General features: G+C 41.0%; 1 protein-coding gene across 1 annotated transcript; it reads right to left on the reverse strand.

The window, feature by feature from the left end:
• Positions 1 to 60,555: 60,555 nt before the first annotated feature.
• Positions 60,556 to 119,511, reverse strand: LOC126471437 (probable arginine--tRNA ligase, mitochondrial). The gene is made up of 7 exons (XM_050099600.1): positions 119,327 to 119,511; positions 118,881 to 119,242; positions 80,703 to 81,535; positions 76,265 to 76,386; positions 75,237 to 75,385; positions 74,261 to 74,335; positions 60,556 to 60,800 (listed from the first exon to the last, which is right to left on the reverse strand). Exons 1-7 carry the CDS (start codon positions 119,360 to 119,362, stop codon positions 60,650 to 60,652), a joined length of 1,728 nt encoding a protein of 575 aa, XP_049955557.1. The 5' UTR covers positions 119,363 to 119,511; the 3' UTR covers positions 60,556 to 60,649.
• Between the last annotated feature and the right edge of the window lie 2,385 nt (positions 119,512 to 121,896).

The following is a 121,896-nucleotide window of genomic DNA, read 5'->3' on the forward strand; positions in this document are numbered from 1 at the left end:
GCGGCCCGCCACGAATTCCTTTCCTGTGCTAACCTCTTCATCTCAGAGTAGCACTTGCAACCTACGTCCTCAATTATTTGCTTGACGTATTCCAATCTCTGCCAATCTCTGTCTTCCTCTACAGTTTTTGCCCTCTACAGCTCCCTCTAGTACCATGGAAGTCATTCCCTCATGTCTTAGCAGATGTCCTATCATCCTGTGCCTTCTCCTTATCAGTGTTTTCCACATATTCCTTTCCTCTCCGATTCTGTTTAGAACCTCCTCATTCCTTACCTTATCAGTGCACCTAATTTTCAACATTCGTCAATAGCACCACATCTCAAATGCTTCGATTCTCTTCTGTTCCAGTTTTCCCACAGTCCATGTTTCACTACCATACAATGCTGTACTCCAGACGTACATCCTCAGAAATTTCTTCCTCAAATTAAGGCCGGTATTTGATATTAGTAGACTTCTCTTGGCCAGAAATGCCTTTTCTGCCATAGCGAGTCTGCTTTTGAGGTCCTCCTTGCTCCATCCATTATTGGTTATTTTACTGCCTAGGTAGCAGAATTCCTTAACTTCATTGACTTTGTGACCATCAATCCTGATGTTAAGTTTCTCGCTGTTCTCATTTCTACTACTTCTCATTACCTTCGTCTTTCTCCGATTTACTCTCAAACCATACTGTGTACTCATTAGACTGTTCATTCCGTTCAGCAGATCATTTAATTCTTCTTCACTTTCACTCAGGATAGCAATGTCATCAGTGAATCGTATCATTCATATCCTTTCACCTTGTATTTTAATTCCACTCCCCAACCTTTCTTTTATTTCCATCATTGCTTCCTCGATGTACAGATTGAAGAGTAGGGGCGAGAGGCTACAGCCTTGTCTTACACCCTTCTTAATACGAGCACTTCGTTCTTGTTCGTCCACTCTTATTATTCCCTCTTGGTTGTTGTACATATTGTATATGAACCGCCTCCCCCACACATACCTCTCCTTTTTCCAGAATCTCGAACAGCTTGCACAATTTTATATTGTCGAACGCTTTTTCCAGGTCGACAAATCCTATGAAAGTGTCTTGATTTTTCTTTAGCCTTGCTTCCATTATTAGCCGTAACGTTAGAATTGCCTCTCTCGTCCCTTTACTTTTCCTAAAGCCAAACTGATCGTCACCTAGCGCATTCTCAATTTTCTTTTCCATTCTTCTGTATATTATTCTTGTAAGCAGCTTCGATGCATGAGCTGTTAAGCTGATTGTGCGATAATTCTCGCACTTGTCAGCTCTTGCCGTGTTCGGAATTGTGTGGATGATGCTTTTCCGAAAGTCAGATGGTATATCGCAGACTCATATTCTACACACCAACGTGAATAGTCGTTTTGTTGCCACTTCCCCCAATAATTTTAGAAATTCTGATGGAATGTTATCTATCCCTTCTGCCTTATTTGACCGTAAGTCCTCCATAGCTCTTTTAAATTCCGATTCTAATACTCGATCCCCTATGTCTTCTAAATCGACTCCTGTTTCTTCTTCTGTCACATCAGACAAATCTTCACCCTCATAGAGGCTTTCAATGTATTCTTTCCACCTATCTGCTCTCTCCTCTGCATTTAACAGTGGAATTCCCGTTGCACTCTTAATGTTACCACCGTTGCTTTTAATGTCACCAAAGGTTGTTTTGACTTTCCTGTATGCTGAGCTGGCCGAAGTGGCAGAGCGGTTCTAGGCGCTACAGTCTGGAACCGCGCGACCGCTCTGGTCGCAGGTTCGAATCCTGCCTCGGGCATGGATGTGAGTGATGTCCTTAGGTTAGTTAGGTTTAAGTAGTTCTAAGTTCTAGGGGACTGATGACCTCAGAAGTTAAGTCCCATAGTGCTCAGAGCCATTTGAACCATTTTGTATGCTGAGTCTGTCCTTCCGACAATCATATCTTTTTCGATGTCTTCACATTTTTCCTGCAGCCATTTCGTCTTAGCTTCCCTGCACTTCCTATTTATTTCATTCCTCAGCGACTTGTATTTCTGTATTCCTGATTTTCCCAGAACATGTTTGTACTTCCTTCTTTTCATCAATCAACTGAAGTATTTCTTCTGTTACCCATGGTTTCTTCGCAGCTACCTTCTTTGTACCTATGTTTTCCTTCCCAACTTCTGTGATGGCCCTTTTTAGAGATGTCCATTCCTCTTCAACTGTACTGCCTACTGCGCTATTCCTTATTGCTGTATCTATAGCGTTAGAGAACTTCAAACGTATCTCGTCATTCCTTAGTACTTCCGTATCCCACTTCTTTGCGTATTCATTCTTCATGACTAATGTCTTGAACTTCAGCCTACTCTTCATCATTACTATATTGTGATCTGAGTCTATATCTGCTCCTGGGTACGCCTTACAATCCAGTATCTGTTTTCGGAATCTCTGTCTGACCATGATGTAATCTAATTGAAATCTTCCCGTATCTCCCGACCTTTTCCAAGTATACCTCCTCCTCTTGTGATTCTTGAATAGGGTATTCGCTATTACTAGCTGAAACTTGTTACAGAACTCAATTAGTCTTTCTCCTCTTTCATTCCTTGTCCCAAACCCATATTCTCCTATAACCTTTTCTTCTACTCCCTCCCCTACAACTGCATTCCAGTCGCCCATGACTATTAGATTTTCGTCCCCCTTTACATTCTGCATTACCCTTTTAATATCCTCATACACTTTCTCTATCTGTTCATCTTCAGCTTGCGACGTCGGCATGTATACCTGAACTATCGTTGTCGGTGTTGGTCTGCTGTCGATTCTGATTAGAACAACCCGGTCACTGAACTGTTCACAGTAACACACCCTCTGCCCTACCTTCCTATTCATAAGGAATCCTACACCTGGAGTATAGAGTTTTTATTCATTACAGAATTCTTACAAACTATTAGAAGTAATTTCTGCGAATCCGTAGAACCTCTCGTTTAGCAAACTGTAGCCTTGTGTGGCTGATCGCAGGAAAATAATATAAGGTGGCGCATGGAAAACCAGTCCCGAGTACAAACTGCACGCCAATTACGGACGATATGTTGTCCATTACGAGCAGATATAACAAACAAACGTAATAATTAGGCAGTGAAGAAATAACAAGCTAATGCAAGCAACAATTGCGAAACAATCGATGATGATGTGTAGAGAACTGGAGAACATGAAAATCGCACGCGATGCGCATGGGCTATAGCTCATGTAGTCTTGTAAACCTGTTTCCCAAGTTAATAGACCACAAGTGTCTTGTATAAAATTCTTCATTTCGACTTCCACTACATAGCTATGCTACGTTGTAAACAATAATCGTTTACACCCTATATATACTTCACGTTGTCTCTGAGATCGTAGGCTAAGTAGAGACTTTATGGAAGCATAAAATAAAATGTGGTTTTCTCATACTTGCGTCACACGTTTAGTAAAAATTAGGTTTTTATGTTGCATTATTAAAGTTAATGCAGCAATAATAATTAAGTTCGCATTAGTAAAGTTTTTGGTTTGAAAGCCCCTTCTGAACAAATGGTTTTGAGATAAGTTAATACGATTTTATGGCAATCTATGTCTTTTCAAATGGAGAGGCACCGCTTTCCCTACCGAGCCAAAATGACCCACAACCCACTTTTTTTTTTCAAAGAAACCAAACTAGCAGGTAATGCAAACTGGAAACAACCAAACCTAAAAATAATTAGAGCCTTCCTAAATGTGATGTTTTGTATGTGAAAGATACACGAAAATCGTTTTATATGAATTTATATGAATTTTCTTACACTAAAAATTAAGCAAATTATTGAAAGTTTGCTGGTAAACCAAGTTGATGGAACCAAAACATGTATATGAATAACAATAAAACATGCCTTATTATGTCTTCAGCTGTTCATCGATATAATGAAGTGAGCTGATATGCCCTTACGTTACCTGAAAAGATGTACCTATTACATACAACGTAATTTATATGTAATTTACGTAACTATAAAATACTTTTTGATTACCGGTCGTGGACACTGAATAGCTAGAACCAAGTGCAAGAACAGTTTGGAACACACGTAAAATAGGCGAGCGCAGTGAATGAAACGAACAACTGGATAGTGAACTAACTAGGAGCAGTCGGCAGGGGAAGTGAGACAGGTGGTCATGTGAAGAATGACGAGTGCAGCTGAGGTAGATCGAGACTGAGACGAGCATGTGACTGAGGCTGGAATGAGAACTGCCGAGGTGACTGCCTCAACCAAAGTGAACTAGTGAACTAGTGAACTATGAACCGATCGTTCCTCGTTCCCAGGAACTATAAGTAGACAGCCACGACCGTAGTGAACTATGAGCCGATCTTTCCTTGTTCCCGGGAACTACAAGTAGACCACCGTGACAGAAGTGAACTATGAACCGATTGTTCCTTGAAATTCGTTCCTTGGTCCTTTTGTTCATCTTTGTGAACCTTTCCTTTGCACCCCTTCGTTCGCAAACTACCCATCTCTAGTGCTTATCTAGTCTCCAGTCATAATAATACTTTTCCCGGGGCTGTCTTGGTAATCACGATTGCTATGATGTCCTCAGTTGTGGTCAGGGGCCTTTGAAAGTCACTCTCTCAGTCTCCATTATTATGGTGTCTTCTTATTTATTAGATTTAAATAAGAGTTCAATACTAGATTTGAGGGAGCTAATTTATAAGGAAAAATGTATTAATTCTGTAAAAATAAAAATTTATTTAGAAATGGAAAAGTGAATTGAATATTAGGTTTTTTGTTATAATTTATAAGAAAAAAATTTATTATAGTTTTCAGAAACATTTTTAAGAGAATTGGATTTTTAAAAGTGGTGAAGAAAGCTGAATACAAGATATTTTTGTTATAAATTATAAGATAAAATTTTTCCATTAGATTTTATACAAAATTATCAGTTTTTAACAAGTGAATTTTTTCATATCCAAGATTTTATTACACTTTTATTCAGTCAAATATTTATAATTATCTGATTTTTTATTTAGTTTTGTTTATATAAATTCGTTAAAAATGTATTTACTTAATTTAAGATGGTTGAGGGGAAAGTTTTTGGCACAAGTAAATCGAATTTAGTGGTCTCACCCCCTATAGGGGGGGGTCTGCGTTGCTTCACGTCCGTAGGTATAACCTTTAAATACCCTACACGTGACCCCTGGGTGGTGCTAAGAAAGCAACAACGATAAGATGAGACCGAACTGTCTGAAAAGACCTCTCGGTCAAAGAATGACGAAGGACACGTGCGGTCCTATTCAGGACCCACAAGCTCGTAGAATTGGACCATCTCTGCGCATCTGTCAACTGAATATCGAAGGGATAAGTCGAGCAAAATGTGAGTATCTTTCCAGGCTCACACAGAAATATGCAGTTGATATCATCGCACTTCAAGAAACGCACACAGCTGATGAACCACAGCTACAGAGTAGGGGGAAAATACCGGGCTTTAAACTGATAGCCTCTAATCACCATCAAAATTATGGCCTTGCAACTTACGTCAAGAATCACATAACAAACTACCAGCTGCTGTCAGAAAATTCTGAAAATGACATTTTTACAACTGCTGTTAAAATTGAAAACCTAACGATAGTTAACGTGTACAAACCCCCAGGGACTAATTGGCCTAATCCCGTTCTACCGTCTCTGCAACATCCAACTATATACCTCGGTGATTTCAACAGTCATCATCACCTGTGGGGATATATGGAGAATGACCTCAACAGTGAAGCGCTTGAGGACTGGATGGAAACTGAAAACCTGAATTTAATTTACGATGCTAAAGATCTGCCTACCTTCCACTCAGCTCGCTGGTCCCAAGGCTATACCCCAGATCTGTGCTTCACAACTCAGTCTCATAATTCCCTAAATCAAGTACGACGAACTGTGCTCAAGGAATTCCCACATAGTCAACACAGACCTGTTATATTGGAGGTGGGGATGTCTATACCTGTTGTACGATCACATCCTAAACCGAGGTGGAACTTCAAGAAAGCCAACTGGACTGAATTTGCAAAGCAAACAGATTCCAATATCAGATGGATCAAACCAACGTACAACAACTACAGCAGATTTGTTGGGGTTATCAAAGGTGCAGCCAGACGATGTATTCCTAGAGGGTACCGTAAAGAGTATATCCCTGGTTGGAGTTCCGAGAGTGAGGAGTTACTAAAAGAATATGAAGACCATCCTAACTCTGACAATGCAACAAGCCTCCTCCAGTCCCTGGATGATAATCGAAGAAAGATCTGGCATGAAACTGTGGGGTCCCTAGATTACACCCATTCTAGCAGAAAAGCCTGGTCTATCATCAGGAAATTAGACTCTTCAAACCCTACAACAAAAAGATCAAAAAATGCCATCAATTTGAATGACTATGCTAAACACCTTGTGTCAGTTACAAAGAATATAAAGGACAAGCAAGCCAAAAGGGATATCAAACTACAGTTGAACACCAAGAAAAGAGCAGCCCCACAGTCTTCCAAATTCTCTACTCCATTTCAAGAAGAGGAAACTAAAGCTGCAATCAAAAGTATGAAACTTGGAAAAGCAGTTGGATATGATGGAATATACCCAGAATTCCTGGCTCACTGTGGACCAGCTACAGTAAAATGGTTGACCAACTTCCTTTCAAACATCCTGCAAACTGGAAACATCCCACATCTGATGAAGAAATCAAAAATATTAGCCATACTGAAACCAAATAAAGATCCCACAAAAGTGGAAAACTATCGTCCAATAGCACTCTTAAGTATCACTTATAAACTCCTTGAGCGTCTGATCTACAACAGAATCTGTGAAACAATCAACCATCATATTCCTATCGAGCAAGCAGGATTTAGACCTGGGAGAAGTTGTAACGATCAGGTACTATCTCTCACTACGCACATTGAAAATGGGTATGAGAAGAAATCAGTAAGTGTGGCTGCCTTTTTGGATCTATCTGCTGCCTATGACACTGTCTGGCGAGAAGGACTCCTTTTAAAATTTGTGAGTGTTATCCCATGTCGTAAACTCACGGCCTTACTCAACAATATGCTAAGCAATAGGTACTTTCAGATCTACTCAGATAATGATAGGAGCAGAATGTTTAAACTAAATGACGGCTTACCTCAAGGGTCTGTTCTGGCTCCCCTCCTTTTCAATTTGTATACACACGACTTACCAGAAACATCTTCAAGGAAATTCATATATGCTGATGATATTTGTCTGGTGACTCAGTGCTCCAACTTTACTGATGCTGAAACTATTCTATCCACTGATCTGGAAGCCTTAGACAAATATTTCAAGAAATGGTGCCTCCACCTAAATCCTCAGAAAACAGTTATATCTGCATTCCACCTACGTAACAGACAGTCAAATTACAAACCAGAAGTTGTATTCAGAGACCAAGTGTTGCCATACTGTAGTACACCAAAGTACCTGGGATTAACACTAGATAGAACTCTGTCTTTCAAGCAGCATTTATCAAATGTGGCTGCTAAAGTTAAAACTAGAAATAATATTCTTCAGAAGCTTGTTGGTACATCATGGGGAGCCAATACTAACGTCCTGAGATCTACAGCATTAGCTCTGTCATATTCTGTTGCTGAATATTGCTGCCCAACCTGGATCAACAGTGTTCACACTAAGAAGATAGACGTGCAACTCAATCAGGCAATGCGATTAATCACAGGATGTATTCGGAGCACAAACACGCTGTGGCTGCCGGTTCTAAGCAATATCCCACCTCCAGCCCTAAGAAGATCAGAAGCTCTCCTAAAGACGTGGAAAAACATTCAGCAGAACCCCCAGCTCCCCATCCATCAAGATATTGTACAAGGAACACACCAACGCTTGAAATCGAGGAAACCACCATGGCGCACAGCACTCGACCTTGAAGGATCTGCTTTCAACATTAACAGTTCATGGAAACTCCAGTGGGATCAGTCTTCAGTAGCCAATAAACATCTAGTCGAGGACCCTTCCAAGCAGACGCAAGGATTTGATCTTCCAAGGCGTCAGTGGAGGATCATTAACCGCATTCGAACTGGACAAGGCAGATGTGGCTATCTACTGCACAAATGGGGATGGGTTGGCTCTGCAAATTGTGACTGTGGTGCCCCCTCACAGACGATTCATCACATTGTTGCTGACTGCCCTCATCGTACTTTCAGAGGAACTTTAATGGACATTCATCGTACATCGGATGAAGCAGTCAAGTGGATTGAAGAACTAGACATAGAGCTGTAAAATTGTACGAACTTGTGATTGTACATTTTAGTCCTGAAAATATTGTATATAAATGTAAATCAATGTACACATCATACGATAAATAAATAAATAACCCCCTATAGGGGCGTTGGTCCCAATTTCTGTCTACTGCCAAACTTCTCAATTGAAATGAAATATGTCAGTAATTGTTTTATTAGAACACTAGTACCTTAAGGTAAACGGGGTATCAGATTTTTTACTTAGCATAGTTGGTCTAATTTTGAATTTCCTGCCTTTTTAATATATCACTGCTTTTGTATATGGTAATTGTGTCATGATGTCATAGGGGTTGGTGAATCATTTATAACCCTCGTGGGGGTGGAGGAAGGGGAAATTCTGTTGCTCTCTTCCTATTCTGGGAGGGGGAGGGAGAAATCCTTTATCTCGGCCCGCAGAGTGCTGCGACCTTTTTTCACATTGCATTTGACATCTCGATCAGTATAGTATCAATACAAAGAAAATTAAATATGTTGCCTTTGAAATCGCTGACATACATTATTATGGTTCTGGGGGTCACCAGAAAATTTTTTACTTGGAAAGGGGTCGCATATTCAAAAAGGTTGAAAAACACTGCATTAGAGTATGGATGTTCTGCATTAGGAAGTTTAAGTTTATTTGTTTATTTCGACCGTTTGTGGTGCATCCTCTGGACGTGGCAATCCAGTCGGATGAGTTTTAGGCTGACTTTGTTTATGGCGTCTTTTACAACCCCTTTCCCTTCCAGACTGAGCAGAGCGGAACCTGTTCAGTGTCGAGTGTAGCACATGGATTGTTCTACAGACTGTTCTAGAACAAAAATGGCGATCACACACCTGGCGCCTACCAGCCAGCTTGTCACAAGCAGCTCACAGATTACACAATCCTGCTCCTGTCGAAACTCCCCAATCACTACACAGCTTGGTTTTGTGCATTTGGACAATGGTTGTGAGGTCCAATGAAAGACAGCTTTGCACGAGTTCGTTTTACATGGGAATTCAGTTGCACATAAGCAGTCACACTATAATACTACCAGCTGATGTGACATATCAATAGCTGCTGCCTCTCTCCTGTTCACCTCAAGGATCAATTTATATACTTTCTTATGTATGTAATTTTTAGAAAGTGGAAAACGATGGGTTCAGTTGAGAACAGTTAATCACAGACCGTACAATTTATTGCTGACATTATAATTCGTTCTGAACCAATTAAAGTACACTCAATTTTAGCAACGTGCCATATGTCACAATACAAAATTGATTGCTTCGACCTGAAACTTCAAGAGCATAAGAATGAGACGCGAATAATTAGCTCAGGGGTATATTACCAAAGAGGCATTCAATGACAACAGACTACCATATACTGCCACCACAGTGGCACACCAACCGCGCACATGAACCAACAATCACTATATCAAAAAGCATTGTACGTGCACAAAGATTACTCAAAACTGCTGGACACCGCTGAATCAGCAATAGTGGCAGTAACAAAACACATTTTCTGCAGTGAAGCTAATCAATAAGGTCACACAATATAACAGATATTCTGATACGGGTGGACATAAGATCCTCAAAACACGGTTCTTGGCAGTCACAGAATCTGGTTCCAGAGGCACAGAAATTATGACGACTGGAGACTCTATGGCCTATTCGACTTCTCTCTACTTCTCGGCCGCCGGGGCAGTGAGTTACTATACCCGGGCCGTTAAAACATGTCACTTCAAGGTCACTCCCCAAGCGCCATAGAGTTGGAGGTATAACTAACAAACAAGTGAGGAACAGGAGGCGCCATGTCTTCTGAACCAATAGCAGCACTGAACAAAAGCCGGTTCTGGCGTTAACACTAACATGTTGCCCGCTTCCGTGTAAACATCGTATGTTTGTGCGTGAACGCCTAATGTTGTGCTGTGTTACTGCCTTGATTACAGTTTTTGTTTGTTAAACAATGTCACCAAAATGGTGTCGTTCACCAAGTGACAATCCATTGCGCCGTGGAGTGCCATTAAAGAGTCAGGCTTTGGAATTGCTACGGAGGATGCGAGAGTTTTACGAGCAAGAAAAAGCATTTGTTTCTCTTCATGGGCATGCGTCGATTCCTGCCAATAAAGTTTTAGAGTGTACCTCGAAAACTCTAGGACTCAGTGAAAGAACAGTTATATGGAAATGGGGTGCTACTTCAAGACTTACAAGACAGAGGAGTAAACAGTGTGGAAGAAAGCCCCTGTGGGAGAAAAAGTGTGTTGTTAAGTACTCAGGGCAAGAAAAAAAAAAGCAGCCTCGCCCTGTTACAGATATTGATTCTTTCCAATCCGATGCAATTCTTCGGCACATATACGAATACTATAAAAGGAAAGAATGTCCCACAATAGCGAAGTTGCCAATTTCTTTAAAAGAAAGTCAACTTTCCTAAGGGCGGAAAACGTCACTTAAGATGATATTAAAAAGTATTGGCTTCCATTTTAAAAAGTTAGATGGACGAAAACTGTAACTAGAAAAAGCTAATGTCGTTGCAGCTCATACCATTTTCTTACACAAAATTGTAGGATAGGACATACACTCAGTCATATGGTTAGACGAAACTTGGGTCAACACTGGAGAATCAGTTGAGAAATGCTGGACAGATGACACTCTGAATAGCAGCGGTCATCACCCAACAGGAAGAGGATCAAGATTAATTGTGGCCCATGCAGGATCTTCAAACAGCTTAGTGCCTGAAGGACTTCCAGTTTCTCAATCGAAAAAACCGGGGACTATCATGAGGATATGGACCACCCACGGTTTCTACAGTGGTTTAAAAATTTGTTGCTCCAGTTTAGTGTTCCGACAGTTTTTGTGATGGACAATGCACTGTACCATTCCGTTATTTTAGATAGAACTCCGACCCCTAGTGACCGTAAAGAAACTATGGTGCAGTGGTTGCAGGCGAGAGACATTGCTGCGGACATGAGCATGAAAAAGCTGCTGTTATACTCGCTCGTGAAACGAAGTAAGCCTGTGACACCTAAATACACTGTAGATGAAATTTCCGAACAGGGTTACTTGGTAATTAGGCTACCGCCTTATCACCGCCATTTCAATCCAATTGAATTGGTTTGGAGTGAAGTGAAGGCGTACATTAGAAGTAACAACAAGACTTTTACTATAACAGAAGTGGAAAGACTGCTACATGAAGGTCTTGCTACTGTAGACGCTACCTCATGGAGGAAAAAAGTAGGTCATGTTGCTAAACTGATAAGAGAAGCACAGACTATAGATGGTATTATAAATGAAAACTAACAATTACTGATTTCTCTTGATGATGATGATGATGATGATGATGATTATGACGACGACAGTTTTGGCGCCGATTCCGATTATAGTGAAGGAGAACTGGATGGAATTGCGCCATTGACATCGTAAACTGGCGAGTGTAAATGTATACAGAACTAATTCTTTTTCTCTCTGTAATCGGGTAGGCTATGCATGTTTTGCATTATTTCTTTCTAGGAGTGTGGATAGCGTGTTATTTGGTATGCTTAGATTTACATTATTATACAATGTCTTACATGCAGCTTTACTGTACTTACTTTTCATAGATATTGTCATTAACTTCGGGTGTTTTTATTTCCCAGTTTCATATACCATCAAACGCTTAGTCTCCGTCGTCGTTCTCTCCATTGTTAGGAAAACGTACTTTGTTTGGGTGGCACGTGCACTTACGTATAATCGTTGATTGTAGCTTATATGTACAAAATGTACTTCGGAGTTGTGGGCGTGTGCGGTGGCAGCTATTGCAACCTCGCAATCGCAGTGTAGCCAACCACACGCGAGCTGTCAAATGACATGTTTCACTGGCCCGCCGTTGACGACTTAAAAGAGCTGACCAATACGTGACACACGCTCCTGGATTTAATACCCTTCCTAGACTAGGTGAGGTTGCTTCTTCCGACAGTTTCGCTTCCAACTCCATCTTCCAGGTTTGCACACATCCCATATCTGCGTAAACTGCCAGTCTGTCTGCGCAAATGTGATGTGTGTCTGGGTAAACGTGATGTGCTTAGCATTTGCACAGACAAACCGTTGTTTGTGGAGCAGCATTTAGTATGATGGTAAATAATCGCTCAAAAATTAAATTGCATAGCATCAGGTAATTCTTAATGCTAGGAATATAGGAAACAGGGATTTAAAATTGAAAATTGAGGCTGTCACAGGTTCCCAGGACAGAGAAAACATCGTTGACAGCCGAGTGAAATAGGTTGGAAAGTGTGAGTCAGTTAAGGCTTAAACGAGTGAAATAAACTTTCGTTGGAAGCTACTTTCATGTACACTCCTGGAAACTGAAATAAGAACACCGTGAATTCATTGTCCCAGGAAGGGGAAACTTTATTGACACATTCCTGGGGTCAGATACATCACATGATCACACTGACAGAACCACAGGCACATAGACACAGGCAACAGAGCATGCACAATGTCGGCACTAGTACAGTGTATATCCACCTTTCGCAGCAATGCAGGCTGCTATTCTCCCATGGAGACGATCGCAGAGATGCTGGATGTAGTCCTGTGGAACGGCTTGCCATGCCATTTCCACCTGGCGCCTCAGTTGGACCAGCGTTCGTGCTGGACGTGCAGACCGCGTGAGACGACGCTTCATCCAGTCCCAAACATGCTCAATGGGGGACAGATCCGGAGATCTTGCTGGCCAGGGTAGTTGACTTACACCTTCTAGAGCACGTTGGGTGGCACGGGATACATGCGGATGTGCATTGTCCTGTTGGAACAGCAAGTTCCCTTGCCGGTCTAGGAATGGTAGAACGATGGGTTCGATGACGGTTTGGATGTACCGTGCACTATTCAGTGTCCCCTCGACGATCACCAGTGGTGTACGGCCAGTGTAGGAGATCGCTCCCCACACCATGATGCCGGGTGTTGGCCCTGTGTGCCTTGGTCGTATGCAGTCCTGATTGTGGCGCTCACCTGCACGGCGCCAAACACGCATACGACCATCATTGGCACCAAGGCAGAAGCGACTCTCATCGCTGAAGACGACACGTCTCCATTCGTCCCTCCATTCACGCCTGTCGCGACACCACTGGAGGCGGGCTGCACGATGTTGGGGCGTGAGAGGAAGACGGCCTAACGGTGTGTGGGACCGTAGCCCAGCTTCATGGAGACAGTTGCGAATGGTCCTCGCCGATACCCCAGGAGCAACAGTGTCCCTAATTTGCTGGGAAGTGGCGGTGCGGTCCCCTACGGCACTGCGTAGGATCCTACGGTCTTGGCGTGCATCCGTGCGTCGCTGCGGTCCGGTCCCAGGTCGACGGGCACGTGCACCTTCCGCCGACCACTGGCGACAACATCGATGTACTGTGGAGACCTCACGCCCCACGTGTTGAGCAATTCGGCGGTACGTCCACCCGGCCTCCCGCATGCCCACTATACGCCCTTGCTCAAAGTCCGTCAACTGCACATACGGTTCACGTCCACGCTGTTGCGGCATGCTACCAGTGTTAAAGACTGCGATGGAGCTCCGTATGCCACGGCAAACTGGCTGACACTGACGGCGGCGGTGCACAAATGCTGCGCAGCTAGCGCCATTCGACGGCCAACACCGCGGTTCCTGGTGTGTCCGCTGTGCCGTGCGTGTGATCATTGCTTGTACAGCCCTCTCGCAGTGTCCGGAGCAAGTATGGTGGGTCTGACACACCGGTGTCAATGTGTTCTTTTTTCCATTTCCAGGAGTGTATTATATGGAAGTAAAATAAATGTGGGTATATAAGTATATTGCCACTACCGGCCCCACTCGATCTTATTCCAACCCCGACAATATGCTCAAATTCAATCTGCAGAGGCTTCATGCCAAAAAGTATGCCGCAGAGTATGACAGCCGGCTGCTGTGGCCGAGCGGTTCTGGGAGCTTCGGTCTGGAACCGCACTGCTGCTACGGTCGCAGGTTCGAATCCTGCCTCAGGCATGGATGTGTGTGATGTCCTTAGTTTAGTTACGTTTAAGTAATTCTAAGTCTAGGGCACTGATGACCTCAGATGTTAAGTCCCACAGTGGTTAGAGCCATTTGAGCCATTTTAGAGTATGACAAATACTTTGATGACGAGCTCAAGGCAGTAAACTTTGACCTACAAGCCAGCCTGCCAAATGAACTAAGTTACCACTAAATTTAAAACAGGTAATTTTATAACAATAATAAATTCATTTCTGCCCTGCGATTTTACACTGAGGTGACAAAAGTCATGGGACAGCGATACGCACATACACAGACGGCGGTAGTGTCGTGTATGCAAGGTATATGTGGTATCGATAGTTCCGATGCCACAGCATAGGTGCACGCTCATAGGTTGGCACTACGAGAGCGGACGAACTATACCGACCACAGCACCCTCTAGCCGACGCTGTGGAGCTCAACGAGTGCCACTCTGCTTTCAGCCCATTTCATCAAGAGCAGACGGCCTGGAAACATCACTTCAACTTCAGAGTGTGTTGGCTTGCTATTGAGACTTTGTACTACTTATGATGGGAATACGGCTTCGCACCTACATGCTCATCATCACAAAGTTATGTAACCATTTATTAACTTGTTTTTGCCTATAGTAAACATCTTTAATTTTACACGCAGTACCGAAGTGCTTTACTTCTCCTGCTCCTGCTCACTTCCTTCATTCGGCCTATTTTGCAGATCACTGGAGCAGACCCACGCGCCGCTTTCCAGGTGGGATACAAAAGTATAAATGGGTGGTACGTCGGCGGAGCTGCCCCATGCACTCATGTGATACATGTGAATGGTTTCCCATGTGATTATGGCCACACGACAGGAATTAACAGACTTTGTACACAGAATGGTAGTTGGAGCTAGACACACGGGACATTCCATTTCGGAAATCGTTAGGGAATTCAGTATTCCGAGATCCACAGGAACAAGAGACTGCCAAGAATACAAAATTTCAGGCATTACTTCTCACCATGGACAACGCTGTGCCTGATGGTCTTCGCTTAACGACCCAGTGTAAACTGTTTCATGTAGAGTTGTCAGTGTTAAGAGACAAGCAATACTGCTTGAGATAACCGCAGAAATAAATGTGGGGCCTACAACGAAAGTATCCGTTAGCACAGTATGGTGAAATTTGTTGGTAATGGACTATGGCAGCAGACGACTTACGCGAGCGCATTTGCTAACAGCACGGCATCACCTGCAGTACCTCTCCTTGGCTCGTGACCATATCGGTTGGACCCTAAATGAATGGGAAACGATGGCCCAGTCAGATGAGTCCTAATTTCACTTCGTAAGAGCAGATAGTAGAATTCGAGTGTGGCACAGATGCCACAAAGTTGACAACTAGGCACTATGCAAGCTGGTAGTGGCTCCACTATGCTCTAGACTGTGTTTCCATGGAATACACTGGGTCCTCTGGTCCAACTGAACCGATAATGGATTGGAAATGTTTGTGTTCAGCTACTTGGAGACCATTTGCAACCATTCATGTTCCCAAACGACGATGCGTCATGTGACTGGGCCACAATTGTTCACGACTAATTTGAAGAACATTCTGGACAATTCAAGCAAATGATTTGGCCACCCAGATCACCCGACATGAATCCCATCGAATATTTATGGGACATAACAGACAGGCCGGTTCGCGCACAAAACCCTGCACTGGCAACATTTTCGCAATTATGGATAGCTATAGAGGCAGCATGGCTGAATATTTCTGCAGTGGACTTCCAACGACTTATTGAGTCCATGCCACGTCTAGTTGCCGCACAACACTGTACAAAAGGAGGCTCGACACGATATTACGATGTATCCCGTGACTTTTGACACAGCACTGTCGATTGGTGAGCTTTCGTAACTGATCTGTTTTCACAAAAAATGTCGCGTTTGACGGCTGTGAGCCTTAGCTATAAATTATCTCATTAGACAACCGTCGATTTGAAACTATTTTCTGAAGTCGACTTCAGTAAAGACTTTAATAGTGGCGGAAGAACTGTGTTTCACAATTTGTTCCCACGATTCATTATCCCACACAAAGAAAATATAGGAACCGATAATAAACATGAAATTATTCTGCAATGATCTGGCGTATTTTCATTGCGTTTTGATTTCTCAGTGTTGTGTAGCAGTTAGCTGATTTTCGGATAGTGACCAATGATTAGCTTATTGATTTAGTTCGTAGTTGCACTTATTTATGGGCATTTTTACCTGCGGTTGTTTCATTTAAGTTATATTGTATTTGTAATTTAGTTCACTGTAATCATCTTCTTCAGTGAACGTTGAACACGTCTAATGAGTATTTCTGCTATATTTCTTTGTGTTTCTAACTCTAGAATTGGCCACCAGAACGTTTAGTTGTTTATTGCAAATTAAACAGCAACTGCTGTCTTTTCTTTACGGCACCGCTTTCGCCGATAGATTGATCTCCGACCCACTGGAGCCGGCACGGTAGCTCAGCGTGTTCGGTCAGAGGGCTAGCTGCCCTCTATAATAAAAAAAAAAAAAAAAAAAAAAAACTGAGTAAATGGATCAACAACGAGCAGATACAACGAACGAAAACGAACAAAATGAGATTTAGAAGAAAAAAAAAACTGGACGACGGAAGACGCAGTGTCGCATCTACGACGCGCATAACGCGTCTTCGAGCAGTGAGCGCTCACGCCCCAGGTGCCTGTGCCGGCGAAAGCGCGAAATGTCGCTGCACTATGGAGTACTACCGTGAACGGCCCTGTTCTAATGCGTAACTTTTCGCTTGTTATTGAATTATCGTGGTCTGTGAGGTGAAACTGATGTGTGTATGTTCATAAACTGTAAACTACAGATTGAATGAAACCAATTTGAAAGGGGTGGGTGGACAGCTGTACACGCTGAGGTGACAAAAGTTATGGGATAGCGATATGCGCTTTAATAAATGGCGGCAGTATCGCGCACATAAGGTATAAAAGTGCAGTAAATTCGTGGAACTATCATTTGCACTCAGGTAATTCAAGTGAAAAGGTTTCCGACGTGATTATGGCCACACAATAAGAATTAACATACTCTGAGAAGTGGAATTGCAGATGGAGGTAGTCGTGTGGGACATTCCATTTTGGAAATCGTCCGGGAATTCAGTATTCCGAGATCCAGTGTGTCAAGACTGTGCCAAGAATATCACATTTCAGACATTACCTCTCACCACGGACAACGCAGCGGCTGATGGCCTTCACTTAACGATCGAGAGCAGTTGTGTTTGCGTAGTCAGTGCTAACAGACAAGCAACCCTGCGTGAAATAACCGGAGAAATCAATGTGGGATGTACAACCAACGTATCCATTAGGAGAGTGAGAAAAATTTAACGTTAATGGGCTATGGCAGTAGACAACTGAAGCGAGTGCCTTTGCTACTAGCACAAAATCGCCTGTAGCGCCTCTGCTGGGCTCATGGCCATATCAGTTGGATCCTAGACGACTGGAAAACCGTGGCCTGGTAGGAGGAGACCCTATTTCACTTGGTAAGAGTTGACGGTAGGGTTACAACGTGGTGCAGACGCCACAAAGCCATGGAACCAGGTTGTCAACAAGACACTGTGCAAGCTGGTGGTGGCTGCATAATGGTGTGGGCTGTGTTTACACGGAATGGATTGGATTCTTTGGTCCAACTGAACCGATCATTGACTTCAAATTATTGTTTTCACTTACTTGGAGACCATTTGCATTGATGGAATTCATGTTCCCAAACAACAACGTCACCAGCCACAGTTGTTCACGATCAGTTTTAAGAACATTCTGGACAATTTGAGTGAATGATCTGGCCACCCACATTGCTCAACATGGAACTGATCGAACATTTATAGCACATACTTGAGCGGTCAGTTAGTACACATAATTTTGCACCCACTACACTTTCAAATAATGGATGGCTATAGAGGCAACACGGATGCATATTCCTGCAATCCTGCAAGGAACTTCCAAAGAACTGTCGAGTCCATGCCACGTCGAGCTGCTGCAATGTGCCAGGCAAATGCAGGTCTGACACTGTAAAATCTGAGATGCAACAGATTCCCACCACACAGCGTGATTGGACTGCCAAGGGCATGGAATGGTATACTATGTGCCAGTAAATGTAGTAGGACTATTCTTCACTCAATGATGCCACATACACTTACTGATGGAATGTATCTGGAAACCTATTACTGGACATTAATATGGAGTGTGCCCACCCTTTGCTTTTATGACAGCTTAAACTCTGCTGGGAACACTTTCAGTGAAGTGTCTGAATGTGTCTGGAGGAATGGCAGCCCATTCTTCAAGACCCAAAACTAGAAAAAGTAGGGGAGACCAGGACACATTTACACAGATTTCTTTCCAGATTTTTTTACTGGATATACTGTGTTTAAAATTATTTAGTTTTATAACATGGTTATTAAAGTATAACTTGGTATGTATACTTCTAACTCAGCAGTACAGTTAAGAGTGCAAAATAATTTTATATAGACTCAAGTCAAGTGTGTAAACATGGCCCGGGTATTGGGCAGCTTTACGAACCTATAGGGACACGTTGATAGTTCAAATGGCTCTGAGCACTATAAGACTCAACTTCTGAGGTCATCAGTCCCCTAGAACTTAGAACTACTTAAACCTAACTAACCTAAGGACATCACACACATCCATGCCCGAGGCAGGATTCGAACCTGCGACCCTAGCGGTCGCGCGGTTCCAGACTGTAGCACCTAGAACTGCTCGGCCACTCCGGCCGCCTGGCCACGTTGACATGTGTCGTGGAATGCAATAATGAGTATACAAAACAAGCTACTAGACTTTTAAAAATAGGTTTGCTTGACAGTAAACAATACTAATGTCTTACTCACACCAACTTACATGGTAAAAAAACAATAATTTCACTGGCACTAAACAAATATTTTAGCTAACTTCCACCATTAAGCGTAATGTGGCCTACTTACAAGTTAGAATGTTAGTTAAAAGCCTATTTGTCATCATTGCCAAGTTGTAGTTCACGCATACAAAAAAGTATGTGTTTCCTATGGCACAATCATTGTGAGTCCACCTTTTACATCTAAGGTACTGGACCCATTCTTGATTTCTTTTTAGTTCATTGTATCATTTCAAGCCATAAATACAAATGCAATTTTCATCCTCTTCATTAGACTGTTAAGGGTTATAAGAGAAAGGAAGATGGAATGCATGGGACATTCATTGAGACAGAATGCTTGCTAAAAGGCGTTTTTGAAGGACTATTTCATGAGAAGAGATTGAGAGGAAGGAGGAGATACAAGACAATAGATGATGAAAAGGGAAGCGGCAATTACGTGCATCTGGAGAGGGGGGCAGAAGTTTGGAGAGCATGAACAATACCTTGTTCTTGCTTTTAGCACATTTTTGCCCTTATCAGTCCTTGTTGCATAGAATTAATTCTTTCTACTAGAGATTCATTAGGTCCAAATAGCTCTTTTAGCAATTTCCACCGTTTATTCTCCTGTGTCTTCATTTTTTTTAGATTGGGTTTCCAACTGCTGTTGTCTTATAGTTCCCCTGACTGGGTTATGGTAATGCATAATAGTGCATAAACATGCCCCAACTGAACTGCATAAATGTGCCGTATTACCACGTTTGAATTAGTTTTGAAACTACAGTAGTAGCATTCAGGCTTTCAAATTATATAAATATTTCTTGTAAAGTTGAATAATATCTCGTAAACAAACATATATTTTATCTCTTCTCAGTGCAAAAAGTATGCTTCCTACGAGATTCAATATTTAAGAAACAAAATTTACTCACCTTGCACAGAAACAAATATGTTCTTTGCTCTGAACATTCACTCAACTGGTTCCAAGAAGTCTGTTAAAACCCTCAGCAGATGGTGGTACTAATTTTCCATTGTTGGTAGCACTCTAGTATGAATGGTTTTCGAGAAAATTTCCCAGCATACATGCACCCCGTGTGTAAATGTGCTCCGGTCTCGCTTGTGATGATGGAGGTCTGGAGTGAAGTCGACGTTCTAACTCTTCCCAAAGGTGTTGCACTGTGTTCACAGTAGGACTTTGGGTAGGCCAGTCCATCTCAATAATACAGAGTTATTCTAAATTATGGACCATTTTCAAAAATTCGTATATATTCAAGTACAAATCCAAAATGAACAAGCTTTATACCAATGAAAAGAGAGTGTTTCAATGTTTTTGGAGGGTAACAGCGGGCAGGTGGTGATGGTTTCAGAAGTGGCTAGTAGAGTTCACACGGTAATAGGGCTGTCATTCTGTTTCACTGTAAGTTGTGAGTGAGATGGCGACTGTGGAGCACAAGGTTTTCTGCATTCTTGAGTTCGCGAAAAGTGAGTGGCAAATTTCAATGCAGCAAGCATTTCTTACCAAATTCAGTATTCAAACACCAACTCACAAAAGCATTAGCCATTTATTTAAGCAATTTAAGCAAACTGGGAGTGTGTGTAAGGGAAAAATCACAGCCTGACTGCATGTGTCAGAGGATGATGTCCGATGGATTCAAGAAAGTTTTGTGCGCAGTCCCAGTAACTCTACCAATAGAGCCAGTCGAGAACTTGGAATACCCCAACCAACTGTATGGAAAGTTCTGTGATGGTGTTTGCTGTACAAACCCTACCAATTACAACTTGTGCAGGCTCTCAACCCCAATGACAAAAAGAAGTGTCTCGCATTTTGCAGTTATGTGTTAGCAAAGATAGAGGAGGATACATTTCTAGAGTGTGTAATTTTTAGCGATGAAGCAACATTCCACCTTCGTTGGAAAGTCAACAGACACAATGTTTCAATATGGGGTTTGGAAAATCCACATTGACCATTGTGACACGAAAGAAACTCACCGAAGATCAACGTGTTCTGTGTCATATTCTGTACAAAGGTTTGTGGACCAATTTTTCTTCACAGAAAGAACTGTAACAGGAATCACATACCTGGACATGTTAGAACAATGGCTGTTCCTTCAAGTTATGGAAAATTCCCAGGACTTCATTTTCCAACAGGATGGAGCCCCACTTCCATTGCCTCCGTGATGTACGAGGCTTTCTGAATGACCCCCATCCTCAGCACTGGATCGATTGCAGGGGAGTTGAGTACCTGGCTCTGCATTTCTGGACACCGAGATCTCCCGATATCACACTTTGTGACTATTTCTTATCAGGTTATGTCCCATCTCTACCAATCACTCGGAACAATTTGCAGAGCCGGATCACTGCTGTCGTGCACTCAGTAATAGCAGATACGCTTTCGCGTGTGTGGGATGAGTTTGGCTACTGCGTCGATGTTTTTCGTGCAGCCAACGGTGGCCACAATGAACATTTATAACATTTATCACATTTCTAATTAAAAAAATAATTATTAAAAACAAATTAACTACAAATTTACCTCAGGGAGTCACACCTAGTGATACGTGGCTGGCGACCACGGGGCCCCGAGCTGAGTCCTGGCATTGCTTCCACTTACTTATGCCAGGCTCCTCACTCTTATCTTTCCTATCTGGCCACCCTCGGCCAGCTCTTGTTCTTTTCCGACCCTGACGCTATTAGGTTTCGAGGGCTAGGGGTCTTTCATTTTCCAACCTATACTTCTCATGCAGCGTCTGACCCGGAGCGGGTGGCTGCAAAAGGCGTCTGTATCCCATGTTAGGGGCGGCCTCCAGAACTGCGGAAGGCAACGGAATACCACCGCAGATTATCTTCCCTGCATAATGCAGTCTCCATTTTATGCACAAAAAATGGCTTCCTCTCATGTTAAATCAGTGTCCGGAGGTAAAATAGTCCCCCATTCGGATCTCCGGGGGGGGGGGGGGGGGGGGGGACAACTTGAAAGGAGGCAAAAAATCAAAACAAGAATTGGTACCTGGAATGTCAGAACTCTGCTACAAGCAGGAAAACTAGAAAACCTTAAAAGAGAGATGGAAAAGAATCATATGGACCTCGTAGGAGTTGCTGAAGTAAGATGGAATGGACATGGAGAGTTGCAGTCAGATGAATATGTATTCTACTACTCAGGAGGAGAAGTAAAAGGAATTAATGGAGTAGGAATGATTATGACAAAGGAATTGGCTAAATGTGTGGAATATGTAGACTATGCAAATGACCAGGTTATTGGTGTAAGGCATAAAGGAGCACAAAAAGATTTACTGATTGTCCAGGTGTATATGCCAACTTCAGAACATGATGACCAAATTGTAGAGGAAACGTACAATGTAATAGAGAGAATAATGGACGAAAATAAAAAATGCTGGAAAATAGTAATGGGAGACTGGAACGCCATTGTGGGAGAAGGGAAAGAGGGAAACATAGTAGGCAGTCATAGTCTTGGAAAGAGAAATGACAGAGGTGAATGGTTAATTGACTTCTGCAGGGAAAGGCAGCTGATAGTGGCAAACACATGGTTCAAGAACCATAAGAGGAGGCTCTACACTTGGAAATCACCAGGGGATAAATATAGAAACCAAATCGATTTTATACTGGTAGAAGAAAGATACAGGAATGGAATCAAGAAGGTGCACACATTACCAGGTGCAGATATTAATAATGACCACAACTTACTTATGGCAGAAATAGAAATAAGAATGAAAAAACTGAAAAAGGCGACAATGGTGAAGAAATGGGATCTAGAGAAGATAAGGTCCAACAAAGAACAAATTACAGAAATGCTGTCTCGGGACTTTCTAAACACATTACGAGACAAAGAAGCACCTGATAATGCCAACGAGTACTGGAATATGCTGAAAGAAGGAATCATTAAAGCAGGACAGCAAAATATAGGATATGTAAAAGGGAAAAGGTCAAAAAAACCATGGGTCACACAATAAATGATTTCCAAGATGGAGGAGAGAAGAAAATTGAAAAAACAAGAACACTGAAGATGCAAGAAAGATATACCGAAGGTTAAATAACGAACTGCGAAGAGAAACAGAGCAGGCTAGGAAAAAATGGCTAAAAGAGGAATGTGATGAAATTGAAGAACTGGACAGGAAAGGAAGATACGACTTACTATACAACAGAGTAAAGACTATGACATGGGAACAAAACAGAGCAGGAAGTGCTACTATGGAAATTTTGAGTAAAGACGAAGAGCTAGTGTATAAAGATCGTGACGATGTCCTCCAGAGATGGGAAGAATATATAAAAGAGCTATATGACACAAATAGCAAAGCAGAAACTCTGGAACTTGAATCACACAACAGTGTAAGTGATGAAGAGAAAGGACCGACCATCATAATGGAAGAAGTAAAGTCTGCTATTGCTGCAATGAAAAATGGCAAAGCAGTAGGTACAGATACAATACCGGGAGAAATACTAAAATGCTTGAACCACAATGGAATAAGAGAAATATTGAGGTTATGTAATAAAATATATGACAGTGGTGAATGGCCTGAGGACTTTTTGACAACAGTAATGATTCCATTGCCGAAAAAACAAGGAACCAAGAAATGCAGCGAGCACAGGACAATCAGCCTCATTTCACATGCAGCCAAAGTGATGTTAAGAATAATTAATAAAAGACTTGAAAAAGTAATAGAGGAGAATCTCGGCGAGGAGCAGTTTGGCTTTAGACGGAATACGGGCACCAGAGATGCAATAGGGCTCCTACGAATCTTAGGAGAAAGGTTTATTGAAAAAGGAAGAGACCTATATATGTGCTTCATCGATTTAGAAAAGGCATTTGACAATGTGGTTTGGGACAAGCTGGCGACTATTATGAGGGAAAAGAGAGTGGACTGGAAAACCAGAAGACTTATAAACTCATTGTACCTTAATCAAAAAGTTTCAGTTAAAGTGAGAGGAGAAAGTACAAACTGGATCAGACTAGGGAAAGGAGTAAGACAAGGATGCTGTTTATCACCTACTCTTTTCAACCTGTACTTGGAAAATATGATTGACCAATGCTCATTAGATGACAAAGGAGTAGAAATTGGAGGAAGAAGAGTAGGGTGCTTGAGATTTGCTGATGACATGGTCCTTCTAGCCACAGGGGAAAAAGAATTACATGATTTGGTGGACACCATTGCAACTAACGGAAAAAAATATGGAATGAAAATTAACACAAATAAAACAAAAGTATTGGCAATAGGAGGAAATAAGGAACTAAAAATTGTGCTGAATGGAGAAAAACTAGAACAGGTGCAAAATTTTAAGTATCTTGGAAGCAGGATAGACACCGACTGGAAGTGCACCACAGAAATTAAAACAAGGATAGCAATGGCAAAAGAGGCGTTTTATAAGAAAAGGAGAATCTTCTGCAGCGGTATGGACAGAGAACTCAGAAAGAGACTCATAAAATGTCTTGTATGGAGTGTTGTTCTATATGGTGCTGAAACATGGACTATGAGGAAAAAAGACAAAGAAAGGCTGGAGGCTTTTGAGATCTGGACATGGCGGAAGATGGAAGGAATAAGTTGGATGGACAGAGTAAAAAATGAAGAGGTACTGAGAAGAGTGGGAGAGAAAAGGCAGTTACTAGATGTAATAAAGAGAAGAAAAAGAAATTGGATTGGGCATATATTAAGAAAGAATGACGGACTGATAAAAACAGTTTTAGAAGGTTATGTAGAAGGGAAAAGGAAGCGAGGAAGGAAGAGATTCCAGATACTGGATGACATGATGGACGGTACAACATACAGCAGCCTTAAGAAGGAAGCAATGGATCGCAGAAAATGGAGAGGCAAAGGACCTGCTAATATAGCAGATAACTGATGATGATGATGAACTACAAATTATTAAATTTATTAATTTGATATCACACATTATGAAAAAACACTTTGAAACTTCCTCTTGTGAGGTAACGGGCGAGTTGTGGCATCCTGGAAATGCTTTAAGTTCAGAGTTGGTGGCCACCACTCGGGCCGCTTGGCAAGCCGCGGCTCGTTAGCAACCATGTGATGCCACACAATGGCCGGACCACATGGTCCAGCTGAGCATGTGGCTAGGAATTCCATGGTGACACTGTGTTGATGAAGGAGAATGCCGAAAGTGCCAAAAATGGCGGACTTTGTGAAACCTTAATGACAGACATTTCACAGTTCATACAGAAATTAATAGTAGCCAGATGAATCATGATACCTCAAAAAGAAACATGTACATTACCATTATTTGCACGACGATTCTGATGGTGTAATCAGATTTTCAATATCTTTATTAGTTTAAAGTTTAGTATCTGATGATAAATTATACAAGTAACACCCAGCAACGAATTTCCAAAATCCAAACGGTTCATCCGATGTGTCTTTAAATGTCTTTAAAAAGCTATTAGTGTAAACCTAAATTGGCATAAATTACAGGCATGTAACTTGAATAGTACATGAGTTATTGGAGGTCAAAGTGGCGGATTACTATCGATCGCGTCACGCCATAAGTACTCCACAATTACATGAAAAAACGGTAGCAGCATGCTTATAAATATATTTATTCATCTATGTCTTTGTTTATATCCGACACATACTATGCATGAAGAAATTGGTCAATTATATACTGTGTTTTAGAAAGCACAGACACATTAGGCTACTGGCTTACTTTTGTTCTATTCCTTTGATATATTTTTATTTAATTTGTTTACGTATTTAATAATGTGTGTTAGAGCATCTTTATGGTTGAGCCGTAGGAATATTTATTTAATTTCATGTTATTTAAATGTAAACCCAGTATTTCGAATGTATTTCATTACGTTTATGAGTGTGGGTTGGCTTGGAGACAGGGCGGGGGTACTCTAGCCAATCACAGCGATCGTTCCAAAAAGGATACGTGGGGAGACTGTATGGAAGTGGGGGAGGAGCATTGTTTCGAGAGAGGACAGAAAGGGTCCTGGACGGGAAAGACTTTTGAGTGTGGAGCACTTTGCTTGTCGTCGAGCGAGATATTTTGTAGTGCCAACTTGTGCACTTGTGAGACTTCTGTGGCTTCTGCAGTGAAGATGTAGTATGCATTTAGAAGTGAATATCTCGTGAGCTATGTTGTTCTTCATAACTAATTTCGTGAAGTAGGAATCTATTGTTTCCCTGTTATTCAACTTATATTTTATTTAATTACTGGACCATCAACACCAGTAAGTGTTTGTAGTAATAAACGGCATTCTTAAAGGTACTTCTGCTATCATACTCATCATTTGAAGTCGTTAAAAATAATACCTGCAGATTTTATTTAATTGTAGTCTTTCATTTATAAATTTCTACGCTACGTTCAAAATTTGCAATTGTCGAGTGATAGGAAACTTCGACCATTCAATTCATGTGTATATTCATATTATATAATGTAGACTCAGCAGTATTTGGCTTGTAATGCGGTAACTATGTATCCCAGCCCATAGACAACAAAACCAGCCAAAACCTTTAATATTTCAATTCCGAGTCTGAGGGTACGCAGTTGGGGGCCACTCATCACATCATTTTATTTGAAAGCCCGCACTCTTTTCATTGGCATAAAGCTTGTTCATTTTGGATTTGTACTTGAATAAATACAAAGTTTTGAAAATGGGTAAATCATTTAGAATAACTCTGTATTATTGTATACAAATCATTGCCTCGCAGATGCTACTTTATGGCAGGATGCATTGTCAAGCTTACATAACAATCAACGTCTCCGAACTGTTCCTCTACTGCTGGAGTAGCTAACCTTTTTCACCTACCAACCACTTTTGTACCTCTGTTAGGAGCAAACTTTATAACTGCCCACCGACTCCACAGTACTGATGATTTATTAAGTAGAGAAGTAGCCTTACTTCATAAAAATTATAAAGCAGAATTACAGCAAGTTAAAGCATATAACAGTAGTTACTTACCAAATACTTTATGTCATATTTTTATAAAAACATAATGAAACGTTTTTAAAACCTCTACCACATACCACCCGCCATTAAAGCTGGAGCAACCACTAGTGGGTGATAGGCACCAGGTTGACTACCATTGCTCTGCTGTATGTTTAGCATTTGGCTCCATGGAACCTGAATGCCCGCTGGAAGAAATTGACCTAGATGACCATTAGAGGGCACAGCATTGCCACAGCACTGCACTAGTATAGCAAGAACACCATCTGTCTCGCCACATTAATACAATGGCCAACTGTGTCCCTCACAGTTGGAATAAATACAGCGGCCCAGCAAAGAAAAACACACACCCTAACTGAACATTGGCTCAGAATACCATGAAAATATACCTACACTTTTCACCAACAATGACACCACTCACCCAGAACACAAACATGCCTCAGCACATGGATGAAAGACAGCAGAAAACAAAATTGAAATAAACATACCTCACACAGCTGAGAAACCTTAGGATAAAGTAGACAGAGGTAAAATTTAAGGATACACGGTTACTGGTCAGCATCTTCAGAGAGCAGAGGAAAATGTAAATATGTAGAATACTATATAAAATCCACAAACAAGAATAGGTAAAACAAACAAACTTGCCAGATATGTAATTATATTAATCAATTAAAAACTTGTAGCAACCAGCTTCTGCACAAAGCAGAGCAAATTGCATATATCCTAGATACAGAGCATGCAAAACTGCCAAAAACGCACAAACCACCTACATATTAGAAATCGTAAGTAAAATGAATGAAGCACATACACACATCAAAAAAAGTTTTGCATCAGTGCGGTTCCCAGAACTCCTCATGAGAGAGGTTGACTGTGGATATTGTATCGCAGACACAGTCCCTTTAACTGTTCAGAGATGTCACTAAACCCGCCGAAAGATGTAAACAACCATGCATGAGCAGTGCCTATTAGACGGAGGGGGTCCAACAGCCAATTAGTTCCAGTCATTCCACCAGGAAGGGCGTACACAGCTCGTGTTGTCTGTAGTTCAACCATGCCTAGACGGTCAATACCACAGTTTGATCGCATCCGCATTGTCACTTTGTGCCAGGAAGGGCTCTCAATAAGGCAAGTGTCCAGGCATCTCGGAGTGAACCAAAGCAATGTTGTTCGGACATGGAAGAGATACAGAGAGAGAGAGAGAGAGAGAGAGAGAGAGAAACTGTCGATGACATGACTCACTCAAGCTGCCCAAGGGTTACTACTACAGTGGATGACCGCTACCTACGGATTATGGCTCGGAGGAACCCTGACAGCAATGCCACCATGTTGAATAATGCTTTTCGTGCAGCCACAGGCCATTATGTTATGACTCAAACTGTGTGCAATAGGCTGCATGATGTGCAACTTCACTCCCGACATCCATGGCGAGGTCCATCTTTGCAAGCATGAGACAATGCAGTGCAGTACAGATGGGTCCAACAACATGCCGAATGGACTGCTCAGTATTGGCATCACGTTCTCTTCACCGATCAGTGTTGCATATGCCTTCAACCAGATAATCATCGAAGACAGGTTTGGAGGCAACCCGGTCAGGCTGAACGCCTTAGACACACTGTCCAGCAAGTGTAGCAAGGTGAAGGTTCCCTGCTGTTTTGGGGTGGCATTATGTGGGGTCGACATATGCCTCCGGTGGTCACGGAAGGCGCCGTAACGACTATACGATATGTGAATGCCATCCTCCAAACAATAATGCAACCATATCAGCAGCATATTGACAAGGCATTTGTCTTCACGGAAAACAATTTGCGCCCCCATCGTTGACATCTTGTGAATGACTTCCTTCGGAATAATGACATTGCTCGACTACAGTGGCCAGCACGTTCTCCAGACATGAACCCTATCGGACATGCCTGGGATAGACTGAAAAGGGCTGTTTATAAACGACGTGACCCACCAACCACTCTGAGGGATCTATGCTGAATCGCTATTGAGGAGTGGGACAATCTGTCTCGATGAACTTGTGGATACCACACTACAACAATACAGGCACGCATCAATGCAACAAGACATCCTACTGGGTATTACAGGTACTGGTGTGTACAGCAATCTGGACCACCACCTGTGAAGGTCTCGCTGTATAATGGTAAAAAACTCAATATGTTGTTTTCGTGAGCAATAAATAGGGCGGAAATGATGTTTATGTTGATCTCTATTCCAATTTTCTGTGCAGGTTCTGGAACTCTCGGAACGAAGGTGATACAAAACTTTCTCTGATGTATGTATGTTTGAAATAGTAATAGAAATAAATATTAGATTGTAAAACTGTGAAGCATAAAAAAAAAATACATGTATAAACCAAAAGTGCTGAATGGAGAACCAAGATGCTCTCAAGCAGCCCACCTTCTCCATATCAGGGATTGAAAATAAAAAACTAAAAATAAAAACAAATAAAAATTGTCAGTTAGTTCTGTACTCACGTCTGTTATTTTCGGTTACTATCATCACTGTGCTACAGACTACTCGATAACAGCCTCGCTCGGCCCTCAGTCTTTCTCTTTTGTCACGATTCGGATTCTCTCTCTTTTTGCTCTCGGCCTGTCGGCACCGCTGTATCGTTCATACTAGTCTGTGTCCTGTCCGCTGTCAGGCAGCTACATTTAGTTGAACTACAGCCACCTCGATTACAGCTCGATGCCGTGTTCTCTCCTGCAGGTGGCCCCTTTGTCTTGCGGCTTCACTCATTTCTCTCCCGGGTTCTGATGAGTGCACCAACATCTGGATACTCACAGATATATATGGTTTTTTTACCCTGGTGACATACAATGACAGGAACAGGGTAACTTCTTCCATGCAACATTCAGTGGCTTGTGGAGTATATATGTAGGTGTAGATGTAGAATGAATAATCCACATTTGAAGTCTATCAACTCTCCTGACCACTGCATTCTGTTGTTACTGCTTCACTACTAGCAACACAATGATCCCCACCTGCTTTTATATTGACGGGTCCATCTGTTGGGGCATCTAGTGGTCAATTCTGCATTACATACATTTGATCAGATAGTGTATGATAGAAATTTATTTTTAATTACTTAAGTATCACATCTGACTGAATGAAAACAAATTTTATAGCTTTTATAACCAGAGTTGTGTTCTGTAAGACTCTGGAAAAAATATGATGGAATGATAATCAACGAATGGAGTTCCTACCTCCAGAGATAAGTTGCTACAGCGAGAGTGAATTTCTTCATCGAGAAGAGACAGTGCGCAGTGGAAATCGAAACAGTTCCTAGGTAGATGACATTATGAGAAGAAAATATTCAGAAGGCAGAGGGGTTTAAAGTTAATACTAAGGTAACTGTGTGGACAGGCCTATAGGACTGCACAATGCCAAGCAGCTGCCGCGTTACCCTCTGCCGTGTGGCACCATTTGGGTACCACATGGTACAGAGGGCATAGGGTCTGCGCACCACTCTCCTGGCCATTCTCAACTTTCCAGACCTTGGAGCTTCTACTTCTCATTCCAGTAGCTCATCAGTTGGCACAACGAGGCTGAGTGGATCCTGTTCCAGTCCTCCCACTGAGGAAACTCCCCGTTTCTGAGAACTAGTAGAAACTGGTTGGATAGAGAAAGAAGATATGGAAGCACGGATATACAAGATGAATTTGACATACAAATTCAAGATGGACATTTAATGTAAGAATGTTTTGATGACGGCAGAATTAAGGCATTATCGTGTGATCCAAACTGAAGCACTATCTGCAGTAAAATCTTTGAATTTTCTAGAAACATGATCACTTAGGAGGCTTGAACATGTGCAATGAAAGATTCTCAGAGCAATATTGGGACCTTGAAGAACAGATGATTAATGTAGATGACGAGCAAACCGAGAACTGTATACCCTGATAGAAAGGATCAAAGCCACCGCCAGGAACTGTGTTCTTATGACACATCTGTAAACTGACCAGAAGAAATTGACATATCAGATATTACAGTTTATTGTGAGCAAGAAATCCAAACTACACTAACTCCCATGATTACAAAGGAATTTGGGAAAAATGGGAATATAGGAAACAGGGATTTCAAACTGGAAACTGAGATTGTCACAGGTTCCCAGGACAGAGTTACACTCATGATGAAAACATTATTGACAGAGGATTTTTTTTTTGTTTGTTTGTGGTTTTAGGGCGCAAAACTTCTATGGTCATTAGCGCCCAAACTGACAGAGGAGTGAAATAGGTTCAAAAATGTGAGAATGAGAGGACACTATGAGGGCAAAGACTGAAATGAAAGATGATGATCCAAATTATTGTGGTCCACAGGTGGCCAATATGAAAAGAACAAAATAAGGTTTCAGCATTATGCACTGCCACATTATTATGCTCTACATGGGAGTATCACACAACAAATGCTCAAACAAGAATGAAATGTTCAACTTGTAGGTTCAAATGTTGAGTGTTGTAATACAGTTATATTTCTTTCCCTAGGAAACACGTTAAAGATATTATTTATTGAACACCTATGAATGTGAATGAAGCTCTTGCTCCTCAGTTACTGGCAGCAGATCAAGAAATGTTCTACAGTATGTAAGCCTACCACAATACAACGAAAAATAAATTTACGAGAGTAAGTCAATTATTATCCACAATTTAATTATATTTTCGTTTATTTTGGTAGTACTGTCATTTTATGTTGATGATGCATGCTTTGTTTATTTGTTGTTATATCTTTGCAATTTTCAAGCTGCTAGGTTAGTTGCGCTATCACTGCCATGCTGTTAATCATGGCTGCTCCACTGTCTATTTGCACCAAAGAAGAGAAATGTTCAGTGATACGTTTTTTGTGGTAGGAAGGCGTATCAGTGGTCGAAATTCATTGAAGAATTTTGGTACAGTACAGGAACAGTGTTTTGCTACAACAGATTGAAAAATTCCGAAATGGTCGCACAAGTGTTACGCACGATGAAGGAGCCGGACGACTGTTTACCGCCACAAATGAAGAAGCCATTGAGCGTTCATGTGAAATGATTAACTATTGACAAAGTGGCACATAGTCTACAAATTAATCATGGTTCTGCCTAGGAAATCATTCACAACAGACTTGGATTTCATAAAGTTTGTGCAAGATAGGTCCCAAAACAACTCACACAGTTGCATAAACAAACGCGCTTGGACATCTGCAAAAAACATTTGGATCGCTATGGTAACAAAGGGGACAACTTCTTAGATAGGATCATTACTGGTGATGAAACACAGATCCATCATTACGAGTCAGAGAGTAAATGGCAGATTATGGAATGGCAATATCCAAATTCGCCGTGCAAGAAAAAGTTCAAGACTCAACCATCCACAGGAAAATTGATGCTTATGGTTTTTTGGGATGCACAAGGTCCAGTACTGGAACATCATGGGGAAAGGGGCACAACAATAAACAATGTACATTACAGTGAGGTGCTTACTGCCAGGCTAAAGCCTGCAATTCAAAGCAAACACCAAGGATTGCTGTCAAAAGGTGGTGTGTTGTTGCACAACAATGCCCATCTGCATAATGCTGCCCACACTGCTGAAACGCCCCAGAAACTCAAATTTGAAGTACTGGATCATCCTCCATACAGTCCAGACCTTGCCCCTTCTGACTATCACTTGTTTGGTCCACTCAAACAGGCATTAAGGAGCCGTCAATTTGCCTTGGACGAAGCAGTGCATTCCTGGCTTACAGCTCAACCGAGAACCTTCTTTTATGAGGGCATCAGGAAGCTTGTACAATGATGGACAAAGTGCGTTGAAACACAAGGAGACTATGTTGAAAAATGATGTTCTTGTAAGTTTCCTATTCGATTACAATAAAATTTTATAACTACTTTGGAAATAATAATTGACTTACCCTTGCCCAATCACAAAACACAATAGCATCATTTCTGTTACCCCCGCAATGGAAAAGTACCTTGCAGCATCTTCCAGTTCCTTGACACAAGAACTTTTGTTTTAATAAACAAATATTTCCAGCTATACCTTTAACCTGCAAATCACTATAAGTTGTTGTTGTTGTTGTTGTTGTTGTTGTTGTGGTCTTCAGTCCTGAGACTGGTTTGATGCAGCTCTCCATGCTACTCTATCCTGTGCAAGCTTCTTTATCTCCCCGTACTTACTGCAACCTACATCCTTCTGAATCTGCTTAGTATATTCACCTCTTGGTCTCCCTCTACGATTTTTACCCTCCACGCTGCCCTCCAATGCTAAATTTGTGATCCCTTGATGCCTCTGAATACGTCCTACCAACCGATCCCTTCTTCGAGTCAAGTTGTGCCACAAATTTTTCTCCCCAACTCTATTCAGTACCCCCTCATAAGTTATGTGATCTACCCATCTAATCTTCAGCATACTTCTGTAGCACCATATTTCGGAAGATTCTAGTCTCTTCTTGTCCAAACAATTTATCGTCCATGTTTCACTTCCATACATGGCTACACTCCATACAAATACTTTCAGAAACGACTTCCTGACACTTAAATCTATACTCGATGTTAACAAATTTCTCTTCAGAAACGCTTAACTTGCCATTGCCAGTCTACATTTTATATCCTCTCTACTTTGACCATCATCAGTTATTTTGCTCCCCAAATAGCAAAACTCCTTTACTACTTTAAGTGTCTCATTTCCTAATCTAATTCCCTCAGCATCACCTGACTTAATTAGACTACATTCCATTATCCTTGTTTTGCTTTTGTTGATGTTCATCTTATATCCTCCTTTCAAGACACTGTCCATTCCATTCAACTGCTCTTCCAAGTCCTTTGCTGTCTCTGACAGAATTACAATGTGATCGGCGAACCTCAATGTTTTTATTTCTTCTCCATGAATTTTAATACCTACTCCGAATTTTTCTTTTGTTTCCTTTACTGCTTGCTCAATATACAGATTGAACAACATCGGGGAGAGGCTACAACCCTGTCTTACTCCCTTCCCAACCACTGCTTCCCTTTCATGTCCCTTGACTCTTATAACTGCCATCTTGTTTCTGTACAAATTGTAAATAGCCTTTCGCTCCCTGTATTTTACCCCTGCCACCTTTAGAATTTGAAAGAGAGTATTCCAGTCAACATTGTCAAAAGCTTTCTCTAAGTCTACAAATGCTAGAAACGTAGGTTTGCCTTTCCTTAATCTTTCTTCTAAGATAAGTCGTAAGGTCAGTATTGCCTCACGTGTTCCAGTGTTTCTACGGAATCCAAACTGATCTTCCCCGAGGTCGGCTTCTACTAGTTTTTCCATTCGTCTGTAAAGAATTCGTGTTAGTATTTTACAGCTGTGACTTATTAAACTGATAGTTCGGTAATTTTCACATCTGTCAACACTTGCTTTCTTTGGGATTGGAATTATTATATTCTTCTTGAAGTCTGAGGGTATTTCGCCCGTTTCATACATCTTGCTCACCAGATGGTAGAGTTTTGTGAGGACTGGCTCTCCCAGGGCAGTCAGTAGTTCCAATGGAATGTTGTCTACTCCGGGGGCCTTATTTCGACTCAGGTCTTTCAGTGCTCTGTCAAATTCTTCACGCAGTATCATATCTCCCATTTCATCTTCATCTACATCCTCTTCCATTTCCATAATATTGTCCTCATTATAAGTAGAGAGGGTAATTTTATTGTATAATGTATTAAGATTTCTTCCCTTTCATTTCACAGATGAAACATGGAAAGAGTGACTGCTTGTACAGTTCTGTGCCAGCTTTTGCTTATCAAATTTTATCTTTGTACTCTCTACAGGATCGATACTTATGGGCTGAAGAATATATTTAGTTCCCTGAAACAACAGTGTATCACCAAAACCAATAATTGTGAGAAAGATGATGTTACTGTAACTAAAAGAGTTATCTTATAAATTGTTTGTGATTCAACAGGTTTTACTTCTTCATATTTCTTTTTCTTAGATAAGAACTAGCCAACCATTTATTACAAAGGTAAGGTAAACATTCGAAAAACTACACCCAGAGCAACCAATATACCATGCCAACAATCATTATTCTGTACTATGAGATTGTTCTGGGGTTGGTTTGTGTCACTGACTCACAAGTTAGTGCCCTTCTGCAAAGTGTTAAGCTATTGAGCAGATCAGAAAAAAAGTCTAATTAAACAACTGGGCCAATTATTTTTGTTTATGGTTTACCATTTGCATTCTAGCTTTAGATAAAACATGAATTTTAAAAGCTTCCTATACTAATTAGAATGTCTTCTTCTGCCCATGGAACCTTCATGTATCATAGCCCATTTCTACCTTATCAAAGTCTTTTTTGATGAGGTCCAGGCTGGCTCAGTATTCAAGAAATCTGAAAAGAACTTAAGGAATATGTTTCAGTGCAGCAAGGTGGTTTTACAATGCAAAAATGAATGTGTGCTTTGACAGTTTCAATGTTTTGGTGGGCTATGTCAGATACACCAATTTTTTAAAATATCGAGCCATAAATGTGTAACAGCACTGAAACCACTAAATACACTTAAATACATACTTTGTTTTGACCAAGAAATAGTGAATACCACGGAGTTTCACACAAAAGAGATTAATTTGCCGGTCGTTCAGCTCGATGTTGATCTTGCAGGCAAATACTGAGACTGTTTTGCCTCTGACAATGCTGCAGAATGTTTTTGACATATCACTGCTCCCTGAATTTAGATGGGATTAGTATTAACAGAGAATATTGCCTGGGTATGAACTAAGACTTTGTGGAACTGGGTGGAACCTTCCACAGTGCAGTGTTCAGTCAAGTGTGTAATACTATTAATGAGTATTTGGGAGAAACACTTTTTCTGAATGCATCATTTATCATTTGAGAAACTTTCCTCATTAAAATGGAGGTTGCTGTATCACCATTATTAACATATAGGTTGATGCAGTATCACCGAGGACAGTAGGAGCATGGTTGATAAAAGTGAGTGTTGCATGTTTAAGGTTCCCACAGAATAGAGACAACACAGAGTATTTAGTCTGTGAAATTTTGTAGAACAGCAAAGAAGCAAGAACTATGATTTAGTGGAACAAGGGTGCTGTGGCACACTGTACAGCCACATACGCAGTGAATAGAATCTTTCAGTGCATGAAACAAAACTATCGAGCTCTGGACATTATTGTAAAACTTATTGGCAGTGTCAAGCCAGGTGCTCCAAGTAATGCTGAGAAGACTGACAGATGATGCGTAAAATGTCTGCATTACATGCTTTAGTTTGTGTTGTTGTTCATGTGGATGGACCTAACTGTGAACTTGTGGGTGCAAATAGAAGGCAACTCGAAAGAACAGGAGTTGTCCTACTTGTTAACAAAAAAATAAAATTCTACCTGAAAGGTAATTTGTGTCAAACATTCCCTTCCCTCCAATGTCTCACGTTTTCTATTAATGGTGTCCAAGTACACCCAAATTGTCTCAGAGGCTGAGGGTGCTAAGCCATACTTTTGTGGTGGCATCTGACGCAAATGTAGCCTGTACTAATCCCGGAGGTGGAAGGAGTTTTCACTGCCAGTATTTGGCCAGCAAGGTGAGGAGCAGTGGTGCATACAGTCCCTGATCACAACACTGGGCCAATATTCTGGGCTAAATTACAAACCTCTCCACATTCTCTCATGGAATGACACGTGTCACACACTATTGAAAGCGATCAGGTTGGGATAATAAGCTTGTTAGACCCATCTGGCCATTCAAGATATTGGGATATGTGGTAATATCGTGTGTGTGTGTGTGTGTGTGGGGGGGGGGGGGGGGGGGGGCGCGTGCACGTCACAGCAGCTCCTCAAATTATCATAATACTCTAAACTACAGCTGGAATACAGACTAGTTGGTCGATCATACATCTAAGCCACGCTCTCCAATAACTGGGAAACCAGATATTTATAAAAAGGCAAATGAAATAAAAATTAGACCAAATATTTCAGAGATATTGGGAAAATTCTACAATTTACTCTCTCTTTGGTGTCTTCTTTATCCACTTATCTTTACAGAGACTCTGAAAATGTGTGCTAATTTCCTAATTTACTCTGATGGAAAAAAAATCTGAACACAAATAAATAATTAATGAGAAATTTTGGGGAGCACATTTGTGTAGGTAATATATTTAAGCAATTAATGTTGCAAGATAACAGGCTAACGTAAGAGTGAGAAAAGCCATTGCAAATGTGAAATGCTGTTACATCAATAACCAGGTAACCACCAGAATGGTGAATGCAAGTATGCAAATGTGCATGCATTGTGTCATACATGTGCTGGATGTCAGTTTGTGGCATGGAGTTCCATGGCTGTTGCACTTCATCAGTCAACACACAACAGCTAATGCTGGTTGTGAATGACGCAGGAGTTGTCATCCAATTACGACCCATACATGCTCGATTGGAGGCATATCTGGTGATTGAGCAGGGCAAGGCAACATGTTGACACACTGTAAAGCATGTTGGGTTACAGATAGTGTTACCACATTAAATTACAAAAATTACTGAACACTGCCAGGCAAAAGGATTTGCTGAGCTGAAGGCTGAGGCTGAACACAACAAAGCACTTAGTAAACATTACAAATTATCTTTACTGTACACTGTTAGTTACAGCTTTCAATATTTTTTGTAAAAAGTCATAATATGTTGCAAACCTACAATTATAAAAACCGCAGAATTACATTTTTACCATACCGACATCAATTTGTTTCTAGTCTCACACCATAAATGACCAACAGGCCTTGTTGCGAGGAACCAACATTATCCTTTCGATAATTTTTTTTAAAAGTTAGGGGTTTCTTTTCTGTTTAAAAGTGTTTTCCACAGAAACAAGTTTGTGGACAATAAAGCTTGACTTTATAACTGGCTGGCAACAGTGCATCACATGTTCCCAGACTTGATTTTGCAAATCAATAAATAAATCATGGATATGAATGGATTTCTAAAAGTACAAAACAGTTTATACTTTGGCAACGAACACCAAGCAAAGGGTTGAAATACTGAACAGTTTGATAAAAAAAAAAATCAAACATTTGGCAACTCAGGTTACAACAGCGGCATGTGGGCAAGTGTTTCCAGTTGGATAACATCCCCTGGAATGCTGTTCGTGAATGGCAGGTCAACAGGTCCAATCACCAGACTGACATACAAATTTACAATCACAGTGCACGGGAAAACCACGAGAGTGCTCCTGCTGCCATATGAAATCACACTCCAGACCATAACCCGAGGTTTAGGTCGAGTATCAAGGATGCAGGAAGTTTGGTTGCAGTCACCCACCTGGTCTCCTTCAAACCTACACATGACCATCACTGGCACTGAGGCAGGGTAGGCTTTCATCAGAAAATGCAACAGACCTACACTCCACCCTCCAATGAGCTCTTGCTTAATAACACTGAAGTTGCAATGGCCGTTGTTCGGGGCCAGTGGAATGCACGACACAGGGCATCTGGGTCAGAGCCGTCCTTGAAGTAACCGATCTGTAATAGTTCACTGTGTCACTGTGGAGCCAACTGCTGCTGCAGATGCAGTACAATGTTCCACAGCCATAAGCTGAAAACAGCAGTCTTCCCTCTCAGTAGTGCCACATGGCCATCCGGAACTCAGTCTTCTTGCAATCGTACCTTCCCATGACCACCACTGCCAGCAATCGTGTACAGCGATTACATTGCTGCTAAGTCTTTCTACAATATCTCAGACGGAACATCCAGCTCCTCATAGTCCTATTGCATGACCTTGTTTAAACATGGTGAATTGTTGATAATGGTGTCTTCATAGTCTTAAAGGCATTCATGACTAACATTAACTCACTACAGCCAATTTCAGAGGTATCTAATACTCACGACCATTACAGCATGAATTTAAAGCAAACCTGATGTGCGTTCCCTTAGTGCCACCACTAGCACTACTCTTGTGCAACTGGCATGAAATTTGAACAATGGAAAACCCACAGTGGAATGTAACAGTATTATGAAAAGGATAGTTGCTACTCATCATATGGCAGAAATGCTAAGTTGCAGATAGGCACAATAAAAAAAGACTGCCAGAAAATGAGCTTTCGGCCAACAAGGCCTTTGTCAAAAATAGACAAAACACACACACACACACACACACACACACACACACACACACACACAAAAAAAAAAAAAAAAAAAAAAACCACAACTCACACACATATGACCACCCCTGGCTGCCTCAGCAGCAGTTTGTGTGTGTGTGTTTTTGTCTATTTTCGATGAAGGCCTTGTTGGCTGGAAGCTCACCTTCTGACACTGTTTTTGTTGTGCCTATCTGTGACTCAGTTTCTCCGCTATATGGTGAGTAGCAACTATCTTTTTCATAACACAGTGGCATGAAATTTGAGTTGATCTCTTCTTTCACGTGTAGAAACATGCCTACCAACTTTTGTTTATCTCACACAACTCCTTCTAGGAGCAGTGTTTTTTTTTTTTTTTTTTTTTTTTTTTTTTCTGACAGTGCATTATGGCTCATTTCGTATCTCCTTGTGTGTAATCTTTCATTCTTGTGGTATCAGAGACCCTGAACTGTCCCACACTAGCTTCTGGTGTTAAGTTAAAACTGTGCACTTGCCTTTGACTTAAAGCCATCATGAGCACTGCACTACAAATTACATTCACTTAGCATGCTTCACAGCCAAATTCAAAGGCTCAATTTGCCATAAGTTCCCCTCCATAGCTTTCAAGGCTCTCCCATGGAGTTAAGGTTTCTGGGATTTAGTCCTGGTTCAGCATATAATTTTAATTATGTCATAAAGAGTAAAAAATATGTTGAGCAAAAGCACCAGCGACATTACTGGGATAAGTCAACATTTCCTTCGCATCTTGTATCCCAGAAGTACTGGCCCAGTATCTTTGTGGGAAAACCTCTGAGTTTGGAAGGTATGTGGAGAAACAGGTGGTAAGTTGGAACTAAGGAATTAGTCCGCAAGTTGTGTTTGGACAGTGCAACTGGTAGCATGCTACACATGCAGGTATGGTATCCAGGTTAGCCCTAGCAATAACAATGCATTTTAGATAATGTGTGTTACCAAGGGGGTATTTTACGCCCATCCTAAAATTTTTTAAAAAAATATGTTAATTTTTTTTTACCTAGAGCCTTCTGAAGAAGAGAAAGGTGTTAATATCGAGTATAGATTTAAGTGTGAGGAAGTCTTTTCTGAAAGTATTTTTATGGTGTGTAGCCATGTATGGAAGTGAAACATGGGCGATAAACAGTTTAGACAAGAAGAGAATAGAAGCTTTCGAAATGTGGTGCTACGGAAGAATGCTGAAGATTAGATGGGTAGATCATGTAACTAATGAGGAGGTACTGAATAGAACTGGGGAGAAGAGAAATTTGTGGCACAATCTGACTAAAAGAAGGGATTGGTTGGTAGAACACATTCTGAGGCATCAAGGGATTATGAATTTAGTATTAGAGGGAAGTGTGGAGGATAAAAACTGTAGGGGGAGAACAAGGCATGAATACACTAAACAGATTCAGAAGGATGTAGGTTGCAGTAGTTACTCGGAGATGATGAATCTTGTTCAGGATAGAGTAGCATGGAGAGCTGCATCAAACCAGTCTCTGGACTGAAAACAACAACAACAAAAACAACATATATGTTTCAAAGAGGTACTAATGTGTACGTATGGTCCAGAAACTTAAAATATGAAAATATATTTTAGCATATCTTGAGCAATATCAACACACTGAGGGAGACTACTTAATGCCCACCATAAAAAAAATTCAAAAATGAAAATTTCATTCATTATTGTTTACTTTCACTCACAACATACTTTCTAAAAGACATACTATCTGTAAGTAAGGTCCTGAGCCTGAAAATATTGAATATGACATTCCTTGGGGAAAGTGAGACCTAGCACTAAGACTTGAATTTTTGGGGTAAGTTCAACTGAAAAATTTGAAACATTTATGCAGTCTGGTAGAAGAAATTAAAAACATTGATTTTTTTCCAAAATGTAAAGTAACTGACTAGATTACGATACTTTCAAAAGCTAGACATAAATTAAATCCCCCCCCCCCTTTCCCCTTTGGTATGTTATTGCGAGGGTTGAAGTGCGACGTCCCAGCCGAGAGCATAGTTTTAAACCAGTAAAAATGTTAATATCATAATATACTCTGATAAAGAGCAATAAACTGTCATCTCCTAGCATCCATAGTCAAGCTCAGACTGCACAACATCAAGCCCATAAGCTGCAGTCGAACATGAAATCTCCAATAGACTAGCTAACCATATGTCAGTGATACTTCCTAAACCTGTACTGGCACGGACTCCTTAGCTTCTTGGAATCAATATACATTCAAATGCAGCGGGTAAAGTGCTTAAAGATCTGTTCTCAGAGGCTAATAAAGGTCATTGACTGATTGCTGCTTTTTTCTTTCTTTTAAATCATGCCTCCTCCCCCATTTTCAGGTAACTACAGTGTAATGAAAATTCATGGTTTTTTTTTTTTTTCAAAAATTTATCATCATGTCATATCAAAGCAGTAGAACAAAGTTACACGATTTGGTGTGTCCGTTAAAACCACTTTGTGAAAGCTCTAAAGAGTTTCTTAATGGGGAGAGTGTTTAGGAATGCTTCATTTAGTAAAACATCATAGTCCTGTATATTACAAATAGAGTCCATCAGAATAACACCATAGCCAATACGATAACACACATAGGAACACTCCACTGCTTGCATCAAAACTGCTTAGGCCAGCCTTGTACCATCTTGTTTGCCAGAATCTAGGCTGATCCATTCACAGGATGTGCCAGTGGATCAGCACTATCTGAGTAGTGTCACCACAGAAGTCGACAGTAATACTGCGCAAATTACAAGGTCTCCATGAAAATGTCAGGTGGCACCACAATGTCCCTTCCCCCTAGCAACAACTTCTGGGGAAAAAAACACAAGCAGCACATGGTCTAGAGGAGCTGCCACCATGGACAACAATGGGTTGATATGTGTGGGCATCGCTGCATAAGGTCAAGGTTCGAAGGGAGATGCTTGAGTCATCAGAGGACTGGAGGGTCCGGTCCACTGGGGATAGAGAAGTGACTGCTAACCAAGATGGCGGAGCTGAATTAAGTTTCAATGGCAATGCAGAAGTCTGTGTGCGGAGGCCGATGGACCTGTGGTGGGCAGAGATCATCCTGCAGATCCAGGTTGGCTGGGACCCAAACCGAAGGGCCCACAGTGGGGCACACACTCAGAAGAGAGAGGCTTCAGCGATGACATATGCAGATGGTGGGTGCAGCATATTCAAGAGTGTGTGGCGAGGGCAACCAAGGATCTGCTCCGTTGGGCAGTGGCTTACTGTAGTGGTGACCTTGTATGTTGCTACAAAACTACAAAGGTGGAGAGCATTAGGTGCAGTATGAAATATCATTTCCTTGCAGGTGGTTATCATGATATAATCTTCTGCTTGTTCCAGTCTACTGGCCAAAAGGTGGAAATCCAGGTCTGTCGCTGGTAGTTGCCTGGAAAGAACACTTGCCCAACTTGCATTTTAATCTTTTTGCTGTTCCATGAATTGTAAATCTAAATGCCTGAAGGAAATCAATCCCAAAATATTGTACACTGTGGGGTGAGCTACCACAAGAAAATTTACTGGACAAATGACCGTTTTCAGTATATCTGGAAGTTTTCTTAACAAGGGCGGCTGATGACATCCATATGTCTGCAAATCTGTCTCAGCTGCCTGCCAGGACAGCATCCCTAAACCTAAGTAATTAGATTGTTTTAGGAATTGCAAAGAACCACTGCTGTCCGAAAGTAATCTCACAGAGTGTTTATCAATGAACATGTCTAAGTACATTTTCTTGGCTGTGTTTTCATAAATCGGCACTTCTATAGACTATTCGCTGACACGCCGCACCCACGGTAAGTTGCATGCTGATGGTGGCAAGCACTGAGTTCATGGTGAAGGAAACAAGTTTTACAGCCAGGCAACAGTGGCACTATTGGTGTGGCTCAGCACTGCTGGTGTAGTTGTTACGGGGCTGCCCTACCTTCAGAGCAGGTGAAGCCCCCACCAGAGATGGTGTGATGTCCCAGATGACCAATGCCGAAGACCTGACTGCTGCATCATCTTCCATCAAACACACTTTGGGCTGTGCAGGCAGTTTCATGGCCTTGAGCTGTTTACATTACTTCAATGCAGGCAGTATTTGATTTCGACAAGACATGGTTCCTCACTTCAAAATCGGGCATAAGTAGAGCCGCACAATAACATCCCTGATTAAGACTCCATGTAGTTCTGCCCACACAAACATTTAAAACTGCTATTCCTTCTTAATTTCTCTAAGTCAGTGGCTCACTCTGCATAGAGCTGTGTGGGGCACTTTTCTAGCTGCCAAAAGTCTACTCTGATTTCAATTATATGCATCTTCATTGAAAAATGTTCTTGTAATACAGAAAACATTTTAAGCAACTCAAATTACAGTGGATTCGTTAAAGGCTCTAGATTTTGTTAGTTGATACAGTTCAGAATTTTCTGGCAAAAAGATGGCTTTTTGTCTACCCATAAAAGAAATTTGACAAGCAAAAAACACAACTACAATCATTGATGGTAAGAGTCCCACTCTTCAAGCTGTTCATTAACTGGTGGGTAAGCTATAAATATGTTCCTGCTGCACTCACTAATGCTTGCACTGTCTGTAATATAGCTGTCATTACCTCCCGATAACACTGTAGAGTTTGTGTTAGGAGTAACTGTTGTTTCTCCATGGTTCAAAATCAACACTTTCACCCAATTATTAAAATTTTGAAAATCTGATTTGCACATATCACAGGTCCCAAGTCAGCATCAATTTTGTAAAAAAGCAATGTTCTCACACAAACAATGAAGTTTGGTTACAAGAGCTGCTCACTGATGAGCTAAAACATTATGACCACCTGCTTAATAGTCTGTTTCTCTGTCTCCGGAATGAAATACATCACTGATTCTGCATATGAGGGACCCGACAGTTTGTTGGTAGGTTTGTGGAGATACGCGCCATTAGATGTTTATGCATAGGTTATGTAATTCGCGTTAATAACAGGCTGCTGATTTCGTACATGGTGATGGCATCCGACAGTGATACAAATGGGTTCCACAGGATTTACATCTGGTGAATTTGGTCGCCGAGACATCAACATGAATTCACTATAACGCTCCTAAAAACCACTGTAGCATGATTCTGGCTCTGAGACACAGACAATTATACAGTTGAAAACTGACAACACTGTCAGGGAAGACATCAAACATGAAAGGATGCAGATGGTTCACAGTTGTCAGCGTGTTTTTGATTACTACAACAGTCCCGTCCAATCGCAGGAGAATGTCTTCGACAGTACAATACCACTCCCACCCGCCTGTGTCTGTGGTGTGCTGCATGTTTTGAACCACCATTCACTTCAATGAGGGCATTTATAGACACAACCATTCACTTAGTGTAGCAAAAATGTGATTCACCTGAAGAGCCAACATGTTTCCATTAACTGATGGTCAAATCACGATAGTCCCCTACCCACTGCAATCGTAATTGATGATTTTGTTGGGTCAACATGTGAACAGTAGGCATGGTTTGCTGCGGAACTCCATTTTCAACAATGTAAGATGAATTATGTGCTCCAAAATAATTGTGTGTGCACCAGCAATGTGCTCTTTCAGTAGAGATGCCACAGATCACCATCTATCCTACTTTACAGAGCAGACAAACCTCTGAACCCCATATTCTGTGAAGAGTCATAGATGTCCAACCATTTAGTACCTAGTTGTAGTTTCACTGTCCTCCTACATCTTTCGATAAATGCTTAAGACAGTAGCATGTGAATGTTCGACCAATTTCGCCATTTCTGAGATACTCATTCACAGGCTCTGCATAATAATAATCTGTCCTATGGCAAAGTCACTTATCTCAACGGATTTCCCCATTTTCAGCCCTTACCTTTGCTGGGGCGATACCCCATCTGTGTCTGCTCCACTTACATACTCTTGTTACTGTGTCATGTGCCCACAATGCCACCAGGCGGCATCCAATGGTGCGGTGGGCAGTGATCGATCTGTGCATATACATGAAGTAACTTTTCAGAATACGGTAAGTCTACAAATAAACATTTTACAGGAGACCAAAACCTAACAACAAGCAAAGTTTTACAGTAATTGATAAAGTTAGTATGAGAAATTATTAACGGTCCTGAATATTAAAAACAAATGAGAGATGTAAGAAAAATCTCATTCTTTCCTTAAAGGCACAGCTGCCACTCAGATTTTTAGAATCTGCGGACTCATTTCATTTTGAACCAACCACAGGGACATATGTTTTGAACCAAATTTACAAAAGAAAAATTCAGGATCTATTCTTCAATTTTTTATTCTGAATGATTCAAAGAAATGAGAAGAAGTATCAAACTGCTGTGTACACAATACAATCAAAATTAATGAGTTTGGATTAATGGTAACATACTATTTGTATGAGAAATTTCCATTTATTTTAAGCTGTCTAAAGCTGAAATTTTTTCAAATGACCTAACAGTGTTCAGAAAGGATAGATTAAATACTGAGGGTGGTGGAGTATTTATTGCTGTCAGAAGTAGTTTACCTTGTAGTGAAATTAAAGTAGGTAGTTCTTGCGAAATAGTATGGGTAGAGGTTATACTTGACAATGGCACTAAACTATTAATTGGATCATTTTACTGACCCCCGACTCAGAAGATATAGTTGCTGAACAGTTTAAAGAAAAATTGAGTCATTTCAAATACGCACCCCACTCATACAATTATACACTCCTGGAAATTGAAATAAGAACACCGTGAATTCATTGTCCCAGGAAGGGGAAACTTTATTGACACATTCCTGGGGTCAGATACATCACATGATCACACTGACAGAACCACAGGCACATAGACACAGGCAACAGAGCATGCACAATGTCGGCACTAGTACAGTGTATATCCACCTTTCGCAGCAATGCAGGCTGCTATTCTCGCATGGAGACGATCGTAGAGATGCTGGATGTAGTCCTGTGGAACGGCTTGCCATGCCATTTCCACCTGGCGCCTCAGTTGGACCAGCGTTCGTGCTGGACGTGCAGACCGCGTGAGACGATGCTTCATCCAGTCCCAAACATGCTCAATGGGGGACAGATCCGGAGATCTTGCTGGCCAGGGTAGTTGACATACACCTTCTAGAGCACGTTGGGTGGCACGGGATACATGCGGACGTGCATTGTCCTGTTGGAACAGCAAGTTCCCTTGCCGGTCTAGGAATGGTAGAACGATGGGTTCGATGATGGTTTGGATGTACCGTGCACTATTCAGTGTCCCCTCGACGATCACCAGTGGTGTACGGCCAGTGTAGGAGATCGCTCCCCACACCATGATGCCGGGTGTTGGCCCTGTGTGCCTCGGTCGTATGCAGTCCTGATCGTGGCGCTCACCTGCACGGCGCCAAACACGCATACGACCATCATTGGCACCAAGGCAGAAGCGACTCTCATCGCTGAAGACGACACGTCTCCATTCGTCCCTCCATTCACGCCTGTCGCGACACCACTGGAGGCGGGCTGCACGATGTTGGGGCGTGAGCGGAAGACGGCCTAACGGTGTGCGGGACCGTAGCCCAGCTTCATGGAGACAGTTGCGAATGGTCCTCGCCGATACCCCAGGAGCAACAGTGTCCCTAATTTGCTGGGAAGTGGCGGTGCGGTCCCCTACGGCACTGCGTAGGATCCTACGGTCTTGGCGTGTATCCGTGCGTCGCTGCGGTCCGGTCCCAGGTCGACTGGCACGTGCACCTTCCGCCGACCACTGGCGACAACATCGATGTACTGTGGAGACCTCACGCCCCACGTGTTAAGCAATTCGGCGGTACGTCCACCCGGCCTTCCGCATGCCCACTATACGCCCTTGCTCAAAGTCCGTCAACTGCACATACGGTTCACGTCCACGCTGTCGCGGCATGCTACCAGTGTTAAAGACTGCGATGGAGCTCCGTATGCCACGGCAAACTGGCTGACACTGACGGCGGCGGTGCACAAATGCTGCGCAGCTAGCGCCATTCGACGGCCAACACCGCAGTTCCTGGTGTGTCCGCTGTGCCGTGCGTGTGATCATTGCTTGTACAGCCCTCTCGCAGTGTCCGGAGCAAGTATGGTGGGTCTGACACACCGGTGTCAATGTGTTCTTTTTTCCATTTCCAGGAGTGTAGTCAGTGGTGACTTCAATCTACCCTCAATATGCTGGAAAAATTATATGTTTAAAGCCGGCGGGAGGCATGTAACGTCATCCAAAATTGTACTGAATGCTTTCTAAGAAAATTATTTTGAAGAATTAGTTCCGGAGCCCACTCGAAGTGTAAACGGTTGCGAAAGCATACTTGACCTCTTAGCAACAAATAATCCTGGACAAATAGGGAGTATCTTGACGAATACATGAATTAGCGACCACAAGGCAGTTGCTGCCAGGCTGAATGCCATAACACACACAACCATCAAAAAGAAACTCAAAGTACATCTATTTTAAAAAGCTGATAAAAATGATCTTAACGCCTTTTTAAGAGACAGTCTCCACTCCTTCCGATCTGATTATGTAAGCACAGAAAAGATGTGGAATGATTTCAAAGAGATAGTATCAACGACAATTGAGAGATATATACCACGTAAATTAATAAGTGATGGTACTGATCCCCCATGGTACACAAGGCAACAAAAAAAGCATGCCAAATTGAAAAAAATGCAAAATCCCCAAGACTGGAAAAGTTTTGCGGAAGTTCGAAATAAAGCGGTGCTTCAATGTGAGGCGCTTTTAATAATTTACATAAAAAAATTGTCTCAGAATCTGGCAGAAAACCCAAAGAGATTCTGGTCATATGAGAGCACACCAGTGGCAAAATGCAATCAATACCTTCACTGCGCGATAACAACGGTGAAGTTACTGATGACAGCGCCACTAAAGCAGAGTTATTAAACACAGTTTTCCGAAACTCCTTCCGCAAATAAGACGAGGTAAATATTCCTGAATTCCAATCAAGAACAACTGTCCGGATGAGAAACGTAGAAGTAGATATCCTCGGTGTAGTAAAGCAGCTTAAATCACTTAATAAAGGCAAAGCCACTGGTCCAGATTGTATACCAGTCAGGTTCCTTTCAGAGTATGTCAACTCGCTCATAGGAAGATCCGTACCTAAAAACTGGAAAATTGCTCAAGTCACACCAATACCCAGAAAGGGAAATAGGAGTAACCCGCTGAACTACATGCCCATATCACTAACGTCGATTTGCATTAGAGTTCTGGAACATATACTGTGTTCAAAATTATGAATTACCTCGAGGATAATGATTTATTGACACACAGTCAGCACGAATTCAGTTATATCGTTCTTGCGAAACAACTAGCTCTTTATACTCATGAAGTAATTGGTGCTATAGACAGGGAATGTCAAATTGATTCCATATTTTTATATTTACAGAAGGCTTTTGACACCGTTCCTCACAAGCTGCTTCTAATCAAACTGCACACCAATGGAATATCGCCTCAGTTGTGCAATTGGATTCGTGATTTTCTGTCAGAAAGATCACAGTTCGTAGTAACAGACAGAAAGTCATCGAATAAAACAGAAGTAATATACAGTATTCCCCGGAAGTGTTATAGGCCCTCTACTGTTCCTGAGCTATATTAACAACATAGGATACAATCTGATTAGCCCTCTTAGATTGTTTGCAGATGTCTTGTAAAATCATCAGATGACCAAAACAAATTGCAAAATGATTTAGATACGATGTCCGTATGGTGCGAACAGTGGCAATTGACTGTGAATAAAAAAAAGTGTGAAGTTATTCACATAATTACTAAAAGCAATCCGCTACATTTCAATTACACGATAAGACACACAAATCTGAAGGCTGCAAATTCAACTAAATACTTAGGGATTACCATTACAAATTGGAACGATCACACAGATAATGTTGTGGGTAGACCAAACCAAAGACCGCAATTCTGTTGACACCCACCTACATAGGGAGAAATGATCATCATGATAAAATTTAAGTGCTCGTTTTTCTCAAGCACTGTTTGAGAGAGAGAGACAGAGAGAGAGAGAGAGAGAGAGAGAGAGAGAGAGAGAGAGAGAGCGAGCATGATGGTGATTCATTGAACCCTCTGCCAAGTACTTTATTGTGAATAGCAGAGTAATCACGTAGATGTAGATTCTGTGAGCACTCACTCAAAATTCTAAATAGGCAGTAGATTTTTAAACAATCTTTGAAGAGTACAACCAAAGTTGTAATTAAACTTGTTATTTTAATTACACATTTTTGTTCTTCGGAAAAATGTTTTTTAATCCTCTTCAAAGTATCTAGTACCCGGGTTCCTTCTCCAAGCAATCACGTTCTTCAGCTCCAACTTGCTGTTCAACATTGTTTACCACATTATCTGTCTCAAGAAGTCAAACATACAATTCATTAAATGTATTTGCAGGTGTGAATATGGACAACCATCAGCTTGCTGTATAATGGAATGACAATAATGAAAATTTGCGCCGGACCGAGAATCGAACCCGGAATCCCCACTTACTGTGAGCAGTCGCCTTACAATTAGGCTATCCGAGCCCGATTCACAGCCAGCCCCAAACTTCCGTATGTCATCAACCATGTGTCAACATCCTGTACTTGCACATTCATTATGTATATTCCTGTACAGGGGAGACATTTTAATCGAATGTGGCTTGGCCAGTATCAGCGGAAAAATACAATACTGTGTGCCCGTGTTGTTCAGAAACATGATGCGAAGTTCCTTTGGACATGCATGCATGTCCGAGGGAACAGGCAAACTGTCGACTATAGCTGTTATGAAATACATGAAATGTGTTCTGTTATACAGGTGATGTTTGTCCATATTTGCAATTGCACATACATTTCAAGTATTTCATAACAGCTGTAGTTGCCACAATGCCTGTTCCTTCCAACACATACGCATGTCCAAAGGGACTTTGCATTGTATCTGAACAACACGGACACCGCAATATCGAACGTACGATTGCAGGCTTTCATTTTTGCTCCCACTGTCACTAAAGCACTATTTCAGAAGATTGATTAAGTCCTTTTTTTCTGATTTTATGGGGCGTATCAAGCTGACAACATTTGGGTTAGGTATATGATCTGTTGCTGTTCCTCTTTATAGCAAAGTCATAACTTTCGATGCATCATCCAAGCCATATGAAGTTTCCGCTTTAAAAATTATGTATATCCTTTTCCCCTTCAGTTCTTTTCCCGTATTACTCATCTTGTGACTCTTATCCCCACCGACTTATTCAATAATAGACAAATGAAAATATTCCAGTCTATTCCCAGCCTTCTAACATCCACCATTTGCTGATATATATTATGATATTGTTGAGGAGTTAATATTTCAACTTTTTTCCAAAGACTCTTCTCCACAGCAGAATGTCAAATGAAGTACCTTTCAGCCATCTGGTTTCCAAACTGTTATTTTATTTGGCTACCAGTTTTGGAGATTTACTACACCATCTTCGGTCCCCCTGACTGACGTGTAGGAAGATTCCAACCTTGGTTCTGGACAAAATAGGGGCCAGCATTCAAATACTGGTATCTGTAGATTTCTGCTTGATACTGCGATCACTACAACCAGCTGAAAAGTGTTTGATTTGACATTGTAGGAAGATTCCAACCTTGGTTCTGGACAAAATAGGGGCCAGCATTCAAATACTGGTATCTGTAGATTTCTGCTTGATACTGCGATCACTACAACCAGCTGAAAAGTGTTTGATTTGACATTCTGTATTGAACAGCCAAGTCCTACAACCAGCTATGAAAAGATGGACATACAGACTCTTCTCCATTGCACCAAAAAAAAAAAAATCCATAAACAAATATGAATGACTATGTACTGGAAATATGAGGCATATTTCTTTCACTGAGTCTGGAGACTTCTTGAGGTGACCAGCAGAGAAAACGAACTACATGGGCATTTCATTTCTGCCTTGGGAAAATAATCTTATACTTTTAATGTACTCTTGATGTCTTTACTGACAGAGTGTCTATCGACGCTGAAGCTATTTCAGTTGATTCACGACGAGCCTGATCTTCAGTCCAACAGTAGACTTATTTTCAAAACGTGCTTCACAGATAGCAAGATTTGGTAAGGGTTGCACTTGTTGTCAATCAAAGCAGACACACAAAATGTTTGGCAATTTATGTTTTATAATTTTACAAAATTGTTTTGCTTTCATTTTACAAGCAGCAAGTTCTGTTTGAACTCTTTGTCTTTTGACCAAGTCTTCAGTGTCTTTCATTTTGTGTTTCATTCTACAGCAATAGTTAAGGCATCTACAGCAGGATCACCAAACCTCACATTAAATGTGGAAGAACCACTTCTTTTTTTACCTTCAAAGAGTCTGCTGTATGCAGCTAAGAGCTGTGTGTATTTAATTCTGAAAAGAGATACAGCCATTTACTTTTTTATCTGCTGTAATGAGTTTCTCTAGCCTTTAAATCTGAGATGAACTTAATTGTGCTCTGCTTCTTTGGAATGTTTTGTTTTGTTCTGTGGGCCCCATCTCATACAGAATACAGCTCTAAAACACTTGAAACATGCAGGAACGTGTTCATCATTTATTCTGATCAAAACTTTGTAACTAGAGAATTTGGTGTGTCGCCACCTTTCCCAAGGTACCATCATTTCGGGTAGAACACAGTTATAACTAAAGACAAAATCCCGTCCTACTGCTGCTTGCAGAAATGTCTGTAGCCCTTCTATGTATTCCTGGTGAATAGACACGAGTGGTACAGCATCTGAATCTTCCCCCTTTGTGTCTCCATGGTGGTTCAAACACCAGCATTTCCAGGTTCTTGTCGCATTATCTGAAGCAGTTAATAAGTAACTGTGGGTTTCAATCGAGAAGTTAACAGAGGAATATATATCTAGTGATTGTAATAGAATCTGCTGATGGTACTTTTTGCAGCCATTTGCTATTGTACCTTGCGGATTCTGTCTTTAATATTAAATGCTCCATTTGCTACATTTAAAGGATTTACCTGGTCCTCACGACATTTCTGGATGCTATATCTCATTTTCAAGTCACTGAAAAGCATAAGCTGCAGAGCATCATTGTACTAAAGCACACTACAATCATTTAAGCCATAAAGCATCATCATTTAATAATACTGTACATTCACGTTTCTTTGGACTGCAAGCCGGAATGTTTCAGAAACTGGCATGCATCTGCCTCACCACCAAAATGTAACTACATGAAAATTAGTTCTGTTTGGGTGGTCAGAAAGAGACCTGCTCATTTTCAAAACAATCTGGCCACAATCAAAAGAACACTTGTGCCTGATAAAGATTTCCCGCATATTTGAAAACAAGTAGTTTGATTTCAACTGTGATGTGTAATAAAATGGTGACATCTTACGGTTCAAATGTTTTAATTTGCTCAAGTGTGATAATGCTTCACAGCTTATGCTTTTAAATGATTTTAAAATGGAATAAAGCATCCCAAAACATGTCGTAAGGACCAAATAAATACTTTAAATATTCGAGAAAAAGAATCCACTGAATATTCAACTTCATAACAGAATTTTCTTTTAAAATCACTTACCTTTCCATCTGCTATACTTTTCTTTTCACTACACTCTTCTGCTGCTTCCTAAATCAAGAAGAGTAGCACTTACACATACACTTTCTTCCATGTCTGTCATAGTTCAGATGAACTGCAAGCTCGAGCGAAAACACAATGCTAGACAACAAACATGGTGCATATGACAATGTGTTGGCCACAACAATAAGCAGTATATAATGGAAACATTGTTACAAACTTTTGAAATGCTTCTGGACTTAAGCTACTGCTTACACTAGCAGTCGGGAAAAAATTGACCTATTGTAATTTGAAACAAATTTTCTGCTGGAGAAATTGCATTTTCACCCAAAAGCCAAACTTTGCAATCGATTTAAACGATTAAAATTGCATTTTGAATGAAAACAACATCATAGCTCAATGCATCCCACCTTCTAGAGCAGATATCCACTTCAAACTAATTTATGATTATAGGTGAACTTACGTTTTGAAACACCACTCCTCATACACAAGATGCTACTAGCAACAGTATAAGTTGTTATAACACCATATCCCCAAGAAGAGTCCAGTCCAACCGATACCACAGTCTCGCATACTACAAATAGTGTCCACCAGAATAATACAGTAGCCAACATGATAACATTTGTGGTGTGCATTCACCTGCTCGCACCGTAACTGCCTAGGTCTGGCCTGGGCTCATTTATGTGCCAGAGTCTGGAGTGATCCTGTCGGAGGACACTCCTGAGGTTCTGTGTCGTGGTACCACAGCTGCTGATAGTAACATTGCGCTAGCTACTCGGTTACCATGTTAATGCTGGGTGGGGGGTGGGGGGTGGTGGGTGGTGGGGGGAGGGGGAGGGAGAGGGAGAGGGAGAGGGGGGAGAGAGAGAGAGAGAGAGAGAGAGAGAGAGAGAGAGAGAGAGAGAGAGAGAGAGAGAGAGAGAGAGAGAGATGCACATCCGGGAATTCAAAACAATGTTCATAAATGTGTATGTTTCTTTTGGAAAAAGAAACAAATTACAAGGGGTGGACCAGGATTTTGAGGTACACACACAATTGTCTGGATTCAGGAATTCTAAAGAAATGTTTTCTGATTGTGTGTCCACTCCATATAGATGTGCATTGTTGTATAAAATGTTCTTACGTAGACTTAGTTGTGGCTGCTTTTTCCTGAGTTCTTCCAGAAAGCATAGGGAGGCATATTCCATACTAGTCTGTGGTTTCTATCCTACCATCTTCCTGAGCAATTGTGGGTGCATGCCAATTTGTCAAGAAGAAACCAAAACCATTCATTTTGTCCACAATACTCTTTTTGCAGTGATGAAAACAGTCATCAGATTTTCTTTTCTTCCTGTGATACTCTTCCAAACATAGTTCTCCACATTTGTTGGCTGAATGTCACGGGGGGGAGGGGGGGGGGGGGGTTGAGGGGTGAACAACAACATACGGCCCACTTCATATTTCATACTTTTACCTACCGTATTTACTCGAATCTAAGCCGCACTTTTTTCCCGATTTTTGTAATCCAAAAAACCGCCTGCGTCTTAGAGTCGAGTGCAAAGCAAGCGGAAGTTCTGAAAAATGTTGGTAGGTGCCGCCACAACTAACTTCTGCCGTCGAATATATGTAGTGGCACACAGGCATGCTTTGTAGGCACGAAAGATAAATACTGGCACCAAAGCCTCTGCGTCAGTAAATAAATTTAAAGAAAAAGGTGGAAGACGAGCTTTTTTCTCCGCCCCGAGTTTCGACCACTGCATTTTCATACATTATCCAACGAAGTAAATACAAATTCCATATTTTTCACCTTCGAATGTAGCAGCCTTTCATTGTACTACGAAAATCCGGCTGGCAAGACTGCTTGGGATGTTTGTCAATATGGCCAACTCAACATTCTGAATTTTTTCCTACCTGTGAGAAGAGATGGTTGCTAATAGGAATTCCTATTATTCTTATGCCTAATAGTGATACAGTCAGAAACGAATTGACTAGATTTTTAAATCTAAGATGACTAATTTCTGTGCAGAATGTAATGTACTAAAGAGGTGCCTGCAAAGATTTTCAAACGGAGAAAATTTTTCGCTAAACTCTCGTTCAGAAAATCTTCTATCATTCGCAGTCTATTATCTGGTTCTTGTTGATCATTATCAAAGATAGCTGCAGTGGAAGTAACAACAAATAGCAGTCTCTTGCCATTGTTTCGCTAATGAGACGATGCCTCTCTTTTTTTTTTAAAAAGAAAATTGTAAGTGGCAGTAGCGCGCACAAAAGCAAGCCATGCCGCGAGCAGCGACAGGCCGTAAACACTCATTATCAGAATGTGATAAACCATGCATGACGCAGTACAGTAATGCATTTTCAGCTTAGAGTGACGGAAACACCTATAGCAAAGAGAACGGCACTTATCAGATCAAAGAAAAATAAGCAATCAATTCAAACCAGACGAAGCACGTGAAAAAGGAAGGGTACCCGTATAAATACAGACAGAGCGCCTGACGCATAGCAATGGCTACCTGGTAAAGCTTAACTGTTAAGCTTATGACACAAACCAAACTACTGTAGCTGTATCGTCATTCATTTGACCTAAATTGTGTCTCATATTACAATGGACCAACTTTGTTTCGATTTGGAGGTGCAGCCTAAAACTTTTCTCTCCGCTTGAATTTCGAGTATCAAATTTTAGGTGCGGCTTAGATTCGGGAAATTTTTTTTTTCCTTTATTTCGAGTCTCATTTTTTAGGTGCAGCTTAGATTCGAGTGCGGCTTAGATTCGAGTAAATACGGTACTTATGATGTCAATATTTGTTTATAAAATCTGGAATTTCTTTCGTATGCATATGCTGAATCAAGAAAAAACCATGGAAGGATAATAACTGAAAAATGCACTGCTTCAATCTCCCTTTGAAATTGTAAAAAGGCACATAAGATCTTTTTCTATTTCCATAATCAGCCATAAACTGAATAGTCTACTGAAGATGACACCGGACACTCATCCAAGATTATTAATAATCATATATGGTTCAAGAGAGTGTGGAGAAAAGTGGGAGATAGAGTTGGAAAAAGAGGTGCGGGAAAGAGCAAAGGAGAAGGGGCATATTTATCTCCAAATGCTACAATAATCCTTCTGATGTCATAGCTGGACACTAGAAATTCAGATCATCTGCTAGTGTCCACAGTAAAAAACTCAATCCAGGGGTCACCATGTCAGCAGCAACAATGCTGCCATTTCATCCTATGCACAGACTGTAACACAGTGACGTATGTAAATTTGAGTACAGACAGCCAAATTCCAAGTTATTCCTCACCATTCTCTGATCTATCCAAACCAGTATTGTCGTTATTCAATTTATGCTTTTTTCCAGTACTGCTATCTAAAAACTGCAGTTAAAGGTGGACAAGCCATCTATATTGCTGTCACTTGTTTCCACTGTATGCTAGTGTTCTATAGGTCTCATAGTGGTTTATTAATGTTAACTTGTCAATTAACTCCTAATAAATTTTTATGTTTTGGCCAACAGATTTCCATGGGGCAGTTAGGACTGATTATCCCTGTTACCTTGGTTGTATTTTGTAATATACTTGTCCTGACCAGGACTTATCACATGCAATGGGCAAATTATGAAATAAAAGTTGTGGCTAAAGGGATGCAACAGCTTGTTTTCCGAATAGGGTCAGCACTTATTGGTATTGACAGGAACATTTTACGTAAATTATCAAGTGAATAATACTAGGAAATCTGAAATTTTTAGTGACATAACATGAAACTGGCAATTATACAATATGTCATGAAATTTGACATTCTTACAGTTCCTGTGTAAAAATGTTATAAATCTAAGGGTGGCAGTTTACAATCATTGGTGGCAGATAGTTACTGGATGCCAAAATTGAATTTTGGCTTCTTTCTCAACTCTGAGAATTGTGTACCATCTTAAAACAACAATTGATTTCTTGCATAATGAACTATGGCTCTAGATGTGGTGTCAAATGAACTACACTGCCTAAAAAAAGAAAAGAAAAAATTGAAGTGCCCACAAATTCTGGCCAGATGTTAATGTAACTTTGTAAATGTAACACTATCAACAAGTATATAAATCATTAGTGTTGAAATTCTCTGTGACAAGCAGACTAGCCACCACAGTGCATTAGTACTGTTCATGTTTACTATTGTTACCTGACCTGGCAAGATGTATATAAAGGGCACGAACGGAGTCAGATGAGTGATCACTTTGGAGGACATGGAGATGTAGCTTACTCATGTTTTGCAGTGTTATCAACACCTGAAAGTTTTAAAGGGGCCTCACTGGGCATCTCCATTTGGTCAGTTGATTGAATCATGTAATATTCAGATTTGTGAGGCATTTGATGTGACAATGGCCTAATGATGGCCTGCACGCGAATATGAGGGCAGATACACTCATCGTCAAGATTCCGGTCAATCACATGTGACGACAATTGCCGAATCATGCCCCAAGAACATTGTAAACTCTTCACATCTTTGTCTGCCAACTGAGAACAAGTAATGGACTCCTTACACCATTCTGTGTCATGCCATGCCACTAGCAGCAGCCGATTAGTTAGTTATCTTCCCGCACATATGCTGCTGCCAATACAACACAACACAACACAACACAAACAGTTGTGTTTGGAGTGATGCTGTGACCCGAGAAACACACACTGCTGATGAATGGCATGACACTGTGCTCAGCACTTTAGTTTTTCAAACATGTTAATCCACATGGCATCTGATACCTTTCGACCTATCCAAGGACGTAGCCCACAACATGCTACCACCGCAAACTTTATTCACAAAACGGTAACAATAACATTGAGTAAATAATAAAATAAATGTTCTCACAAGGGAACCTCCCCATCGCACCCCCCTCAGATTTAGTTATAAGTTGGCACAGTGGATACTCCTCGAAAAACTGAACACACATCAATCAAGAAAACAGGAAGAAGTTTTGTGGAACTATGAAAAAAATAAGCAAAATATACAAACTGAGTAGTCCATGCGCAAGATAGGCAACGTAACAGGAAATTGTGAGCTCAGGAGCGCCGTGGTCCCGTGGTTAGCGTGAGCAACTGCGGTACGAGAGGTCCTTGGTTCAAGTGTTCCCTCGAGTGAAAAGTTTAATTTTTTTTATTTTCAGACAATTATCAAAGTTCAGGCACTCACACATAATCAACTTCGCTCTCCAAAATTCCAGGACATGTTCAGATTTGCTTGGACATAGGCAGGATTTGACGGTCTACGCACGGAAAAATTTGAAAACCATAAAAACATATGTTTTGACAGAACGCAGGGAAAACTGTGCGACTGTGAAACTGTTGCATTCATTTGTTGCAGTTTATGTGACAAACTCTTATGTTTTCATCACTTTTTTTGGGAGTGATTATCACATCCACAAGAAAACCTAAATCGGGCAAGGTAGAAGAATCTTTTTACCCATTCGCCAAGTGTACAAATTAGGTGGGTCGACAACATATTCCTGTCATGTGACGCACACGCCGTCACCAGTGTCGTATAGAATATATCAGACGTGTTTTTGTGTGGAGGAATCGGTTGACCTATGACCTTGCGATCAAATGTTTTCGGTTCCCATTGGAGAGGCACGTCCTTTTGTCTACTAATCGCACGGTTTTGCGGTGTGGCCGCAAATCACAGACACTAAACTTATTACAGTGAACAGAGACGTCAATGAACGAACGGACAGATCATAACTTTTCGAAAATAAAGAAAGAAAAATATTTCACTCAAGGGAAGACTTGAACCAAAGACCTCTGAGCTCACACTGTACTTGATGTTACCTATCTTGCGCATGGACTACTCAGTTTGCATATTTTGCTTATTTTTTCATAGTTCCACACAACTTCTTCCTGTTTTCTCGATGGATCTGTGTTCAGTTTTTCAAGGCCTACCCACTGTGCCAACTTATAATTAAATCTGAGGGGGGTGCGATGGGGAGGTTCCCTTGTCAGTGTTCTGCTTTGCCACTGCAAACATGTTTGCATGACATCATGACTCCTGTGCTGTGATTGGCTGGTAAAAGGAAACATAGTAGGCACAATGCTGTGTTGTGTGTTTGTGAAATTAAAGTGGTGTACTTGGTGATTATTGTATTTATACTTGTGTACTACAAAAATATGAAGTTTAAACTGATGCACAACATTAATGAGGTCTACAAACCACATATTTCGTTTCCAGAAATATCAGAAATCCGACTTCATTGGACAAAATATCACCTGTATTCAAAGTTAAAAGTGAAGTTTGTTCATTGTTGTGGGAAAATGAATTATAAGTGATTAAACCAGGAAGATTTCAAGAAATTTGAAGGGACAAATGCTTCAGGCAGAGGTGATGGAAGCACTGAAACTTAATGGGTTGAATCTTCACACTGAATTAACAACTGTTATGGTCACAGATTCATGTATTAGGTCTGTGTTTGCAGCTGTATTTAAAAGTGCAAGTCTCATCCTTGTAAGATATTCTAAAGGGATACAAATCCCTAAATAATTTGGTGGAAAAGAAACTTTCCATGCCAGCAGTGTATGCGAATATTGTCAAACATCTGATGTTCTGCTGAAGATAGTTTTGTCTATCATGTTCAAATTTAGAATCCAGGTGGCTGTTTCCAGAATACTGTGAAGTTTTGATGGATCAGTGGTATAAAGTGTCAGAACTGAACTTTGAATTTGTGATACTGCTCTCTTTTGAAAAATTGTGAACATTGTATGGCTGCAAAGCCATTTTCTACAATTGATTAGATTCAATGAGTTTAATATAAATTATTTCTTTCTTAATAATGCAAATATATCAATGCCATTTGTAATGTCAATAAATGTTATTGACACTTATATTTCCAATTTCAATGCAACACCGAGAAACGATGAAATAAGATCAAGAACATGCAGTACTTCAAAAATAAGCCACCAGGAACTTATACCAAAATCAGAAAAAAGTAAGGCCAAAATTGGGAAAAATAACACCGACACTGGCTATAAAATAAAATGATTTTTTTTCCCTGTCTTTACTTAATGGGCAATGTACAAGAACCCTGGAGAGAGCTTATAGATTAATAAAATGATCTTATCAATCATTATTACTTTACTGCAACAACAAAGAATGTTAACCAAGTCAGATTAACTAAATTCTCACATCTGGTTTTGGCTATAATTCTAAGTTAAAATGTCCTCTCTCTCTCTCTCTCTCTCTCTCTCTCTCTCTCTCTCTCTCTCTCTCTCTCTGTGTGTGTGTGTGTGTGTGTGTGTGTGTGTGTGTGTGTGTGTGTGTGTGTGTGTGTGTCTACTGTCTACTTGTATATGATAGCTGAACGGTTGCTGATGTAGCAGCAATGCCATGAGCCCTCGGCTGTACTTGCAAACTCATGTACTCCTTCTCCTTTCTGTGCTGGTACAGGCCCCTTGTAACCGACAACTCAAGCAATGAGTTTACGGTTAAATGGACTGTGGCACAGACTTGTGATTTCAGTCTCCAAGATGGTGAGTTTGGAGATGATGTAATAGGATCCACAGATGAGTTTAGAGTGACTATATGGAGCTCATTTCTGATCTATAGTTCATATGATCTACTTTGTTCCTTATCCCCTCATGAATAATTTCCTGCAATTTGTCCCCATTTAACAAAATGAATTGCTATATCATAATGTAAGTGTAAGAGGACCATTATGGGGGGAGGGGCTGTTGCATGCAAATGGAGGGGCAAGAAACAAATTATTTCCACTTCCATGGAATTACACGAAAAATAATTGGTACCATGACGACTCATGTGCATGTGCAACTAAAAAACAGAATTTTTCTAACTCTCAGTGATCATATTATAGATCTCTGTCTTACGTCAATGGGAATTCGTGTACAAACATACATATTTTAACATTTTCTTTCCAATATGCATTGGAGTAGCATTAACTGTATGGTGTATAGTGTTCTTTCTACTTAACAACTTTCTATGAAGTGAAAATTATGTCTTAACAGAAAAGTTACAAAATAAACTCCAAACTCCAAATTCATTTCAATGATTTTTTAAAGAAAAATACTTACATTTATTTATGAAAAACATGAGCTACAAAGTACAATATATTGATGTATGGCATGACAACATATGGCAGTTGTATTTTATTAAATTACTGTGTGTGCTACATTTCTTCCAAGGGCTTTAACCCCAAAATCCTCATTCCTTGATTTAAGACAATTCGTGCTGCATGGAACATCATGAGTCTTTGCGACGCAATATGCAAACCTTGGTCCTTCACTTGCAGCACATTAAAGGCCTTATTCACAGCATTACTAGAACAAGAAGAAATTTCAATTTTAATATAGTTGTCACAATGTGGAGCAACTTTATTAAATTTATTAACCTACTTTTCAGCTAGTTCTTAAGTTGCCTAGTTGGCTACATAAAATTTTAACCTCACAATGTATCAAAGATAGAAATAAAAATTTACTAACTAAAAATGGATGAACTTCTGAAGGCTCCAGAATGCATTCATTCATTACCTCATGAGCAATGCTATTAGAGATAGCTGCTGTGTTGGAGACAGAGTGTTCCTGTCAACATAATTTGACTTGTCATACGATCACTGTTAGACCCAGTACTGACTGTAGATATGATAGTCAGGCACAGGTTGTGGTAGATGCACAATATTAGTCCATTTGAGCAGAGTGAGATTGCGAGTGACAAGCATGGGACAGTTCACCTCTAATTTTGCCCAGGCACCGATTTTCCCATGGCACTGTGTCAGGCAAAATGATCAGCACCTGAATATACTGTTGCACACAACAATGTGATGACCACAGGAGTAACTGGTCTACTATTTAAGATTATAACAAAAAACTGATGGGGGTCACAGTATTGCAAATTACTTGCCAAGTCAGTGCTGAATGATACGAATAGATGAGCATATACACCATCCAGAAGTCTCACCCTCGTATGGAGTAAAGAAGTTGCTGTGCCACATGTCTGGCTTTCCTCACAGCATGTCACAGAGCACAAAGAAGAGCAAACATATAAAGAGGTCACGGTGGCTGGTAGGTTGCATTACACATAAATATAAATTGATGGAAGGGCGTAAGTATGCCAAGAACAACGTAAGGCAATCCACCTTGATCAACATGAGGCCAATTTTCATGCATGTGTTGTTTCATGTGGGGAAGTGGGAGGGGCGAGGGAGAGGGGGGGGGGGGGGGGGGGGGGAATGTAAGCCACTTGTGTGTCTACCACTATATGTCATTGGTCAATGGTATAGGAACCAATTGTTTAACCACATGCAACTGCTTCTACCTCCAACACTCTACTGGAAAGTACTAGCACCATCCTCTTAATCCCATATTTTGTCAGAAAGGTTTAAGGGACATTTCAAATAAATGAGAGCCCATGTAATCAATGGTCACAAGTTTCATGCAGCTACTGAGAAGCCATGGCTCAGGTAAACTCCCCCAAGTACGTTTGATGTCTTGTCGAGTCAATGTCATGATGCACCACTGCTGTTGTGACCCTGAGTCACAAACCTGGTTGGTAGGATTCCCTCCAGCAACAGAGAGTGAACAAGACGGCCTACATGCCCAGTCGCTGCTGCAGCTCCAGTTATAGCAATGTACCTGTTCAAACAGTTCCTACACTGGATTGGACTTAGCCTTAGCGAAGCACTGTCACAGGCTAGGAATATTGTACAACGATCTCATGAAGTTGAGTGTGCTCATAGAGTAAATGTGTGTTCTGGAACCAGGACTGTGTTTCTCTCAGTAGGTGTGCTTATAGGTATGCATACCTGATGTGAAGTTGGGAGTAGCACCACTGTCTGCACTGACATCAGTGAAACCTGTGTTTATTGACAGGACACACATTGACGATGAAGTGTAGCTACAACAGTTATGTTTTAATGATGAGGATTAATGGGCAAGTCAAAAATCCTACATTGAAGGAAGATACATTGCCTATACAACACACTTGGTGCAATTAGAATAGTTTGTGTACATCAAGGACTCAGCGGTTTAGGTCACCACAGTATCAAGAATATTTAGCATTATGAACATTTTAAATATGTTGTACACAATTTACAAAATTTTATGCTTAGTCTATTAAAGTGCACTGTTTAACCAATTTTTAGAGGAAGAAAAGATGAAAGCAATAAACAGTTTGGAGTATATTTTCAGATAGTGCAACAAACTGACATCACATAACAAGTACTGCAACTGCTGCAGTCTTATCAGTAACACACAGGAAAGGCTGCTGATCAAGCAGTGCAAAAAAAGAACATGAACAAATGGAAGTTAGGAGAAAGCCATTGGCATTCCACCCGTTTAACCAGAAGAATGAAAAATTTACAAATTACATGATCCAGATGGAACAGCATTTTATGGCCCACTGAACAATGGTTGGAATAATGCAACGAGCCTTTTTTCTGTCTAATGCTGGAGCTAAAATTTATAATTTAGTTTAACAGCTGCTCTTGGACAAGGACATGAGCACATTAAGCTATAAAGAAATTACGGAAAAACTGAATACTTCAAAAGTAAAATTCTTGTGCCCAAAGCACATTACAGGTTTTACAGAGCATACAAAAAACTCTGTCAGACAGTTAAGGAATGGGTTACTATGCTCCATGGTCTAACCAGAGACTGTAAATTTAAATGTGAAAATCCAAAGAGTAATTTTTCATATGGAGATATGACAGTAAAGAACATGTTAATAGTACATGCTCCTAAATGCCAGTTTACAACCTCATTAGGTCAGCTAACCCAACACTCGAAAAGTGCTTAGCTGTGATGCAGGAATTTGAGGAGACAAAACAAATGGAAAAGGCTCTCATAAAGGGGAAAACAAAGTTTTCAAAACAGAATTTCTATGCCTCAGTAAATTTAGGGGAAACCAAATAGGCCGAAATGCGAAAACATCCCCAAAAATACAAAATTAGTTCAAAATGGAAATCACAATAAGCAAAGTAAAGTAAAATCAAATGCCAAGTGTTTCATCATATGTGACAGGAAAGCATGCTATTACAAAAACACAAAATGTTTACATTATCATTAAAAGGGGCACAAGATGGAAGCATGCCTATAAAAACAACATAGGGGCAACACATATAAGGAAGACACTGCAAGGGCCAATGAAGAATTTGAAAACAGGATACACAAAGTAATATCAGGTGGTACTAAAGCAGTACTGGTATGTGTTGAAATAAATGGGAAGAGAGAACAAATCCAAGTGGGTAAAGGTTTTTCCAAAACTATAATCATTTGCACAACTCATGAATTTATTGGATTACCTCAGTTAAGCAAATTTAAGAGTACTCTGACAAGCTATAGTGATCAAACAATTACAATAAAAGAACACTGTACAGTAAATGCTCAGTATAAGCCTACAGTAGTACAAGCAATAACTGCTTGCAACGCAGTCTGCAGCAATTGCCATCATGGGATTTGACCTCTGTAAGAAACTCAGGTTTACAGTTCAGAACTCAGTAAATCAAATACAGGTAACAGATGAGAAAGAAGAGTATGCAACACACTGTACAAAGTAAAAACAATTTTTTTGTGGATCCCCAGGAAGCATCAAAGATTACCAGGTGCATATAACCTTAAAGCCTAATGCAAATCTGAGGTTTGCAAGGTTAAGCCCATCCCTTACACACTGTGTGTGAATGTCAAACAGGAATTACATAGATTAGAAGGAAACAGCACAACTGAACTCGTTACAAACAGCCAATGGGCAATATCCTTAGTCGTAGCAGTAAAAGCAAATAGGAAGCTACGGCTGTGCTGTGACTTCAAATCCACCATGAGCACACAGTCAGCAATTGATACATACCCATTTCCGAGAGCTGAAGATACAATGGCAAAGTTAGGTAGAGGCAGGTACTATCCACACATTTATTTGACAGACACCTTAAACTGTCACTCAATGAAGAAAGTCACAAATTGATGTTTATTAACACACCATTTGGCTTCGACAAATATAAAAGATTATCTTTCTGCATAAATTCTACCCAGTCTTATACAAAGGTAACTAGAATTTTTTTTTTAATTAGGAATATTCTGGGAGCAGCAAACTGCATAGATGATACAGTAGTCTCAGGAAATACGATCAAAGAACACTAAACTTAAAGGAATAGTTTAAAACACTAGTAAAAGCTGGACTGTGTGTAAATTAGGATAAATATTCCTTCTTGCAGGAAGAAATGGAGTACCTTGGACATACACTATCAGGAGAAAGTATACGCAATACCACCAAACACTTGCAAGCCACTGCAAAACTTGCGGTACCCACCAAAGTGTTACAGTTACAACTGATCTTGGGCCAAACTCGATAGTAGAGTAAATTCATTCCTACAGCAGCTATAATAAGCAAGCTGCTCAGAAAAGGCAAACCATAGAACATGGATAAAGGGTTGTCAAATAGCTTTTGATAAGATGAAAGGTGGTTTACTGGATTCAAAACGTTCAGTCACATATGAACCTAAGAAGCAAATAATATATGCAGCAGATGCTTCAGATATAGACACTTTGGCAGCATTATCACACTAAGTGCACAGTGCAGATAAACCCACTGCTTTCATTTCCATAACATTGAAACAGTGCGATGAGGTTACTCTCAGCTAGAGAAAGAAGCTCTTGTCCTCATATTTGATATTAAGAAATTTCACAAATACTTTTATGGGCACAATTTTTTCTACAAATTAACAATAAACCTTTAGTGACAATATTCAGACCTGCAGCTCAGATTCCAATCAAAAGTCAACAAATGTTGCAAAGATGGTCATCGTTACTGTTGACTTATAATGACAAAATACCCTCTCTAAAAAAAGGAAAGAAAAATAAATACGCACTACGAAGGCATTGCCTGAATGAGACAGAAATCAGTAGGGGTTATGTACATGTACAGACAAAGAAATGATGACAATTTCAGAAAAAAAACTGGTAATTTATTCAAGAGAAAGAGCCTCACAAATTGAGTAGGCCAAAAATGAGTTGTTTCACGTTTGGCCCTTACATAGTAAGTTATTCAGCTTGGCATTGATTGATGGAGTGGTTGGAAGCCATACTGAGGGATACTGTGTCAAATTCAGTCCAATTGGTGCACTAGATCATCAAACCCCAGAGCTGGTTGGAGGGTCCTGTCCATAATGCTCCAAACGTTCTCAATTTGGGAGAGATGTGGTGACCTTAATGGGCAAGGTGGGGTTTGTCAAGCGTGAAGACAAGCACAAGAAACTCTTGCTGGGTGTGGGCAGGCATTACCTTGCTGCAATGTAAACCCAGGATGGCTTGCCATGAATGGAAACAAAATGGGGTATAGAATATTGTTGGCGTATCATTGTGTTGTAAGGGTGCTGTGAATGATGACCAAATTGGTTCTGCTATGAAAAGAAATGGCACCCCAAACCATCACTCCTGGTTATCATGGTGTAGCGTGGGCGACAGTCAGACTGGTATGCCTCTGCTGTTCAGGATGTCTCCTGACACGTCTTCACCAATCATCGGTGTCCAAGTCCAGTCTTTATTAGTTCTGCTTTGTAATGTTGTTGATTACAGTTAATTGTTATTTGGTCTATTGTGGATGTTGTAGAGCAATTTTCTCGTGTTGGAGAATGTATTGTGATTTTCAAGTTACAAGAAACTAAGAGATTCAACAGTTCTGCTCTTATTTTATGGGGTTTGCTAAAGTCTATATTGAAATCACCGCATATGAGGAGTGTTTGTTTATTTTTTACACTTAGAATTAATGTTTTTCCATATGTTGAAGAAAGTTTTTTATGTTTCCATCAGATCTGTAAAGGCATACTACAGTTGTTTTGTGTGATGGTAATTCTGTGGATGATATTTCAAAATCCATTTCCCTATTTAGGTCTTTAGTTGTTCTGTATTTTTGTAAGCTATTCCATTTCTGACAAAGATGCAGTTTCTACGACATTGAAGTTCCTCTCTACAAGTGTACGCTGCCAATTCATAGTTTGTTATGTTTACTGTTTGTAATATACCTTCTCTTAACAAATGCTCATTAAGACATAGCACTGAAGCATCATTTAATTCATTTGAAAGGATTATTTCCAATTCTATTAATTTAGAGACTGAACATTCTGATGGAACAGCATGAAATTATGAACCTTTTTTTCTGGATTACTTGTTGAGCACCTGCCTTTGCTTTGTTTTCTGACTTTTGTTTTTCATTTTCTTTTAATACCAGTAGATGATCTGTTTTACTGGCAGAAACATGTCTAATACACTAATGGCCATTAAAATTGCTACACCATGAAGACGACGTGCTAAAGACTGGGAATTTAACCGACAGGAAGAAGATGTGATGTACAAATGATTAGCTTTCCAGAGCATTCACACAAAGTTGGCCCGGTGACGACACCTACAACGTGCTGACATGAGAAAAGTTTCCAACCGATTTCTCATACACAAACAGCAGTTGACCGGCGTTTCCTGGTGAAACTTTGTTGAGATGCCTCATGTAAGGAGGAGAAATGCGTACAATCACGTTTCGGACTTTGATAAAGGTCGGATTGTAGCCTATCGTGGTTGGGGTTTATCGTATCGTGACATTGCTGCTCACATTGGTCAAGATCCAATAACTGTTTGCAGAATATGGAATCGGTGGGTTCAGGAGGCTAATACGGAACGCCGTGCTGGATCCCAATGGCCTCATATCACTAGCAGTCGAGATGACAGCTATCTTATCCGCATGGCTGTAACGGATCGTGCAGCCACGTCTTGATCCCTGAGTCAACAGATGGGAACGTTTGCAAGACAACAACCATCTGCACGAACAGTTTGACGACGTTTGCAGCAGCATGGACTGTCAACTCTGAGACCATGGCTGTGGTTACCCTTGACGCTGCATCACAGACAGGAGAACCTGCGATGGTGTACTCAACAACGAACCTGGGTGCACAAATGGCAAAACGTCATTTTTTCGGATGAACCCAAGTTCTGTTTACAGCATCATGATGGTCACATCGGTGTTTGACGAAATCACAGTGAACGCACATTGGAAGCGTGTATTCATCATCGCCATACTGGCGTATCACCCGGTGTGATGGTATGGGGAGCCATTGGTTACACGTCTTGGTCACCTCTTGTTCACATTGACTGCACTTTGAACAGTGGACGTTACATTTCAGATATGTTACGACCCGTGGCTCTACCCTTCATTCGATCCCTGCGAAACCCTACATTTCAGCAGGATAAAGCACGACCGCATGTTGCAGCTCATGTACGGGCCTTTCTGGATACAGAAAATGTTCGACTGCTGCCCTGGCCAGCACATTCTCCAGATCTCTTACCATTTGAAAAGATCTGGTCAATGGTGACCGAGCAACTGGCTCATCACAATACGCCAGACACTACTCTTGATGAACTGTGGTATCGTGTTGAAGCTGAATAGGCAGCTGTACCTGTACACGCCATCCAAGCTCTGTTTGGCTCAATGCCCAGGCGTATGAAGGCCGTTATTATGGCCAGAGGTGATTGTTCTGGGTACTGATTTCTCAGGGACTATGCACCCAAATTGCGTGAAAATGTAATCACATGTCAGTTCTAGTATAATATATTTGTCGAATGAATACCTGTTTATCATCTGCATTTCTTCTTGGTGTAGCAATTTTAATGGCCAGTAGCGTATTTTTTGTAGTCTTATTTAAATTATCAACCCCCTTAACTAATGGTCAGTTTCCATTGGTTTTTATAAAAGTGCACACATCTGCCAACACTTGACTGCAAGTTTTGGAGCCTAAGCTAGTCAGATGAAGTCCATCCTGTCATAGACACTTATTGGTGACAAACTTATTAAGATCTAAAAATAGTGTCCCTAAGGTATCACACTAATTTTGTATCCCGTCATTTATCCTGTCTATGCACGTATCAGTCACTGATCTTCTGTGTAAAATTCCACTTATCACTATCTTGGATCCGGGATAGATGTTTTTGGTAGTTCTGATTATGTTTCTTGTTTCGTTAATCAGCTCACTTTCACTGCAGCTGCGAAGAGAATTCGTCCCCACATGCATGAGAACACCTTTATATATTTCATTGCCGGCTGTGATTTCACCTTCTTTTACGTTTTGTTTGGTACTCAACATGTTTTTCAGGTGTTTACTCATCTGATGTAGCCTAATCCCAGGTCAAACATTGATTTTACAGCTCGGGACTTCAATGTTTCTCATAAGAAAATCACCAAGTAACAGCAATTTGTTTTCAATGCCCTGCTTCACTTCATACCTAGTGGTTCTCTTTATGTTTCTTTTGTTTGGCCATTTGTATATGTTTGATGGTTTCACACGTTTCAAGTCCTTTTTTTTCTTCATTTTCAGAATTCGTAGGATTATTTCTCATATTTTGTGTTGTCTTCTGAGAATGACAAAGGTTTTGTTTATAGGGCTCAGAATACAACCGTTTTTCACTACAGAGTTTCTCATTTTCTTCATTAATTTCACTTGTAGGCCTACATTTAATGACTTCAGAGTATGTTTTCTTCTCAATAGAAAGTTTTGCATTTTCTTCTTTTAATAACACAATTTCGTTTTTGAGAGTTTCTGTATCACTGTTTAATTGTTTTATGTTTTCGTTTTTTGAGTTCACAAATTTCATAAGTTCCAACTCTTCTTCACATTCACAGTCACAACACGACAACAAAAAATCGTCATTAATAAATTTTAAATCAAGTTTTGCACATCTTTCATGCCACCAGAAGTTACATTTCACACAAATGATGCTTTTCTGAACACGTTTTTCACATTCCTTACATGATGAAGTGTTGCGCACGGACTTTTTTTGTGGATATCATTGTGTTACTGCACTGATCTATTGCCACCATCTTCCAGTTAGAATGAGATGTACAGGTGCAGCCCAAACAGCTAAAGTACCAAAACAGATATTTGCAGCAGGATGTTTTCAATGAGTTCAGTACAGCTAACAAGATCCAACATCTTTGTAGTGCAATATTCCATCATGAATCCAATAATATCACAAAACATTTTGTCAGGACTTTGAACCACAAATGAAGAAACTCAGCTACAACTATAATAAGGAAGATGCCCTGACATTGTTTCTCAATTCATACAGAATCATTCCTCATAATGACATATCCTCAGCAGAGATGCTTCATGAAAGGAATATGAGAACTCTACTTTCCCGAACAGCACCTTGTAGGCATGGCGTAAATATTGCCAGAGAATTTGGAAGTAGGAAAAGGAATTTTGTTTCTGATAAAATAATAAACTCAGAGGAGCAGCACCGGAAGCAAGCGTAGTATCTGGAGACTGTGGTACATACATTGAGAAACGCAATGTACGTAATAATGATGGAAGATGGTGGTACTGCTGAAAGTATGTGGGCCAGCTCCATCCCTGACATACTTCCATTCAAAAGGTTACAAACTTCTTCAATTTCAGATAGGGACAACATATCAAGCCTGAAGAGGGAAGGTGGAGTTGCAGAACAGCAGCTGTCAACCAGCACTGATGCCTCGCCCCAACCCAAATCTATAAAGTTGGAGTCCAGCAGTGGCAGCGCAGAGGTCAGCACAAAGGTGGATCTCACCCACACACAGCAATAGCAGAAGTATAAGGGGCATTCAAATGAAACCCAGTCACTAGTGTAAAGTAACGGTAACGATTTTATTAACTCACAAATGTAGTTATACACAGTACACATACTCAAAAATAGTCACCAAAACTGTTGGTAAATTTATGCCATGAGCCGGTCAATTCCATCCTTGAAGAAGCTTGTAGGCTGTTGTCAGATCCAGCCCTGGACCCAGTCACACACTTCTTCGTCCGTTGCAAATCGATGTCTGTGAATAGCTTGTTTTAGAGGTCCAAACACGTGAAAGTCACATGGTGAAAGGTCGGCACTGTATGGTGGATGTTCCAGTGTTTCCCACCAAAACTGCTGCAATGTCATCATCACCGCACTGGCCTGCATTATCATGTAGGAGGATAATGCCATTGGATAACATGCCTCAGAATTTCGACTTGATGGCTCATCTAAGATTCCGTAAAGTGGCTTGATAACACTGGGCATTGACGGTGGTTCTCCGTTCCAGGAACTTGACAAGCAGTGGGCCCTTGTGGTCAAAAAAGGACATCATGACCTTACCAGGACTGGTGTGCACGGCCTTTGATTTCTTTGGAGGTTGTGAAGTCACAAGTTTCCACTGCTTGCTCTGATGCTTGTTGTCCAGTTCAAAAGGGTAACATATTACGTCACCTGTGACAATACGTGACGGATAGCCATATTCCTCCTCATGATAATGTTGCAGATGACTCAAAGACAGCGCCATTTGAGTATTGAGCTATTCGGCGGTCAGTTGGTGGGGAAGCCATTGCACACAGATTTTTCGAAAGTTCAAGTGTTGATGCATTATGGTGTGGGCGGTGCTCATGCTAATACCCGGTAACCAATCGATCTCGTCCACAGTGATTCTGCAGTTGTCCAAGACTAAAGTATACACTTCCACAACCATTTCATTTCATGGGTGTGACACGATGAGCCTTCCAGTGACTCACGCCCCTCAAGGAATCATTTGTGCCATTCCACAATCCTTGAATGACTCAGACTGTACTCACCATACACAGCCTTCATCTATCACATTTCACAGCCTCCAACTCCACCCGCTGCCAAAAATCGCATCACTCCTCGTTGTTCCTGCTTACTAGCCTGCATGTTCGGTGGTGGATGATAACTTGTGTGACCACCTTCTCTTTGGTGTAAAACCACGCTGGTGCTATGCAACATCAAACGGTGCACACACGTCAGTCGCTCTACAAATAGGTGGCGCCACCATATCTGCAGTTACATGGTGCCACCTTATGTGTAAGGCAAAGGTAGACGCACTGATGACATTTCATTTGAATGAACCTCACAGAATATGCTTAATATGCTTCGTATCTCTCCACTGGGGGGTGGGATTTTGTGACCCTAATACACAACCCTGCAGGGCAGACTTCCCTCCAGCAATGGAGGGTGAATGAGACAGCCTACATGCCCAGGCAAAGCAAATCTGACTGACAATTCTAATGGCCAACTGCAGACATCATTAGCAGCACAGAACTACATTTCATACCACACATCATGTGAAACAAATAGTAGGAAGTTGTGGTATCACTCCACACTTGGAGTGTAGTTGTGTATCTTTGAATGTGTACCCGGGAGTGTTCCTGCACAGAATCTTTGAGAGTGTGCTTCAAAAGTTCCAATTGTGGTCATCAGTGCCTACACTGGATGGAGGACTGTACTGTACACGCACTGGACTTATCCTCAGAGCAGCATTGTCACAGGTTTGGAATATTTTACAACAATCTGTTGAAGCTAAATATCTGTGTTTGAATACATTTATGCTTTGGAAATTGAAGCTGTACTCTTTCCAGTAGTTGTGTCTCAGGTACGCATGTCTGAAGTTGGGAGTAGCATTCCTGTTCACACTGCTGTCAACATACATGTTGGCAACAAAGTGTCGTTACAACAGTTGCCACTGAGACAAAAGGGTGCATTATCCTCTACTAGTAAGGTGTGTAAAATTCTGCTGCTCACAAGTGTAGTCCAGAACATCTTAATTCAAGTTTCAGAGTTTAACATGTAACTACTATACACAAAATCTTAATTTCGGTTTTGGTAGACACCAGAAGAAAGATTACTGCATCAACACTTCCTCATACAGCACTTACAATTTGTTTTAAAAGTTATCTATCTGTAATAAGGTGAAACAGAGCAAGCTGGAATCTATATATCTGCTCTTATTGCACTCCTACTAATAATTATTTTTTTTGGCTCTGAAGTCAGCTATACAGGTCAAGTACGAACAATGTGTACCTACACATACCAAAACACTATTCACACTATGTTTCATACAAACACATTATTCTTGTGATAATTTTTCATACACTGATTGCAATGGTATATTTAGTCTTTCTGCAGACCTTATTACTTAAAAGTAATTAATAATTGAAATTGTTACTATAGTATGTAATGAAGATGAAACTTCCTGGCAGATTAAAACTGTGTGCTGGACCGAGACAAGTGATCTACCGACAGCTTCCCAAGCACGACTCAAGACCCGGCCTCACAGCTTGTAGTCATGCTTGGGTAGCTCAGTCAGCAGAGCACTTGCCTGCGAAAGGCAAAGGTCCCGAGTTCAAGACTCGGTCCTGCACACAACTGTAATCTGCTACAAGTTTCGTATCAATCCTGCAGAGTGAAAATTAGGTTCTGTAGTGAAGATATTTGAATGAGTTAATTATTAGTTCTTCTAGGAATGGAATCTCACTCATAATAGAACATTGATTCCCCTCTTTATAGCGAACAATTTCAGTTACCCTAAAAGTAAATAACTTAGGAGATAATTGCAATCAAAGTCCGGACACATCCAAAACTACTGTTGCCTTTTATGCCATTATGCCTGTTAAATTCCCAAGTTTTACTATGACACTTCTACTGACCTGATTTTTTATGAACTGAATGACACCATTAATTAACAATTTGTTGAAATTAACATAAATGATGTTAAGTTTAAATATGACTGCTGTACTTGTAAACAGGTAATTCACAGTGTAGAGACACAAAATAGTTCTGCAACCTTTCGTACATTACTAACTAATTGTTTATTTTATAAAACAAATTATTATTTGAACATAAAGCTCAGTCCAATAAGTAAAATTTAACCTAGGAGTTTTTCAAAGTATTATGTGGTTTTCAAAATCGCAACATGTTCATACGCCAGCCTTTATATTTCACAATCCACTCCAAAATAGTCAGTCTAGTTCTGGAAACCTTAGAGGCATCATCAATGCGAAAGTCTGAGAATTTGTGGCTAGTCATTATTGCGCTGAAGTTTGCACCTGCTTAATATACAAACAACATCTTTGGTGGTATTAACATTAATGTCCTCAATTAGCATATCCATGGAAGTCTCATCAGTGCGCACACATTCACACCCATGTGACACTATTACTTTGTTAACTTCAACTAGTGAACAGTATTAACCATTGTTCTTACTTCAAGTCAATATGTGAATAATTTGGGACTCCAATTATGTACTATGTAGTAGAAAACATTTGTTTATGTGTGTCATATATCAAGAGACGTGGTGTACTTACAGACTAGCTAAACTGAAGCTAATGCTGTTGTGTTTGTTGTGACAAAGTTCGACAGTGACTGCGCACTGTGAAGGTTCTGTTGATATTATACCTATGACTGATATGGTGAAAGTACTTGCCTGGATAAACAATTTTATGTGCAAACTGGAACTGATCTTCATACTGTCTATAGTGACAACAAATATTGGAAAAGCTACATTACTTAATGTTTGTGTGCTGCACATGATTGGAATAGTTTTTGTGTCACCAATTTTACAGTAAATCTATGAACTTTCTTTGATAAGACATTGGGGGCAGAATAAGGGTTTGTAGGTAAGTCATCTTTCAAAGGCTGATAAATGTTGCACTGTACCAGCCTCATGCACACACCTCATCAATCAAAGAAACACATACAAGGTTTGTCTACAAGTGGGTGAAAAGTATTTGTAGTTTGAGGGAGGAGCTGTTGCAAAACTCTTAACTTTGAAACAAGTCAGTTGGCAGGCAAGTTAACAAATGACAAACATGGTACCCAGAGAAGGAAATCCACACTATAAAGTCCTTGACTACAACATCAAAATTCTGAAATCTTATCAGCATCATAATTTCTGTCTCAAATCAACTCAAGTTTTACTGTGAATGGTTCATGTAAGACTGACCAAACATACTTACCAAATGTGAAAAAGATACTGTACAAGATGGCAAGCTTCAAGTTCACTGTAGGTCTTCAATAACACTTCTTCAAATCTAAGGGGAAAGACTCAAATGTTAATTTATTCTTACTTTGCACCATGCAGTAAGCAATTTATACAACACATATGACATATGATATTGCTACAAAGATTTTTAGATTTTGTCCCCAAAAATGACGTGACAAAAATCACCCAATTTCCTGCTTACAGCAATCAAACACAGTTTATTGCATTCTTTTCAATTTTTATATATTGGTATATATCAGAACATCACAAATGGGAAAAACTTGCTGCAGAATGACACACACACACACACACACACACACACACACACACACACACACACACACACACACACACACACGAGAGAGAGAGAGAGAGAGAGAGAGAGAGAGAGAGAGAGAGAGAGAGAGAGAGAGAGAGACTACAAGAAACACCACTCCACTGTCATTCTGTCTACAAGAATTGTGGGATTTTAATGGGATATTACAATGCCGCAAGGGTTAGAGAAGAAATGGGCAGGTATTGGTATTGACCTTACTGAAAGAATGATCCCAGAAGTTGCATAAAGTAAGTTATGGAAACAAAAGGAAACCAAAACCAGGGTGACCATAAGGGGATTTAAATCTCATCCTTCTTGAATTTGAGTGCACCATCTTGTGAAAGTTATCGTGTTCTATATATGTGGTTAATGGATTTTCAGATGATATCTGTATCACAAAAAGGGAGCATTTCAATGGGATGGAATGCTCTTCTGACAATGCCAGCTGCATTTCATTATTTGAAACTGTTTTATTATTCTACATGTGGATGTTATAAATTATAATATGTAAAATTACCTTTTGACAATTCTTATTAAAAAGAAAAGTTCCAGAACTAACTTCTCATCAGAGTTTTTAAAAGTCTAAGGTCTGATATTTAGTATAAAAATTCATTAGTGCAATTATAACACTAACCTTGCTATTTCTCTGACCAATACAATGGCCTCCAGCTCATTAAGAACAGAAGGATCGCAATTATGTGCTAGGGAGGCACCACTGTTTTTCTCAAGGTTCCAGAGCCGACAATGAGTATACTGCAGCCTTATACCAGTGTCACCTTCAACCTAAAACAAAATTCCACGACAGTCAATAACTCAGTTGCAGCGACAATTAACACTGATTTCAACTTAATGAACTAATCAATGCAAAAGTTGATACTCCAGTAAGAAATATAAAACCACAGCTAATGTAATATGTACTGAATTAGAGATTATAGTGTGATTATTAGTGATTATATAATATCACTCCATTAATCTTAGCGTGTATTTCACATACATTCGTCTACAGCGTGCTAAACATGGTGTGATAGCAGTATAAAATACTTTCTTTGTAATCTTACATGTATTATGCATTGTTCTAACATTTAACACTTGTTAATGTACTCTGCAGTTAAAGTGACATTAGTTAGTTGTATAATAATCTCTCCCCCGTGCATCCTTTACTTTCTACCATGAAAACAATCACAAAGTTTGAATTTCTTAACAAGTAAAAATAAATGATCTCCCAAAACTGATCTATGGCTCCTCATATAACTGCTTGTTTTTAAAAAGTGGCATTAACAGGAATAACTTTGCTGAGAAGAATCAGAATAATGTTCTGCCTTACAAAAGCACATTAATTACCACTGGTTACATCACAGTTATCTGTGGGTATGACAAAATGACATTATCTCTAAGAGAGAGCTCAGATGTGCAACCTGCTGGCAACTGTCACAAGCAATCCAACAACTCTCATGCATTAGAACAGTACATGGGAGAAAGAGTGTAGAAAGTGTTACCATTCTATAATCATAACATATGATATACCTTTAATGTTTTTACTAGACTATATTCAGCAGTGAGAGTGAAAAACGTTATTTATTATTAAATTTAACACCCACCCAAGAACATTCTGAAGGAATGTTTAATACGACAGAAAGGAAGAGGAAATTCGTTTCCCCTTACCTGCAAAGCTTTGTTCCAATTAAACTCATAATCTTTTAGCCTTCTCTGTTTCAAGTCATTGATGATTACTGCTGACATTCCTAGGACATCAGCTGTATCTTCTGCCATGTCTTGTCTGGTTGCTATATAGATATACATAAAAATGACAGTTTTAACGAGATACTTAGGCTGCCGAAACACCTTCAAGCTTTTTACTTAATGACCACCAGAATATGTGCTCTAACATTAAAGAAATTCAGAGCTGCAGATTTTGACAATAACACGTGACAAACTTCGTTTCATAAAAATAACTCAGCTTTTTGGGAAAAAAAAAATGGAAAACACAGTGGGGAAAAAAAAGTGATAAGCTACAATATGAGAAGACGAATTACCTTAATACAAAACAACTGACAACTACGTAGAACACGTACAACAATGGCATCTCACGGTCTGACCACCGAGGGTACCGGATGACAGCAAAGGCTGCATGCATCGCAAAACTTACTTTGTCACTCTTGGTGCGACCTATATTTTTTTTAAATTTCTGATCACAGGTGACACTTTAACACATTACTGCAGCCAAAACCCAAATCAAAATTAGCAAATCACTGAAAAATTTGAAGATTTGTTTGATGTAAAAATGTCTAGTGCAAGTTAATTTATAACTTTTTTTGGGTGCTACAGAAATATTAATTGTTAATTATCTCTCAAAATTCAGAACAAACAGAAAATGGATGTGCAAATTTCTTCTGTGCCACTTACACTAAAAACCATTAAAAATCGTGTTCTGAATAGGTCAGTGGATGTCACACAAAACCTTATAATGCAGCTGGCTCTTCTGGTATCATTGTCCAAAACAGAGGCAAGTGCCCACGCTCACCCCAGTCTACAACATAAAAGCTGGATGTACTCTTTCAAATAGACGTATAGTGGTATTCATAGGCCACAAACATTACACTCCAATTGGTTCTCTCAGCAGAGTAAGAGTAGAGTACATGTTTCAAAAGGATAGTGTCCAATCAGAAGGCAATTAGAGAGCATTTGAATTGGAAAATTGAGAAATCCCATATGTCCATTTTGTGGCAAAATTGAGTTACCTATGATTTTGTACTTTAGACATGTAGGTCTATCATGATATAAACACCATATGTTCTGTCACTTTCTTTGTTGTTATGTAGCCATCATATCACCTAACTGAAGAGAAACCCAACATGTACAAAAGTTGTAGGATTTCTCAAAATTTTAAGTTGTCAGCAGACTTGTCTCAGCAGCCAGAGACAGTGGTCGTGTGTGTGTGAGCTGAGTTTGCATGAATGTGTGTGTGTATTTCAGAAGAAGGCCTTCTGGCTGAAAGCTTACATGTTTAATAGTCTTGCTGTTGTGCCTGTCTGCGACTCAACATCTCCACTATATGGTGAGCAGCAATCTATTCTTCTCATAGTATTGTCGAAAATCCATCACTGAATGATGACACTGAAAGGGCAGCAACAGCTGAGTTAATAGTGTACAAGTAAATAGGAAACTGAAACAGATTCCACCATTACAGACCTCTTGTTTGATTTTATACAGAACCTGCAACTGCCTCAGATACCAATACAAGACATGTTTGACTTGCCTCAGCTTACAGAAAATGTCTTTCACGTGTGTGAATTATAAAGTGGAAGAGCCAGGTTTTATCTCTATCATGAAAGAATAGCACTGAAAAGGCCAATGAAGTTTGCCCGTATCTTTTTGATTACAGAAATGGAAATGTTGGACAACACATTAAACACCATTACTTGTTCTTTGCCTCATTTGGAGGCCAAAATAAAAACCATGCAGTGGTACGATTTTGTTTAATGCTTGTGGCACAGGAAATATTTCTCTTCATTGTCCAATACTTTCTACCCATTACTTTTTTCAGCATGGTAAAAAGGAAAATTAGGAAGGTGACTAGAACATATTTTCCAAAAGAATATGCAGAACTAATAAGAGTCCAGCACGAAGTTGAATTTTGAATTGAAAATACAAAAAACAGAAGAGACATTAAATTTAAAGGAATGGTTGCCAAAGTTCTATCAAAAGAATGCTACTTCTGTTGAAACTCGAGAAAGGCCTACACAAAGAAATAACAAACAGCACTTTCACATAACACAATTCATGCAGCTGTGCTATTCACATGGAAGTCTTGGTGTTGTTAAAGTTAGACCATTCATTGATGGAGCAGAAGAGCACACATTCTAGCTGGCTGATCCTTCTGTAATTCCACTAAGCCCTGTAAGTCAGGCCTATCAAGATCATGTGTCTATAAATGAGAAGAAAGTGCACCTAAGGTGCTTTCTACCATTTCCATCAAAAGAAGAAACTGTCCAGAACTTCTACTCTCATATATGAAACTGGCCAACATGTGTCAAAGAACTGTCAATGTGTGGAGTATAATGCCAAAGGGAACAGAAAACAGGCATAATTTGTTTGATTTTTGTGCATACTAACAAGAAAGTATGAGTTGAGTAATTTTAACTCAACGTAAAGAAAATTTATCAAAATGGTCTACAGTGCATTGGCATCCTTTCCTCTAAACTCAGTTTAATGAAAAATAGGAAAAATGGAGTTTCAGCATAATTTTAAGATCTAGAATGTTTTTGTATCTCCTGAAAAAGTTTTTTTTTTTTTACATCTGGGTTTTCTCAATAGTCCCATTCATTTAGCCTTGCTTCAGTCAGTGGCAGGAGCTCCCCTATTGCTAGGTTGGTTTCATTCATGGCTGCTTGTTATCCCTTCCTTCCAGCGCTTTATTTTCTCCCTGTTGCACAATTCTATGCCAGAAGAGCAACGACACTGTATGTATGGAAACTGCACAGTGGCAGTTGGAATACAACATGCAACCATGGCTGTTACTTCTAACAGTTTGCTGTCCAGAATTCACTTATTCTCTAGCATACAAAAGAACATCACCTCCTTTCCATGCCTCTGCAGCTAAGAGAGGGAGTTCTAAACGATAAATGCTCATGTTAACCTTTTTGTTATGTATGCCTCGACATATGAGATTTAATGCTTTTTTTATATTATCTACAAAGAACGTGGGTTTTGTAGATAGAACGAATTCCCGATATGTTCAGTTGCAAACCACGAACTGATGCGAGAAAGTTTTTGCAGTTCACTTAATTTTGTTTCCTCTTATGCTGTGGGCAGGGAGGGAAAGTTCTTACGGTTGTAACAATCTGCAACGAAGCGTTCAGGTCTGTCTGGATACACTGCCAGAGCCTCATGGCCGCATACCTCTCAGCATGTCTGGGGAGTTAGCAGCTTGTGCACTGATAGTGTGATCCCTGCATAGTCACGGGGCTATCACTGTGTGGGTACTTTATGCCTCCATAGGGACTGGTTGCTTCTATGACAAATTTTGAAATAGTGGAGGTCGAACCTGGATGTAGAGACCAAACATGTTTTACCTGAAATAACTCTCATAACATAAATAAAGTGAGAAAAGCCATAATCAATGTAATAGATTGTCAAAACAGAGTCTGTCCTACAGACCAAATATGAGAGAAAGAGGTTGCTGGGAAGGCAAATTGTTGACTTCAGTTTATTAAGTAAATTTTAGGACATGCAGTTAACCTGCAAAGGAGATCGCGTTCAAAATACTATTGTCAGCCATTTTTGAGTACCGCTCAAATGTTCGACATCCCCACTAGATCATATTAAAGGAAGACACTGAAGCAGCTCAGAGGCAGGCTACTAGATTTGTTACTAGTGGGTTAGATAAACATACGAGTATTACGGAGATGCTTCAAAAACTCAAATGGGAATCCCTGGAGGGACGACACCATTCTTTTCATGGAACACTATTAAGAAAATTTAAGACAACCAGCATCTGATGCTGACCACAGAATGATTCTACTGCCACCTACATAGATATGTATAAGGATAACATAAGAGAAATTAGGGCTCGCACAGAGGCATACAGACAGTTGTTTTTTCTCACTATTTACATGTAGAAAAGGATAGTAAATGACTAATAGTGGCACAAGGTACCCTCCGCCATGCACCATATGGCTGCTTGTAGAGTTCCATCCCCACCAATGCATTTACTCACAAAAGAGCTGCGAGTCCCCACCTCCTGGCAGGGTAATATGCAAAGATATATATATTTTCCTTTCAAACTGTGACGATAAATGTGTAAGCAGGGAATCACACAGCCCCAAGTTCTGATCATTTAGAAGAAGCATTAAATAAATGAATAAGCAAGTGGTACAGGTAAGCAGAATTAACGTTATAGAAATTAAAATCCACTTCAGTTATACATTAAGGAATAGGAGTAAGGGATTACACCTTATTGAAAGAATTTTAATCTATGAAATAAACAAATAAAAAACTAAGAACACTAGGATAAGTAGCAATCTTTTTTCTTTAATTGATCAAAATTTTGAAACTTAAAAAATTAGAACTTATTCAGTGCAATGAAATAAAACTTACATACTAGCAGATTTATTTTGTTTATTCTTCATGATTAATTTTGCTTCATCCAGAACATCTTTTAAGAAGACAGTCTGTCCACGTCTGGTACTCATTCCATGGATTCTACCAAATTTTACATGTTTGAGAGTATGTGCCCATGGCAGCCCAAGTTTCTTAAGTGTTGTGAACAAAGTTGAAAGATGATCACTTTGGCCATTCTCTACAACATATATCATCTCATCAAATTTAAACCTCCTGTGTCGTTCTATTGCTGCTGCGATGTCTCTGGTTAAATACAGCATTGACCCATCACTTTTTACAATAGTAACTTTTCTTCCGTTTAAATCAATAACACATTTCCCATCTTCTTGTGTCTGCACAAACCCATTTTCTTTCATCATTTCCAGTACCCAACCAATGTGCTTAGCTCTATACATTGACTCCCAGTGGAAATCGTCATATTTTATTCCCAATCTTCTGTACGTTTTTTCCAGCTCATTTACTGAATACTTGTGAAATAGTTGCCATTTTCCCAGTTCCTCAGAATCTGCATTTTCCATCTGTTCAAAAATTTTTCGAGCCCGAACATGGATTTCTGGATTGTGTTCTGCCTCTTTATTTGCAGTCACATATGCCTCATACAGGGAACCAATTGGATTTTGTTTAACTACATCATCTGAATATTTTAGCATGTCCAGTCCAACTGCTAACAAGCCCATCTGAGTACCCCAGTCACCAAGGTAGTTCAGCTTCAGTACATCAAATGTTAGGTACTCATGTAATTTTGAAATAAAATTTCCTATTACTGTTGAACGCAAATGACCCACATGAAATGGCTTTGCAATGTTTGGGGAACTGAAATTAAAGAAAACTTTGTTAGACAGATAGTTGCAACTACTGAGTAACTAAAAACTACAATCTGTAAATCATGTGTATAAAGGAACAGCAATATACCAAAGGATTAACAGAATGCTGCTATTTTTCCCTTCTAAACATGTAACACCATTTTTCCATTCAACTAGTTATCACAAAAAAACAAGTACCAAGTTATTGCAACACAAAACATTTCAGACCCAATTTTACAGAATCAAATGTGGTATATGACTGGTACCTATGACATTATTGCTACTACACACATAATTTAATACAGTGCTTTTAATATAAATGAAGGCATCACACACAATTTTAAGGAGAGTACATTCATATTCCGAAAAAAGAAATTTGTTTTTATAAATACACCAAAAAGGGTTGTTTGCTATCCAGCCCATGTCCTCCTCTGTTTGCTTTAGTTGCTCATCTGGGTTTCTGATTCTTTGTTGTTGGTGTTTACACAACAGTATTGCCCTCTAGCTTTGTTGTGCACATTATGATATGATGACGCAACTGGAAAATTTATAATCAGGTCTTCAGACACCATATACTTATTTGCTTTATCTGCTGAAAAACGTAGCTGCAAAGGTAATGTCAAAAGCAATTCCTGAAGTAACTGGTCTAGTGGCAGTAATTGGTTGAGTAGATATTGTTATTTAAAAGGACAATAATCAAAGAGAAGAGCATAACCTTCAAAAGCACATACATGTAGCTGCCTGATAACTTAATAGATGAGTCAGCAATTCAGTGACACACTAAAAGCTTCAATTTATAAGGTTTGATTGAACTCCAGACAATATAAAATTTTTAGAAAAGTTTTACCACACTTGCCATGAGCTAAAGTAGAGGGCATGGAAGTCTGCCTCCACAAAGTTTTACAAAATAAACTTCTTTAAAATATGGTGCACTACTTGATGTGCTTCTACCAGGTGGTCAACACAGTGTTTATACACACATCACATTTCAGAATTTGCCTTTAAAATTACTGGGCTTCTTAAATTATGATACTGACAACTCTATGGGGACTTGTTATGAAGATTGTTGGCTGTGCAATTGATCATGTTCTTTCAAACGAAACCTGAAATCTGTTGTGACATGATAAATGTCTATCAATATAGCTGTGACAGTTTCTTGCAATTCATTATGTACTGGACTATTTTCTCTGCTAGATACTTGTGCTGAAGGACCTGAAGAAAATGAGAGGACTCACAGTGTGTTAAAAACTTATTCCTTTGGTCCCACCTCATCTGCTGTAGAGTATTCAAGAATCACATACTACTCAGCATTATTCACTGTAAATTTATCTGGTAGACATATCCAAAAGACATGATGTGAGAAAATTGGTGACAGCCATGTTAGTTTCACTGAGTTGGTCCATCAGTTAATGTGGTAATGAAATGTGATAAATTTAAAAGGAAAGAATGAAAAATCACACTTTCAGTGCTTTTTATCCTAAAATTTGTCAAATTCAAGACCCTATCAACCTCCTAAAACAAGCCATGATGGCGATTTACTGTAACCTTGGCATAAACCATTAGTGTTCATCACACTTATTTGTTAAAGATTGATCTTTGCAAAAAGCACATATGGTCTTGTTTCTCCAGGCAATTACTGAAAAGAAGTTCCATGGGTAAGTGAGCAATTATATGATATGCTGATACTGGAGTAAGAATACATTCTGTATGCTTGCTGCATCATGAGGAGCTGGCAGATGATGTGAACTGGTGGCTCACCAACCTCTGCACAGATGCTGAGAATGAATGTGATAAATTGCTGCACAGGGCAGCCACGAGGTCTGAGGCGTCTTGTCACGGTCCACACGGCTCCCCCCATCAGACGTTCAAGTCCTCCCTCGGGCATGGGTGTGTGTGCTGTACTTAGTGTAAGTTAGTTTAAGTTAAATTAAATAGTGTGTAAGCTTAAGGACCGATGACCTCGGCAGTTTGGTCCCATAAGACCTTACTTCAATGAGAACTCTTCCTAAGCCTCCTGTGGCCAGCCTAACTCCCTCATGGTGGACTGTCTCAAAAGCTGAAGGTACGACGGGTTTGGCAGATTTATAAAACATGCATCCACAGTGAAACTGGTAGCACACAAAGCTCTGTAAACCTAGAGCAGGCAGTCTTGAACTGCATCCCATGCCCCTTGCACACTGCATTTTAAAATATTAAGTGATTTAGGGGAACGACTTGTATGGCTTATGTCCCTCAGGTGGGCTACCACATAAGCTTCTGGGTGAAAGTGAGGCCTAGAAACCATGCAGTGGTTTAAAATGTAAAACAATATCCCATAGTCTAAACAAATGAAGATTAAAAACATGACAGGAATGATTGAAAACACACACACACACACACACACACACACACACACACACACACACACACACACAAATATTTTCTTTTTCCATTTCTACGGAATCCAAACTGATCTTCCCCGAGGTCGGCTTCTACTAGTTTTTCCATTCGTCTGAAAAGAATTCGGGTTAGTATTTTGCAGCTGTGGCTTATTAAACTGATTGTTCGGTAATTTTCACATCTGTCAACACCTGCTTTCTTTGGGATTGGAATTATTATATACATTATTACTCGGTAGTTCACATTTAAGTATCTGCCAGATGGTTCATCGAACCACATTCGAATTATTTCTCTACCATTTCACTATCAAACATTGCATGGGAAAAAACGAACAATTAAATCTTTCCATGTAAGATCTGACCTCTCTGATTTCGTTACGATGATCATTTCTTCCGGCACAGGTGGGTGTTGCATTTGGAAGTTGCCACTTCAGATTACATGAAAAGATCTCACTGCAATGAAATACACCTTCGTTTTAATGATTGCTATCTCATCTTGCATATCATGTCTGTGACGCTACCTCGCAAATTTTGTAATAATGCAAAACAAGCTGCCCTTTTTTGAACTTTCTCAATGTCCTTTGTCAACCCTATCTGATTCAGATCACACACCAAACAGCAATACTCCAGAAGAGGACAGAAGTGTAGTGTAGGAAGTCACTTACTAAAGTGTTCTGCCAATAAATCACAGTTTTTTGTTCGCTTACCACACAACATTAGCTATGTGAGTGTTCCAATTTAAGTTACTCGTAATTGTAATCCATAATATTTAGTTGAATTCACTGTATATTTTGTGAGATTTATTGTGTAACAGAAATTTAGTGGATTCCTTTGGAACACAAGTGGATGATTTCATACTTTTAAATATTTAGAGTCAACTGCCACTTTTTGCACCTTACAGATATCTTGTCTAAATAATTTTGCAATTGGTTTTGATCATCTGATGACTTTACAAGATGGTAAATGACAGCATCATCTTCAAACAATCTAACAGGACTGCTCACATTGTCTCCTAAATTGTTTATACAGATCGGGAACAGCAGAAAACCTATAAAGCTTCCTTGGGGAACTCCAGATATTACTTCTGTTTTACTTGATGACCATCCATCTATTACTATGAAGTGTGACCTTTCCGACAAAAAAATCACAAATCCAGTTGCACAACTGAGACAATACTCCATACACATGCAATGTGATTAGAAGTTGCTTGTGAGGAATGGTGTCAAAAACCTTCTGGAAATCTAAAAATATGGAATCAATTTGACATCCCCTGTCAATAGCACATATTACTTTGTGAGAATAGATAGATAGCTATGTTTCTCAAGGATGATATTTTCTGAATACAGAATGGCTATTTGTTGCTAAATCATTTCCTTTGACATGATTCATAATGAGACCCAAGTTTCTCCTGGCACATACAACTTTCAAATAACTTCCAAGAATTCAGCCAGGTAACATTTTCAGTGACCACCGATATTTCGGCGGGAGAACACCCCGTGATTTTAAAGGCAAACTGCAATGAACAGGCAACATACATGCAAATTTAAAACCTCGGTTCTCGGACTGATCGCAAATTTGTTTATGGAAGACTTCGAGGAACGTGCATTGGAGTCGGCATCTTTGAAACCCGCCTGTTTCTTTAGATATGATGACGATACCTTTGTTTCTAGAATGAAATTCTCACTCTACAGCGGAGTGTGCGCTGATATGAAACTTCCTGGTAGATTAAAACTGTGTGCCGGACCGAGACTCGAACTCGGGACCTTTGCCTTTCGCCTTGCCCGCGAAAGGCAAAGGTCCCGAGTTCGAGTCTCGGTCCGGCACACAGTTTTAATCTGCCAGGAAGTTTGATACCTTTGTTGTTTGGCCTCAAGGTAGGGAGAATCTGAATGTCTTTCTAGAACATCTGAACTCGATCCACCCTAAACATTCGTTTAACAATGGAGGTAGAAGAGGGTGGTTCGTTTCCTTTCTTGACGTGTTGGTTAGGAGGAAGGATGCTGGATCATTGGGACATGCAGTCTACATGAAACATACTCACACCAACTTGTACTTACAGCCTAATAGTTGTCACCATCTGGCTCAGCGTGAAGGGGTAATTCGTTGGGGTTGGGTTGTTTTGGGAAGGAGACCAGACAGCGAGGTCATCGGTCTCAGATTAGGGAAGGAAGTCGGCTGTGCCCTTTCCAAGGAACCATCCTGGCATTTGCCTGAAGCGATTTAGAAAGATCACGGAAAACCTAAATCAGGATGGCTGGGTAACTTCATACTTTGGTACAGGGCACATGTCGTTTCTGACGCTTAGTCTTTGCCAGCTGAGCTGTTCCATCTTGAAGTTACATTTCCTCAAAATGGTTATAGTGATAGACAGATTGAATGTGCATTGTGCTATCGATCAACTGTACATCGGGTGATTGATGATAATTCTGAGTCAACACCTAAGTCTACTGCCTTTCTGCCTTATGTAGGAAACACTTCCAACAAGATCGGTCGTATTTTACAGAAATACGATGTGAAATGTGTTTTCCAACCTCCATCTAAAATTAAAGCACTTTTGAGTTCTGTTAAGGATGATCTTGGTCTGCATAAGACGGGTGTATATCGCATTCCTTGTAGCTGCGGCATGGCCTATGTTGGTCAAACTATCAGGACCATGGAGGACCGATGTACTGAGCATAAATGGCACACACAATTACAGCAGCCAAGTAGATCTGCTATTCCCATGCATTGCTTGGATACTGGTCACCCCGTGTTATATAATAACACCGAGATATTGGCATGCATGTCCAGCTATTGGGAGAGTGTTATTAAGGAGGCAGTTGAGATTAAATTAGCAAGCAACCTTGCTAACAGGGATGGAGGTTTTTGTTTAAACTCTGTTTGGAATCCGGCTCTCTCCCTCGTCAAAAAACAGAGGGACACAGTCACTGCTACCTCACCTGTGAGTTCGTAGTCTCACTATCGATAGCTCTGACTGTGGTCATCTTTGGTGGCACTTGTGTTCAGTGTGTGTGTTATCTTTCCCACATCAGTCCGAGAACCGAGGTTTTAAATTTGCATGTACGTCACCTGTCCGTTGCAGTTTGCCTTGAAAATGGCGGGGTGTTCTCCCACCGAAACATCAGTGGTTGCAGAAAGTGTTTCCTGGCTGAATTCCCGAAAGTTATTTGAACGATTCATAATGTTTGAACACAATATATCTTAAAAAATCCTACTGCACATTGGCATCCATGATACAGGTTTACAATGCAGCGGATTACTCCTGTTTCCTTTCTTGAGTGCTGGTGTGACTTGTGCAACACTTTCTAGTCTTTAGTTGTGGATCTTTCAATGAGGGAGTGATTGTATACAATTGCCAAGTATGGAGCAACTGTATCAGCATACTCTGAAAGCAACCTAATTGGTATACAGTCTGTACCAGACGCCTTGACTTTAAATGATTTAAGCTGCTTCGCTACACCTAGGACACCTAATGTAAGTTACTCAATTTGGCAGTTGCTGTCGATTATAAATCTGGAATATTTACTTTGTCTTCTTTGGTGAAGGAATTTCAGAAAACTGTGTTTAGTAAATCAGCTTTAGTGGCACTGTCATCAATAACATTAGCATTGCTATCATGCAGTGGAGGTGCTGACTGCACGTCGCTGCTAGTGAACTTCACCGATCTTGGAAATTTTGCATTCTTTTAAATCTGGCATGCTTTTTTTGTCGCTTCTGCAACAGTGTTATGACCTGTTTTCTGTACCAGGGAGGATCAGTACCAATTATTACCACTTTAATTGGTACATACCTCTCAATTGCTGTCAATACAATTTCTTTGATATTAAATCGTATCTGGTCAATGCTTACATAGTCAGATTGGAAGGATGGAAGATTGTCTCTTAAGAACACATTAGGCGGATTTTTGTCTGCTTTCTTCAAATAAATATATTTTGCTTTTTTTGTGGACTTGAATGTTATGATCTTCAACTTGCTGCAACAACCTTTGGTCATGAATTCCTGTTCCCATCACGATGCTCCCTATTTGCCCTGGATTATTTGTTGACAATAGGTCAAGTATGTTTTTGCAGCCATTTACATTTCAAGTGGGCTCCTGAACTAACTGTTCAGCCATTTACATTTCAAGTGGGCTCCTGAACTAACTGTTCAAAGTAATTTCATACCACCATCCAATCGTGATCCTCCCACACTCCCACCTAACCATCCCCTGGTCACCTTCCAGGAATTCCTAACTTCCAACCTGGCCTCACCATTCTTCCCCAGTTTCCTCCCTAAGAACAACAACCTTTCAACAGAAGAAAGGACTGTTCTACACAACCTACAAATGGATCCTGACTTGATCATCCTCCCAGCAGACAAAGGTTCCACCACAATTGTGATGAACCAGAGTGACAACCTGGCAGAGGGCCTCCACCAGTTGTCTGACAACCTCCACCTACAAGTTCTGCCAAAGTGATCCCATCCCTGAAGTCCAACATAACCTCTAATCCTAGCTGAAATCCTTAGGTCCTTCCCACAACCTCTCCCCTGAATCCATCTTCCTACGCACCCCAACAACAGCCCGCACACCCACCTTCTACATGCTCCCCAAAAATCCACAAACCTAAAAATCCTGGGTGCCCCGCTGTGGTTGGTTACAGGGACACCCCCCCCCCCCCCCCGAAAGAATTTTGGCCCTTGTTGATCAATATCTCCAACCAACTGTCCAAAACCTAGCCTCACACACTAAAGATACCAACCACTTCCTGTACCAGCTCTCCACCATCCCCACATCCTTAATCCCCCACCCCCAGGATCCCTACTCATCACTGTTGATGCAGTCTCCCTACACATCAACATCCCTCATGCCCATGGCCTTGCCACAATTGAACACTACCTCTCCCAATGCCCTGCAGATTCCAAATCCACCACTTCATTCCTCGTACTCCTAACCAGCTACATCCTAACCCATAACTACTTCACCTTTGAAGGGAAGGTATACAAATAAATTTGTGGCACAGCCATGGGCACCTGCATGGCAGCCTCGTATCTCAACCTCTTCATGGGCCACCTAGAGGAAACATTCATAGCTTCCAAAAATCCTAAACCTCTGGTCTGGTTCAGGATTATTCATGACATCTTTATAATCTGGACACTACGGTCAGGACGCCTTATCTTCATTCCTCCACAACCACAATACCTTCTCTCCCATCCATTTCACCTGGTCTTCCTCCACTAATCATGCCACCTTCCTTGATGTCTATTTCCTCCTCTCAGATGGCTCCATCCAACCTCAGTCCTCGTCAAACCCACCAATTACCAACAGTACCAGCACTCTGACAGCTGCTACCCCTTCTGCACCAAAAAATCCCTACCATACAGCCTGGCCACCTGTGGTAGATGCATCTGCAGGGATGAGAACTCCCTTGCCCAGTATGCTGAAGGCCTCACAAAGGCCTTCACAGACAGGCAATACCCTCCACACCTAATTCACAAACAGATCTCCCACACCATATCTTCACACACACCTGATCCTCACAGCCATCCCAAGAACCAACCAGAAAGAAGCACCCCTTGTCACCCAATACCACCCCGGACTGGAATGACTGAACCATGTCCTTCGTCAGGGCTCTGATTATCTATCATCATGCCCTGAAATGAGGGGCATCCTACCCAAGATACTACCAACTCCTCCCAGGATAGTGTTGCACTTCCCACCTAACTTCTACAACATCCTAGTCCATCACTATGCCACTCCCACCCCCAATCACTTGCCACAGGGATCATACTCCTACGGAAGTCCCAGATGCAAAATCTGTCTAATCCGCCCATCCAGCAGCACCTACTCCAGTCCTGTCACAGGGTTATCCTACCCCAACACACGCCAGGCCACCTGCAAAAGCAGCCATGTTATATACAGCTCTACTGCAACCATTGCACAGTGTTTTACATTGAAATGACAACCAAACAACTGTCAACTATATGATCAGCCACCACTAAATAGTTGCCAAAAACAAGGTGGACCATTCAGTAGCACGACATGCAGCAGAGCATAACATCCGGTATTTCAATGGTTGACTCACAACCCGTGCCATCTGGATCCTGATCACCACCACCACCACCACCACCACCACCAGCAGCAGCAGCAGCAGCAGCAGCTTTTCTGAGCTGCGCAGATGGGAGCTATCCTTACTGTATATCCTTTACTCCTATAACATTCCTGGCCTAAACCTGAGGTAATTTGCTGCCCCCAACCCGAGTGTGTGTGTGTGTGTGTGTGTGTGTGTGTGTGTGTGTGACACACACACACACACACACACACACACACACACACACACACACCACCCCCTGCCCCCGTACCCTCACCCAATTTGTGTCTCCACATCAGTTGTGTACCATTATCTCACACCCTAGTCTGTGAAATCGAGTGCCCAGCCATCAGTCACCTGCCCCCTCTACCTGCACCCCTAGGTAGCCCAAAGATGGCTTCCTACTCTCCCATGAGCCACTCCCCCCCCCCAACCCCCTATCTGCCTCCCACCTCTCTCCATCCCCCATCCCACCTGTACCTACAACAATTTGAGCTTCAGTGCTTTCCATTAGCACTTGGAGCTCTGGTTCTTTCCCAACACAGCTATGACAATATACAACTACAATACTGACTGTTGCTAGGTATACCATCATCCTTTGTTTGCCCTGCACCCTTTTAGATTGACACTCTTACTGTAGTTTCCCCAAGACCCTCTAACTTGCAGAACCCAAAACCACAACACCCTATGATGAAAGTCATGGAATATGCAGGCTACATTGTCACAGAACTGTCTAAGCTTCTGATTCAGACCATCCACTAGGATCTGTATCACAGGTGCTTCAGCTTTAACTCACAAGCATAGCTAGCAGCCCAAAACCAGAGAGAATCTATTCTGAGCCAAAGGGAAACACATCGTTACTACTCACATGAGCCACCACCTGCAGCTGACTGCATCCTGCGCTCTTCATGGAATTCAGAAGCACCTGTTCCATATCTCAAACGACTCCTACTGGCTACTGGTATGCACACAGAGTGCGCACTGTACTCTTTGCCCTCCTTGGCAGCAATATCCCTAAGAGGCCCCATTATGTGCCCAACGTTGGAGTTGGAGCTCCCAGCTACCAGTAATCCCATGCTCTGTGACTGCTCAGATCTTGCTGGCCAAGAGTCTTCCCCTGAAACAAGGCAAGTGACTGCATCTGACTCAAGATGTTTGTCAGACACAGACAGCACCTGAAACCCATTCGTCTCTTTGCTCTCCTAATTATATGATAGCATTCTTCCCTTGTCACCTAAAACGTTACGAGCTTATTTGCAAATGATCTGCAATTGGGAGATCGCCATTCCACAGACCAGCTGTTTTTGTAGTCTCCATGAAGACTATGGCATGTATGCATCAGCGGCATTGTAGATCATGCTAGTGATGTGATATAATGATCTATGGGCACATACTCTACATTCATTCGTAGCAGCTGGCTGTACAGTGTACAGACTACTTTCCTGTGCATCAGGCACTGTTCAACAATTTGCTATGTGTACTCATATCAGGAAGCGACAAATGAAGGCCAGACAATTGACCACTTCACACTGAGCACTGGGTGAAAGGACTGGAGAGCATAAAGATAAATCAGTTGCAAGACTGACTGTAATAGTGCTCAATTGCACGCCTGCCCTTGTTCTTAAGGCATAGATCTTTTAGTAACAAGGGGTCCTCAAAAGCCGAACCATGGGGGCAGCTGGTAATGGAACTCACAGCACATGGTGTGCATTAAAACCCCGTCACAGATAAAGAGTAGATGGAGTCACTGTTGACAAGTTTGTGGAGAGTCATTAGGAGAACGTCAAGGCAACATACGGTCACCTGATATCTAGAAAACAAGTACAGCCCACATGTCACGCGGTCGCAGCAGATGATGTTCTGCCTGCTGGATAATTAAGACCAAGCACAGCCTCTAGCAGAGCAGTCAGTTGCTCGCTCACTTCCAGGCCAGGGGGCATCTACACTTGTAGCTCATCAATCTGAAGCAGCCAAGACCATAGCACAGGCCCCACTCACACCACTCTACAAGCCACTAAGGATGAGGCTTCACTATGAATTGGTACCATGCCAGCAACTTTGTTTCTGTTATTCTCAAGTGATAAACGATTTTTCTTTTGTTATTGGAACTAATTTATTTGTGAACTTGTGCCATGAATAAATCTTTCTTTGTTTCAACTTGGGAATCATTGTTTTCTACGGTTTGCATCACCAAGAAGTAAGAAATAACAATTAGTTGTCACTGGTCCACAACACCTGTGCAAGAGTGGCATGTTCGAAAGTGACGTACTTGGGCAAATTATTCATGCCGCGTTCTTGTGGTCTTAAGCAATTGATGTTTTATCAGGTTTGATTCCATGCGAAAACAGGTAGGGCCAGTGAATGTATTTATTTCGAGTGGTAAAGAGTACAGTAATCTATAACCAATAATATTTGTTGCAAATCCCGATTTTGGTCACTTTTTTTTTTGTGGTTTTAGGGCGCACAACTTCAACGGTCATTAGCGCCCAGACTACGTGAGGAATGCACCGCAAGTCACAAGTTTAAAACAGCAACGAAACGGAAAACACGATAAAAGACAGACTGACAGGCATACGATTAAAAAAGGAAAACAGCAGAATCAAATGTCCTTTGAGAGGGTTGTCAAATTGATAAAATGAAGAACGCGAGCAGCAGCTCGTGGGTCATCCGCTAAAATGGCTTCTACAGTACACGGCAGGCCAAGATCAAGACGCAGGGTGTTAAAATCTGGACAGACCGTTAAAATATGGCAGACTGTCAGCAATTGCCCACAGGGGCAGAACGGCGCCGGCGCAGCAGTCAGCAGATGGCGATGGCTGAACCGGCAGTGGCCAATTCGTAACCGGGCCAAAACGACCTCCTCCCGCCGAGAAGGGCGTGAGGAGGACGTCCAAGCCACGGGAAGAGGTTTCAGGGCCCGAAGTTTGTTGCCGGTAAGTGCAGCCCAATCGGCATGCCACTGCGATAAAATGCGCCGACAAATTACTCTGCTGCAATCCGACGAAGGGACACAACAAGATGCTGTCCGAGGCTGGAGGACCGCAGCCTTGGCCGCAGCATCTGCAGCTTCGTTCCCAGGGATACCGACATGGCCAGGAACCCACATAAAGCTAACCGGAGAACCGATGTCCACCAGCTGCTGAAGAGAGCGTTGGATCCGGTGCACGAAAGGGTGAACCGGGTACGGATCACTGAGGCTCTGGATAGCGCTCGGGGAATCGGAGCACATGACATATGCAGAATGTCGGTGGCGGTAGATGTAAAGGACAGCCTGGTAGAGGGCAAAGAGCTCAGCTGTGAAGACCGAACAAAGGCCATGGAGCCGGTATTTGAAACTTTGTGCCCCAACAATAAAGGAACAACCAACCCAGTCATTGGTCTTAGAGCCATCTGTATAAATGAAGGTCATATTCATGAACTTCGAACGAAGTTCGATAAAACGGGAGTGGTAGACTGAACCGGGGGTAACCTCCTTCAGGAGCGAGCAGAGGTCAAGGTGGACGCGAACCTGAGCCTGGAGCCAAGGTGGCGTGTGGCTCTCGCCCACTCGAAAGGTTGCAGGGAGTGAAAAATTAAGGTGTTGAAGGAGGCGACGAAAGCGAACTCCAGGGGGTAGCAGGGCAGAGACATACAACCCGTATTGGCTGTCGAGAGAGTCATCAAAAAAGGAACGATAAGACGGGTGGTCGGGCATTGCCAGTAGCCGACAGGCATACCGACAAAGCAGTATATCACGCCGGTAGGTGAGTGGCAACTCACCAGCGTCAGCATGAAGACTCTCGATGGGACTAGTATAAAACGCTCCGATCGCAAGCCGTAAACCCCGATGTTGTATGGAGTTGAGGCGGCGTAAGATGGATGGCCGTGCAGAGGAGTATACGAAGCTCCCATAATCCAGCTTGGAGCGGACGATCGACCGATATAGACGAAGCAGGACGGTTCGATCCGCTCCCCACGACATACCACTGAGAACACGGAGGACATTTAGAGAACGGGTACAACGGGCAGACAAATATGACACATGTGGAGACCAACTAAGTTTCCTGTCAAATGTAAGACCTAAAAATTTTGTTGTCTCCACGATTGGGAGAGCAACGGGACCGAGTCGTAAGGACGGTGGGAGAAACTCTTTGTAGCGCCAGAAGTTAATACAGACAGTCTTCTCGGCAGAAAAACGGAAGCCATTGGCGACACTCCAGGAGTAAAGACGGTCAAGAGAACGCTGAAGACAGCGCTCCAGGAAACACATACGCTGCGCGCTGCAATAGATGGTAAAATCGTCTACGAAAAGGGAGCCTGATACATCAGCTGGGAGGCAATCCATTATTGGATTGATCGCTATGGCGAAGAGAGCGACGCTCAAAACTGAGCCCTGTGGCACCCCATTCTCCTGGGGAAAGGTGTCTGACAGGACAGAACCCACACATACCCTGAACTGTCAATCCATTAAAAACGAACGAATAAAAAGAGGGAGGCGACCGCGAAGGCCCCATGTATGCATGGTGCGGAGAATGCCCGCCCTCCAACAGGTGTCGTAAGCCTTCTCCAAATCAAAGAACACAGCCGCGGTCGGGCGCTTCCGCAAGAAGTTATTCATAATGAAGGTCGACAAGGTAACCAGATGGTCAACAGCAGAGCGGCGCCTACGAAATCCACATTGTACATTGGTAAGTAGGCGTCGAGACTCGAGCAGCCAAACCAATCGAGAGTTAACCATTCGCTCCATCACTTTACAGACACAGCTGGTAAGCGAGATGGGTCGATAACTGGAAGGCAAGTGCTTGTCCTTCCCCGGCTTAGGAATCGGGACAACAATAGACTCGCGCCAGCATGCGGGAACATGTCCCTCAATCCAGATGCGATTGTAAGTACGAAGAAGAAAACCTTTACCCGCAGGAGAAAGGTTCTTCAGCATCTGAATATGAGTAGAATCAGGCCCTGGAGCGGAGGACCGTGATCGGCCAAGTGCGTTTTCGAGTTCCCGCATGGTGAATGGGGCATTATAACTTTCACGATTCGAGGAGCGGAAGTTAGGTGGCCTAGCCTCCTCTGCCTGTTTGCGGGGGAGGAAGAGGCAGGGTGGTAATGAGCGGAGCTCGAAACCTCGGCGAAAAAGCGGCCTAAGGCATTGGAGACATCCTCAGGGGCCACAAGGACGTCATTCGCGACCGTCAAGCCAGAAACTGGTGAGTAGACCTTAGTGCCAGATAGCCGGCGCAGGCTACCCCAGACAACAGAAGAAGGAGTAAAGCTGTTGAAGGTGCTGGTGAAAGCAGCCCAGCTGGCTTTCTTGCTTTCTTTAATAACACGACGACACTGAGCACGTAATCGTTTATAATTGATACAATTCGCCACTGTAGGGTGGCGTTTAAAGGTGCGTAAAGCACGTCGACGAGCACGTAAAGCGTCTCTACATGCTGCAGTCCACCAGGGGACCGGTACACGACGTGGAGAAGAAGTAGGGTGAGGGATGGAATATTCAGCAGCAGCGAGAATGACGTCCGTGAGGTGTGCGACCTGACGATCGCGGCTTGTGAAGGTTTGATCCTGAAAGGTCGCCCTGGAAGAGAAGAGCCCCCAGTCTGCCCTGGAGATGGTCCAACTAGAGGAGCACGGAGAGGGGGTATGCTGCAGGAGATGGATAACACACGGGAAGTGGTCGCTCGAATATGTATCAGAAAGTGCATACCACTCAAACCGGCGTGCAAGTTGGGGAGTACATATAGAGAGGTCTAAATGGGAATAGGTGTGAGATGTGTCCGAAAGAAAAGTAGGGGCGCCAGTATTGAGGCAGACAAGATTGAGCTGGTTGAAAAGGTCTGCCAACAGGGAGCCCCTCGAGCAGGATGCTGGAGAGCCCCAAAGGGGATGGTGGGCATTGAAGTCTCCAGTTAACAAAAATGGTGCAGGTAGCTCAGCAATAAGTTGCATCATGTCTGCCCTGGTAACGGCAGATGACGATGGGGTGTAAACGGTACAAATGGAAAATGTAAAAGTGGGGAGAGTAATGCGGATGGCTACTGCCTGCAGGCTGGTGTGCAACGTGATGGGAACGTAGTAAATATCATCCCGGACCAGCAACATAACCCCTCCATGGGCCGGGGTACCTACCACAGGGGGTAGGTCAAAACGCACAGAGGTGTAGTGTGGCAAGGCAATTTGATCACAAGGGCGTAGCTTCGTTTCCTGGAGGGCTACGACGAGCGGACGGTGCAAGCGGAGCAGCAACTTCAAGTCCTCTCGGTTGGAGCGAATGCTGCGAATATTCCAGTGAATAAGTGCCATCGTAAGAAAAGGAAGATAAAAGAAGGGGTCACCTCGAAGGCCGCGGAGGGCCTGGCTTCGAGCGAGCACTGCCGCCGCTATCAGTAGGCAGACAGTCATCGTCCATGGGGTCTATAGGTTCATCGGCCATCTTGGTAAGATGGCCGGGAGGGGGAGCTTCCTCCGCCGGTGAACGGCCAGATGTTCGGCTACCAGTGGTGCGGCCAGGCGAAACGGATGACGGCCTGGGGTGGCAACCGCTGGGTGGCGCAGGAGAAGAAATGCGCCGTGGCGGAGAAGGAGAACTGTGCTTCCTATGAGCCTTCTTGGAAGGACGTTTGGTGGAAGTACCGGTCGAAGGCTGGGAGGTCGAGGTACGTAGGAAGTCTGCACGGGACGGTTCCTTCTTAAAGGCCCGTGCATCTGACTTCTGGGTCTTCATCTTGGCAGAAGCTGATGAAGGTGCTTGGGTCTGAGGGGTGACGGGAGGAAGAGGAGACGTCGACCGGGCGATCTTAGCACTGGCCGAACGGACGACCGTGGTGCTGAAGGTCAGATCGCATGTCTGGGTTGCCACCTCCCTGGTAGTCCGAGGAGAGGCGAGGACAGTACTGTATTTCCCCGCTGGGAGCAGCGTGGGCTTCCTACTAGCCAATAGCTTGCGAGCAGCCGAGGTGGACACTTTCTCTTTGACCCGAATTTCTTGGATACATCGTTCGTCCTTGTAGACAGGACAGTCGCGGGAGGATGCGGCATGGTCACCCTGACAGTTCACACAACGAGGAGACGGAGGTGGACAGTCACCCTCATGGGCATCCCTGCCACGAGTGACACATTTAGCCGCATTGGAACAAGACTGTCGAGTGTGATTGAAACACTGACACTGGTAACAGCGCGTAGGTGTCGGGACATAGGGGCGAACAGAAATAACCTCACAGCCCGCCTTGATGCGCGATGGCAGCTTAACACTATCGAAGGTCAAGAAAAGTGTCCGGGTCGGTACAAGGTCATTGTTGACCTTTTTCATGACCCTATGGACAGCCGTCACGCCCTGCTCAGCGAGGAAAGATTGAATCTCCTCGTCAGTCAGTCCGTCGAGGGAGCTAGTATAGACCACACCACGAGACGAATTCAAAGTTCGGTGAGCCTCCACCCGCACAGGGAACGTGTACAGGAGTGTGGCCCGAAGCAGTTTTTGTGCCTGAAAGGCGCTCTCAGTTTCTAGTAATAAGGTACCGTTACGCAACCTGGTACAAGATTTGACAGATCCGGCTATGGCATCTACACCCTTCTGGATAACGAAAGGGTTGACAGAGGAAAAATCCTTTCCGTCCTCAGATCGAGAAACGACGAGGAACTGTGGGGCAGGCGGTAGTACTTTTGTCACTGATGGCTGGACACGTTTCCGTTTTTGGGCCGAAGTCGAGACAGATGGAGTGAAATCCATTGCAGATGAATCCCCCATGATTGCCAGCGTCTCCGATGGCGCGCTCCTTCCTTGTGTGGACCCTCTCAGAGGGCACTCCCGCCTTAGGTGAATGTTTACACCTCAGGTCACACCTCCCGAGAACCTGACGGAGGGACCAATCGGCATGGTCAGAAGGTATCAGCTCAGGCAATCACCCCTCCCCGGGCCTGGCCTTTACCAGGGGGTACGCGCGTGCCTTACATGTCTACCCAGGGTGGGGAATTACGTGTTACCCCGTCACCGGCTACGCGTGCAAACGCGTGGGTCGGCCTTCAGGCACGCACAGGGAGGAAGGAAGAAGAGGAAAAGGAGGAGAGAGAGGGAGAGGGAGAGAGAGGACAGACTGTCTCAAACGCCGAGGCGGAGACCAGAGAAGTCAAGGAGAAGAAGGTAATGAGAAGGCAAGGAGAAGAAGGCAATGAGAAGGCAATGAGAAGGCAAGGAGAAGAAGACAAGGAAAGAGTAAGGAAGACTGAGGTGGAAAAGAGCAAAGAAAGGAACCTACCAAAGGAAGGAAGAAACGAGAAGTGAAAAAGCAAAATGACCGCAAATAGAGGTCGTGGAACCGTCCGTCTCCGGACGCAGGCGCTAACGACCCCCTTGAGGGGGTGGGACTCCTTTTAGTCGCCTCTTACGACAGGCAGGAATACCTCGGGCCTATTCTAATCCCCGGACCCGCAGGGGGGGATTTTGGTCACTGTGTGGCCATGTTCAGTGTTTGGTGTTAAATTTATTGTGATACATATCTTATTGAAGTTGGTGTGCTGGTTTATAGTGCGAGTTTACTTTGAGTATTTTTATACTTGTATACTCTGATCAAAATTATTTTGTGATTGACAGGTTGCAGTGGTCAGCATTCAGACAGCCACACTAAGCAAGGCTCTGCTTATACTTACAAAACAGGCAACACTGCGAGCATGTAGCGCATGGGAAAGAACTACCATTGTCTGGCCCCTTGACTTGCTGAAACGTCAGTTCTGAAGTAATTTTAATCAGCGCATAGTATGTTGCATTTGCCAAGCTAGGCAATAATTTTATCAGATTTGATTCCACACGGAAACAGATGTGCCCAGAAACTGCATTTATTTCATGGGGTAAAGAGCACAGAAATCACTCAAAAATCTTGTTTATTGCAAATCCACATCCACTTGCTGGGCACATCCATTTTCCCATGGAATCAAACCTGATAAGCCTGCTGTCGTAAGCTGTCGCCAGCACACCGCTCGGCAATGAGGTTGTGAGAAGATAGATAGTAGGTGCAAGCAACATGCCTATCAGGAGAATAGCCAAATAGAGACTTGCTAGCAACGTGCCACCAATACCCTCTCAACCGCTAGCATTTAGATCACCGCAGCGGACCAGAGGCCCAGTCAGTCAGAGAGTACATCAATGACTCGAGTCATCAGTCACAACCCACTGGGAGTCATAGTCGCAGATAGCTCAGCCTCTAGCTCAGAGTCAGTCAGTATCTAGCGACCACAGTAATGTACATAGCTGATTTGTACTTCACCAGCAGTGAGGCTAACATGGACTGTTACGAAGAGCTTGTACCACAACATCTGAACTATCTTAAGTTAAGTAACTTCTTGTTCTTATGAATAAAGAACCCTGTTAATACATGCGTGCAGTTTGTGTTATAGAAGATGATACTGGGCACCAAACAACATCCTCTCCTTGCTTTCCATGGGACAGGCCTACATTGACTACAAGACAACACAGAAACTGGCATCGCATATAATTCAGTGCAGATTTTGCTTGCTTCTCTTGTGTTTTAGCTTGCAGGGGTGCTCATTTCTCACTGCTAATGTGGTGTCATGTTCTTGCACATATTCCACGAGGGGAGCTGCAGAACTAATCCAGTTTCTCTTTTCAGAGGCTTTGCTTAAGTTTTACTATAATGTATTTGTCTAAACTATGGTTGCCCCAGCTGTTCCACTGCCTGCCCCCACTTCACAGCAGCAGACAGCCAGTGTGATGGATCTAACACAAGTTTTTCAGTTTCAGAACCAACAAATTGCTGCCTTGCTGACAACGGTTCAACAACTACTGGCTGCACAAGCTGTGTCGGCCGCATAGCAGACAAACTGACTGGCCCAAGAAGTGCCGCCAACCAGTATACCAAAGTTCCGGCAATTTAACACCGAAGAGGAATGGTTCCAATACCTGACACAGTTTCAAGCACATTGTGAAGTTCACTGAGTTCAAGGTACTATAAAGCTACAATACTTTCTTTTGAATGCGGGGTCCCCAGTGTTCAGGTTAATACAAAAACTATTTCCAATGGTGTCTCCTAACAAACTCAGTTATGACGAAGTAACCACTGCATTAACTCAATACTATGGCTAAAAAGTCCAAGGAGCTGCAGCTAGATATCAGTTTTTTCATTCTCAGAAAAACCCAGAACAGATGCACCATCAGTGGTATACAGAATTAACAGGCAGACTAGGAAGTGTAAATTTAGGTGTAATTGTGGCAACTTTTACAGTGTTTTAATGATTAGATTCAATGTCCCAGATACAGGATCAGGTCCTTAAGTACTCTGATCGAGCACTTCCTCAGATTAGAATAGAGATTAGATTAGTTTTTCATTCCATAGATCCGTGCTGAGGAGATCCTTGTGGATGTGGAACATGTCAATATTTATTTATTTATTTATTTTTTACACTGAAATAACTATACTAATAGTATGAATATATACAATCCATCATTTGTTTCTATTAAAAAATTCATCAATGGAGTAGGAGTAGTTGGCCACTAGTAAGTCTTTCAGGCTCCTTTTAAACTGATCTTTATTTTAACTAAATTTTTTATGTTTGCTGGCAAATTATTGAAGATGAGTGTTCCTGAGTAGTGGACCCCTTTTTTAACTAAAGTACATGGTTTTAAGTCCTTGTGCAGATCATTTTTGTTCCTGGTATTGTATGTACGAACTGAGTTGTTTGTTGGAAGAAGAGATATATTATTCATGATAAATTTCATTAAGGAGTAAATATACTGAGAGGCAGTAGTTAGTATACCCAGCTCTTTGAAGAGGTTTCTACAGGACGTCCGTGAATTTACTCCACAAATAATACGTATTACACGCTTTTGGACTCTGAAAACTTTTGTTTGACTTGAAGAGTTACCCAAAATATTATACCATACGACATTATGGAATGAAAGTAGGCAAAGTATGCAAGCTTTTTCATTTTTATGTCACCTATGTCAGCTAACATTCGAATTGCAAAAGCATTTCTGCAGTTCTGTGGTGTGCTCCTCCCAACTGAATTTATTATCAAATTGTAATCCCAGGAATTTAAGACTGTCAACCTCTTCTATCTGCTCTTCTTCATACTTTATGCACATGCTGGGTGGAAACCTCTTACAGGCTCTGAATTGCATATAGTGAGTCTTTTCGAAGTTTAATGTCAGTGAGTTGGCTTTCAACCATTTATTAATATCCATGAAAATATCATTAGCAGATCTTTTTAGAACTACACTCGACATACTATTTATTGCAATACTTGTGTCGTCTGCAAACAAAACAAACTCTGCTTCTGGCAGTGTAACTGATGAGAGATCATTAATGTACACATGAAAAAGCAATGGCCCTAAGATGGATCCTTGTGGGACACCACATGTAATTTCTTCCCATTATGATGATGACTGATGACTTAATTCACTAGTCCCTTGCACTGACACCCTTTGTTTCCTGTTAGCGAGGTATAACTTTAACCATTTTGCAGCACTGCCCATGACACCATACAATTCTAATTTATTTAAAAGGATGTTGTGGTTCACACAACCAAGTGCCTTTGACAAATCACAAAAAAACCTGCTACTTGTAATTTGTTATTTAATGAATTAAGTACATTTTCACTGTAGGTGTAAATAGCCTTCTCGATATCAGAACCCTTCAGAAATCCAAACTGTGTTCTTAATAATATGTTATTTGTGGTCAGATGGTTGAGAAGCCACCTGTACAGTACTTTTTCTAAAATTTTTGAGAATGCTGGCAAAAGTGAAATCGGTCTGTAGTTTGATGGTATCTCTTTGTCCCCTTTCTTGAATAGAGGCTTAACATCTGCATATTTTAGCCAGTCAGGAAATGTCCCAGTTATAATTGACTGGTTACACACGTAACTTAGAATTGTACTAAACTCACAAGAACGTGCCTTAATTAACTTTGTTGATATTTTGTTGCAAATCTTAGAGCAATATAATTCAGGTACCATAGCGGCCGATAAGTTTCACTAGGCCTCGATTTGTCAGGTCGAGTCACTCCTTGTTCATGACCACCCAAGCAGCCACAACAACGAGCACGTACACAGCTGCATTGACAGCCTTGTCAACAAGCCTGTGAACTTAGTGAAGACCTGTCCTAAACATTTTGCTCACCATAAACGACAGGATCACCCATCATGTAACGCAATGTGTTACACACGAAAAAAAAGGGCCATATCCAAGCAGTTTATTTGCAATGGTACAAAGATGCCAAATTCGTCTGCTCCCAGAAAAAATAAGCTTGTGCACGTGCAGTGTGACACTGTAAATTTCAAAACCTACAACAGGTTCTGCCAAAAGTAAGATTAAAGTTGTGCCTCATTCTTGCCCTAGTGCTTTGCAACAATGTTCTAACAAACCATTCATCTCGTTAAGCACTGCTGGTCGTAATGTGAACTTTCAGTTAGACACAGGTGCCTCAGTAACTTCGCTTAATCGTGCCACAAATGAACAGTTAGGCTCACCACACCTTTCTAAATCTAGCAAGCACCTCACTGCTTACAACGGACAGGAAATTCCAGTGCTTGGACAGTGTAGTTTGCCTGCCACTTACAAATCTCACACTAGGGCAGTGAATTTTACTGTGTTTAAATCAAGAGACTGTGAGAACACATTTGGATTAGATGCCTTTGATTTGTTTGGACTTAGCATCCACAAAAATGTGCTTTCCATATCGGCTTTTGCACTGAAAGACAGTATCAATAGATTGTTTCCTGAACTATTTTCAGAAGGAATGGGAAAAGCTAATAACTTTGTAGCACATGTTACATTGAAAGACAATGCACAGCTTACGTTTTTCCACGGCCGCCCCATTCCAATTGGTTTAAGAGACAAAGTTGCCAGCGAACTGAAAGAATCGCAAGTTAATGGTCTAATTGGTCTCAGTCAAGTGTGTCAATGGTCAAGTCCTCTCGTTTTGTTGCCTAATCCTCCTGGTCGCATTTGCATTTGTGTTGACTTCAAGTCTACAGTCAACCCACAGACAGTAGTTGACACTTATCCATTACCTCGCCCTGAGGAACTCACAGGCAGGCTTGGTGCAGGATATTACTTTTCTAAGATAGATTTGTGTGATGCCTACTTGGAAATTCCATTAGATGAAGAATCACAGAAAAACTGTTTGTTGTAAATACACACTTAGAACTGTTCAAGTATTTGTGTTTGCCCTTTGGCAATGCTTTCGCACCTGCCAATTTCAACGTTACTAGGAATAGTTGACTGTAAAAGTGCCATTTTGTTCAAACTATCTCGACAATATTTGTTCAAACTACCTCAACGATACTGTCGTCTCAGGTCGTACACCAGAGGAACACACTGACAATTTGCGTACTCTCTTTCGAGTGTTGTCAGAAGCAGGACTCTCATGTCATCTCAAAAAGTGTGAATTTTTTCAAACTGACCCACAGTACTTAGGTGATGTGATAAACTGTCAGTGTGTGCATCCCCTCCAATCTCATTTGCTTGCCATCCGTGACCTGCCTGTTCCTCGCAATGTGTCAACTGCAGTCAGTACTAGGCAAGATGACATACTAAATTCAGTTCATACCAAATGCCACTCAGGTCGCGGCTCCATTGCATCGCAAAAATGTGCCTTCTGCATGGACTGAAGACTGTCAAGACGTCTCTGAGAAACTCAAAAATGGTTTGCTTCATGACAGATGTTTAGAGCATTTTGACTGCCAAGTCAGTAGTTTTGCAAGTCGACGCTTCTTCCTACAGAATCGGCACTGTGCTTTCGCACAGAATCGGTGGACAAGACAGACCTATTGACTTTGCCTCAAAGTTGTTAACTAAAACTCAGTGCAATTATTCACAAATTGAAAAAGGAGCTCTTGTTATTGTGTATGCTGTGACAAAATTCCATCACTATTTATATGGTCGCAAGTTCAATTTAGGGACAGATCACAAGCCTCTGCAGTCCTTGTTTCACCCGTCAAAGCCGGTTACTGCATGCACTGCTCAAAAATTGCAACACTGGGCTTTGTTGCTTTCACAGTATCAGTATGAAATTGTGTACAGACCTACGGCAAATCATGGCAATGCTGATTCCCTATCTCACCTTTTGATAGGCCCAGACTCTGATTTTGATGCATTTGCCATGTCTTGTCAGATCAACACGCAGGACTTTGAGTTGCTGGAATCTTTTCCCTTGCATTAAGAAAAGTAGCACAGGCCATGGAAGCATACCCAGATCTTAACATTTGTTGCATTACATTTGCACATCTTGGACTCGTTCATTGAACAGTACCCACCACTCAGTTGTGCGCCAATTTTTTGCACGTCAGCATAACCTTTGAACTCAACAATCGCATGTGCTTATTCCCAAAGTGTTGCAATAGGATGTTTTGCGATTGCTCCACCAAGAACATTGGGGAATTGTTCGCACTAAACAGGTAGCATACCGGCACTGTACTTCATAGGGCATGGATGCCCCATAACGAACAGATGATGTTGCAGTGTTGCACATGCGCAGAAAACCAATCCACTCCAACACAGACATTTTCAGCTTGGCCTAAGATTCAATTGCTACGGCAACGAGTGTACACTGACTTTGCAGGACCATTTTGGTACACTCATTGGCTCACAGTGGTAGATTCTTTTAGCAAGTTCCCACTTGCTGTGCCTATGAACTCTACCACATCACGTAATACCATTTAAGCGTTGTCTTTTGCATAGAAGGTTTGCCAGAAGTACTTGTGTCGCACAATGTCTCACAGTTCACTTCACATGATTTTGAACAGTTTTGTAAACGAAATGGCATTGATCACCTAACAAGCGCTCCGTTTCACCCACAGTTTAACAGAGAAGCAGAATGCTTTGTACGCACTTTCAAACAGCGGACGGCCAATCTTCACACCACCCGTACATGGGGACAGGTGCTGCAACTCTTTCTCGCCTCTTATCGCTCCCACCTATGGGACAGACCATCACTGGTAGACTCCTGCACGGCTGCTGCCATTGGACACTGCTACACCCACTGCAGCATCCGGCGCCACCAATGGGCCACAAGTATCGCTTTGCGCCATGCGATCTTTTTGTTTTCAGGGTTTATGGCAACCGTGGGTGCTGGGAAAGAGGCATGATCCAGCAACTCATTGGCTCTTCTGTGTATCTGATTGCAGGTCCCGATGGTTTGCAAAGCCGCCACCAGAACCAAATTCACACACATCATTTGCACCGTGATTCTGCTGCTTTTCTTGTGCCAGATTCATGGCTTCATGGTACAGTGCAGCCTACGCAGCTGCCTGCTGGTACCACCAGAGCACCCCAGGAGTACGAGATGGATGATGTGCACTCACCCCCGTTGGCCCCACTCACTGACCCAATGAACCTCAACCCATCATTGCCCCAGAACATGCCCTCACGCCTTGACATGTGTCCTGGCAGCAGTTTTCCAGAGGATGTTCCTGTGGTCTAACAAGCCAGATGGCAGGGTATGGTTGGGAGTATGCCATCCTCCACAGCTACAGCTCCCGGCTCATCTCTACGTATTGCAAGAAATTTAACACAATCACTGAAGATGGCCACACAATGCCCGAAATCTGGAGTGACTCTTCCTCTCTCAAGCTGGCAGGGGGACATGAAATGTAGCCTGATGTGTCTGTATAGTAGGTAGTAGATTTGGTTTTAAAAAAGTTCAGGTAGCTGTTACTTTTGCATAAGTTGTCATCTTGTCAACTGGATGCATATATTCATAGTTTTTTCTTGCCCAGTATATGACATGTGAGCCACTGTTTTATATTCTTGAATTTTCTTTTCTTTTTTTAAATACTGGGCAAACTGGCGGACACGGATGATGGTGTTCTGTACAATTTATGCACAAATGCAGTTAATCACAAGGGCAACTTTTGTGAAGTGAGTTGAACAGCTTGCACTTTTTAGGTCTGCCATGTAACAGATGATGTGTGTCCAAATCTTAAGCACTGAAAGTGTCTCATGGGTAGAGGGATGTAATGTTTCACATCACACCTATACTCCATTAATGTAACTTTTTCTGGGGAGACGTTTCCTCTAAAAGCCAAGATGAAAGTGCCTCTATCTAATCTATTATTTTTTGTCCCTTTTTGTACCTGTCAGACAAAATGTACATCTCTCTCTGCCGCATTAACTCAAAGCTCCTCATCTGTCTGGAGTGTAACATCTCTGCAAAAAATAGCTTCTTGTACAAAGTTTTATGTTGAGTAATAGTCACTGGCATGTCACCCAGTCTTTCAAATATATGAAGTTCTTGAGGTTGTCTAGAAGAAGTAGTTTTAACCAACAGTGACATATTTCTCATTTTTTCCAATATGTTTACTCATCAAATATATCTTCTACACATTCCATGAAAAATAACGTCTTTGCCACTATAAGAGTATCTCAATCTATTCAAGTACATGTCAGATATTTAAAAAATTGTTTTGTTCCCAGTCTTCTGGTTTTTACCTCTACCCATGGGAATCCACAGTAGGGAAAACAGTTGGATTGTAATCTTCACTGAAAAATCTCAACCTATACACTGTGACAGCCAAATCGGTTTTGTGCGTTTCTTGTGTAAAATGCCCACCCTGGTGACACCTATGCTGATCACGGCCTCTCATATGGAAACCACCCACCTGCAGCAAAGGTCACCTGAGACAATTGCCATTGCCATGAATCCTGATGCCCCAAGATCATAGGCACCTATTACATGGCATGCATTGAAAGCTAGTAGCTCAGGCATCAGAAGTGTGAACTATGTGTACTCAAGGAGCTCTAATCAAAGGAGACATAATGACCCCAACACATCAAGTTGGCTACGCATTGGCTTTTAAGTACATATTTTAAGTCTACGTAGCTATCGTGCACACAGGATCTTTTATGTTGTACACAGCTGGCATTATTTAAGATGCCCTTCCCCAGTTGGTCTACACTATAGGAAAAATTTTGGAAAAAAGGAGATCAAACTCAAAAGAGAACTAAAACTCACTTCAGCCAAAAAAATTGATGAAAAATAAATGGATAAAGAGGTAAACTAAAGAAAGCAGAACTGAGAGACATAGCTGGGTCGATATCAAAGACCACCACCATTGGTTAAGCAAGAAGAGAAATACGGGTAGTTGGAGATGGTCAATTGCAACACAAGAAAGGAAGCAGATGCTGTAATAGCTGTGCCTGCCACGCACAAACTCTCGAAAGTGTCACGAGTCCCATGGTGGTGGTGGTGGTGGTGGTGGTGGTGGGAGAGACTGTTTGAGATGCACCTGCATTGACTGTCCCGCAAATATTATTTGTCAGGTGTGAAACCAATTGCCACTGACAAGGTATAACACTCATCTCCAATCCAGCTCAGTTAGGACCTTTTTATGTCCATTGTTCCTACACCATTGTTACGCCACGCTACATGGGTGTAAGTGACATATCATTACTTGTAGACATACTGGACAGTTAATGTTGATACATCAACATTAATAATATTATCCTGCTCCCCCCCCCCCCCCCCTCCCTCCCTCTCTCTCTCTCTCTCTCTCTCTCTCTCTCTCTCACTCACACACACAAAATTTCATATGGCTTTCGTATGCAATCAGCATTATATGGCAGAAAGTGGCACATTTGTAGAAGTCAAAATTTTGAATTTCCGGGTATAATCCGAAACAGAGAAATTCTGTCATATACAGGATGAATCAGAGTATTTTGGTACATGGAACACATGGTCTCTGATGGCTCATTATAGAGTAACTGAACTGCATTTTGTTTGATTTCTTACTCCCATTTATTGCACTACTCAAAAATCTGCACAACAACGCAAATGTCAACAGTATGCACTATTTTTCTTGCTTGGAAACAAACTTGTTCCATTCACTAATGGTACCTGCTACTGACAACAATAAAGTCCACATTACTCTTTGCCCACAAGCTTACAATCTGTTCCGTTTGGTTCTGTCTAAGATCCCCCCCCCCCCTTCCCCCTCTGGCACTGCTGGTGGTACGTTAACAGTGCTACACAGCAGTGTTGATAGGTCTACTGGTGAAGAGTTTACAAACATGCACCTTGTGTGTGGGTCCACTCAAGGCAATGGAAGAGCAGCACAATGATGCTATGCTCAGCTGTTCCTGCAACAACAGCAACCGCATCACAGTACTGAGGGTTGCTGCATTACTCTGCATTCTCTGTTGTACAAGGGGCGGTCGAATAGTTTCTAGCCCAAGACAGTCACCTTAATGTCTTGCACCAGCAACACCAGCTACTTTTATGGTGATCCTTTGTGGGTATTCAAGTCAAATTTTGTGGCTCTATCTTCATTAGTTTTGACTTTAGGATGCGTTGAACACCATAGTGTAAGCAAAATGGCGAATATCGAGAGAATCAAGGACCGTGGTGCAATTGAATATCTTCATTTGAAGGGAATGACGCCTAAGGAAATTGCAAAGGACATGCAGAATACACTTAAAGACAGTGCTCCACCTTGTGCAACAGTGAAAACTGGCTGTCTGACTTCAAACATGGAAGAACGAGTGTGGAAGATGCGCCAAGGAGCAGAAGGCCTGTCACTGTTGCCACTGAGGAAACAATGACTGCAATTCCTGATATGATTTTGCAGCATTATCGAACAACATTACAGCACACTGACACCCCATTTTGAATCTCCAGTGGGCGTGCTCATGACATTGTTGTGGATATTTTAGGAATGCAGAAAGTTTCATCTCGGTGGGTCCCAAAAGACTTGAAAGCAAATCAGAGACACCTGTTTTGTTATAAAGAAATTGTCCACCAATTTGAAGTGGATGAAGACAGCTTTCTTGCCAGGTATGTGACAATGGACGAAACATTGGTTCACCCTTTGGTCCAGAGACAAAACAACTATCACAACAATGGACACATCCTTCATCCCCTACCCCAAAAATATTCTGGGTGCAAAAACCAGCCGGTAATGTGATGGCACCGGTCTTCTGGGATGCGGAAGGGGTAATTATGGTGGATTACTTGCAAAAAGGCGTGACTATTAACACATCATACTACTGCACCCTCCTGCACTGTTTGAGAGAAGAGATAAAGGAAAAAAAAGGCACGGAAAATTGGCGTGTGGAGTTCTTTTGCATCAGGACAACACACCAGCACACACCGCCCTCGCAACACTAGAAACTCTGTGTGACTTGGTTCAAATTGTTATGTTATCCACCATATTCTCCATCAGACTTTTTTCTTTTCCCAAATCTAAAAAAAAAGACCTCAAAGGATGACGATTTGACAATGATGATGCAGTGATTCATGCTGTCAACGCTTGGTTGGACTCGAAACCAAAGACCTTTTATTTGAATGTTTTGTATTATGTTGAAAAATAAATTGGTATTACAAAATTTCTGTCATTCTTTATTTGTTAGGCTAGAAACTTTTTGACCCCCCCCCCCTCTCCCCCCCCCCCCAATATGTTTTGATGACTGCAAATTAAAGGCTTTTTCATTGTTATGAACATATTTTTGTAGAAACAGAGGACACTGCAGAAATAAACAAAATAAATTATAATTACATCATTACTCAGTAATGAGCCACCATACATCATGGGTCCCCTATGCCAAAATAATCAGAAAATATCCCTGAACAGCCTCCAAAATTTTGTCAGTTCATCTTGTATACATATTTAATGTTGATAACATTCATTTGTATGTTCTCCCTTCAGATAACAATACTCCTCACCCATGAAATATATTCACAGTTGTGAATACAAACAACCATCAGCTGCATAAGGGAATGGTGACAATGAAAATTTGTGCTGGACTGGAGCTCAAACCTTGATTTCTCATTTTAAGTGAGCAGTCACCTTCACAGCCTTGGCTAGCCATGCATAACTCATGGCCAGACCCTACTTGCCCCAAGTGTTATTGTTCCTGCAGCACAACCTGTACTCGTACCCCACATTATGAAATTCCCTTACAGGGGAGGAGATTTCAATTAAAAGTCGCTGCCTAATATTGAGGGATAAGTTGGATACTGCTGTGCCTGTATTTTTAAGAAGAATGATGCAATGTTCCATCTGACATGCACAGGCAGTGCAATATTGTACTTATCACCCATATTTACATTAAGCACACTAGTTTAGGCCAATTTCAAATCGAATCATACATGACATGTCAATTCATGACCTTTATTTTTTCTGGAACGAACATATGTTAGACCTCTACATCATATGTGTTAAGAAATAAAATATTTTCATTTTATCCTCTCTCTCTCTGTATGTATATTTTGTAAATAACTCTTAAAACAGTAGAGAACTAAAAAAAAATAAACAAAAAGTACTGGAGACCTGATAGATGTTTTACTTTAAAGCTCCCTCTTTATATGTTCAAATTTAGTTCTCACACACACACACACACACACACACACACACACACACACACACACACACACACTTGTGGGCTTTCTTTTGACTTACTTATAGATTTAAGAGGAAAACACAAAAATTTTAATTTTTTTCTACTTAATTTTTTTTTCCTGATTTTGAAAGTCACAGAATGCTAACTTCCTTGTTATATTATCAGATACAACATATCAATTATAAACAAAATCTTCTCTGCTCCAGCGATCTGTATTACGTAAATATTTATTACTAAACATATAAAAAAATCACATTTTCACAAATTATTTATTCAAAAGCCCCCATCACAAAACTTATGAAAATGGTACAATATATTTTTCAGTTAATGTGTTGGCAGTTACTGCAATCAAAGTGGACAACATTTTTCTGGGTGAAGTGTTAGAAATTTTTCAACATTCTGCATATTTCACATTACTGACTTTCTACTGAAAAATATGCATGTCGACAACAGTTTCCAGCTCTCTTCTGTTACTAACAAACGTGTATGAAGTTGTACACGAATCATTCTGCATTAAGTTTTGTGTTTGGTTTGAACTTTTAGTTCATACAAGGTCAGTGAGGAAATACAGTCGTGAAAGGATGAGGTGTTTGAACTATGAAAAAAGAAACAAGCAGATGGTGTTTAAGAAAAGTGAAAAATGCTGCACAATTGTTGAAAATCTGTGAGACATATTGCAGAAATATCTTGGTCCTCAAGTAACTGTGTTACCATCACATCCATTGTTCAGGACTCACTATATGCACTACAACTAGAAATATAGTGATAACCCACCTGAATGATTAACATCAGTAAAATGTGAAACTGAAGAATACAGTGCAGACATTTATACTTCTAGGTGTGAAGTTGTTGATGTGTTGAATGTTAAAATTTCTGTTGTAGGCCCTAATATACACACTTTTAAATTCCCAGGTAAAATATGAAGCACATAAAGAAAACAGTACGTACAACGAAAAGTGCAAGAACTTGAAACAAATTTTAGACAAGCAACCTCTTAAAAACTTTGTGAAGTGAATAATGTAGAACCTGAAGATAGTGACACGTGCACCCAATGTGATGTGTGGTTTCAAAACCTAAACATTGCCATCTTGGCAGCCACCTATACTGAGAAAATACAACTACTGACGCTGCTACTCCAAGCAGCAGATACAGAGACCCACTTCTTCATATTATTCAATTTCAAAAGCTCATAAAATAAAGAATGAAAGAGATATTTGGGAATACCCATATTCCTACTGTGGGCATCCATCAAAAAATGATATGCTTAATGTTGCTCCGGAATATTATGTAAGTTATGACAAAGAGTGTGACAAGCAAAGTCCTGATCAGGCTGATGTTAACTCTGTTAGTGAAAAAGATAAAAACATATATGAAAATATCAGTAAGAGAATCACACCTCATAAGGAAAAACGACAACACAAATTTTAAAATTGTTCTCAGAAAATTCTACTCCTTATGACAAAAACGGGTAAAATGCCAGACAGTGAAAAAAATATGGACATTTATTTACTGCACTAATTTGAGGCTTATTTGTTTCATCATAAGTAGTGTCACAGGGAAGAGAAACGGAGATGGATCTGATACTTTTGTGTACATGTCAAGAGCCTCAAGATAAATGTTGGTTGCAGGAGTGTGCAGTGTGTCCTGGTGCTGAAGGGAGACTGTTGAAGCATTACACCTTCGGGATACTGACAATGACATAACTTATGCATTGTGAGAGGGAGGAGAGTTGATGAGGAAGACAGTGGACCTGCTGAAATCTGTTACAGATGTTAGGCATTGGGTCATGAGAGTAGCAGCTCCTCATCATCTCTGCAGGATTCAGAGACAGGCCATAGCAGAAGCAAAATCAGCCACATCCCAGAATGTCAACACATTAGTTCTACATTTCGACTTTGCTGAGAACTGGTCTGTTGCTTTGCAGAACAAAATTCAAAGTTGTCACTGGCACACACCAAAAGTGTCAATATTCACATGCACATGTGTTGCTCACTTCCTAGGAACATGACACTGTTTTGCTATTGTCAGTGATGATCTCATTCGTGACAGTGTACATGCATGCACTGCTGCCAGCATGATAACTGCTGACATAGCATCTACAGGCCATGCACTTCCTAAACAGATGTATGTGACTAATGGTGCAGCATCTCATTTTAAAACCAGCTTTCAGTTTTATGAGTCTGAAAAAAAAAAAACTGCACAGTAAGTAAGACAAAAAAATTGATCTTTAAAGCTATGGGTCATGTAAAAAGGGCATGTGAGGGGTTAGGAGGTCTCTGTAAACATGTCACAACAAGATCCAATTTCCAGTATGAAGCTGTTGATGCTAAAAGAGACGCTACTGGATTTGTACCAACCATAACAAAATTACTATACGACACGAAACTCTGACTTCTAAACTGAAGCACATTAGGGGAATTGCGTTTTAAAAAAGAACCAGTAGTAGAAATTCAGTCAGCTCACTGCTGGGTTGCATCTCAGACTGGCACATACATTGCAAGAACACTTCTCCAAGAAATACGGCCTGTTACTGTGTGAAATGCATAGACCTTAGTACACTTTAGAAGACTTTGTTGTGAGCAACTTCATTTCTTGTATGTATGACATTCAATGGGACAAATAATTAGTGTCCCTCATGAGCTGCAAGATGTAACCGTCTCCTTCATGACACCTCATGGTGTGGCTAATTCTTTCCAAAGGTCATCAGCAACATGTAAGTTTGCAGTTCCCATTTCCCAAGTACAGCTCCTGTTGGATCATCCTTGTCCATGTGCAAATTCAACTTGGCTATACAAGTAAAAAGCAAATGAACTCTTTGCAACAGTGCAGTGTTGATTGTTACAGTGTAGACAATTTTAATTTGTGGAATGTCATAAAGAAGTAAAATCATGACAGAGGACAATAAAAATTTGTGAATAATATCAGAAAAAAAATTACACACATGCAAAGTTATTTTCTATATCTCATTTTTTAGTAAAATGCACGAACAAAATAAACAATTGTTTTCCCACTCAGTTTTTAATTCATTTACTCAACATAAGGAATCAACTTAAAATTTCAAGTGTCCAGGATTTTTCGACACAGAGAATAGCTAGCTCTAACATAAAAATTTCGTAACTTTTGCACCACAAAATATTGCCCACTCTGACTGTACCTTCTGTAAGTACAATGACCAACTAACATACCATGCAATTTTTAGAATATTCAGGATGGCAGTTTTAGGGAAAATTTATAAAGAATCACAAAATTTCAGATTCTCTTATCCTCATGTAGAAATATTTTGACAGTTTAAGAATTTCAGACATTAATGTAGTAAGTGACAGTTGGCAGTCTTTCCACTTTCTCATTTCTCGGGAAAGTTAACATTTTGTGATGATTCAAATCTTCAAAACATAATTTTTGAGTTTGTTAAAAGTTACAAATTTCAGTAGTTTAGTTTTTCAAATTAAAGAGGAAAAAACTCACAAGTGTGTGTGTCAATAATGTTTAACAGTACTGTGAACAAGGTTTTTACTAAAAATAATTTCAGATCTGTATCACTTGTAATTTTTTTAATTATTTTTTTTAATTTTCCCTTTTGTTGCGACATTTCCACAAATACTCTCATTTAGAAAGGTCTATAACATTTTAACAAATCATCAGAAAGTCAAAATATAGTATGAGAGTGTCTTATAGCCTTCAACACTTTTTTTTTCCAGAAAGCTCTGAAATAATGGTGTGACATATTCACTCTTGATCTGTATTATTTTAGATGAAATCACACTTTATCATAACTGAATCCCATTTGTGAGCAATGAGCAATACATTGCACTGTCGGCTGTGAAATGAGTGGTGAAGCAGATCCTGCTCTACAATGGGCACTACCTAAGGCCCCCCCAAAAAAACAAAGGTTACTACTCCCAGTCATGACAGAAATACACAAAGAAGTGTCCCACAATGTGCTGATGAAACAGATAAACAGGAACCACTTCAACAAATATTTCTGTCAGTTCAATTAGCTGACACATATGTGGTAAAGCTTATTAAGCATCATAAGAGTAAAATTGTTTTCCAAATGTAATAAAACTGTTTTCCAAACACAATCCTGGTAATTCCACTGCATCTTCTAACAAGAAGCACTTCATTTTAATGTTGCAGAAGGACAGACAGCAAAACAGTTATATGTTTAGTCTAAACTTAAAATTAGTTCCCCATAACTTGACATATACAGTGCAGAATGCAATTCAACTTTCTAATAAATGTTTCATTCTTTTCTCTTCACTAATGTCAAGAACTAATGTGAAAATGAAACTGGGTGACTGTGACAAGGGGCGCCACACTAAACATAACATAACAGGTGAATGGTATTAAGAAGGTTGTGCCTGGATCATGGAAAAAAAAAGGGGGGGGGGGGGGGGGGAGACACAGCATTACCTCACTAAGAGCATTTTTGTTTCCTACAGGGTTGATATGGAAAAAGTTTCAGAAGTAATGAACACGATGGCAGAAGAAAGTGCTAACACTAAAGTACATGAAGAGTAGTCTGATTACATTATCTGTTATATATTCAAATGAACTACACAATGGTATTAAGTAATTCCACATATACTACATAAACTCACTGTCTTTTATACAAATTGTTTTATTTTACTGTATCTACATTTTCATATGAATTTATGTAACCATATAAAATGCAGTAACTAAAGATATGCTCTTGTGGGTTAGCACTTCCTTCCACTGACGCCTTCAAATGAAATATAATACATGAGCATGTTCACATGGTGCACTGCTTGGCAGGAACAAATTTCAGCAGTAGATTCCCTATCTGGATGAGCCCTGGATAAATAATCGTATAACCTGTGACAAATAGTAGATTCAGCAGATGTTACAATAAAGCAGACTGACAATTGAGAGCACCAGAACACAGTAAAGTTTCCTCAAGAAATCACTGCTGGAATTCTGTGATTAACTTAGGGCAATTCGCATTGACAGATCAATTATACTAACTACATTGCAGCCACTGCACATTGTTTAACATGAGTATGACTGTGGGCAAACAACAGATGTGCACTTATGGTGTCTGTGGGTGTTGTGTTGTATGCAGAAATTGGTAATAACACACTTATTTAATGACACAAACCGAATACGATAAATCACGAGTCGGTTGTCAACAGTTAATAAGAATGCTCGTTCATAATTACCTATGGTTCATAAATAAAGTTAATTGGTAATTTGTTTTATTAGGTTAACCACATTGTTTGAATTTTCAGAAAAATCGGAAATAAGACAGACAAGCAGGTTACTGCAACGACAAATGTATATCTTGGATAACACTACATGTCAATCTATTACGGTCATCATATTTCCATGTTGAGATTCACTGGCTTCGCCAAGACACAAGCAAACTCGCGTTCCACCCTAAACCAGACCTAAGGCTACACTATGCATCAGTTTGTCTGCAAACAAAGTCCCCCCCCCCCCCCCAAAAAAAAATTCATTGGCCTCGCTAAATCTCAAATGAATCACCACATGCCAACATAACTTAGGCATCAGGGTTCATTACAGTCAGCCTCTCAGCACATCTAGTTTTCTTCACACTCTTCGTATATAAAATAATGTGCCAACATCAACACACAATGCATGAGCCATGGACACCACAAGTGCACTCTCACTGACAAACTATCCACCCATACAAATGGCAGCTGATAAACTGTGGTTGAAGGGCAACTACACCAACCAGTCAAAACCCATGATGTATGCCTTATTGTGGTTGACTACAGTAGCAGATACAAAATCTGTGCCATCTGAAGTCTCTTCAGATCAGCTTTTATAAGTACATATGCACAATCTAAATGCAAAATCTCTTTCATTTCTACAAACCCCTGTTCTCAATCTCTTCTAGTCCTCTCTTCGATCTGACATCGGCGCCTCTTCTGTTCCTAGCCCATTACACATTCCTACGTCAACACCAGCCGTGCATCCCCTCTTATTTTACTATTATATTCAACTTTGAATTTTGATCCTTACTTATCTCTTTCAACTCCAGATCTTCCAGCATTTCCCTGTGCTTTTTCCCCAGAATATCTTTCCTAGTAGTCCTTTACGCTGCCATCCCGGCTCTCCGAATACGTGCCTACTGCAGAGCTGCTTGAATCTATCGATACTGGATGCTGATAACATAATGATGTGGTGTGTGACATATGTATACAGAGATGGAACAGGAAACTAATAATATTTATTTTGCATCTGTATTATTCTTTTGACTGCAGGTTGTTGTTGTTGTTGTACAGAATGATCTGTAGCATAACCCAAAGTACAGGTTAGGTTACAAGGTGAAAGTTTCGTTCTCTCTCTCTCTGCCTGTGAGTCGAACATGTCAAAAAAGTACTTTCATGTTAGACTAGGGAAAACTTTTCAACCCCCCCTCCTGCTGTTTCCCTCTCTTTCCCTTTTTTACTTGCATGTGTGTCACTTAAAACTCCCATATATGCTTCGAACAAAGCACAAGACAAAGCTGGATTGTGTGAGTACGACAGAGCTTACTATCTCCGCACAATACCTCTCCCGAAGACAGTCCGTGTTATAAGTGAAGTATACCTCTTCCGATTCCCACAGTCCTCTCCGTTAGTTCCAAAAAGTTCTACCATTATTTGTAAGGACAATACACTCAACAAATGCAGGGTCCTGTGTACCTACACAAAATTAATAACCATGAATGAAAGTTGCTCATGGTGTGTTACTATTCAGCATCCTTCACCCATTAGAAACTTTTGAATTTTACACTTAAGGTGCTTTGCAATTTGTGCCTTCCCCTAAGTGAGGAAATTATGTGAAGATCCACTATATGCAACACAATATTATACTGCTGCATTCAGCAAAGGGCTAAAAACTTAATATACTATGGGATTGTTCTCGTTGACCGTGTTCTATTTATGGTCCACTCTCACGCAGCCTTTTTTCTGTGAATACTTTGCAGCTCTCCCACTTTGACCAATCAAGATCACTTTTACTATTACTGTTTGGAAAGTTCATAAATTGATCAAACACAAATAACTTTCTATGATAATAAACACCAACCTGTGTGATACTTTCCAACAACGAACTTTCCAATATCATTCAAACTTTTGCAACAAATCAGTCGCATTAATTCTAGCACCTTCCCCACAGACTGAGCCCTACATTTTCTATTTTGTTATTTATTTACCCTTATCTTTTGACATTTAGCAGCCAGTTCCCCCTCTATCTATATATCTTTTTGTCATTGTTACACAACTGGAAAGAAAAGGGGAGGAACCCTTGACAAACTGAAGCTTGAGGGAAGTCAGTCCGTGAGAGATTCTCCAAAAGTGTAATTATAAGTCTTGGACACAAAAGGCACAGATTCATATCTGACTCCTAGTCCTGCCTCAGTTTCAACCTCTCACATTTCATATGTTCGTTATCATTTTCAGTTCTCATCTAGCACAATGTACGCTACAGCAATGAGTCATATTTGAGTCCATTTGCAACCAGAATGTTTCAACTTGTTCACTGTCTTTGAGATTGTGGCACAAATACAACCTACCATTTGACCTGTCTGCCTTCACATTCCTTCACCTAGGTATCATCAGCACTTGAACTCATAAATACAACTATTTCATAAAAACTATGATCCCCCTCATCATGGTGTTGATGCAGAAGACATCAAGCCTCTCTCTGGTCACACACAATTTGTTTCAACTACAAGCATGATGGCCACAGGGCTGTTCTCCAAATTTTAGGACATAATCAGAAACCAATGCTGGCACTGAAACTTCTAAACTGAGTTTTATATCAGCCATCTAGAACTGCTGCACAGGACACAGGTTTGTATAATACACACAATTAAGGGAGACGAAGCTTTAAAATCCTGTCAGTGAGAATGGTATTACAGAAGCTGTAGACACTTAAAATGAATGAAGAACAAGCAGGACATCATAAATGACCAATTCAAAAGAAGCAACACAACTTAAATTATGGTACGCAATTTGGAGAAATCATGGTAAATCAACATTTGAATGATTAGATGAGGCACACTAATCCCTTACTGTGAGTTACTTAATATAACTACTGGGCCACACTGCGCCACACAGTGTACACTACGTAATCAACAATCCACCACAAAGATTTGCTGACTACATAATTAAAGATTTATGAAAACTCTGGAAATGTCTACAATAATATGTTACTAAGAGCAGAAACTCTAAATGCAAAGGCAAGAAAATAAGTACAAAATTAAAAATGGTAAGGTGTAGTAGCAACAATAACATGTATAACAATGTTTAATGACATCAAGAGGGGGGGGGGAAAAAAAAAATCAGGCCCCAAAATCCTTAGTAGCAAGGATAAAGAAGCGACATGTAAAGGTACAGGAGTTACATTACACTGCAGTATATTTACTTTTTAGGCCATTATTGGAAACTATTAGGACAGGCAACCAACAACTGCTATTTATGGTGAAGCATCCGAATTAACAATGGAATAAATAAACGTTTGACCAAAAGTTACGTGAACAGGTATCTTAGAATGTCTTCAGTAAGTCAAGCATACATCAAATAGCATTTCATATGCGCTGGAAGTACATACCTGAATTCAACAACAAGTCTTCTTCCAATACGATTATTCACAATACTGTTCCTCTTTTGTATGAGATTCGGTTTGTTTATTACATCTTCAAGAACTTCTTTAAGGAACACATCACTACAAATTCTAAAAATACATTTTGGACCACGGTTGTCAGTGACACTCCAAACACCGTGTATCAGGCTATCTGAAGAGATGTTTTCCAAATTTGGCAAGTAGTCGGCACGGAAACCATTAAACTTCTCTAACGAGCGTAAATTCAAGTGAAATTCGATGTTACTACTATCATCTCCACCATGTATTTCAACAAATTGCGGTAAAACAGAAGGCAGCTGACTGCACTGGTTCTTCAAACATGCAACAACCTATAAATAAATAAAATTACATTTACTGACTCAGTGAGTTCAACCTGCTTTTATTTTCTCCTCATACTACAAAGAATAACTCACGCGGGAAATAACATGCTGTTTCAATTTCAGCGCCATTCTGTACTAAATCAATATTAACCATTGGCACTGTGGTATATTCACTTTCCACACACACTTGCGCTCGTGTGTACACACTACACACTAAACTTGGCCACTGTTTCTATGTTTCGATACAGTGTATCGATACGTGGAACTGTTTCAGTGTTTCGGAACGGCTGTGGTTCACTGTTTCGAAACAGTGGTGTTTCATTCCGCCCCTGTCTCGGATAACCGCACCAGATTCGATCTCGAGCCAGAGACAGAAACTCTATCGTTGTTTCAAAATAAGGCTGTTTCAGTCCACCTGCGCTTGGAACGGACTAATTGTATCGAAACAGTGATGTTTCATTCCGCTCTGTTTTGTACGAGATTCGGGCTCGGCACAGATACTGAAACACAACATAACACTTCATGAAACACTTTCAAGAGTGTCGAAATCTTTTTGACAAGCAATAGCATGAAGCTTAAGATATCCGAAAATAAAACTTCGTTTCTAACTGACTGTCCTATTACGAAATGGCGTAACATCTGCTTTATAAACACTAACAAAACAATAAAACAACGCATACTATTCACATTCAAAATAATAAATATGTGAAAATCATTCGATTAAATTACACTTTTTTTTATAACATACGCTTCTCTTTTCATACACAGTAATCGTATTAAGAAACGCAAGTAGGCCTACAACATTTTGAATAAAAAAGGCGTAGAGTGACAGTTATTAGACATATACATAAATTTGATCTAGGTATAATTGCAAGCAATCTGTTTGGCATATCACTGATAGTGTAATTGTGAAGGGGAAGGGCTGGGAAGCATGGTGACTGTATGGTAACGGTTCGAAACACCTTGAAAGATAAAAAATTTTTCTGTTATATTTTGTTATTTATTCGAATTATTTGGCGTTTTTTATGAGTCTATAGTCACTGTGCCTATTATCCACAATGATTCCCTTCGTGTGCATGTGAATTAGCAGGATGGGTATATGACCCATACTAACGGAATGTGGGAATCCCAGTAGCATATCCGTTGTTTCTGCAGTTCTCCAGTTCCGTTCGTGGTGGTTCTTCTGTCTTCAGCTATGGCTACCCTCAGCCAATTAAAAAGTATGAAAGTCACATAACACGAAAGCAGCGCATTTACTACAGGAAACACAAAACTGCCAAGACGCAGAAGTGATAGTTTCATACTTTCTGCGAAATAATTAGCGATCTCGCACCTCATTTGTGTTTTTATGGACATACTTATACAATAGACATTTAAGATGATAAAATGTGTAGGTTTATTAGATTACAAAACACAAACTGTTTCACTGTTTCGAAACAGTGTATCGAAACATTACATTGTATTGTTTTATTTGTTTCGAAACAGTTAAGTGTTTCAGTTTGCCCATCTCTAGTACACACATAGTATTATTAACAGCGCTCCAAAGCATTTCGTCGTATGACAGAAGATACCTATGTATGAATCACACAACGAATATGAAACCACAACAAACAGTTCCTCCAGTAAAATGCGCAGTGACATATAACATCGGCAGCACACGAATTTCCGCAGATGACAGCGACTTTTTCTCTTTATTCTACATTATTTTTCATTTTCATGAGAGCGACTGTTTGCTATAATTATATATCTACTACGCTTACCAATGTGAATTGTACCAGTTATTACGATTTCTTGCCTTCTTCACTCTCTATACACGTATGTATAGCCGGAAGAAAAACTACGTAAATACCTTCGCAACCCGCCCCCCCCCCCCAACCACCCTCTGTAATTAGTGTATTTTTGTGTTGATGGTCCCTAATGAAGCGATATGTAGGGGACTGTAGTGTACTCGTAGATGCATCACTTGTGTCTGGTTCTCAAAACTTTGTTACTATCCTTTCACTGGATAGATGACGTCCAGCTTCAAACCTATTCAGGTCCCGGGAGTAAAAAAAAAAAAAGAGTATTCACGCTACCTTTCTTTGTCTACGTACCGTATTCCTTGTCAGTCTTATTTGTCATAGATCTAACACGGTTAAGCAATACTCTAGAATGGGTCGCATGAGTACTTTGTGAGCTATCTTCTTCATAGTATGAAGACTGACTGCATTTTTCCAGTATCCTACCAACGAACCGAAGTTGATCAACTGCTCTATTTAGAACTGAACGTATGTCATCATTCCAGTTCATATCACCGCATATGGCAACTCGCAGGTATTTTTATAAGTTTACTGATACCAATTCCGACTCATTGATATTGTCACAGCGAAACCAAAATCAAGTTTAAATATAAGGACAGCGTCAACTTAGAACTGAAATTGGCTTTATTAGTGATGCCAAAATAGAGCCAGGACCGAACTGATCTCCTGGACAGTGTGTGCAGCTATTTACACAAACACAGAATATTCCAGATACACAAACATTTCACATCAGCAGGTGACACTAACCACTATACCACAATGAAGGCACCATATCTGACAACACTGCTCGCTCTCTTGTAGAAAGAGCAACTCGTTGTTCAAGAAGTCCTCATCGGAGCTGAATACCAACCCAGGGTCTAGGGA

The sequence above is a fragment of the Schistocerca serialis genome, chromosome 3, assembly GCF_023864345.2.
Source record: "Schistocerca serialis cubense isolate TAMUIC-IGC-003099 chromosome 3, iqSchSeri2.2, whole genome shotgun sequence".
NCBI classification, from domain to species: Eukaryota; Metazoa; Arthropoda; class Insecta; order Orthoptera; family Acrididae; genus Schistocerca; species Schistocerca serialis.

What these genes read in the sequence shown, in the direction of transcription:
- LOC126471437 (XM_050099600.1), bottom strand. Translation starts at nt 119,362, where the DNA reads ATGGCGCTGAAATTGAAACAGCATGTTATTTCCCGC. An exon ending in TAAACAAAATAAATCTGCTA is followed by an intron (nt 76,387 to 80,702) that starts GTATGTAAGTTT and finishes ATATCTATATAG; the next exon opens with CAACCAGACAAGACATGGCA. An exon ending in CAGTATCTTTTTCACATTTG is followed by an intron (nt 60,801 to 74,260) that starts GTAAGTATGTTT and finishes TTCTTGTTCTAG; the next exon opens with TAATGCTGTGAATAAGGCCT.